This window comes from Hakea prostrata, chromosome 5 (genome assembly GCF_041222555.1).
Source record: "Hakea prostrata isolate BN-2017 chromosome 5, UWA_Hpros_2, whole genome shotgun sequence".
Taxonomy (NCBI): domain Eukaryota; kingdom Viridiplantae; phylum Streptophyta; class Magnoliopsida; order Proteales; family Proteaceae; genus Hakea; species Hakea prostrata.
In genome coordinates, this window is record NC_142604.1 from 38,461,844 (window position 1) to 38,606,022 (window position 144,179).

The 144,179-nt window shown below is 39.1% G+C and overlaps 4 protein-coding genes and 1 pseudogene across 5 annotated transcripts; 2 read left to right on the forward strand and 3 right to left on the reverse strand.

Annotated features, from left to right (window-relative positions):
• Positions 1–12,997: 12,997 nt before the first annotated feature.
• Positions 12,998–17,051, reverse strand: LOC149015926 (WAT1-related protein At2g37460-like). Its single transcript, XM_089156997.1, has 6 exons — positions 16,706–17,051; positions 15,769–15,831; positions 14,876–15,212; positions 14,188–14,349; positions 13,888–14,039; positions 12,998–13,524 (listed from the first exon to the last, which is right to left on the reverse strand). The coding sequence occupies exons 1-6, from the start codon at positions 16,903–16,905 to the stop codon at positions 13,398–13,400; spliced, it is 1,041 nt and encodes a 346-aa protein (XP_089013123.1). The 5' UTR covers positions 16,906–17,051; the 3' UTR covers positions 12,998–13,397.
• An 8,993-nt stretch (positions 17,052–26,044) lies between these two features.
• On the reverse strand, positions 26,045–42,921 carry LOC149015927 (WAT1-related protein At5g64700-like). The gene is made up of 6 exons (XM_089157214.1): positions 42,643–42,921; positions 42,506–42,568; positions 42,070–42,403; positions 41,177–41,338; positions 40,882–41,033; positions 26,045–27,147 (listed from the first exon to the last, which is right to left on the reverse strand). Exons 1-6 carry the CDS (start codon positions 42,840–42,842, stop codon positions 27,024–27,026), a joined length of 1,035 nt encoding a protein of 344 aa, XP_089013340.1. The 5' UTR covers positions 42,843–42,921; the 3' UTR covers positions 26,045–27,023.
• Positions 42,922–43,460: 539 nt separating this feature from the next.
• LOC149015928 (AAA-ATPase At2g46620 pseudogene) lies at positions 43,461–48,107 on the forward strand (annotated as a pseudogene).
• A 6,435-nt stretch (positions 48,108–54,542) lies between these two features.
• On the forward strand, positions 54,543–57,869 carry LOC149015929 (pentatricopeptide repeat-containing protein At4g35130, chloroplastic-like). Its single transcript, XM_089157257.1, has 2 exons — positions 54,543–56,095; positions 56,243–57,869. The coding sequence occupies exons 1-2, from the start codon at positions 54,643–54,645 to the stop codon at positions 56,626–56,628; spliced, it is 1,839 nt and encodes a 612-aa protein (XP_089013383.1). The 5' UTR covers positions 54,543–54,642; the 3' UTR covers positions 56,629–57,869.
• Positions 57,870–60,037: 2,168 nt separating this feature from the next.
• Positions 60,038–109,079, reverse strand: LOC149015930 (WAT1-related protein At3g18200-like). 2 transcript variants are annotated; one of them, XM_089156855.1, is made up of 6 exons: positions 108,582–109,079; positions 108,445–108,507; positions 81,885–82,212; positions 61,149–61,313; positions 60,888–61,039; positions 60,038–60,797 (listed from the first exon to the last, which is right to left on the reverse strand). In XM_089156855.1, exons 1-6 carry the CDS (start codon positions 108,815–108,817, stop codon positions 60,638–60,640), a joined length of 1,104 nt encoding a protein of 367 aa, XP_089012981.1. In that variant the 5' UTR covers positions 108,818–109,079; the 3' UTR covers positions 60,038–60,637. The 2 variants fall into 2 exon arrangements, with proteins under 2 accessions (XP_089012981.1, XP_089012982.1); XM_089156856.1 differs by lacking the exons at positions 60,038–60,797; positions 60,888–61,039 and adding an exon at positions 66,136–66,344 and having other exon boundaries at positions 61,226–61,313.
• Between the last annotated feature and the right edge of the window lie 35,100 nt (positions 109,080–144,179).

Consider the following 144,179-nt stretch of genomic DNA (forward strand, 5'->3'; position numbering starts at 1 on the left):
GGCTTAGTTATGGTGAAATCTGACACCTAGGTTTTTAGCTATTAATAAATCTCAATTTAAATTCCAATTTGCATTATAGTCTAGAATAATTCTCTTCCTTATTATTTGTTCAAATAAAATTGGTATATTTTATTTGGTACTCAATCTATAGTCCTCGAGGGAATGGTTTTTTATCATTATATTACTTGTTACGATAATGTACACTTGCGTTGTTATTTTTCACAACAGTAGGATTAAATCTGGATCGTTCGTCATAAGCAGTTCATATTTAATTTAATAAATATAATGGTAGGACATATTTACACAATCGTTCAACTACATTTATCATATATATATATACACATATATAGTATATAGAAAATGCACATCGTTTTTATGCTCTTTTAGAAAATCCTATAGGTGAAGTTGGCTTTTAGATTGATTAATGTTATATAAGTCTTTTCATTTTTTTTTTTTTTTTGAGTCTTTAACCCGTTTTAGTGTATATATAGAGAGTGTACTAATCATGAAAATTAATATTATAATCATTCGAGTTCTAGAAAAAGTAAATTCAAATTTAGTATTGATAAGGACAAATAACACTAAACTAGGTTCAACTGCGACCGAGTCATTGACTCCGGTCGGGACTGGTTTAGAGGTTGAACCTACAAGTAGCATAAGGGTGAAGGAACCCCAGGGTTATGGAAAGAGACGTGTTCTCGTCAAATTCGAGATAGGCAATCATGCCTTACATGGACACTATAACTAACTCAAATGAAAGGGGAAAAAACCCGACGATTGGATGGCAACGAAGGAGAACTATAAATGAATCTAATGATCGAGAATGAAAGGTAAACCTATATAAACTAAAGGGTCGCACAAAGCAAAGGTATCCGAATCGTTTCCTTCAATTATTATTATTCTGTTAAGTTAAGCAACTAGCCAGAGCTATATGGTGATCCATTACTGATTGAACCTTCGGAGGCAGCTTCCCGATCACTGAGTCAGCTCACATCTAACCTTGTTTTGTAGGCAAGCATTAAGGAGCGATTAATTTTTTGACACATCATTTGGCGCCATTTGTGGGAAACGCTTCAAAAAGTTATAGTAGACACCAGATCTACAACTCAGAAGCATCAAAATCATAATTTCCAACTTCCATTGGAGGAAAATCTTGCTCCCCCAAAGGGGAATTGTGTTCGAGAAGGAGAACAACACGAAGAAGAGGAAGTAGCTAGAGGAGCCCATTTGAATGATCCAAACGAAGAGATCCGGATAATTTCGGTCATTCAAGAGTAGGATGAACCAAAGCCAGTGATAGATGAATCAAATGCATATTCAAGCTTCTAGAGTTGCAAGTCATGCTCCAAACAATGGCCAGATGCGTGGGAGCCCCAAGGAACCTGAATCTCCATGATCGTCAGGAAGCGAGAAAACAACCCCGAAGGATTGAAAGGAGAAATTCCCTAATAAGAGGATGTTCTCCTCTAGAGAAAGAAACTAAACCAAGGGCCAAAACTTTCATCAGCCATTAGAAAGAAACTTAAGGCCACTTGAAGAACACGGAGAAAGTTCGGGAATAAGAAGAACGGGAGAATTACCAAGGAGAGACGATCCAGAAGTGTGGGATCGGTCCTAGGGAAGTCGAACGGGAACCCTATCCAAGATCGAGAGAGGAGTATGAACGCACTTGACAACATCTCCACGATCATATAGTGACAATGCTCAGATGCCAAACATACGGGAAGTACAAATCAATCGGGAATTGGTTGATATAAATCAGAAATTGGGACAACTCACTAAGGGCACAAAGATTGATGATATATACTTAGTCATCAAAAAGACTCCCGACCTTCTCTTTGTTGAGGTGATAGCCAAATACGAATTCCCTCATAACTTGAGGCTCCCGACCTATTTCTTTGTTCAATGGATGTGGGGATCCAATAGACCACATAAGTTACTACCAACAAACAATGGCGGTTGCTAGGAATTTGGATTAGATTTTGTGCAAAGTGTTTGGGTCTTCAATGACGGGAGCAACTCAGAAGTGGTTTTTGAACCTATCATCGGGAAAGATAGCTAATTTTTATGAGCTTGCCCGAAAATTCATCAATCGATTCTAGAGTGGAATACAAACCAAGCAGACCGAAGCGACTTTGTTCACCATCAAGCAAGCAAAGAACGAATCTATTCGGGATTATGTGTGAAGATTCAACAAAGCAACCATGGAGATCAAGAATCTTGATAAACAAGTGGCCAAAACGGCACTCTTTATAGGTCTTTCTAACAGACAAATTTTAGAGCTGTTGTTGTAGGACATGTCAACCACGTATGCCAAGCTTGTACAAAGATGCCAAAAGCAAGCAAAAGTGACAAAAATCCTTGATGCTCGACAACAAGAGGAGAAGGCAGCCAACAAAGAGCAGAAAGCTTCGAAGAAAGTTCAAGGCTTGAGAGTGCAAAACAACAATTGGGAAGCAAAGGACCTTTGGGATGAAGACAACGTTCACTTGAATGCTCTGAGTATATTCCTCTGAATGCAAAACATGCGGATATCCTGATGCAAATCAAGGATCAGGATATCCTGAAATGGCCACCCAAGATGACATCGAAGCCAAAGGAAATGAACATGAACAAATACTTTTGTTTCCATAAAGATTATGGACACTACACCAATGAGTGTAGACACTTGAAGGTAGATATTGAAAGGCTAATATCCCAACAGCATTTGGAAAATTACATAAAGCACAGAGAAGTTGATCAAGAAAGAAGAAGTATTGGAGATAAGAGAAGAGATCGATCAAGAAGCAGGGACCATCAGCCTAAAGCTTCCAAATCCAAGAAAGGAAAAGAAATTGTAGGATCTAGTTAGTCCTCGATCCTCACAATCTTCGGAGGAGCAAAACCTGAATCCCTTAGAAAGTTGAAAGCAAAATCAAAATTCGTAGGGTCAAGAGAAGTGATCAAGAAAAGAAAAAGCACGACTATTAAGGAAAACATCGTGTTCAATGAGGAAGATGAAAGAGGCATATGTGCTCTGCACAATGATGCGATCGTGATCAAAGTCAAGATTGGCAGTCGGGAGGTACACCGAGTGCTAGTAGATACAGGATCATCAACATATCTCTTATCTTATGAGGCATATCAGAGGCTGAAGATGGATGAAGATTTGATAAAGCCAACTTCAACTCATTTGTATGACTTTTTTGGATCCTAGACTGTGGCAAAAGGGTTGATACAACTAGATCTAACAGTTGGAACTTTCCAAAGGAAACCACAATTCGAGTGAATTTTTTGGTTGTTCGAGAACTCCCTGCATATAACGTCATACTTGGGAGGCCATCCCTCACTAAACTGGGAGCAGAGTAGTGCCACCCAAGCACATGAAGATAAAATTCCTAACCAGTAATGTAACAACCCCTGTAATTCTAACTTGGAATCCGTATCGCAGGTCCGATACCCGAAGGTCTAGCCAGGTTAAGTTGTGGAGTATCCGGATTGAAGTCCATGATCCATATCCAGAACCCATGGATCTGGATTCTTTTGATGATGAACCTACCTTACTTGGAAGTTGGATCTCTGGTGGAAGCCAAGTGGCATTTGGAGATGTCCGGAATGAAGGTAAGACCTCCCCCATGTGTTGATTAGGGTTAGGTTGAGGTTGGGTGTCAACCCCTTGAGCAAAGCACCCTTGTACAGCAATGTACTAGGGGGCGGTTGCTTAAGACAATTGATTGAACCAATCAACAGCCCCAAGCCACCGCCAGGTCCTGATTGCAAGGTTTTGCCCTAATTTTCCCCTGATCTCTATAAATAGCAACCCTCACCCTATTAATGTATTATTATATTCAGGATTGTTGTTTTGGACGGTTAGGCGGCAGTGGAGACGTGCTGGAAGGTGAGCAAAGTACGGATTGTGATCTAAAACCTTCTCCCCTCTATTCTTGTTGATCTGGTTGAGGTAAGTGACTCTCCATTCACCTATTCTCCTTCTTCAGCTATTGAATGGTGTAGTATTGTTCTCTTTTTGGTTGTTAGTTACCCTACCTTGGTACTGTATCCCCTTTTTAATGTTCTTGAAAGGATCCTATCCGAGAACAAATCCCTGCATTCGTGGAAAGGATGGATCTATTCAGGGAAGGAAATTGGGTGATAATCAGTGTTAATTTTAGGTTTTCTGATATACCCCTTGGTTATACGCATGTTGGGTTTAAAATTCAAATTGAGATCATCCCAAAACTGGATTGTAATCGAATGATCAAAAGCCTAATCTTCGGATTGGAAACATTCTGTTTTTGGAGTGGTTGCTCAAGGCAATCACTTGAGCCAAATGACCAGCTGGGTCATAGTAAGTATGTGGCTTTTGGCTTTTAGTCCGTTTGACTCATTTGTCTTATATGATCTTGTAAACCTATTTATAGGTGTTCTCTGTTTCTACTGAAAGTCTTATAATTGTTTGTGGATTGCATTCTAAAGAACTTCTACTTATTTATAGGTAAGGACATATATTCTTGTCTTTATGCAATGACTTGAACATGCTAGACCAGTTACTTTCTTTACTATTCTTTGATCATATACCTTGTTGTAACTGTATTAAGCATGGCGATATTATTGTATACTTGTTGTTGTGAAGTTCTTTTATGTATTTTATTGTTTATGATAGTGAATGACTGGTTGTGGTATGATGGTGATTAGTGTATTGTAGTTGTGATGGATAGGGTATTCCATTGGGATATCTTAGCTTGAGATATCAGAGGGTTGTGGTATGGGACACATGCTCACTGATGCCTCTAGCACTATCATGATTGCTAGATAACATACCTAGGAAGTCTAGTATTGCATGGCTAGGTACCACACATACTACTACCCTTTCAGTAGGGGAATTGAGGCCGAATGACTTGTGACGATGGTGACGTGGCTTTGTTTCATCCTACAATGGTAACTAGTCCGTGTGGAGATTTAGTGGTCCACTATTATTCATGCAATGGTAGGGTTGCATATGTTAGGGTTGGGCTCATGCACGTCGAAGGAGTGGATCGGGTGTCATGAGGAGTCATGAGAGCATTCCGCCCCAACAATATGTGGATGACCATAGTGTTAGGGAGTGGAGTCCAATAGCGGTAGCCATTCCGTGAGGGTTCTCATTCCTAGGTTGCGAAGGATACGGAACCGTCATTCCTAGGTTGCGAAGGATACGGAATCGAGTTGGTTGGTGCCATAGGGGAAGTATCTGGACTTCATGTTGTGTGTCACCATTATGACTTGCATTGGATTGGAAACCCCGACATGTGCCAGTACTCATTGCCAATGGTCGTGGTAAGAGAGTGTTGGCTTATTCCCCATCCATTGATTGCCTGGTGTGGACTTTACCCCTTTACCCAGGATCCCAATAGAGGTAATCAGTCCGTGAGGGATCAGAGTGACTAGACCTACCCAGAGGAGGGCTGGTGTTATAACTTAAAGCATGTCAACTGTCTAGAGACTTGCATGGTTAGATCTTAGTGGCATTCATACTATAGCATATCATATATGCATTGCTAATTGTGTTGACATATGGATGAGAAATGTGTTATCCTTATTGAATTCGTCAGAACTCATTCCTTTTCCTTCTATGAATTATATAAACTGTACATATGGTTGCACAACGATGGAAGTTGGAGCGGATCCGTATGAAAGACCCCTCTCATATGAAGAAGATGTGGCACCATCAATGGGAGATGGAGATCGCTTGTGTGGGAGCTCCTACGGATGCATGGAGTGCGGTTATAGCACCCATTGATGGACAGAGGAGACAGATTGCCAAACATTTTGCTGATCATCTGGAGAAGAACTGGAGAACCCCCTTCCTTGCTAAACATGAGTCGCAGTTTTTAGCTTTAGTTGTTTTGATTGCTTTTGTTGAACTCATTATTCTTTATGATCATTAATTCTTTCCTTTATTATTTTATTGGAGTATTTGGAATCCTATAATCCTTTTATTAATATTGAACTTGTTCTTGCTCTTGATTTTGTCTATACTTGCACTTATTATTATTGATGGGTAAGACCGTGGATTCTGTGATAGATCGCACCCACGGGTTGTCGGGCAGGTAACCGAGACCGGCGGGTGGGGTGTGACAAGCAATGGAGTAGGAGAGGTAACTTTTGATAAAAAAAAATAAACTCTAGACTTGGTCAACACCTTCAATGGGCCTCCATTGGGTCTTCACTTGGCAATCTAATAAATTGAATGTTTTGCACCATTGTGATGATAGCAGGATTGATTTCAAAATTGTTAGCAGCTACAGTTGGGCACCTTATAGCTGTCCCATTATCTCTCAAAATTGGCGCAACATACTCTCCCAAAGTCTTGCACCTTGGTGCTTCCACTTCAAGAGGTGGTGGATTATTTTCAAGATCCATTGCTCTAGAAGTAGAAGATTAGATTGTTCTGTTTTTTTTTCTTTTGAGTTTTTTTGACAAGTAGTTTTAATTTTAGGATCAAAAGGAAGTAAGTTATCGTTTCATCTTCTTCTCGTGCAAAATCCAAAGAACCTATAAGAAAATAAAATTAAAAACTAAAAAAAAAAAAAGAAAAAAAAAAAAAAATAGAAAAAATGTTCAAATTAAAATCAACAATAATTGTTATTGATATTAATCTAATTGTCCCTGGCAACGGCAAAAAAACTTGTTGTGAAAAAATAACAACGCAAGTGTACTCTACCGTAACAAGTAATATAATGATGAAAGAATCATTCCCTCGAGAACTATAGAGTAAGTACCAAACTAATTATACCAATTTTATTCGAACAAATAATAAGAAAGAGAATTATTCTAGACTAGATTTCAAATTTTAATTTAAATTTATCTAGCAACTTCATCTTCGACAGTAAGTGCAGTTCTCATTTTGGAAAAGGACAAGAAACAATGGCCAATCTACTATATCATCCATGTGTTCCTAGATGCTAAAACCAGATACACATAGATTAAGAAGCAAACTTTGGCTCTCATGATGACAGCAAGGAAGTTGAGACCTTACTTTCAGGCGCACTTGATCGAGGTATCAACTACTTTTCCTCTGAAAAAATAATTTATAAGCCAGATCTTTCGGGGAGGATGGTAGCATGGTTGATAGAGCTTGGAGAATACCAAGTGGATTTCAAACCCCGAACAGCTATAAAGGCACAAGCCTTAGCTGATTTTATCGTTGAAACTATGGTCCTTGTTGAGGAAGTGACCAAACTAACAGCCCCAACCATGTGGAACATTTATGTGGACGGTTCAAGCAACAAGCAAGGAGCAGGGGTAGGGGTCCTATTGAAGAGTCCAGGGGGATTCATCATCCGTTATGCACTAAGGTTCGAATTCGAGGCAAGCAACAATGAGTTTAAGTATGAAGCTTTTCTAGCTGGCCTTCGGCTGGCAAAGGCCCTTGCTATATCAGAGATAGCTGTTTATAGTGACTCTCAGCTTATTGTTAATCAGGTACAAAGAGAGTTCTAGACAAAGGAGCCTCGGCTACAGAAGTATCTGGAAATGATACAAGTATTGAAAAAAGAATTCAAAGAAGTTCAAAATTTTCAGATCCCAAGGAAGGAGAATGTAAAGGTAGATGAACTCTCAAGATTAACAATTGCGAAGGAGAAAACCCCAGAATCTTCGGTATACATTAAGGAACTAAGCTTTCCCGAGTACCAAGGGGAAAAGGTGGCGTACATGGAGAACAAATGATGTTGGATGGACTCGTTAGCGTGCGAGCAGCAAGATTCACTATCCAAAATGGAAGGTTCTACCAGAAATTCTTACGCTAGGCCCCTACTCAGATGTCTAGGACCCGAAGGAGTTAAGAGTGCATTGGCAAAAGTTCACGAGGGTATTTGTGGAGCACATATGGGAGAACGAGCACTAGCATATAAGATACTCAGGTTCGAGAAATACTGACCGAAGATACAAGAAGATGCTATAGAGTAAATGTGCCATTGCAGAAACTACCAACTACACTTGACGATGTCGAAAAGAGACTGCAGGGCCCCTGACATCCATCATGGACCCAATCACGTTTGCCATGTGGGGAATTGACATCATGAGGAAATTCACCAAGGCAACTAGCAGTCAAGAGTACTTGATCGTGGCAATTGATTACTTCACCAAATGGGTTGAAGCAATTCCACTGGCAACAATCACAGAGAAGAGGGTCAAGAAATTTGCGTTGGAGTTTATTAACCAAAGATGTGGTATCCTGAAGGTGCTTGTTACCGATCATGGAACGCAGTTTGATAATCCACAATTCACCCAATTTTGTGGCACTCACATGATCGAGCATCGAATGTCTTCTTTAGCATACTCCCAGAGCAATGGCCAAATAGAGATAACCAACCAAATCTTGCTAGATGGAATCAAAAAGAGGTTGGACTCAAATAAAGCTTTGTGGGTTGAAGAACTCTTGAACGTTCTCTAGGCTTACAAAACAACAATCCGAACGCCAATAGGAGAAACGCCATTTAAGTTGGCTTACAAATCGTAAGCCTTGGCCCCAGTAGAAGCAATGGCTAGAACCCTCTGAGAACAAGAATTTGAAGAAAAAGCTAATGACAAAGGTCTGTTGGACAAAGTCTGAATAAAAGCTATTGCCCGAATTCAACACTATCATAGAAGCATTGCATCACATTACAATGCCCGAGTAAAGCACCGACAGTACCAATTGGGAGATTTAGTTCTAAGAAACACTCTTGCTTCAGACCCTTGCCACCAAAAGAAGCTAGATCCTTCATGGGAAGGACCATACATGATCGTGAAGCCAGTAGGATTGGGCGCCTATAGATTAAAGAATCCAACAACCGATTTAGAATTGGACCGATTGTGGAATGCAAGGCACCTGAAGAAGTTTACCCTTAGCTATTTTTTGTATTCCCGAATAAGATTTCCAATAAAGATCAAGCTCCAGAAACCAAACCACTCTTTGAATGGGGGCCATGCTGGTATAATACTACAGTTGAAATTCAAAAAGACTTCGGTTACAACCGAATGAGACCTTCTAACACTTCAAAAATTTTACAGCAAATTCCTAAGTAAAGGCTTCGGTTACAACCAAATGAGACCTTCTAACACTCAGAGAATTTCACAGAAAATTCCTAAGTAAGGCTTCGATTGCAACTGAATGAGACCTTCTAACACTTAGAGAATTTCATGAAAAATTCATAAGTAGAGGTTTTTGTTACAACGAATGAGTCCTCCTAACACTCAGTATACCCAACTAAGACCTCTCAATACTTAGAAAATCACTCAAACACACTAGAGTAAGGATCTATCGATTACAGTGTTAAAGACAAACTCAATACAGTTAAGAAACAATGAAGAGAAACATTATGTTTGTATTAATGAAGGCCAAAGGGGGCCAACCCTTACAAAAAAGAAGAAAGAAGAAAAATACAAGGAGAAGTAACAAATTTAGACGGTAAAAAAAAAAAAAGGAGAAGAGAGAAGAAAAGGTTATATTTTCATTGTTGTTTGGGGGCTGGATCTTGATTAGTTTTGGGGTTAGAGTTTTCATTGGCTACTTTAGGTTTGGGGATGGCTAAAGGAGAATCGCTTAGATATCCTTCAATGTTTGGGTTCTCTGGTGGGAAGTCAGACTTTTGAAGCATCCATTTGGGGACTCCCAGGTTCAATTCCTTGAACATCTCGGCATGGCAAACTTCATGGTGAGGGTTGGTCTCGAACATGGGGTTCTACTTAAGGATTGACCTCCAAACCTCGTTTGGTCCATCCCTGTAAGCCATGGCATTATAATTCCCCATTAAGGTGCTGAATGGCTTTGCATTGAGGTACTTCCAAACGCAGGCCTTTCGAATGTCCGATGACAAATGTTTGGGCTTGAAAGGAATCCTCATATCTTGGAGAGTATTCCTTTCCTTGACCAAGTCATCAATCTTGGCGTCCAATTCTAAAAGAGCCCTCTACAGGCTCGTGACCTCACACTCTAGCTCCCCAATCCTACAAGAAGTTGCCACAAGTTCTTCTGTCGCCTTCCTAAGTTTGGAACACTCATCCCGAAGATGGCGGACTTCTTTTTCTTTGGCAGCAACTTCTTCCTCGCAGCGCTTGGACCGAATGCTAAGACGCCCGATCCTTAGCAACGCCTCCATATGCCTATGGAAGACATCCGCAATCACCCTGCATATCATAGAGGTTAGAAACCTAGAATTAAGTTTGGGAAAGAAGGAGAAATAGTCACAAAGAGACTTACTTGACTTAAGAGTTGATAACTCTTCGTTGGGGGCAGCATCAAGGGTTTTGTGCTCTGTAGGCGGCATTTGAGCATTGACAACCCAATCCATTGACTTGTTCAAGTCTGTGGAGACAAGATCGTACACCGAAAGCCTCCAGGAAGGAACATAGGCATCCTCAACTCTCCTTTTCTTGGAGGCAGCATCGTCGAGGAGGTCATGCTTCCTCTTTGTGAGTACAACGTTGTCGTGAGTGGACTCCGTGAAGTCAATTGGGGCTTTTCTTTTTGCTATGGGTGTGTGGTGAGCCTTCAGTATCCCCTTTGGAGTTGAGGGAGGAGCTTTGGGTCGGCTGAGCAAATTCGACATCATTTCTCTAGGCACGAATAGCCCTATCTTCAACAACTTCAAGACCCTTAAAGGCCCTAGCTTTAACTGCTTTCGGGTTATATCTAGGAGGCACTGCAAAGAGCAAAGAGACAATAGTTAGAACAATAATAGAAGAAGAAAAAAAAATGGGAAACAACAAACAAAAAGAAGTTTGAGGTGTGGTTGGGAATAGGGGCTAAACCCCACATTTGGAGCACACCCTCGTATTCCACAGCAAGTTCGTGGATCTCCTAGCATGCCCTAATTGAATTTATCTTTCAAACGACATTGTCTTTGTCGGGAGATAGGGCCAAGGGGAGATTCGCTTGAGTGTATGAATCTAGACTATTCCAAGGAATTAGGAAGTTCAAATCCCAGGAGGCGGTCTACAAAATGGAAACCAAAGGCTCCACCCTTATGGTTAGAAGGGTAGGTGCGTTCAGCAAGGACACTACCTGACCACCCAAACTCCTGCTTAGGGTGATTGAAAAGGAAGACCCAACCTTGAGGGTAGGATTTGCTTAAATAGAAAAAATGAGAGAACAAAGGAAGAGAAGGAGTGAGCTCTAACTCGAAGCAAAGGCCTAGAAGGCCAATGATGAGGTGCCAACTGTTTAGGAGGAGCATGCCTGGGGATATCTCCTAGTGATTGAGATTCTCAAAGAATAGAGGAGAGAAAAAGGAAAACCGAACCCCACTTTTTAGGGTGTCGGTATAAATGGAGAATTCATCAGGAGGGTTGGAGTTAACCCTCTCATCCGAATTCCGGACTCGAAGCAAGTGGGAGAAAGGCATTGCAAATTGGCTAGAGAGGGTTTCTATTTCCTCAGGACGAACATGTGAAACGAAAAAGCTAGGGCCATGAGAGGGCCTCTTTGACGGTTAGGAGCCGCCAACCACAGCCTGTGATGAGGCTTTTTGCTTTTGGGAAGCTGGTGAAGAGTCCATTTTCTTGCTCACTATCACATTCCCTGTTGGCTCCCTTAGGACAGAACAAATGGAGGCCAACCAGCAATCGGTAATCCTCTCATTCCTATCGCCCGACTATTCGACTAAAACTGAAGAGCTGGCCTGGTTTGCCACATCTTCTTCATCATATGATCGATAGAGTCATCATCTGAAGTCCTACCACTAACCATTGTGAGGTGAACTAACTAAGGAGGAGTTCTATGGAAATGGAAGAACTGGGACCCTATATGAACTATAGAAGGAATCTTGAACGCTAACAGAAGAGAAAAAGAAGCAAAAGAAAAGGGAAGAACACTAAGATTGGCTAAGGAGAAGAAACTTACTTGTGCAGGAACAAAGAGATTTTCTTCAATGCTAGGAGCTTGAGGAGGTAAGATCTTGCAGGAAAAAGAAAAACTCATAGAGGGAGCTACAATTCGCAAAAACAGTAAAGAGAGGAAGTGAATTGGAGGAGAGGGTTTAAATAAACCTCAGGGAAGATTTGGACGAGGGAGAACGACGATTCGTGTTTTGCATCTGACGAACGAGATCAGTTCAGAATCAACAACTAGCAATTGAAGACAATTCGTGTGTAAAACTGTAATAATAACACTTGCGCATTAGAGCCACGTGGAGTCACCAGCGCGAGTCATGAAAAGCTGAGGCGGCTCAATGAACATACCCCTGCGCAATAAAGCAATTAATGCCGCAATGTTTCAAGAACGAGGGGACGTTTAGCCTTCTTTCCATAGTATCCGGTGATTGTGATCGGGAAAAACAAGCCAAGCCATCAGTCTGGGGGGGATTGCTCGGCTTGAGGGGCTCATGATATAGGTAAAATAACCCTCAATCGGGTTTGACCACGTTCGGGTTGATGACTTCGGTTGGGATTGGTTCAATGGCTGAACCAATCAATAACATGAAGAAGAAGAAACCTAAATGGTTATAGAAGGAGACGTGATCCCTTGAAATTCAGGATAGATGATCGTGCCCAATATGGGAACAGTAACTAACTCCAAAAGAAGGGCAAAACCCTACGATTGGATGGCTACAAAGGGAGGTCATGGGTTGATCCAAGGAGGGAAAATAACTAGCAAATCCTATATAAAATAAAGCCTTCCACCAAACAGAGGTATTTGAATCATTTATCTTCATTTACACTACTCAATTAAGCTTTGCAACTAGTCAGGGCTCTGTGGTGATCTATTGCTAAATTAACCTTTGGAGGTTGCTTCCTGACCGTGTGGTTGGCCCATGTCTAACTTGTTTTTGCAGGCAAGCATTTAGGTATCGGAGGGCTAAAACAGTTTTTGGACGCATCATATACAAATTATGAAGCGGAAATTATGGGCATCATGATATAGGGTTGGAATGATCAAGGGGCCATCAACTCCAGAAGGTTTGGGTGAAATGTGACTTGACAACAATGGCTATCAAAAAAAAAATCACGTGGTTCGTGATACAACATTGAAATGCTCTAAAACCTTTCTTTGAGATCTAAATTTCACATTATTATAGGGAGACAAATGCTCCAGCTAATTATTTAGTTCACTTGGTAACAAAATTTCAAATTTTTACATACATAATGGAGTGTCTACAATTGATGTTTATCGGAAGGGAAGAAGGGGGAAAAACCAATTATCATTCATTGAAAGGATACAACCATTTAGAATAAAATAACTCAGTACCTAAGAAAAGATTCAGTTGACTAAATATTAATCTGTGTAAAAATGCACTACAGAAAAATACATTAAAATTCTGGAATAGGAATGTAATTCTTAATCTTCGTGCTTGATATACTAGTGTCACTTGCAATGCTTTACCCAATTATGCATGACTATGTTCTATACTGATTCTCTAATCATAAAATTGGTTATAATAAGCTTTTATCATCTCTTATGGTTGTATCAATGGAGAGTTGATGGATATATCATCATCAATTATTTCATTCTTCTTCACATCATCTGCTTTTGCCCATAAAATTAGGTAGAGCCCCACAACCACTAGAAGAGCTCCAACAATGCTGCAGAAGAAAAAAGAAAAAACAAATTGTGATTATAAGATAGTGATCATAGCCAGAGCCAAATCTCCACAAGACAAGCAGTGTAAAGCTGCTAGTTTCAAGTCCAGTAAAGGAGGAAGGTTAGTGCATCAGATCAGCAATTGACCCAAAAAAAACACCAACCAAACCCCTTTTACATGGATTCGACAACTGTTATATCATCATATACGCTTTGAGTCTTCTTGAAGCATAATGAATTAAGTCTGAGTTCAATTGTTATCACAAATGAATATGCTTTAAGCTTATCAACAATGATTATCTAGCCTTCCAATCCACATTGAATTGTAAAACTAGGATTAAGAGTGAGTTTAAGAGCATACTCACCTCCCCAAATGTGCAGTATCACCAAGTACAAATGTGTCCAATAGGAAGGAGAAAACAATGAGAAGTGGTGTGAATGCTGATGTAAAGACTGGACCCCTTTTGTGTATGCTCCATGTCATCACATAATATGAGAGGCCAGTTATCACAGTTCCCTACAAATTCCAAGTTAGAATTTCAATGCTACACAATCATATTAATGCAGTTACTATGTTAAGATTCATTAATTTATTAAGCATTTTTTTTTTCTCATTTTGTTGAATTAACATATATCAAATAAAAAATAAAATAAAACAAAATTACCCCAAAGACGATGGTTGCAAGAACTAAGCCCCCGTCCCATTGAAGTACCCAAGATGAACTTGGGATCACAATTGCTGTTACTATGGCTGTTTGGATTGTCCCAAAGAAACTCATCATCGCGGTCAATGATAACTCCGCTGGATACATTCGTGTAACATGACCCTGCAAAAAGTTGGATGTGTTGAGGTATTTGAGTTACACCCAACTTATGTTTAACCTAGGTCATCAGATTGATTACAATTCAATGGTGTAGTGGGTTATAGGAGAGTCCATTAACTGTGGAACTTATTGTTGTCTATAAATACTTGCTAGAAGCACGGTCTAGGTATTCTAGACTAAATACTCAATGTGTAAATGCTTTAAACAAACCTTATAGTTAAACCATAATTCTAACAGTCTTAAAACCTAACAGGATGAAGGGTATTTCAGATTATCGAATTGTTGAGGAGACATAAATAAGAATGACTCATCTTCAAACCAAAACGTATGGCTTCTAGCATTATCAAGGCATAGAGTTGGATACCCAGGTTTCATTATGCAATCCTGGAAAAATGCATTCTAAATATATAATGAATCACCAAGATCTACTATGTTTCAAGATAATGTTGAATACATTCCAAGAATACGTATACCAAATGTATTTGGAGTTCATTTTCAGTCCAAAATGCAAATCTGCTATGTTTCTTACCACCAAGATGTTCCAGAAGCAGGTTGCAAGTACTCCAACGATGATCATGACAACACCAACTATGGCCTCATCAGTAGTTACTTGAAGACCTACAAATTTTGTTGATTTGAGAACAGTAGGCCCAGTCCAAAGTACAGTTGACAATACACCGGCAGCAGATGCTGTTACACCCCATATCTTGGCTTGCCCATTTCTGCTGCAAAATCTGAACTTCTCCTGCCCAAAAACCACTGCTAGAACGAAGATCACTGCAGTTTGCAAGTTCAAACCAATGCTTTCATATGAAGACCCAATATAATCTAGTGCCATTGTCAACAGCAACTGGCAAAGTGTAATCCTGTTTCATTTTGAAAAGGAACACAAGTTAACTAAATTTAACAAATATGTTGAACCAATTTTGAGCTTGGTTAAGAACTCGGCGAATAAGGTCGGTTCCGACACCTTGATGACAATACCGCATCAGATGTACTTCTATAGGTTGAGTCCAAATCCTCTCTACCCAGTCTAGCTCTTTATCTATTCACTCACACTCACATGAGTGTGGAACACATATTTTTAAGATCTGTCGCATCAGACAGAGACAGTGTGTGTCTCATACTCACGTGAGTGTCGGTGATGGGTGATGAACAGGCTGCGTGAAGCGGATCTCTACTATATGTACTCAATCTGCATTCATATGTCATGAACATGTGTCACATCAGCATAGATGTCGGTCCAATAGTTGGCTGAGCTTTATCTCAGAATTTGAAAATTGAGGTCTACAAATATTGATCTCAACTGCTAACCATTAGATCAATATCTCTCTAATGTGATGTATATATGGATGCATGATGAGTGCACAAACTATGAGAGTAAAAGAGGTAGAACTTTTTTTTGTGAGATTTTCACTTAACTGTAGGAGTCCCAACAAGAAGGCATAGCATATTATCTTGATGGTGATAGGTGGCCTCTTCTGTCTGTAAATGAAGGAACAAAATGTAAGAAAAATAAGACTACAATAAATAAATACAAAATATATAAATCTTTTCTGAAAATAATATGAGAGGCGAATATCTGATGAACCGTGAACGCTTCAAGTCAGGGGTGTCAATGGATTGGTTCTCACCAGTTTGGGTTTAGGTTTTCAGATTTCATGCTGAAAGCACCTTATTTAAACACTGATCGTTAGCAAATTTATGGTTTAGTTTGGTTTCAAACAAGTCAGAGTTGGTTCAGATTGAATTGAATTTGAGACCGTTACTAACCTGAAAGCACATCCCTTTCATCCCATTTGAAATTAAAAATTATATATTGACCTTGGTTCTTGTTCTTGTGGATAAGGCATGAAATTTAGAAATGATTTTAAGTTATTAAATTCCATAGCCAAACCTGCAAAACAATTTATACAATTGAAACACTAAATCTACAATAAAATATTAGCCATTTGACTGGTGGTTGGGATTTTAAATATCAAGATAGAGGACACTGTTTTTTACAATATGTATTTTTAGGAAGGGACCCCTTCAAATGTAAAGATGTGAGGGAATCCCAAGATCCGGACTTTAAAAAAGACAAAGATCAAAATTTTAGCCATTAATTTCCAATATGTTGAAAAATGTTTTTTATAGTGGGATAAAAAATCAGAATTTTCTAACAAACAAAATTCTGCATTTGCAAGGTAAAATTTATTGTAAGCACTAAAACCATTTTGCAACTACCCAAATGCCCCAGCTGTGGCCATCTACAGTGTGAAAATGCCGTCTAAGAATGCATAAACCAGGTGGGTAAGTCTTACTAGAGCAGAAAGAATGTAAAGAAAGATGGTGACCACCAAGTGTTCGACGAAAGTACCTTTCAAGGAAGAAGGCAAGAACTGATATAACGATGGTCGAAAGAATGTGCTCATAGACGACAATGGCGAGGGCGCTAACACCTTTGGAGAGAACGGATTGGACGAGAATCATGAACAGTGCAAGACATAGTTCGTTTAAGGTAAGAAAGAGGTAGGGCTTGCTTATATCAAACCATAACCAAAACCCTCTAAGCTCCATCTTTCTGCTTACTTCTTCAATCTCAAAAGCTTCACTTGCAGGTATTTCATTCCATGAGAAAAGACAACTAGAGCAGCCTCGGACCACAGAAGTTAGCTAAACACTTGAAAACATTCTGTAGCTAAAAATCAAGCGGGAAGTATTACTGGTAAGGGGTTTGGTAGACCTTTAGACGAGCACGTGGTAGGCATCTAACTAAGTCTTTTCTTGGGATGCAGGGTGGGGAAGTCTATTTTGTTGCTGGCAGTTGAGTATTATTTTCAGGTAAATATTATACTTCTAGAAAAAAAATATTAGTGACACCCATTAAGCTAACCAAATTGGGATCTCATAATCCTCTCCTGACGTCTCCTCCACCGCACATTTGGACAAGTCAATATCAAAAAATTGACAAATTGAACCACACTGAACGTATGGTGGAAAGAAATCAAAATAGGATTACAAGGAGTTGGTCTCTAATCCGTGAGAAAAGAAATCATTTTTTTTTTTTTATGAAATTGATAGTTTTGTATTAGGGATGTAGATTATTACAAACTACTAGGAGAGTTAAACGTGTGGCCTCTTCACTAAGAGGTGCCAATTATCACCAACTGAGGAACCCTTCGATAGTGGAAAGAAACCAATATTATCACTTTCATACATAAATAAAATATCTGGGCCATCTAGCCAATGTCTAGCTCTAAACATTTGGCTTTATAGATAGTGTCTATGCTGGAGACCTAGATGATAGAAGAAGCATTTCAAGATATGTTTTGATGTTGGATTCAAAGAAGTGTTTCATGGTCTTAATAAGAGAAACAAGTGTGACTCCATCAACAACCAAATCTGATTTCTTAGCTACAACCTCATATAGTTGTCAAGTTATATGGCTAAGAAAATGTCTTGAAACTTCCAGTACATGTGACAAAGAACAAATTAACTTATTTTGGTAGAAGTTTAGCCATTAAAACTCTCCAAAAATATTATTCTACATAGTAGAAACAAACACATAAATGTGAATTAAGTATCACTTCTTGAATATCTTCCAGGGGACTTGTTGGGTATCCTGGAAAGAAATGTGTAAAAGAAAGCAACACGGTGGAATGGGCTTTAGAGACTTTATTATAGAAAAAAAATTATTAGTGACACCCATTAAGTTAACCAATTGTAGTGGCGTCTCCTCCGACACACATTCCGAGAAGCCGATATCTAAAAATTGACAAATTGAACCATCGTGAACGTATGGTGGTAAGGAATCAAGATAGGATTACAAGGAGTCGGTCTCTAACCTATGGGAAAAGAAACCATTTTTTTTTCTTCAAAAATTGATAGTTTTATATCAAGGATGGAGATTATTACATATTGCACTAGGAGAGTCAAACGTATGACCTCTTCACTAAGAGCTATCAATCATCACCAACTGAAGAACCCTTCTGTCACATCCCCCCAACAGGTATCCTACCTAAATACCCGATGTTTGATCCACAACTCCGAAGATCAAGTCTCAGACAAATCCAATCATTCCACACAATAGGACAATCATGAGTAAGAATAAATCAATGTATTAATGTAATTAAAGAATAAACTCAAAAGTAAAGATCTCAAAACAAATATTAGATTGCTAAAGTAATGTCAAATAATTAGAGTAATAGAGTGCGGAAGTAAAATCAATTCTAAGGTATACAACTTAAAGGATAATGTAAGACGAAAGTTGTTTTGAATATTACAAAAAGTATGTATCCTTAAGTAGAATGTAGTTACTAAACTCAAAAATCTCCATATCGAGTACAGGGTAGACCAACTCATGAGTAGAGCTAATCTTGGTACACGGAATCAAAACACAAACATTCTTCACCGTGAATGTCATGATCGCCAACACCTTGTACACCTTACGGATCACTCGTCGGGGTCTTGTATTCTTGGATCTCGATGTCATCTATACCTACAACAAAGTCTAAACAAACATTGTCCCCGAAAGGTGAGCTCAAAAGAACTCAGCAAGTAGTTCACATACAAATACCAATTACAATCCAATTCAAAAACACAGCATGATGCAACATGATATGAGACAATATGCAAGTATGCAACTAACTCTAACAGATGCTAGTCTTTAATGGCAGACACACATTAAGATGGAACACCAACCTCTTCTGGGAAGGTATCCTCACTCTGATCTCTCACGTGTTGGTTACCGGTTTTGGGATCTAGGGTAGGGGTGCAAGTATGGTCTTGACGGCCTTGACCAGCGTTAAGCCCGCCCTGAGTCCGAATAGGGCTTGGGCTCAAGATTTTGGCCCTGAGGGTGGGTTAGGGCCAAGGGCGGGCCTGGGATTACTCTTTGTCCTGTCGGACTTGTCTGTAGGACTTGTCCCAACCCGTCCCTAATTTTTTGCCTTGACCCTGGCCCTGATTATGCCCCTAATTTTGTCCCTGATGCTTGATCTCAATGAATTAGGAGCATGGACAAGGATAGGGCCAACCAAGGCCAAATATAGGGTCGTTCAGGGACAAGGCCAAGTATAGGGCCAATCAAGGCTAGGGCCAGGGATAAGGTCAATCAGGGCTAGAGACAGGGCCAATCAAGGCCAAAGACAAGGCCAATCAGGGCTAAGGACAAGGACAATCAGGGCGGGAATTGGCTTAGCTTGGACCTATAGGGCTTAGGGTCAAGGACAATAATCCTTTGGCCCGAATTAGGGTCAGGGTGGGAATATGCTTAGATTAGAATATTTAGGGTCTGGGCTTGGGATTGCAAAAGCCCCACCCAGCCCAACCCTATTGCAGCCTTAATATGGGGTAAGGGGTCAAGGCATCCCTCTCGAACTATCACCATGGTTGGGGTTTAGGTCACCGCTCTCTCACCACACCATTGGTATGAGTATTGGCGCGTGTCAAGTTATACCTAGCCCAATGCAAGTCATCTACTAAGTCACATCAACCTAGGGTCAAATACTTCCCCTCATGCCTCTCACAATTGGTTTGGTATCCTTTTCCACTAGAGTCATCGTATCCTATGGCACCAACCAACTCGGACTATAGATTCTTAACTCTATTGTTCATCCACATATAATAAACAAGAAGTTCTCAAGTCCTCTCACCGGGTTGTCTACCAGTCTTGAGAGCCCATGAACCCAAACTTATTATGATGCGACCCTACCAATAAATGGCTCCCACAATGTAATTGTGTCCTCTCAAGGGATGGCAATCGGTCTTGAGGGCTCACAATCCCCTTTGCTGCCACGGGTTACTCGGCATCAATAACCACGCCAATAGGGTGTGATATGACGGGGTTTCTAACCAAACACTTCTAGACTTCCTAGTTATGAAATCCAATGATCATGAAAAGCACCAAAGGGCATCATAGGATTGTATCTCATACCACCTCCATTGATATCCCAAGATACAAATGTCCAAATGACATTCCCCAATTCACAGTCACAAACTAACATTCGCATTACAATATGATTCCAAACACATCATCATATCTGGTTCATTCCCAATCCAAACAATCACATATCTAACAATCATGCATAACATAATTAACTAATTACAGAGTCATAGTAATCATGTGTAAGTCCTAAAAACAACAATATAGCATATGCATTCAAGTCCTATTACAAATAAGAATGTAATTAGAGTTATATATAAGTGAATGTCTTCACCATGTTATCGATTCGAAACCTTTGAAGAGTATATCAAAATATGAGTTCAAACTCGGCAAAGATTCCTAATAACATAATGATTCAAAGTTAGAAACAAACCCTAATGGGTTAGAGTTGAAAAGAGGGCAAAATCCAGCCATTAGTCTGTCAACACCAGGCTTGATCGCTCGGGGCTGCCAAAGCAGGGGACAAAGGCTACTATGTGCGAATAGAAAATGCCTAGTAGATAGAAAATTCCTCGTTTGGGTTACAAACAACTCCAAAATTAACTAGAAAATTTTGAAAGCATGGTAGGACATTATCTAGCATGGTTTAGCGATCAGTCATGGCAAAAGGAATGAAAACCTAATGAATCCTATATTTAGCTTCTTCCAAAATCAAACCGCATGATTCACGGATAGACTAGAGTGAATCCCCTTTCACTCTAGAGTAAAGAGAGTAGAAGATAAAGGTCCGAAATCATAATGAATCATGGTCTAACATAGTTTGGAGATCAGACTACTCAAAGAAAATAAAAATCCAATAGATCATATACTAAGTCTTCACCTAAATCTTACCGTGAAGTTCACGGAAGAGCTAGAGTGAATGGAGATTCACTCTAAAACATAAGGAATACTAGAGATAGGCATTAACAACAAGTACAGTAGGTAGAAACAATCGAAAGAGAAGAATTAGAATGAAGAGAATGAATGCTAACCTTTTAAAAAGCAAAATGATGAACAAAAACTTTAATGGATGCTCCCACACCTTCCTTCACCTTGGTGAAGGTTCTCTAGAAAGTCTCTGACATTCTCTGACGATTTTAGAACATAATGACACGTTTTAGAACGAAAAACAATTAAATAGGGCTTCAAAAACCTAATTTCCCCAAAATACATTTTTTGCCCAAAAACAGGTTGGTTGCCTAGGTTGGTCACTTGGGGCAACCAAGGTAGGCTGCCAAGCTTGGCACTTTTGATCAAAAAGGAGTTTTGGTGCTCCGAATGCCCTAGCTTTTTCTTGGGTTATTTTCTAAGTTATAAAAGGGTCTTACCTGGTTTTCCAGCACCTTCTACTTGTGTCATTACTATAATCTTGATCCATTTACCAAGTCTGTCAACGTTTGAGTTTGTTCTCCTTCCATAATCTGACTAAGCTCCCAACTTAGCATCATATCCATCTACTTCCTTTGGTTCAAAGCCAAATACAATGGTTTCAATTTGGATGGCCCACAGTTGCCTTCTTCCCGCACTCCGGGTTTTCGGACCTACAATATGGATTTTTGAGTTAGGGTTTTGAGGGATTTCACACCTTCGATGGTGAAAGAAACCAATATTATCACTTTTATACATGAAAGATTTGGGTCTAAGCCATCTAGACAATGTATAGCTCTAGACATTTGGCTTTATAGTAGTGTATATGCTGGAGATCAAGATGGTAGAAGAAGCATTTCAAGATATATTTTGATGTGGATTCAAGAATTGTTTCATGGTCTTAATAAGAGAAACAAGTATGACTCTACCAACAACCAAATCTGATTTCATAGCTACAACCTCGTATAGTTGTCAGGCTATATGGCTAAGAAAATGTCTTGAAAACTTCCAGTACATGTAACAAAGAAGAAATTAACTTATTTTGGTAGAAGTTTAGCCATTAAAACTCTCCAAAAATCTTATTCTACGTAGTAGAAACAAACAAATAAATGTGAATTAAGTATCACTTCTTGAATATCTTCTAGGTGACTTGCTGGGGATCTTGAAAGAAATGTGTAAAAGAAAGCAACACAGTGGAATGGCCTTTAGAGACTTTAAAGCCTTTAATTAGGCATTATTGGCTCCATAGTGTCAGAGATAGTTGGAGAAGCCTAATAGTCTATGGGGTCAAATTCCCAAGTCCAAGTATTTTTTACCTATTCAACGGCCCTACTCGTCGTACATGTTAATATGGATGGTTAGAATATTAATTTTACATGGGTGAATTATTCCCTATAGGGGGGAGGAGGAGAATCAAGAATTACACCTTGATCTAAGTTTATCATGATCTATGGGTCCCTTAAGCCCAACAGGTCAAATTCTTAGCCTGCCCAATAGACCCATTGGTTCAAATTGTGAACCAATTAATTCATTGGGAACAAAAAGAAAGGACCATCGCTTTGCTCAAAAGAGCATTTTCATCTATGGAGCTGAAGGAAGTTGCTAAAATCCCAGTGGCGTCTAGGGAAGTTAATGATGAGTGAATTTGGGTAAAGATAAAGCAATGGGCATGTTGTTGCAATTTCTTCTTGGATTCATAATGGCGTGCCAAGGTCTACAATTGACCCAATATAATGAAAAAAAAATTAGTTTGTGGTGGATTCTTCTTGCCTTGATGTATAAAGGATTTGATGCTTTTGAGAGAAAACAACTCAAGCTTGTGAGGTTCCTTCTTGGCAAACCTGTACCATTACTGCACTAAGGCTATTGAAGAAGAAGTGCAAAACATATTTTGCAATAACTAAGATAAAAATGATAAGTGTAAAGTATCATTGATTTGTATGTTGTGTTGTTTACAATGAATTTACACCACTATTTATAGAGAAAGGGGATAACCACCACTTGAAATTGCCTACAACTACCCCTAGGAAAAATCTCCCATAGTTCTGGAGACAAGAAAATTTAATACTCAAAACTCCTTACTAGCAATAACTACGATAACTATATTTGGCTTTCGGCCTGTCTTGGAGAAGTTTGCTTTCATCCTAGGCTAGCACTAATTTAGTTCAAACCTTTGGCTTGGTTCACCTCAAGACCAAATTTATCATAACTACTAGTTTTTGGGGACTAACAGGACTTTTGATGTTTGATCAACTATTACTTGGCATATAATGAGCTTTGTGCTTCTACCCCATCCTCCTCCAAATGCGATTTAGTGTGGACTACATTTAGGGCATGAGTGTAGCTTCCAAAATTCAACATTATATGGCATTGGTGCATACAGCACTGGGTATGAGAGAACGTCTTGAATATAGGCAGCTTGATATTCCCTCCTCTTGTCCCATATGTTACTTGCAAGTTTATCATAAACATTCACACACAATAACCCAATAATTAATGTGGTTCGGCATTCATTGTGAAGCCTACATCCACAGCAAGAAAGCCCCAATCAACTTATTTATGAGGTGAAGTTTCATTCTCTTTAAATAGAAAAGAGTCAGAGTTTCACAAGAAGTTAAATTCTAATATGACTCCCCCTCTCTATTAGTCTCCTTATAGAGTTGGGAGACTAGCAAATTACATTCATAACATATCCAGTTGGATTTCGTTGGGTCTACAAGACCGAATTCAAGAGTGATGGGACTCTAGAGATGTATAAGGTAAGGCTTGTTGCCAAAAGAGATACTCAAACATATGAAGTTGAATATAAAGAGACATTTGCTCATGTAGTTAAATGAATACTGTAAGAGTGTTGATGTCAATTGCCGTTAATTGTGGATGGTCACTTTTGCAAATGGATGTAAAAAAAGGTATTTTTACATGGAGACTTACAATAAGAAGTTTATATGGAAATTCCTCCAGGCCACCCATTAAAAAAACAAGATGGACTTGCTTATAAATTGATGAAAGCAATATACGGCCTAAAGTAATCACCACGGGCATAATATAAAAAGTTTACAACTCTTATTAGATTTGGATTTACTAGAAGTGGATCAGATTCCTCCATGTTTGTGAAGAGAGCCTCTACTGATACAACAGTAATTTTGGTATACATGGATAACATTGTAATTACTGGAGATGATCATCAAAGAATCAATACCCTAAAGAATATTTGAAGAAGACTTTTTACATCAAAGACTTAGGACAACTTTGATACTTCCTTGGAATTGAAGTTGCAAGGTCTAGTAAAAGATTATTCATCTCTCAAAGAAAATATATTCTTAATTGTTAAAGGAAACTAGCAAATTGAGTGTGAAACCAGCCAACACACCTATGGATTACCCTTATAAGGTTACTAATAATGATTCTCCATTGCAAGATAATAATTATTTTCAAAAGTTAGCTAGAAAATTGATTTATTTGACCATTACAGACACGACTTTGCATATGCAATGAGTTATGTCAATCAGTTTATGCATAATCCTACCAAATGTATATAGAATTGGTTAATCATATGCTACGTTATCTGAAGTCTTCTCCAGGAAGGGGCATTTGCAGGAAGAAGAATGGACACACAAACATTGAAGGATATGCCGATGCAGATTGGGCTGGCAATCCTACTGATCGAAGATCAAATACTAACTTTTGCATATTCGTAGGAGAAAAGTTAGTCTCTTGGAGAAGTAAAAACAAAATGTTGTCGCTCGTTCTCGTGCAGAAGTAGAGTATAGAGTAACGGCGTCTGCAACTAGTGAATTAATCTAGATTGGTGCCCTACTTTAAGAATTTGGTGAGAAATTCTAAAAAATCAATGAAGTTGTTCTTCGACAATCAAGCGCTACACACAGTGCCTCTAATCTGGTGTTTTATGAAAGAACTAAACACATTGAAATTGATTGTCATTTTGTTGGGGACTAACTGGACTTTTGATGTTTGATCAGATATTACTTGGCATATAATGAGCTTTGTGCTTCTACCCCGTCCTCCAAACGCGATCCAATGTGGAAATACATTTAGGGCATGAGTGTAGCTCTCAAAATTCAACATTATATGGCGTTGGCGCATTCAGCGCTGGCTATGAGAGAACGTCTTGAATATAGGCAGGTTGATGTTCCCTCCTCTTGTCCCATATGTTACTTGAAATTGAATCAATCACCCATGCTCTTATTTCCTGCCCCCAAGGAGGTACAAGTTGGATTGCTTCTGAATTGAAGCTCATGGTGAGTGAGCTTAAGGGTTGTACTTTGCATGGTTGGGTGGAGTGTTTGTCTAGGAAATTTGATGATTTGGAAAGAGTGGACTTGGATAGAGTATGGACCTCCTTTGCATGGCAGATCTGGAAGGCAAGGGCTCATGTGATTTTCAAGGTTCTAACCCAAATCCCAGGGCCATTGTTTCTGCTTCAGCCCATACATTCAATGTGAGAGTGTTCACTTCTTCAAACCAGGTTCTACAACAGGTTTGCCGAATCAATCTCCCTTAGCTGCCTGTACTCTTAATCTGGATTATTCTTTATGTTCTTTATAGATGAAGTACGGAATCCAAAAACACAAGGTGGGAGAGGTGTAATAATCGAGGAGCCGGGTGGAATCTTTTGTGTGGCGAAGTGTACATGGAGCCTTGGAGTCCGGATCTACGACCCCGTCAGGGAGCACAACGACTTCTCCACCCCAAAATACAGAGGGGCCCAGGGGTGGGTGATGGGATTTTTTTTTTAATATTTTTCAATTATGGGGCTCACCGATTTTATAGTGGTACAACCATCGGGGAGCCCAAGACGGGGGTGATGATCCGGATTCAGAGCCTTGGGCAAGTGGAAGTGTGTAGAGACGCTCTTCACCTTGCGAGCTCTCCTTTCATTCAAAAGCTAGTTGTGTTGTCTAATTGGTTATCCTTAGTGGCATGTCTAATGGAAGTTTGTGAGGCAATCGATTGGCCCTCGTGATGTATTCTTTCTGATGTGCGTATACACATCGGTGGGTTTAGCTCAATTTGGTTCAAACATATATGACATTTGGCGAATGTATTAGCTGATTTCTTAACTTCGGGTGCTTCTAGACTTAAGCTTGCCAGGGTTTGGTGGGGCTTGGTCCCTAGCTTCATTATAAACTCTTGATTTGCCAAGGTGAGGTTTTTCTCTATTGTTGCTTCCGAATGAAGTTGTAGCATTTCAAACCCAAAAAAAGGAAAAAAGAAAAGAAAATACTATATTTTATTAATATTTATGTTAAAAACTGAAACAAGTTGGAGATTGTCAAAGAAAGTATGTATCAACATTTAGTGTGGGTTGCGCATTTCACTCCTATTCACTCCTTAAAGAGACCACTAGGGTTGGTAGTCTAATGGTCCTAAACTCACTCCCAAGCTTCTGTGAATTATACTAGGTTTTCAATGGGGACTAATGCTTGCATAGGTTGAACTCAAAAGTCTGAACATTGAGTAGCGAGGCCCGCAAATGAACCTAACACCATTCCAAGGGTGTAAACCCTTGAGGAGAAATTACCATAATATTCTCAAGTAAAAAAAAAAAGACAAATGAAATTACAAGTGTAACCTTACCCATATATCATTGAAAATTACAATCGTACCCTTATATCCTATTCTCAAAGAACCATATAAGTGTGTGAAGGGTCTTCTTCTTTTACTCTACCGGAAATCACCCACCACCAAATACCAAATAAGATATAGGGCACTTCAGTCATATTAACACATAAGGGGTAATTTAGTCATATTTTAAATTTACTGTAAATTTCACTAATGGTTTGAAACGAGTTCTTGGTGCACTAGGGTTCGCTAATTTCGTGCCCAACTCAAGGGTGTGCACATAAGAAATTCTTTTTTTTGTGCAAAATTTGCTTTTGATCTCTTATGGTTGAATCAAGGGTGAATTAAAAGACATTTCCTCTCTTATCTCATTCTTCTTTCTATCATCAGCCTTTGCCCATAATATCAAGTAGAATCCCACGACTACTAGAAAAGCTCCAATGATGCTGCAAAATTGAATAAGAAAAATTAGATAAAAAAATTTATGAATAATAAATACAATGATAAAGTATGGAATCCAAACAATATTTCATTAATGTTTGCCATGAAATCCGGTTCATGAAATGAAATTTAGTGTATTGCGTCGTTTTGTATATATTGCCTCTGTTAATAAAAAGCAAGCATGAACGAACACTTTGTGTGGTGAAATAGTTGTCTATAGAGTTTTTTTACTGAAATAGTGGAAATCTCTTATTATCTCTGAAGTACCGAGGCAACCTTTCCAAAAAACTTTAAATTCCTTACAGTTTATGTAGAATTTACTTAGGTTCTTCCTCATCATTGTGCAATTGTTGCTCTTGTCCCCAACATGCGTTTTATAATTAATCTATCAACTATTGTTTACACTCCTGATGTCTTGATTCTTCAAATCTTTTTTTTCTTTTCTATTTTTTTATATAAAAAACAATTTTTTTTTTATGGATTAGGGGTAATCACCGACCCTCGACCGTCGAGACGGGAAACCCGAACGCTCGGAACCGGACCGGAGGATGGCGCTGCGGATAATCATCATCAATGGGATAACTATCGCATAACCTAACGGTTATCTCAGGAGTCCTCTACTAGCCCAAACTAGTAGAAGTCTATCGCTCAACGGATCTCATTGATAAGATCCAACGACTACCCGAAGAAGGCTCGAGTGCATCCAACGAAGGAGATTCGAAGGTACACTATATATAAACCTCACTACCATAGAAGGTGAGGGACGGATCAATCGATCAAAAAGAATACTATCGAGACTCGGGTTCGGATACATGCGATAGATCCAAACTATCGGCGTCCTGCTATCTAGATCACCTTTCCCGTTTCTTCATTCATTAGCTCTGTGCTTCTAGCGAGCCGTTTGTGATTAAGTTCATCAAGCGACTTAGCCTTCGGAGGTGGACTCCCGACCCCGGCGGTCGGGCCACATCCGACGCTTTCGTTTTGCGAGGACATCACGTGGAGATCCAAGGGCTGAGCAGATTTTGGACGCATCATCCGGCGCCGTCCGTGGGAAGGACTTGAAAAAGCCATGGTGACTAGATCAGCAGCCGCTGCACAACGCAATTCCGGTGTTCGAGATACCGGGGTGAATAATCCAGATATTCCCCGGAAAGCCAAAATCCTATCGAGGTAGATGATGGCCGGGGAGGACGTAATCTTCCTCCCGATACAATCCAAGATCAATTGGATCGGGTAAAGATTCAACTCTTGGAGGTGAGCCAAGCACTCCGCGTGCTCACCAGGACGAGTGGTTTTACCACAAGAACCTAATCAACACGATTCAGGGAGACGTGCATTACCACGTGACCAAAGAATGGCTGAGGACCGGAATGTTGATCAGAATTTCCGTGAAGGAGACCGAGGACTTCGGAGGATTGATGATCAACCAAGGCGAGGCGATCGGTTCGACAGACCGCAAGAGAGTACAACTGATTCAAATACAAGGTTGGATACGGGGTAAGAACTCACTCACCTCATCGGAAGAACCGTTCGTGATGATCGAGCGATTCGTGACGAGAGAAACGTTCGTGAAGGACGGGCTGTTCGTGATGATCGAGTAGCACGTGATGATCGTGTTAATCGAGGTCGTGATCGTATTGCTGAAGATCACCCGACCCAGATTGGTCAAGAATTGGCCAACATCAATGAGAAGTTAGGGCGGTTGGCTAAGGGAAGAATAAGCGAGGATATTTACTCGGTTATTCGGAAGACTCCTTTCTTTGAGCCAATTGCGGGATATCGGTTTCCCCATAACTTCCGTTTGCCTACCTTCTCAACATTCGATGGCTCCGGAGATCCAACAGCTCACATCGGCTATTACCAACGAGACCATGGCGGTTTCGAGTAATTTCGATGAAATTTTATGCGGGGTTTCGGTTCATCTCTCGACTAGAGCGGCACAAAAGTGGTTTTCTAACCTCCCCTCGGGAAGGATCGTAAACTTTGACGAATTGGCGCGCCAATTCATAGGGCGATTCCGAGTGGGATACGAGGTCAAGAAAACGGAAGAAACCTTGTTTCTTGTCAAACAAGGAAAGAACGAATCGATTAGAGAGTTTACGAAAAGATTCAACAAAGTGACGATGGAGATAGAAAACTTGGATGAACAAGTAGCCGTAACCGCTCTATTTATAGGACTCATAAATCGGAAACTCCTGGAGTTATTACTACGGGATATACCCACGACTTATGCTTGAGTTGGTACGGAGAGATGCCGAAGTAGGCTGAAGTCATGGAGATTCTAGATGCGCGCCAAGGAGATAATAAAGTCTCCAATAAGGAACAAAAGGCTCCCGGGCATAAGCGAAGCCAGAGAAGAATGTTCGCGATCGGGTTGGAAGATCCCAACCTTGGCGCCAAAGATCCCCCGGTAGAAGTGAGTACACTCCATTGAATGCTCCTCGGGCTGATATTTTGAATATCCTCAAAAGAAAAAATATTTTGAAGTGGCCGCCTAAAATTCTTTTGAAGCCGGAGAGCGGCGAGGATCGGGAAAAGTATTGCCGATTCCACAAGGACTATGGTCATTACACTAATGATTGTCGTCATCGAAGAGCGAGATATTGAGAAATTGATATCTCGGGGACATCTGTCCGGTTTTGTTAGCGGGGAGAAGGGAGGAGCCACATGGGCCACGTGCGGCTGCCCCTAAAAGGGATCGTTCGGTTAGTTCAGAATGATCGAGGGAAGCCCCGAAGTCTAAAAAAGGCAAGGAGGTGATTGAAGCTGCTACTCGGTCATCGATTCTTACCATCTTCGGGGGTCCAGAGCCCGAATCATTCCGGAGTTTAAAAACCAAATCCAAATTTGTTGGAGCCGGAGAGGCGCAGAAGCGGAAGAAGCTGAATGGTGAAGATTCTATCACCTTTAGCGAAGAAGACGAAAGAGACGTTTGTTTACCTCATGATGATGCTATAGTCATCAAGGTAGAGATTGCACGGCGGGAAGTGCATAGAGTATTGATTGATACGAGGTCTGCAGGTGACCTAATTTCTTACGAAGTGTATCAAAAATTGAAGGTGGATCGGGACTTGATGAAACCTTCATCTACACACCTATATGGCTTTGCGGGGTCATCATCTGCGATAGCGGAAGGATCGGTTTAGTTGGATCTTTCCATTGGAAGTTTTCCTAAAGAAACAACTATCCGAATCAATTTTTTTGTGGTTCGAGAACTACCAGCCTATAATATGATTCTCGTACGACCATCTTTATCCAAGATAGGTGCTATTGTTTCGACAAAGCACACTGAAGATAAAATTCCCGACCGATATGGGAATCGGTCAAGTCTCCTCGACCGGAAGATCTCTCGGCGGTGTTATGTTGCCTATTTAAAAGACAAGGAGGGTCCGAGGAAGGTTCTGCCCTCCCCATAGAAGTTCGAGATGATCGGGAAGAGACAAAGATGCAAAGGCCCGAACCGGTGGAGAAAGCTGGAGCAAATCCAGCGTGTACCGAGGATGAGAAAAACATTACTTATGTCGGGTCCGAATAGCTGGAAGAGTTTAAAGATGAGTTGAGGTTATTTCTTCAACAGAATAAGGATGTATTCGCATGGTCTGTGGAGGACATGCTCGGGATCGATCGGGTCATTGCAGAGCACAAACTCTGGATAGACCCTAAGGCGAAACCGGTGATACGAAAAGAAGAAATTTCTCTATTGAAAAGTATGAAGCCGTTCGGAACGAAGTTGAAAAACTTAAGAATTCTTGTTTCATAGAACCAATCGAGTGCCCAACTTGGTTGGCCAACGTGGTGATGGTGAAAAAGGCGAATGGGAAGTGGAGGATGTGTACGGACTACACGGATCTAAACAAAGCTTGCCCAAAAGATTGCTACCCGTTGCCTCGGATTGACCTCTTGATAGATGCTATCTGCAGGATATGAAACTTTAAGTTTCATGGATGCCTACTCGGGGTATAATCGGATCCTTATGAATAAGGAGGATGAGAAGTATACGGCTTTCATGACTGATCGTGAAAGCTATTATTACAAGGTCATGCCTTTTGGCCTAAAGAATGCGGGAGCAACATATCGAGAGGGCCGTCAACAAGATTTTCAAAGAGCTGATAGGAAAGAATGTTGAAGCATATGTTGACAACATCTTTGGTGAAAAGCTTTACAAAAGCAAATCACATTGCAGATTTGTTGAGGTTTTCTCGATCTTGAGGAAACATCAAATGAAGTTGAACCCCAAAAAATGTGCCTTTGGATTCTCCTCGGGCAAATTCTTGGGTTTCATGGTATCACGAGAGGGGAATTGAGGCAAATCCTGCCAAAATACAAGCTCGATTGATATGGAGGCTCCCAAAACCGTTCGGGATGTACAATGTTTGACGGGGAGAGTTGCTTTGCCTTAAATCGATTTATCTCCAAGTGCGGAGAAAAATGTTTGCCTTTCTTCAAGGCACTTAAAGACCTGAAGGGCGTTAAGGAAGCAAAGTGGATTGAAGAGTGCCGAGAAAGCTTTCGAGGAATTAAAAGAAGCACTTGGACAACCACCGATCCTGTCCCGGACAGGAGAAGGGGGAAATATTACAGCTATATCTAGCGACATCCCTTTCGGTCGGTCGGTGCGGTACTTGTTCGGGAGAAAGATAAGAAACGATGGCCGATTTACTATGTAAGCCACGTGTTGCTAGATGCGGAGACGAGATATTCCCAGATTGAAAAGCGAGGCTCGGCTCTCATGATGGCCGCCGGGAAGCTAAGGCCATATTTTCAAGCTCATCCAATTGAGGTATTTACAACTTTTCCTCTTAGTAAAGTTCTTAACAAACCTGATTTGTCTGGAAGGATGGTATCCTGGTCGGTTGAGCTAAGTGAATTCCAAGTGAGTTTTAAGCCCAAAACTGCAATCAAGGCTCGGGCATTAGCCGACTTTGTAGTAGAAACTCTGCACGCAGTGGAACCCACCATTGAGGATCCCATTATACCAACCACTTGGGAGGTATATGTGGATGGTTCGAGTAATAAAGATGGAGCGGTATTGCTGGAATTCTATTAAAAAGTCCAGCGAGGATTTATTATTCGATATGCTTTGAGATTCGCATTTGATGCAAGTAATAACGAAGCGGAATATGAGGCCTTGATAGCAAGACTTCGGTTGTCAAAAGCATTAGTTATTGCAGATGTTACTATTTATAGTGACTCTAAGCTTATAGTCAACCAAGTCCAGGGGGAGTATGGCATTAAAGAACCACGCTTGCAAAAATATCGGGAGATAGTGCGGGCATTTGAGAACCAATTTCGAATTTGAAGATATCTCTCGATTTCGAGGAATGAAAATTCGGTGGCGAGATGAGCTATCCCGACTAGCCAATGCCAAGGAAAAGAATCTAGACCCTTCGGTCTACATTGAAGAGGTAACTTTTCCAAGTTATCATGAGAAAGAAATTTCTTATATTGAAGCGAACGTTCTTTGGATGGATCCAATAATCGAATATCTAAGAGATGACAAGTTACCCGAGGATCCAGTAGAGGCAAGGTTGATCAAGATTCGATCAGCTAGATTTGTCATTCGGAATGGGAGACTATACAAAAGATCTTATCTTTGGACCCCTTATGAGATGTATAGGCCCCGAAGGAGCAAAATCAGCTTTGGTGAGGTTCATGAAGGAATTTGTGGCGCTCACATGGGTGGCGAGCCCTGGCCCACAAAATTCTAAGACTTGGGTTATATTGGCCTAAGATCCAAGAGGCTGCTATGGACTACGTTCGTTGATGTAGTAAGCTTGTCAAATTCATGCCACAAGATCGAAGCGCCCGGCGGAAATTATGACTTCAATTCTAAATCCCATTCCCTTTGCAATGTGGGGAATTGATATCATGGGCAAATTCACCAAGGCATCAAAGCGGACGGGAATATCCGATAGTAGCAATTGATTACTTCACAAAATGGGTAGAAGCCGATTGCTGGCGACAATTGCTTGAGAAAAAGTGGAGAAATTTGTGCTTGAATCAATCATATATCGCTTTGGGATTCCAAAGATAATTGTCACTTGACCATGGTACTCGGTTCGATTGTCCACAATTTGAGCAATTCCGTGGAACATATATGATTGAGCATCGTATGTCCTCGGTGGCATACCCCCAAAGCAATGGCCGGGTAGAGGTTACTAACCGAACGCTCTTCGGAAGGAATAAAGAGAAGACTCGAAGGCGACAAAGCTTCTTGGGTCGAAGAACTACATAATGTATTGTGGGCTTATAGAACTACGGTTCGAACACCTACGGGAGAAACTCCATTCAAGGTTGGCATATGGATCCGAAGCATTGGCACTTGTGGAGATAATGGCGGGGACGTTACGGGATCGTGAGTTCGAGGAAAAAGCAAATGAATAAGGACTGCTTGATAGTCTTGATTTGTTGGACGAAGTTCGGGCAAAGGCAATAGCACGAACTCAACATTATCAAAGAAGGATAGCGTCTCATTATAATACTCGAGTGAAGAATCGTCGGTACTTAGCCGGAGATTTGGTGTTGAGAAACACCCTAGCTTCTGACCCGCGTCACCAAAGAAAGTTGGACCCTTCCTGGGAAGGACCCTATATGGTTGTGAAACCGGTCGGTTCGAGAGCTTACAGGTGAAGAACATAGATTCCCAGAAAGAGTTGGATCGTTCGTGGAATGCTAGGCATCTCAAAAAGTTTTATCCTTGAGGATGATTTCAATTTTGTTCATGATGTAATCAATGCAATTTTTGGCTTTCAACAAACTATCTTTTGATTGGGGGGCATCATACACCACATTCAAGAACAAGATTCAACTATAAGGCATCGGATGCAAATTCGTGTGGGTCCTTCAACACTTCAACGCTTTTGGAAAATTTTTTGAACTTTCTTAAGTCGGGGCATCGGATGAAAATCCGAGTGAGTTCCTTTTGCAAGGCGTCGGTTTGAAACTCGAGTGAGTTCCTTCAAGACTTGTTGAATTTTTGAATTATCCTTAAGTATAAGGAATCGGTTTAAAACCCGAGTGAGTTCCTTCTCAGACTTATTGTATTTCTCCGGAAATCCTTAAGTATAAGGCATCGGTTTAAAACCCGAGTGAGTTCCTTCTCAGACTTATTGTATTTCTCCGGAAATCCTAAGTATAAGGCATCGGTTTAAAACCCGAGTGAGTTCCTTCTCAGACTTATTGTATTTCTCCGGAAATCCTTAAGTAAAGGCATTGTTTCAGACAACTAAGACCTAATGCAACCGCGATTCAAGTGCCTAGCAAAGTTCAAAGATAAAGTAATTTCTTATTTCTTCAGAAGATCCAAAGAGGCCAGTATCAAAATAATTACAAGAGCTGGATACAATCTCTGATCAAAGAAGAAAGTCATTACAGGTATTGTTAACAAGTTATACAAGATCAACGCGACTTTGCTAGAACAAACATATGAGTCAACCATTGGTGGGGAGTCAAGGAAAAGAAGAGAAGAAATGAGGATTACAAAAATATTTCGATATTCAGAAAATCCTCCGCAATTTCATACTCTTTGTCCAGCTTGTCCGGGAGAAGAATGGTCCTCGACCAAACTCGCATTCGATACAAGCTCGTCATAATTGACTTCTTCCGGCGAGAGAATAAATAGGAGAATCTTCCGGATATTGCATAATATCCGGATCGGAAGGTGGAGGATCAATCTTATCCTTGGTCCGGTCGGGAGGAGGAATACCCGGGTCGGTAAATACTTCGGGATGGCAAACGAAGATTGTAGGGAGTCGTATCAAAATGAGGATCTTGCCTTAATATTGATTCCCATACTTCGTTCTCACCATCCCCGAGACGCTTTGCAAGTTATAAGCATTCAGCATATCAACAAAAGGCTTACTTGTGTAAATACTTGAAGACGCAGGCTCTGCGAACATCGGTTGGAAGGGATTCGGGCAAAGGAACGAGCTTGCCTTTCGGGTAATGTTTCGAGATCCTTTAGCTCCCGACTTTCCAACTGTCCGCTCCGATCGCCGGATCTTCTCCCTGGCATCATCCAAGTCCGACCGAAGACGACCAATCATCGAATTCTTTTCTCCTGCCACCTCCCAAGCTAGATTCCAAAGGCGAGCAATCTCAACATCTTTAGCTTCGGAGATTTCCCGAAGCCTAGAAACTTCATTGCTCAACCTACTGAGTCTAGTGCTTTGCTTCCACTTGGTTGTGGAAGTTACTAGCAAGACTCTTGCAAACAACTTTAGAGTTAGCGAGGAGCGAGAAAAGTAATTTTTCAAAATCGAGAGGATAATGAAGAAAGACTTACATCACCAAGGTGACTTCGTAAAGACTTCATCCGGAAGTTTGGAAAGAATTGCGCTCTCGAAGTCATTCGAGCGGCGCAGTACACCATTCCAACGCTCTGTCAAACTCGTTTGACACTAATTCAAGCGAAGGATGAGAAGGATGAACTACATCAAGCAAAGGCTGAGCTTCATCACTTGTCACCCGACGGCGCTTCCTGGTGGCAAAATCCTCCAACTCGGAAGGAGAGGAGGAGGATGCCAAACAAGCACCGGAGTTAGAAATAGGAGCAGCACTGCGTTGGGACCACACCTTCATCGAGACGCCAACATAGTTGCCTCGGATGCCCGAAGAGTCTTCTTCGGGGGTGCACCAACGAGCTCACCGGCAGGAGTGCCGGACAGCACCATCGGCAACGGAGTGATCAAGATCTTCCTGGGAAAGACGAGCGATCACTTTGGGCAAAGGAGGCGTACGGACGACATCAACGAAGGCTGCGGGAATCGACTTGAAGATTCACCGCCACCGATCGCCTTACGCTTGGAGGATTCACTAGCTGAAACCACCACACTGGCCCCAACCACCACCGACGCAACCCTTTTCTTGCAAGCATTTGCTCTGATAAAGTTCGGGTTGATCTTGGGAGCCACTATGCAAAACAACAAAAAAACCAGCCGTATCGGTCTGAAATAAACGAGCAACAACAATGGGGAAACCCTAGTTTTCTAAAGCTTCTAATGAGACCAACAAACTAAACCCCAAGTATAACTATTGTGCGTTTACTTCGGGGGAAGTGGGGAAACAGATGAGAAATCAAAAAACTCACTTGTTCGGAAATGGATAGAGCATCGTTGGTGTACGAGGAATACGGAAGCGAGGCCGAAGGACGAAAGGTTGCTTTGGCACTTTAGCAAATCTATCTTGCGAAGTCGGGATAGATGGAGAGTACCCACGAAGGCTTTAAATAGCCTAAGGTATAAGACGACGGTTGAAGGCTAAGGACAACCGACGACCCAGATCGAAACGACGCTTCGAGATCCGCAAAAAGCAAGATCAACGGTCGAAGGGATGCCACATGGAAACATGTGGAAGCGAGCACTGATGCGAGAGAAACCTCCAATCGTCGCACCGCCATTAAAATAATGGATGTATTTCCGATTCATTGGAAACAGTGAATGGTATACAAAAGCGAGAAAACGTTTGAACTTCGCGAAGGGAAACGTGCGGACTTTGCAATAAATGAAGTAGTGGGGAAGATTAACACATCTTCCCGAAACGCATCTTCACAATATTTCTAGGAGATCATTATTTGGCAAGGAATGAAAAGTTAAGTGATAAGTTTTATCATTAATACTTTGATATTCAAGGCAATACTTCGGCGCGAGACGGGGAAATTTTGAGGCCAACATGAATAAAGAAATGTCTATTCATTAAATTGAGGGTACATATTTACAAAAGAACAACTCCCTAAGCCTTTTCTTCATTGTTGCCCGAGGGACCACGATCGGGAGGACTTTTCTCGGGACCATGAGAAGAGCCTTCCTCAAGAGTGGCATCGGCTGAATCCTCTCTGACAACAACTTGAGACTCGGCTTGTGATTTCTCCTCTGGAAGTGCCGGCTCGTCATTCGGATATGCCTCATATTGAGGGTCAGGCTGGAAAAGGATCATCTACTCCCCGAGCCTAGTCTGGGAGATCCATACCAACTTTCCCGAAGACCTGCGGGTGGCATACCTCACGAAAAGGAGCAGTGTCGAAGTCGGGGATCGTTCCAAGGATCTGCTCCCAAACATCGTTACGCCCCCATGCGATAAGCCCGAATGTTGTAGAAACCTAGCAATTCGGAGAAAGGTACGCTGTTTAGGTATTTCCGAATGCACTCCTTCCGAAGGTCCGGCTTTATATGCTCGGGCTTGCTAGGGATTGCCAACTTCGGATGTTCTTCGAGCTCCCTACTTTTGATTTCAAGGCTGTCACCAAACAACGTGGCAGTGCCTTTTGCTTCCGGCCTCGCGCTCGGCAGCGAGAGACACGAATTTTCGAAGCTTCAAGAGCTTCCTTGAGGGAGATCACTTCTTCCTCATGCTTTTTCTGCACCTCCACAGTAGCTGCAGTCAGCCTGGTCTATTTGGGAATTGGCCTTGGCCAATTTCTCTTCACAAGTTTGCGGCAAGGAGCTGGTGCGACCAACCCGGCTCAATGCTTCCATGTGTTGATAAAAGCTCAACACGGCATTCCCTGGGAAGACGGAAGATATCGAGAAGAAGTCATAAGAAATTATGAAAACATAAGTAAGCAAGAAGACCGGTACCTTGTAGATTGACTAATAAGGGAGGTGTCATCCGGGGCTTTAAACTCCCGGCGATCGAAGGAGCAAGAGCGAGGGAGCTCCACTCTGCAGCTTTCTCGGGATCCCGAGTGACCCTGTCGGTCATCTTTAGGGTCCACTTGGGGGATGAAGACTTCCTCACCATCCGTCGAAGCTTTGGATTTTTTGTTGGAGGGAGCATCAATTGTGTCATGCCTCCTCTTGGTTCGGACGGAGGAGGAGACGTTAGCCCTCTCCACCATTGGTTTCTTCCCTTTACCCGAAGCATCAGCTACGGGCCCGATATTCCCGATACCCCCGTAAGAGGGGTCGGGAGAGGGAAGAGAAGCCTCTTGATCTGCGAGTCAAGACCACGGGCGATCGTTGTTCGGCTGTCACAACGGCCCTAGTGGCCTTCACCCGCAGAGACTTTCGGGGTTCGTTCCGGGAGGCACTTGCAAAGAAGAAGGACAAGAATCGGAATTCAAGACATATCACTTCAGTCAAATCAAAGGATGATGGTTAAAAGCTCACAATGAGCCAAGCCCCAGTACTGAAGGATGGAGTTATACTCCATTTCATATCCATGTATCTCTTGATACCACGGAATGGATTTGATCTTCCTGATGGCCACCTCGTCTTCTTTGGATAAGGGAAGGCCCCGGTTACTTTCGGATGAAGAAGTAAGCCTCCTCCGGGTGGTCGGGAAGTTAAGATTTGATGGAGGCGCTCGACGAGAAAAAGTATCGTTCGCGCCATCTTTTGTGATTAGAAGGGCAAGTTCCTTTGACAAGGATGCTGCCCCTCCAATCAAGTTCAGCCTTATTGCGTTTGGAAAGAAAGACCCATCCGGGAGGATGGGAGATAGAACGAACATGAAAATGTACAAAAAGAGAAAGAGATGGCGTAATGCCAAGCTCAAAACACAAACCCAAGAAGCCGACGATAAGACGCCGGCTATTGGGGAGGAGCATTCCGGGACAAATGTTCCAGTGATTCAAAGCTGCGGAGAATAAAGGATTAAAAAAGGAAAAGCGAACCCCGCTTTCCGGTGCATCTATTTACGAGAGAAAATTCACCCGAAAGGGATGAATCAACCCTCTCATCGGGGTGGGGAGCCCTAACCTGATATGAGGAAGGAATGTCAAAATCTTGGACAATTTGAAAGAAGGGTTTCTCCATTATAAATGGAAGGAACAGAGCCAGTGCCCACCATTGGACCCGAGAGGTTTGAGGCTGCCTAGAAGACTCGACAATCTTGGAAGACCCGGACTCGAGAAGGACGGGGAGAAGTTTCGGTTTTTCTTTCAAAACCTTTTTGAGAAACTTCAGCGAACTCCCGCGAGAGGACGGTTAGGGTTTTGTTATCACTATCCGACTGTTGGGGAGTAGGAGAAGCAAAAGCATCATTGCTATCACCAACATGGGGTACTAAAGAAGCCCTATCGTCCGCCATTACTCGTTTCGATGAAACTACAAAAAGAAAATACCAAGTAAACTTACCGATTCGGTGAGACGGAAGCTTGAGAGCAGGAAGGCGCGAAGGCAGACAACAAAGGTTCAAATTCCGGACGGGAAGAATGAAACCTACGAAGACAACGAACCGCTTTTAAAACTCCCGCATGAGTGTTCGGGAATCGAACGATCGAGATTGATTCAAAATCAACGATCAAGATTGAAAGACATTTTGAAAGTTTGAACTCACGAATCCGAAATAGGCGTTCGGAAACCGTCGCTTGGATGACGTGAGCCACGACAGATCAAGCGCAACGAAGATACGTGGCCTTACACTCACAACGCTCGAGGAAAAGTGACCACCGCATTAAATGTGATATGACATTTAATGAAGCACGCAGAGATCATCACCCGACGACGAACCCGATTAAAAACCAAGCCCTCGGGATTGACCGAACACTTGGTCTGGGGGGCTCATGATATGGAGAGTTTATGATCAGACCGGGTTCATACCTGGTCCGACCCTCGACCCTGGTCGAGACGGAGAAAACCGAATCGCTCCCGAGCAAACCGGATCCGGAGGATGGCTTGCTGAAGAAGAAAGATTATTCGGCCGCAAGCGTGCCCTAATCTTACTTATGGATTAGGGTAATCACCACGATGACAAACAGACTCAAACCGACGGCTGCGGATAATCATCATCAAAGGGATAACTATCGCATAACCTAACGGTTATCTCAGGAGTCCTCTACTAGCCCAAACTAGTAGAAGTCTATCGCTCAATGGATCTCATTGATAAGATCCAACGACTACCCGAAGAAGGCTCGAGTGCATCCAACGAAGGAGATTCGAAGGTACACTCTATATAAACCTCACTACCATACAAGGTGAGGGACGGATCAATCGATCAAAAAGAATACTATCTGAGACTTAGGTTCAGATACATACTGATAGATCCAAACTATCAACGTCCTGCTATCTAGATCACCTTTCCCGTTTCTTCATTCATTAGCTCTGTGCTTCTAGCAGAGCCGTTTGTGATTAAGTTCATCAACTGACTTAGCCTTCGGAGGTGGACTCCCGACCCCAGCGGTCGGGCCACATCTGACGCTTTCGTTTTGCAGGACATCACGTGGAGATCCAAGGGCTGAGCAGATTTTGGACGCATCAATTTTGAAATTTGAGTATCATAAATTTTTAGGAATAATAAATAGGGAGAGGTGGATGATTTTTAATTGTGAAATGTAGCTGATATGAAGTGAAGACATTCGTAATGATTATATTACAACTATACAACGATATTAACATGAATCTAGGGTTGCAAGAATGTCGGGTTTGATTAGACTTAATGAAATTCTAATCATAATCCTAAATGATCTAGCCTGACCTTGATCCTTGCTACGACATATTAAACCAATGCATAATTCATCATTGTTACTATACTTTTGACAAAAGAATCCTATAAGGTGATAGGGTTGGGTCGGTCCTAATAAATCATGGAAACCTAACCCACACCAACCTTGATCTAGGGTCACTCTTCCTCACCCATAAGGGTAGTCTGGGTAGAATTTTGAACACAAATTTGAGTTCAAGATACACTATGATGGGCCAGGGTGGGATCGGATCATTAGGGCCAAACTTATAATATGAGAATATACTTTCACCAATTCTTTAGTGAACTTTTAAGAGTAAGTTAAAGAGTATACCAACCTCCCCAGATGTACAGAATCACCAAGTACAAATGTGTCCAATAGGAAGGAGAAAACAATGAGGAGTGGTAAAAATGCAGATGCAAATACTGGACCCCTTATGTGTATACCCCATGTCAACACAAAGTTTGAGAGGCCTGTTATCACAATTCCCTGCAAATTCAGGTATGCAATTTCAGTGAAATAGAAACATATTACTCCAATTTCTATATTCAAATCCATTAATTAAATTTGTAGTTTATGAACTTGAACAATCAATTTAAAAAACAAATAATAATAATAATAATAATAATTACCCCAAAGAGGATGGCTAGAAGAACCAAGCCTGTATCCCATTGGAGCTTCCAAGATGCCCTAGGGATCAAAATTGCTGTTATTATGGATGCTTGGATAGTCCCGAAGAACATCATCATCGCCGTCACTGATAAAGTTGCTGGATACATTTTTGTAACATTGCCCTGCCAAATCAAGTTAAACATGTTGAGAATGTAAATCTCTTCAAATGTATCTTGGATGACTCACCAAATTGGATTTCATATTTGATGATCGATTTGGTTTCTTTAAATAAAATTAAAAATAAAAATTAAAAAATAAAAATTAAAATTAAAAAAAAAAAAAAAAAAAAAAAAAAACCTGAGAAGCATCGTAGAAGGCTATCCAAAAAGAAATTTGAGAGCAACCTCAAATTTTGGCCATGATCATAGTTACTAGGATGCAAGGAAATTGCCCACATCCCCATGAAAGGCAGTAGTGAGGGTCATATTGATGAGTTGGGATCAGCTCTCCATTAGGAGAGGACAATGTGATCTCCTGACGTTTTTTCACCACACAACATCATTGCAACCATATATCCCTTTTGAATACTCATCAAATGAATTAGAAATATGACTTCCAATGGGTCTTACATGGACCCTACCCGTATTTTACAGTGGAAAAGTATCAGAGGAGCAAAAGGAGTTGTTCTGGACTCTATATTGATACGGGAACATGTCCCCATAGAAAGCTTTGAGTCCAGATCTTCTCCACCTAGGCAGGCCGTTCCCCTACCCTCTGGGTTGGGCTAACAAATGGTCTACCCGCGATATATGGAACCCAGAAGGTGGAAAGATGGGGGGAGACGGCATGCCTAGCTGAAGAGGATCTACATTAGAAAACTAACCAAAAATTTAAGGAGATTTATCACCCTTACCACCAATAGGTTCCAAAAGCTGCCGGATAGTACCCCGATGACTATCATAATAGCACCAATTATGGTCTGACCATCAGCTCCATGAAAACTTCCTGATGATTTCATCACTACAGAAGGTCCTTGCCAAAGCACAGTTGCCATTACTCCAGCGGCAGACATGGTCACTCCCCATAACTTAGCCTGCCCATTTCTACTCCAAAATTTAAGCTTCTCCTGCCCTAAAACCACTGTCAGAAAGAGCAGGATTGCAGGTTTTAAGTTCAATCCAATGCTTTGATATGCTGAATCAACGAATTTCAGGCTTATTGTCAAGAGCATTTGGCAAAGTGGAACCCTACAATGGAAATTTGAAGAACCATTTATTAAAGAAACCAATTTCTAATCCAGGAATCAAACTAGATATGGGTTTGAGAGAAAATGAGTTCGGTTACTTAACTCCAGGAGTCCCAACAAGAAGGCATAACCAATTATCTTGAAAGAGATTGGGGGTCTCTTCTGTCTGTGAACAGAAGACAAATAAATATGTCATAAATCATCTGATGTTGTTGCATATGAAGTGTTCGAAGAAAATACCTTTCAATGAAGAAAGCGAGAAGTGAGATGAAGATGGTGCTAACAATGTTTTCATAGACGACAAAAGCGAGGCCATTGACATCTTTTGAGAGGATGGATTGAACGAGAACCAAGAACACTGCAAGACAAACTTGGTTTAAGGTAAGAAATAGGTAGGGCTTGCTTGAATCAAACCATAACCAAAACCCCCTCAGCTCCATCTCTCTGCCTCTTCCGTCTCAGAAGCTTCACTCCACCAATCACTTGCAGGTTTTTTTTTCTCCAATGGGAAAGTTGTCTTTTTTCTGTAAAACAAAAACTCATTCAGCTTCTGATTTTAAAATGTCCTTTTAAACCACACGACAGCGACCTACCACCCACGAAGGCACCTAGCTTCATTTTATGAATTTTTTTTTTTCTTTTTTCATTATTAGTGATAAAGACCCACGGGCATTTTGTATTATTCAATGATTTCAATAAAATTATAAATTAGAGTACGTAGAATCAAAGAACGAAAGTTCATTCGTTTCGCTTGGTTCGGTGGTAGCCGAAACCATTAAATCGGCGAGATTTTGCCGATTTAAAAGGTATTTTTCGTTCGAACTTCCAATATTGGAATAAGAAAATAAAAAATAATGAAAAAAAATAAAACCTACCGTGAATGCTAAACCACTTTCAACCAGCTTTCACGCAGCCCAATACCCTCATAATTACCCTCCATGTGAAGTCACTCACCTGAATAGTGAATACTCACGAAACCCAAAGCCCTCATTAATTTCTTTTATTTGGGGTTGCGTACACACTTGGTTTTGGATTGAACTTCATCTCTCATCTTCACCATGGAGTTGGACGGCTGGGCGAGCTCTCGCCCGCAGAGTCGTCGGAAGTCGCTACGTTTGCCACTTATTCGCATACCTTACTTCTTCTCCGCCAACGATAACAGTGCTCGCTGCGGTGTAGAGTGGAGAGTTCCTGTTGCAGCCATGGCTTGTGCAGCTCTTTCTGCTATTCACTCATCCAGCCCTGCTACGTTCTTATGCAATTCTCCTAAGCCCATGGCTTCCATGATTCCTTCCAAGTCATTATCCCAAACCTTAACTGTCCCCGGAAGCTTCAACGGTCTCCGTAGGCTCTTCCAGTCTAGCACTTCTAAGCCAATTTCATCTAGCAGATCTTCTCTGAGAAGGAGCTTCATTGTCAATGCGGTAATTTGCCGAAATATTGTTCCTTGATTTCAACAATGGTTTCAGTGATTCCAGTGCTGTGAGAGAGAGAGAAGAAGTGAACGATGAGGGATATTTCGCATCTTCTTCTTCTTTGGTCTTCTACCGTCGATATTGGCCGAGTTTTCGCCGATTCGACGATTTTCCGGCTATACTGAGCGATATCTCGGTGACATTCTGTATTTCTCGTTTCGCCCCCTGGTTTCGTTTCGCCAGGGGGCGAAACTGGCGAATTTAGCCGATATTTCTGCGAAATTCGCCGAAATTTCCTTCCATGCGTAGAATTATAGTTTTGGACGTAAACAATAATGATGATTGGGAATATTTTACGGAAAAAAAAAAGCCATTTTCTTGAACACATACTTTTATAATAGTAGTATAATATGATTGGGGATATTTCATAGCCACTCTAAATCAAACGCTCATCTTGACTTAATTTCAATTTAAAACCACCTTGATCTAGTCCTACACACTTTCTAACTTAAGCTTTCTTTCCTAAAAAATAATAATTTAGGACCACATTGCAATTATTATTTTTATTTTTTAATAATATCATTTCAATTATTTGATTATGACAAACGTTTGTAAGAAGTATATAGGAAACTTGTAGGTGTGGTGCACCAAAAAGTCATCGGTGTGTTTTTAAATAAGTGAAAAATATTTTCCACTCTGCCAATTATCTGTGTAGGTAGTTTTCGGCTCAATGAACCAACTATCTCTGACCAACCGCTCCATCAAAATGTGCATTGAGGTGGGGTTTTCGACGAGGTTCGACTGAGAGATTTACCTAAGGTTGTTTGATGGTAACATTTACTTGGGATTTGGGATCTTTCAACTTTGTTTTTCATGAATGCCAAATCCATCTTCTAAAATTGTCTAGGTTGGATTTTGACCTTCTCCAAAGTCATTTAGAGTGATCGGATCATCATCTTCATCATCCATCACCATGGGCTTAACTCCTGATTCCATGGTCTCAACTCAAATAACTGAAAACTACCTCCTACTAACACTCTGGATTTTGGACCAGTAAAATGGACTTTTGAGTTAGGATTCTAAGTCATTTGCACTCCAATTACCAATGGTCCAACAAAAGTCAATGAATTAATCGACTAGCATCATTTGCAATAGAATCTTCCTCTCCTTCTTCCCTCTTCTCCAACAATGAAGTGGATCTGGAGTAAATATTTAAATGGGACATTTAGTATTAAGTCTGTTTACTTTCTATGCCTCTCCTATGCTGATTCTTATAGCAACATTGCATCATCATCCTCATAGCTTCTCATTGGAGACAAATTTGGAACATCCCCACTTTTCTAAAAATAAAACATTTCATTTGGAAAGCATCTCATGAAGCTATGTCGGTGTTTGATACTTTATTTCATAAAAATTGCTCCCCATCCCCTTTGTGCCTTTTATGTGCTTCTTCCAATGCAACTATATGTCATGCTTTATTTTCATGTCCTTATGCAAAAGACTGTTGGCATCTGTCTCCCCTTAGAATTGATACCACTAATTTTCATTGTTCTTCTATGATTGATTGGATCAACTTTATCCATACAAATTTTCATACTTACGAGGATATGCATATCATAGATGTTCTTTTGACCACTTTGTTTTGGTGTATTTGAAATACTATAAATAATTTATTTTTGAAAGTAAAGGCATTTCAATTCCACATATTATAAATAGGTTCTTTTCTTAGGTTAATGAAATTGGTAGATGTCAACACAATAGTGTTTCTTCTACACCAACAAAATTTTCTTCTCAAAACAACAATCAATCTAATGCTTTATCCTTTCTTGATATACATCAGATTTATATAGATGGAGCTTTGAACAAAACTACTCTGCAGGGAGGTCGTGGTGCTATCCTATGGGATTTGGCTGGTTGCATCATAGCTGCTTAGGCTAAGATCTGTCTATTAGGGTTAGGGTTTAAGCACGAGGTTGCTTAAAGCATTACACCCTGAGTATCTAGTTTGGAATACCCAAACCGCTGCTTCCAGCTAGTATTTATTTTATAAATACTGAATTCTATTGGTAATTGGACTCTCCTACAAAGGCCCATTACACCGTTAGATCGTAACTAATCTGATGGCTCATATTAGAACATAAGTTGAGTATGACTCAAATACCTCAACAATAAGTTGGGTATAACTTGAGTACCTCAACACAAGTTGGGTATGACTCAAATACCTCAACAATCTCCTCCTATGTTTTACATATGGCTCTAGCATTAGTCCCAAAAATGTAATGTTCAAAATCAATATAGAATCATTCATAACTTTCCAAAAGAGAATAGTATTCAATAAAATCCAAAAGAACACTTTGAATCAAAACATGAGTTTTAGAACAAATCTAAACCCAATCTAATTAGAAGTTTTTCTTGGATTGAATTACTTGTTCTCACAAAAAACAATTCAACTGTTCCTTGCATCCTTGAACGATTTACTCTTAAAGTGAATCTTTCTTATCGAGATCCATCCTGACAACTTTGAGTAATTTTACTTGTCAAGCAAATCTTTCCATCAAGTCAGATGATTGGATTTGCTCCTCCATTTTTGCTATCCATTGCAAAGTTACCAAAATATGAATTTCATAATATATGAATTCAATCATTTGCATAAGTATCTAGCTCAATCAAAAGAACTTAGTACAACCCACATGATGACTGAAAAATCATTCGCATTCTCATCAAGTTTATATACAAGAACAAGATCTAAATAATTTTTTTTACAAAGAACCATTCCATGTTTTTATTTGGAATGTTAGAGTTATCGTGTCCAACATAGTTTATTGGTTATATCATCAAATTTGGAATGATAAACCTTTCTATGGAAGACATATCATCAAGTGTGGAATGATATAAAGATAACGATACCATCATCGAAACATATCAACAATTTTCATATTCCTTGACTGGAATAATAAGGTAATCAAGCTTCATACAAAGGTTGTTATATCATCAATGTGGAATGATTTCACAAACCTCTATACTCCACAATCCTACCAAATTATCTGAAATATGCAAATTTTCATGAATGCTAACTATGGCTAGATGAAATTCGAACAATTCAAAATAACATATAATTGGATTAAGACCTAGGATTTTTATTAGCGGCAGCCGCTGCTGCCAGCAGCGGACGCCCCAGATTATGCCACGTGTATCGGACGGTTGTAACTAAAAGTATAGGTTTAGTTGTAAATATAACTTTTTCTTTTTTACACGAAAAGTTTTTTAATTTTTTAAATTTACAAAAAAGAAACCCTTATTACTCTTTGCCTTCCATCGAATACTCGGATTTCGCGAACCTCTTTGCCGGAAGGAAAACGAACGACATCGTCTTACAGCTCGGTGCCGACCAAAGAGTATTCATCGGCTCAAACAGTATTCTTGAGATCAGACTTTATTCTAATCTCAAGACTCTCTTCTAATAGAATAAAGTCTGATCTCGAGTCGTTTCTCAAATCCAAACAGTATTACCATCGGCTCGGCCGCGTCTGGAAGAGGAGCTACCTGCTCTACGGGCCGTTGGGGAAAATCAACCTTCGTGGCTGCCATGGATAAATTCCTCTGTTACGACGTGTACGACATCGATCTCTCAGAGCATCCGACGATTTGGATCTGAAGATGCTTCTCTTACAAACTACAAGCAGATCTGTTATAGTCATCAAGGATCTTGATCGGTTCCTAAGCGAGAAATCAGTTGCGGTTAGTTTATTCGGTGTTCTGAATTTCATGGATGGGATATTCTCCTCTTGTGGAGAAGAGCGAGTGATGGTGTTCACCATGACCAGTAAAGATCACATCAACCCTGCCATTCTCAGACCTGGAAGGATCAACGTTCACATTCACTTTCCTCTCTGTGATTTCCCTGCTTTTAGGACGCTAGTGAACAACAATTTAGGGGTGAAGGAACACACGCTCTACCCTCAAGTGGAAAAGATTTTCCAGGGCGGAGCCACTCTGAGCCCAACAGAGATCAGGGAGATAATGATCGTGAACCAGAGCTCACCCAGTAGAGCACTGAAATCCGTGATCAGTGCTCTCCATACTCACGGGGATGGAAGGAAGCAGCGATTGAGTGAGAGTACTTCAAGGAACGGACGATTAGATGATGATGCTGGGAATCCAGGCGCACGCGCCGGCGGTGGCGGTGGCGTTGTTGGGGTTATTTGCAGGGAAAGCAAACACACTGTGAGAGAGTTTAGGAAATTGTACAGTTTGGTGTGGATGAAGGAGGAATATGGGTTTCTTTTGTAAATTCAAAAAATTAAAGAACTATTAGTGTAAAAAGTAGAAGTTATATTTGCAACTAAACCCTATATTTTTAATTACAACCGTTCGATTCATGTCAAAAAATCTGGGGCGTTCGTTGTTGGCAGCAACGGCTGCCGCTAATAAAAATCCTTAAGACCTATCTATCTATATGGTCTTTAACCCCATCTCCCCCACAATTTTGAATATTCGATTTGTATTTCAATCCCTTTGTAAGGGCATCTACCATGTTCTATATTGATCAACTAAAGTGATCACTTCTTGTTTTATTAGATAATTCAGCACAACCTACATTCGCCTAATTTGTCTCTTCTTACCATTAAAGAGTGAAGTATTAGCTATCATTGTTGTTTCTTGATTATCACAAAACAAACTTCAAGTTAATCATAGGAATATCGAGGATCAGATCTTTTATCCACTCTCTGCCTTATCTCCTTCTAAGGCTAGAGAATATAATTCTGATTCCATAAAAGATAAAACTCAAATCAATACAAGTTCATCTCTTGGATTTCCTTTCAACAATCACTTCACCTAGTGTAAAAATAATCACTAGTAGATTTGTTGTTTCTATTTTTGAACAATAAGATGCATCAGAATTATCCTTCCAAAATTTTGAGGATGTCCAATTTAAAGTAGAGCATAGTTTGTAGTACCCTTAAAATATTTCATTAACCTTTTGAGGGCATTCTAGTGCTCTATACTAGGATTACATGTGAAGCAACTAAGCATGCCTACTGTATAGGCTATGTCTGGCCTAGTGCAACTCATTGCATACATAAGACTACCAATCAGTTTAGAATATTCTAATTAATTCACAGCTTTACCATATTTTGATACAAGCTTTTGTTATAAACATATGATGTTTTTACTAGTTTGCATCCACTGTATCTCCATTTAGAAAGTAGTTTTCCAATATAGTTAAATTGACTAAGAATAATTCCTTGCCCAGAAAAACTTACTTTCACGCCAAGATGATGTCTACAACACCAAGATCCGTCATGTCAAATTCTTTAGCTAAGGTTTCTTTAATGTCACTCACTACAGAATGATCAGAACCAAGAATAAACATATCGTCTATATATAAGCAAATAATTATGACCTTATTTGACACAGACTTGTAGTAAAGGCATTTATCAGAGTTACTCGTTTGAAACCCAAAGCTCTTTGCTTATTTTGTCAAATTTTTGTGCCATAATTTAGGTGCTTAGTTAAAAAAAAACAAAAGACTAAATTAGGTTATAGTCTTTATGTTCGAAACCTTTCATGACATACCCTTCAAGTTTGTTCATGTAGGTTGTATAATAAATACTCTTTGTCCATATCATTCACTCTATCAAAATCCACAAAATTTAAAACTGATATGAATCAATTGATATGAAACAGAAACATAAGAGACATGTCCTTTTTATTTACAATACTAATAATTAATGACACAAGAATCAAAAAACACAATAGTCTTCTATAGAATAAATTCAGACTCTCTCATCCAAATTTTATTTCTCTTTTTTGAATTGGTTTTAGACTCAATGAAGGTCTCCAACTTGTTCAGGTTAATTGGACTCATATCTCCATTTAGGTGTTCTCTCTTTTCCCTTTCTTTTTTTTTCTTCAAAAAAATAGGTTAAAAAATAAATCTTTCTCGATTTCAATAGTGACAAGGCATCTGGAAATATTTAAATTCTCCATTCTTTGCTCAAAGCATCTGGAAATATTAAATTTCCATCCACATAATTCCACCTTAGTTTAACTGTTAAAAAAAAATCACTATGATTTTATAGTCTTAACAGCAAAAACATCACCTTTACCAAGGCTGCCAATACCAATATTCAACAAAGAAATATGTATAATCTTTATACAAAATTCAATTCAACCACGAATAAGTGAAACTAAGAATAGTTGAGAAAACATCACTCAAGTGGTTAGAATAAAGTTGGCTTGTGTTAGCCTACGTGGTGGAACATTTCAAACCAATGATTCAAGAACATCTAACAAGAATCACAAGTAGTAGCTAATGATTGCAACATTAATCAAGATTAACACCCATGCTAGATTTAAAAATTAAAATCAGCAATACAATGTTAAATGAAAGATGAATCTATAGAGGAAAGATTATAAGTACCTTATATCGTATATTCAAGAGTCATACTTGAAAACAAATACGATTGTACCTTCTTGATTTTCTCTCCACTTCTAGAGCTCTACTACTTATTTTCCTTCTCAAACTTTGTAAGTTGTGGGGCCCAACAGCATCTAAAGAAGATGATGCTTCACTGTAGGTCCTCAAAACGTCCAAACAAAAGATGAAAAGAACTTTAGTGGCTCTCACATCTTTTTTCCTCGTATAATTAAAAAATCTAAAACACCCCCAAAACCCAAAAAATTTTTCAAACCAAAAAAAAAAAACAAAAAAAAAAAAAAAAAAAAAAAAAAAAAAAAAAAAAAAATATCTTTAATTATCTATCAAGCCCCATCCTTTTTTTAATTTAAAAAAAAAACCAAAAAGACCCCCTTTTTTTTTTTTTTTTTTTTTTTTTTTTTTTTTTGGGGGGTTTAAAATAAAAATTTTGTTTTTTTTTTTTTTTTTTTTTTTTTTTCGGGTAAAAAAAAAAAAAAAGGGGGGGGTTGGGCCGTTCTCTGTTAATAAGCGCCATTCACAGGCTGGAGGGTCTTGGTTGATCGGTCCCACACGTTAGGGGCCATCATGAACAGCCCGTGGCTGCACACTACCTTCTCCAGATTGAAGGACGACGACTGCGACGCCGGCTCTCTAAGGGGCAGCGCGAACAGGAAGGAGGACGACGACCACAGCCGTGTCACCGATTGTTCTCGTCTTCTTCTATCCCTCTTTTCTCCTCATCTTCTAAACTCAGAAATTTTCTGACAAAACAAATTCTGAAGTTTCCTTGTGATCAGGTACAACCAATTGCTTATACATGTTGCTGATGACACAGAAGACTTTCCAATAAAATAAGCAATGCATGGGACGCATGATGAGCATGACCAGAAGAGAGAGATCGAGATGATATTTGTGGTAGATGCCACGGAAATTCCAATTGTGTCTAACTGCTCCAATTGCTTGAGAAGGGGATGGAGATACATTGGTATCACCGACACCGGCAACGTAGAAAGAAGCAGTGCCAGTGGTATTATGAGAAACAAACAATCGTGCACTGATACGAATAACAAAATAACCAAAATTCCACTTTTTTATAAAGTCATCATGATAGCTTTCTTCAAAGTTTAAAAAATAATAAACTCAATTGATGAAAGAAACGCTAATGACTTTCTTCAAATAAACAAATCTGCCACATATTGTTTTGATTTTAAAACTCTATATCCTTCTGACAGAAAAAGATCTAGTAAGACATCAACTTATTTGATGACGTCTAATCAATTCAAAATTGGAATTATGGAGTGGTATGGGACCATTCTAGTCAACCGAAGCGTAGGATAAATCAGACTATTGATTCATGTTTTGTTAAAACTCAATAGTTTAAAACAAAAAAACTGTAATCATGCCACTGTACCTCTAGGCATTATTAATAAGAATAAAGTTCAACTCTCAGAAAACCGAATCAATAAAGTGATTTTTGCCTTTTCGGTTAAAATCTTTAATCATAAAAAAACTTTATGCATATCATAACACCGAATCCCAAGAAAATCAAGATTGACAATCCAGAATAACTTATTTTCAAAACAAAAAATATGGTATTGTCAGAATTGATTTTGTTTCTCAGAAATCGAGGCACTAAAAAAAGCTCGGTAAAGTAATCGTTATTTCTTGATCATATTTTAAATTAAAATATAATTCTCAAAGAACGCGACAAACGAAATAACAATGGTTCCGCATAAATTTCTTTCGTTCGAATCTAACATATTACTAAACAGAAATCTTGATCTTCAAAAAGAAATCACTAATGATAGAGGAAGCCACTTACTTGTGCGAAAGAGTTAACACACTCTAAATTGCAGATAACTTCGAGTCGAACAACGTTCGATCACCTTTTTCGAACAAGAACTTTTCAAGAAAAAACTAATGCTTTAAGATTGTTAGGGTTTAAGCACGAGGCTGCTTAAAGCATTACACCCTGAGTATCTAGTTTGGAATACCAGACCGCTGCTTCCAGCTAGTATTATAAAATAAATACTGAATTCTATTGGTAATTGGACTCTCCTACAAAGGCCCATTACACCGTTTGATCGTAACTAATATGATGGCTCATATTAGAACATAAGTTGAGTATGATTCAAATACCTCAACAATAAGTTGGGTATAACTTGAGTACCTCAACACAAGTTGGGTATGACTCAAATACCTCAACACTATCATAGTTCTTCAGCCACTACTATGGAGGCTGAAGCTATTAAAGATGACATTTACTTAGCTTTAAGCTCTTTGGTGATAGAATTATTTTATCCTCGGATTGTCAGTCCATAATTTTTGTTTTAAATGGTGGTAATCAACCCATTTATTTTATCCTCAAGATCTAGATAGAACAAAAAATTTGTTCCACGAGCAATAGTATCAGCAACAGAGTTTAATGATTTGCAAATAAACATGAATTCAACAAAAGAGAAATTTTCAGCAAGCTGCTGAATTTCTCTAATAATCTCATACTAACCCAGTCAATGGGTTGATTACCACCATTTAAAACAAAAATTATGGACTGACAATCCGAGGATAAAATAATTTTATCAACAAAAGAGCTTAAAGCTAAATAAATGTCATCTTTAATAGCTTCAGCCTCCATAGTAGTGGCTAAAGAACTATGACAGATCTTAGCCTAAGCAACTATGATGCAACCAGCCAAATCCCATAGGATAGCACCACGACCTCCCTGCAGAGTAGTTTTGTTCAAAACTCCATCTATATAAATGTTAATATAAGATTGATAGTTGTTGGGGAAAAAAAAAAACAGTTAGGATTCTAAGGGATTCACAAAGGTAGGTACTTATTAAGAATGTTCAAAAGTAGTACTCTCAAACTCACCTACATAACACACGCTTCCATGGAGAAACAAAAATAAATAAATAAATAAATAATAACAAAAAAAATAAGATTGGTATTTTTATTTGTGAGAGCAAGTGTGAACCAACTCTTCTATTTATATAACATAGAAAGAGACGTCTACAAGAGGGATATCTCCAAATGATATGCTTCAGATCATGTCTTTTCCTTGAAAGCTTCTTTGGTAGTCATTCAAATAAGTGCTGTTGCTGCACAATCCTAGAGTTATTTTGGGTTTTTGAATAGATCAATGATTCTATGTCACCACTTAACCAATGGAGGATAAGGTAGTATTTATCACTATCAAAGATACTACGCAATGTACGCGAGTTCGTTGAATTTCCGGTGTTTCAATGGTTGGCGAACAAAACAGCCACCAAAACTCGAACTGGCGAGATATCGGCTCGCTAAACTGGAGATTTCTCAAGATTTATCACCAAACATAGCGATATTTTTGATATAACCACTGTCGCAACTCCACCGTCTGTCATGGTTCTGCAGACTAATACAGAGTAAACTTCGCTTTCGGGTTTACCCTCACTTGGTCGTTCTCTGCTTTGTCCTCGTCTTCGTTGGAAATAGGGCCAATAAAAGAGGAATCTAAATATTCTTCACACAAAATCGCAACCTAAAGCAGCTTCTTCGTCATTAGATGGCCTCTTCTCCAACTCTAATTCCAATTCCCAGATTCTGGCTTTTGGTCTGGCAAGGATGGAAGAGGAAGATGAGCAGTAGAATTGCATTTGAGCCACACACGTGGTTCATGTAAGACTATAGAATTGTAAAAAGGTAAAACTAAATAATGACTAAACATAAACATCTCCGTACATGACTTGACTTAGTTGCTATTAAATTAATATTATTTTGTTATTTTTTTATTTTTTTAAAACTTGGCACTAATGTTTTGTAGATATATGTTACATTATTTATTATTTTTTTAAAACTTTATGCATATGTAGGCGAAATCTCACTGAGATTTCACGGGTTCGCTTGGTTTGCTAGGTTGTGAACCGGCAAACTCAGCCAAGATTTCTTACCTTGATGCTACAGTTACTGCCTGTATTAATCAAAATGGCCTCTTACCACAAAAAAAAAAAATCAAAATGGCCTGATCTGCTTTGGACTGGTCTGGTCGGATTTGGCTGGTGACTCCGATCTGTAGTGATCTTTAGTGTCATTTTACCGCCAAGAAATCAACAGCGCTTTGAAAAGAAACCCCCATTGGGCTAAAGTGGATCTCGCGTCGCTGCTTCCTTGTTTTGCTTCAAGAACTCTGTTTTGTTTGGAATCTCTCACCTTCAGCTGTTCGATATTAGGGTTCTTGTTCATGGTTTCTTACATGGTCGTTTGCTTACCCGCTCTCTTCCACATGGCGTCTGTGCTCGTAGTTCAGCTATCAAATTATCTCTTCTACCACACGTCCATCACTTGACAATCCGAACACGGTTTCGTGAACAGAATCTCGCCCAGACCATTTGTTCTTTTCTGCTGAATTCATGTACTGACCTTCGAATGCTCAAACAAACCCACGCTCTCATACTAGTCAATGGGTTTGAACTCATCACTATTGCCCCTAGATTGATAACCCTTTACATCATGTTTGACGATGTTGACAGCGCCTTGTTGGTTTTTAAGGGCTTACCAGAGATCAACACTTTCACCTGGAATTTGATGATAAAAGCCCATGTAGATTCTGGTGCTTTTGATTCTGTACTCTGCCTTTATCGCGAAATGCGAGAAGCCGGTGCCCCCCATGACAGTTTCACGTTTCCTTTGATCAATAAAGCTATTTCTTCACTTGATTGTAGTCTTGAATTTGGAGAAATGGTTCACTGTCTAGCGATTAGGATAGGGTTTGAATACGATGTGTATTTTTGCAACACATTGATTGAGGTGTATTTGAAGAACGGGTGTATTGGACATGCTCGTCAAGTGTTTGATGAGATGCTTTATATAGATTTGGTTTCCTGGACATCAATGATTTCTGGTTATGTTTGGAGTAGAAATTATTCTGATGCTTTTGGGTTATTCCATGATATGCGAATGAAGGAATTCAGTCCCAATTCAGTGACCATGTTGATCATGGCACAGGCATGTTCTGTATCTGGAAATCCAGTTGTAGGTACACAACTTCATGGCTACCTGATCAAAGGAGGGTTTGAAAACAACGTATCTGTCCAGAATGCAATCTTGACAATGTATGCTAACATAGGGAACCTTAAAGATGCAGAAATTCTTTTTGATAAGATGGGTAAAAGGGATGCTATCTCATGGAATGTCATGATTTCTGGTTATCTCTTGACAGGAAATTCTCAAAGAGCTGCTGAGAGCTTTGACAGAATGCGTTATGAAGCTGTCCCTGGCCTTGAAACCTTAACTTTGGCTACCTCGGCCTTAGCCAAGTCGGGCAATCTAACTCAGGGTGAAAAAATACATGGTTATGCATTGAAATCTGGCTTAATTGATATAGTTTTACAAACTTCTCTGTTAAATTTGTATGCCAAGTGCGGTGAGTTGGGGCTATCAGCTCAGTTGTTCAAAGAAACCTGTAAGAAGAACAGCATTACTTGGGGCGCTATGATGTCAGGTTTTGTTCAAAATGGGTATTTTAAAGAGGCAATTGATTTGTTTCAGCAAATGCAATTTGAAGGTTCTAAACCTGGGGTTGACATGTTTAGAGATCTTGTCCTTACATATACCCACTTGGGTGCATTACGTTTGGGGAAAGGAGTTCATGGTTATATAATTAAAAACACGGTCTACAGGCCTGAAGAAGGAAATAAAGCCATGGAAACTTCTCTCTTAAATATGTATGCAAAATGTGGCAGTATTATTTTGGCTAGAAGGTGCTTTGATCAAATGGTTGACAGAGATGTTGTAGCATGGAGTTCAATGATTGAGACCTATGGTATACATGGACTTGGCTATGAAGCTCTGGAACTTTTCTATCAGATGGAGAAGGAAGGTGTTAAACCAAACAATATCACCTTTTTAAGTTTGCTTTCTGCTTGTAGCCACTGTGGCCTTGTTACTGAAGGTTGTAGAATTTTCAGCTACATGAGCGAGAGATACTCTATTAAACCTGATATAAATCATTATACTTGCATTGTAGATCTTCTTGGTCGATCAGGGAAGCTTTTAGAAGCCCTAGCTATAATTGAAAAACTGGCTGTGAAACCGGATGGTAGGATTTGGGGCGCTCTGCTTGCTGCTTCTAGGGTTTATTTTGATTATAAAATTGGCTCTTACGCTGCTGAACGGATCATGGAGTTGGAGCCTGATAATGTTGGTTACCAGACATTATTGAGCAATGTACATGCCAGTGTTGAGAGCTGGACCAAAGCTGAAAATGTGAGGATGGTCATGTATCAGAAGGATCTGAAGAAGAAACCAGGTTGGAGCATTATAGAAGCAAGAGGAAAGATGCATGGGTTTGTTGCAGGTGATTCATCACCTGCTTCAGTACAAGTTTTGGAAACATTGGATGTTCAAGGATAATAGAGAATTATGGGTTTGAGAAGTTAAACTTTGCTTTACCAAGAATAAGAATTCTCAATGTTAAAAAATCACATGATTAGTATTTAATTAGTATAAAGTGTTAGGATTGTTTTTTATTTTGGTATTCATTACTACAACTACTTGCCGAGTTGCACAAAAAATCACTTGAAGCATGTCAGGCTTAAGTATGCCCAGTTTTTTAACAGAGGTTTATGTTGTAGAAGGCATGTATTCTTAAACTTGTACTGACATAGGTCTTCTTTGACTGATGAGGAAAGGGCCCATGAAGTTGCTGTTGATTTTTTCACTAATCATCTGGATGTTCATAAGCAAAACCAGCGCCAATGGAGAAAGAATTCTGCCTCCTCGTATTGCTAGACTCAAGAATCCCCCAATGACAGCAGAGGAGAGAAGATCTGATAAGTTGTTTTTGTAACATATGGAGAATCTACTCTGAGCTCTTCTGGCTTTAATGCCTTTCTCTTTCAGTCATGTTGGGATAATTAAGGAAAATGTAACAAAGGCCATCATGAATTTCCGATTTCTTCCGCCTGGAAATATGGAGAAATGAATTCTGCTTCAACTGTTGTACCAAAAAGGAGGCATTCATTTCCTTTGTGCTTCTAGGTCTATTTTGTTTCCAGGTGTACTGCAAAAGTTTTGGCTGATGGATTGCAGAGCACTCTTGATTCCCTCATCAACCCCTCTTGGTCAGCTTTTATAAAAGGAGGCACTTGTTAGATGGTGTACTCTGTGCCATGAGTTGATGCATAATTATCATCACGAACAGGGTATGCCAAGGCTCACCAAGATTTACCAATGGAGTGCTAATGACTTGGTTAGTTGTAGTCCCTTATTTAGCTTAGCCTGGAAAATGGCTCTCTTATGTATTTATTCGATGGTTTGTTGTCTGCATTATAATTATTATGTTCCAAGTGCATGGTCGGATTCCAATCCAAGACTTTTCATGAAACAAGAGGATTTAGGCATGTTTTCCATTTTCTCTTGATCTTATTAGTTTTGCAATTTCTCTTTAACCTCCTTGATTGTGACTTAGTTGTTACTTCAAAGCTTATCAATATTTTAGTGTCCCAGTAACCTAGCCCTCCACTGCTTTGCTGATCTAGTATTCATGTTCGCTCCCTTTCTTTCAGATACAGTAGTGAATATTGCAGAAATGCTTTATCAACTTCACTTGGTTATAGGTTTTCAAAATTAATATGTCAAAGCAAAAGTTTACTTTCCCAGACCAGATGCATACTTTAATTGTTAGATATGATCTTTGTGTTGTTAGTTTTTCCCTCTTATCTGACCACAATTTTGATCTCTTTACCAATAGTATTTCTAACAAGATAAGCACTTGGAAATGTAAGCATCTTTCTTTTGCAGTGAGACTGGAATTGATGAAGTTGGTGTTGAATGACATTCTTCTGTTTTGGTCCAGGCTGCGCTACCCTTTAGCCTGAGAGGGAGATACCAAAGTCCCTCTTGAAACACCTAACAATGCTTCGTCTCGTTTAAGGGGATCCCTAAGGTCTGGGATCAAGCTATTCATCTTGTAAAGCCTCTTGTTTGAGATTGTAATTCCATTTTGGCTGTGGCTGAATCCATATGGGTTGGCCATTACATTCCGGATTGTAGATTTGGAAGTGGATTTTTCCAACCTAAAAATGAAAAATGTGCCACAATTGGCTAATTTGACAATGAAATTTTCACTTGACTCCAGATCAATTTTAGGAATGAGATTGAAATTTTTTTCCAATAGGTAATCTTGTAGTTCTGCCTGGGAGTATTTAAGAACACATCACAGCAAAATGAGATGGCACAACATAGTCTGGGTTTAGGCACCTGTGTATATTTTCACTTCTCTCATGCATTACTCTTCATAGTTCTTTGACAACTAAGATAAGTTGGTTTATGGGAGCATCTATAGACATTGTGAAGGATGGAATGAAGACAAATACTGTATTTTATCAGTATAGAATCTTTGAGATGCTTTCGGAGTCGGTCCTTGCCAGATCTGACATCAAACATAAGAACAGGCCTCAATCATCAGATGAGGAAGTTGAATGGCTGATTGATCTGTCTCTCTGCACCTCATTAAACTTGGTTTCATTGCTCCCCTTCGTCACATGTGGAGTTAGAGAAACAGTAGGATTTTTGAACTGTTGACCATCCCCCAGATTATGTTCTCAACTGTGTTGTTACATGCAGTGATGTTCACTACAAGTTCTCCAATATAGAGGACAAGGCAAAGGACAGTCTTCGAATGACGAAGGTCCTCATCTTCCTCAATGCATTTATCCATTGAAACTGGAAGCTGTTGGAGATGGACCGCATTAGTTAGGGTGCAGAGCAGAATCTTGTCTATGTTACCACTGACCATATTCCTGCTGGCGATTGCAGGTGAGGTGGTATCTCTTTGCTGAGTGTTAACGGCTGATACCCAGCCTTGGTTTTAAAGGAACTGCTTTCCATTCTGACAACAAATTTCAGATTTGCTGCATAGCAAGTGCCACTTCCTGACCACCATACTAGGAGTCTATAATTACCATATGGCCATGGATATCAAAGCATCTTCAGGTGAGTTTTGATATTTGTGTCGTGATTCATGCTAATGGATGGGGAATGACCTTCCTTAGTTCACAGTGGGTTGCGTTAGCGATTAGCTACCCTTAACAAGCTGCATAATCTGATCATATCGTAATCAGCTTATTGAATGATCAGACAATTGTTATTCGAAGGGGCTGTATAGCGAGTTTACCCTAAAGGCTTCTTCAGATTGCTTGTCTTGTTGATATTGAGTTTGAAGGTAGTTGGACATTCTTCACCTGAAGTTGGCAAATTTTTGTATTCTCGAGCATGGAAAAATTAAGTTTCGAGTTATCAAGTGAAATAGAAAACCAGAGAAAAACACACACACACACATATAATTTTGAGCCCATAGCCTCTGGCAGATCAAAGCAATCAAGGCCAAACTTGTACCCCTACAAGATAGTTTCTATTAGGCGATCGCTGATTTATACGGTCAGAATACGATCAAGAATTGAATAAAATTCAGCTTGATGTCTTCATCAAACATCAAAGTAACAATTCCTATGACGATGTCTTAGACCAATATTGTGTTAGGTTTTAACATTTGCTTAGTTTGCTTACTTTTGATCCAGTTAAATGGTTAGGGTAGCATACTCAAAAAGACGATCACTTCAAACATGGAAGCAATAAAGTTGGGAGGGTTGAAAGAGCCTAAAAAAAGAACGGAAAGGACCCGGGGGGGGGGTCCCCGACATTCCAAAAACCCACACACACAAACCAAAAACCCCCTCTCCCCCCCCCCCCCCAACCCCCCCTCCCCCCCCCCCCCAGTCCCCCCCCCCGCCGGGGGGATTGGACAATAAAGTTGGGAGGGTTGAAAGAGTCTAAATATAGTAACTGTAAAGGAACTACTGGGATGGTTATTCTCTGATTATAGAAGTCAGAATTTTTCAAAATAACCAACACAAACAACCAAAACAGTTCCTATTTCACTTTAAGTTTAGTTGCTACCCAAACAGTAGTTGCTTGCCTTTCACAATAATGAAGTTCATATTCTACTTCATTTTGCATGTATTTATTTTTTTATTGGAATCCTTGAATTATCAAGACAGGAGTGACATCCTTAAAGCTGATTTACGCCGCACAAGGAGGATAGGTCTTCAGGTCATGGTAAAGAAGACAAGGCCAACCTTAGCACGGTCTCTTGGGTTACGCTCGAGTGGACTAAGCTAAATATTGATGAGAGTTCTCTGCTAATCCAAGCTTAGCGAAGCAAGGGGTGTCATCAGAAATGACAATTGCCAGAAAACTCTTGGGGGTCAGAACTATGAATCTACTGCACCTTTCATAGAGCATATCTACAAAGAAAGTGATACCCATTGACTATCAATCATCAAATGATAATCTACAACAGTGATTCAAAAATGATCCGTGAGGCAACTTTTAAGATCTAGTTCAACTATACAAGTGTTAATTATGATGAATTTAGTTCATCTCTCAGCAATGGTTTCTGACAATGATATTCTAATTTAGAATTTCCAACTTTTTCCTTCAATTTTGTTGGCTCAGTATCATTTGATTTGGCCCACAAAAGGAGGTAAAGCCCCACTGTCACCAACACAGCCCCAGCCATGCTGCAAGATTACAATACCAAGAACCTTCAGATAATCTAAATTAATGGAAGAATTTGAAATATAGGAAAATAATAGAATGTTGAGGCCAACCTCACAAACTGAGCAGCTTGCCTCAAGATGATAGTCTCTAAAAGGAACGAGAAGACAATATTCAGTGGATGAAATGCTGATGCAAACACCGAACCCCTCTTATATATGCACCACGAGATTGCATAAAAGCACAGCCCTGTCACTAGAACACCCTGTTCACAGCTATTTAAAATGGAATTGACTTTAAAGAGATAAATGAAACCAAAGTACTCCAGTTAGTTTTTCTTTCTCATTTTTAAGACTATCAAAGTATTGCATTACCCCATAGAGAATAACCAGAACTTGAAGACTCCCATCCCATTGTATTCTCCAAGCAGTGAGGTCTCTCTCTGTAAAGGCTGCAATAGTCGCAGTTTGGATCATACCGCAAAAGCTAATCATGGCTACCCATGACATGACCCCACGATACTTAGCTGCCACATCTTCCTGTACAACAGCATGTCCCACGCACTTTCAGTTACAGGTCTTCTATTCCATCAGACTCCATTCAATAACATGCCATTTGGAGAACTAATATCAATAATATGAAAGCTGTATGATAACCAGAATTCACCCCCTGGCCGAACCCCTAAAGTGGGCCCCAAGGCCACTTCAAAGTGGTGCACCTAGGGGTGGCCGAACCCTCCTAGAGGGATATTTTGGTCAAAAGATTCTTGGTCAGTTAGAAGTCTAGTTTGAGTTAAAGATAAGTTCTCGAGTCCTTGGGAGTCTTCTTTAAAGATAGACTCTTGCAAGCCTTTATCTACAAGAAGAGTTCCTCAGAATTTTGAGTCTTAAAGGGAATCTATTTTCAAGGAGATTCCATTAGATCTTGAAGTCTTTATTTTGACAGTTGAAATTATTTGAAAGGGGATCCTCATCTATAACGGAAACCCACTTAAGATGGAGTCTCTGAATAGCATAAAAATATGCCCATTCTTTCTTTGTAATTTTCTTATGTTTGGATGAATAAAAACTATTGATAATTGCAGCCAAAAAAGGTGCAGCAGAGTCTTATTTGGGTAGGACCTTGCGGTTGTCTAGATCTCTGAAATTTCTCTCATCTTCCTGTGACCCAGCAACGCTACAGAACCTCCCCTATTCAAATCAGGTACGCACAGCCCTTCCCACTTCCCTAGTTCCATCACAACGGCCCCCCATTCTCCTGTTCAGCGCAACCCTAGAACCCCTCCCCCTTGCTGTCGCACCTTGGCAGCAACCCCCCGAGGCCCCTATGCACCCCTAAGCCCTCCCCCTACCCCTTGCGACAGGGTCCATCCACTCCCCCCACCCCTCTTCTACCTGATGACACCCCCTCTCTCTACCCCCCCCCCCCCCTCCTCTTTCTTCTTCCTTGCAGCAAAATAGAAACAGAAAACAGAGAAAAGAAAAAGAAGAAGTAGGGAAAAGAAAGGAGGAAGAAAAAGAAAGGAAGAAATAGTAGAGATCCTTCCCCCATGTTAATCTCCTATTACACCTACCCTACAATTCCAAGAACCAACCCATAGCCTCCCAAAATCAACACCAAATCTCCCCATACCCGACCACAGGTTTCCCAGGAATCCTTAGTACATCCTGACCCTATAACTCTTTGTTACATCTCATATTGATTCTGGACATCTCAAAACCATTCCATGGGAATTTGTTAAAACTCTAAAATTTTCCCCATCATTCCATTTACTTTTGTTAAAGCTTAATCTTACCCAAAACCTACCCATTTAGAACCAAATTATATTTAACCTTATTATCCATCCCATCCAGATTTTATAGTTATTTTGCTGGTTCAAAAGAAGATTATCCTGGGCAAACCCTTAAGTTTAGGTAAACCATCCTAGAACCCAAACCCTAACATTGGGTTTCCACCACTGTATGTGCTTGCAGCTCCATCCATCATCACAAAAGAATGAAATCACCATTTAGGTTGTTGTTTAGAGAAAAACAATTCTGTATTTCATTTATGGAAGTTGGTTTTGAAGGGCAGATGTTTGTGCATTAGTAGAGTTGCTCCATTGCTACTTAGAGATCATGGGTTCGTCAAGTCAGGAAACTCTCTCCATAAAACAGGCATGCGAGTATGTTAAAATTGTACATTCTTAAAGAAAAATCAATGGGGTTCCGGATCATACTTTTAAAGGAGCCTTCACAGTGTCAAGGATTAAGAATCAGTTCAAAATCTTAGATTCCTCCTGCATAGGAATATAGGAGAGAGTAACTTCAATGACTTCTTAGGTGAAAGAGGGAGAAAGTAGTACAATTTTCTATCTTTGCGTCACTTGAGTTAGAAAGGTGGATTTTATGAAATTGAAATTGTTTTTTTTTTTTTTTTTTTTTTTTTTTTTTTGTCTGAGGCATTTACATAATCCATCAAGAAATACTATTTGAGATACCTCAGTTACCAAACAAATTGGGGTACTTCAGGTGCAAGTTACACTAGAGAATGCTAATTGATGTGAACCAAAATCTAGGATTTTGAGATTTGAGATTAAACTCTAAAATTGGGTTCCTTCGAAAATCCTTTCTCTGAGAACCGACAATCTTGTGGGATTCTATTGGAAGAATTAGGATTTCAACTACCCAAACAATACCCAAGATGGGTTGGAGAGGTTTGGAGTAATGAATTAGGGAAACTAGTAACTTTGCTATGGGAATCAAATTCAGCCCTTGGAAGGGTTTTGGGTACAGGTAAAGGGGGTTTTAGGGCTTGTGGTTAAGGGAGATTAGGGTTTAGGGTCTTATCAGCAAAGGGAGGGTGGGGTTGTGGGTCTTGCGGCCAAGGCAAGGGGATCTTGGAGCTTGCGGTTAGGATTGTAGGTGTCCAAGGTAGGATTGGTGTAAATAGGTTGCTGTCCTAAGGTTTCTTGACTGAATCTTGATCTTCTTTCTTACTTTTCTTGGCTCTTCTTTCTTGGGTTGGAAAAATTCTGCAATTAGGGTTTCCTAGGTTTTCTAAGCTTGCCGCAGGTTAAAGAAGAAGAGAAGGGAAAGGGAAGGGCTTTACTTGGGTTTAGGGTAAAGGAGAGGGTAGGGGATGAACTAGTGTTTGTTGGAGAGGGATCCTATAGGTGCTGCAGAGTTTAGGAATGGGGATGGGGAAGTCTGCAATAGACGAGAAGGGTGGGGGAGGGCTGCCGTGAGCTAGGGAGGGGGAAGAGGGGCTGTATTTACTTGGTTAAGGGTGAGAGGCTGCTGTGAATGCTGAATTTGTTGTTGAAATTGAAAAACACTGGCTGAAATTGAAGAAGAAATCGCTTTAAACCCACCGTGACCCTCCCAAGAAGACCACAACTTTTCTTGCCTCCAGAAGCCGATTAATTTAATTCAATTCAACTAGAAGATTACATGGTTTGAGGGCTTCATTTATAGCTTTAAATAAAGAAATAAAAAAGGATTCTACATTGGAAAACCAATTAGAACTCTAATTGGCATCCAAAACTAACTCAACCACTACTTGACTATGACTTTGACTCAAACAAGAAAATAACTAACTTTAGAGGACTCTAATCCAAATTCCATGACTAGATATGGAGCCCTAAAATTAAGGAAATTAAAGTGGACTCAAATTATGGGATCCCAACATAACTAGGAATGTCACCTTGACTAGGGCTTTTACATAACTTGCAAAATAACAATTAAAATATATATATATATATATATATATATATATATATATATATATATATATATATATATATATATATATATATATATACGTATATATAAAAAAAAAAAAAAAAAAAATAAGACACGTGCAAATGCACGTGGCCATATGAGAGAGAAAAGATATGAGAAAGATATCTCTCAAGGCCTCTCTCTCTCTCTCCCTCTCTCCTTTCTTAAGTAGACTCGGCTATTATGAGAAAGACGAAGCAGCGTTGTTAGTGCTGCAATCTCTCTCTCTCTCTCTCTCTCTCTCTCTCTCTCTCTCTCTCTCTCTCTCTCTCTCTCTCTCTCTCTCGTCTTTCTTAATGGTGGCTTGATTTGTTTCTACACTCTCTCTTATTTCTTCCAAGAGATTGGGTTTGTTTCTGCGATCTGTCTCTCTGCTCTCTGTCTCTGTTACTTCCTGTAGCACACCGACTCTATCGGTGAACTATTGCAAGTCCTAGAAGCAGAATAATACGATGGATTTTAAACCAAAGATGCGATCAAACAGCAAGATTTCGGAACATATGATTCCAAAATCAAGAAGGTGTTGGAGCATCAGCAGATGAAGAACTATGTTAAGTGAAACCGACGAAGTTATATCAGAGTTAGTTTCTACAATCTGGTTCTTTTCCCTCTTTCTATCTCTATTTTTCCCTTTTCTTATGTCAAAATAACGAAATAAAATTCAATTTTGAATTTCCATTCGATTTCATCGGGTTTTCTTAAAAGTAATCTCAGTTCAATGGAGTGATCAGACATAGTAAAAGTAAATAAAACAAAACAACTTTTAGAGAAGACAACAATGACGACCACGTAAGATTAACTGAATTTCAACATGAGAATTGCAAATTGCATGAATGCTTAAGGTGGAACGAATGGATTCATACCTTAATCCGAAAATCCGTTTCATCTTTAAATTTATGTCTTCAAATTTGTCAAAGCTTAAACTCTACTCTAGAAATAAAATACTGTTCTTCTTCCATGGTCATAGCTTTCTTATATAATACTACTGTTTGAGTTCTATTAGGAGTTGTGTTCATATTAGGAATCCTCAACCCAACCATTGCACCAAGGCCCGCCCCAGCATAACCACATACTGTAGAAAAAAGAAAATCTTATGTCATGCATCTTTATTTCTTTTCTTTTCTTTTCTTTTCTTTCTTCTTCTCTTTTTTTTTTTTTTTTTTGGGTGGGGGCGCAGGGGGGATGTTGAATGCATGGAACCACATGCAGTCAACCTTTCACAGCATAAGAATGCATCTCACAAACCTCAATCATCTTGCTATAAAGTCATTTGATATCAGCTACCCAAGAAGTTTTCTTTAATGTCCACCTCAAGGACTAAGGCTTTTGTTGAGTGGAGATGAGAAAATCTTAATGGATCAAAATTAAAATTCCATCATGCACTTGTCGTACTTATGTTATTAGTAGAGCAAACCACAATAGAAGTCATATTTATGGTGTAAATAAAGCCAACTACCACAATAAGAGAGGGACGAGGGGAATCAACAGGGGGCACATGAGTCCTTAAAAAAAAAAAAGTTCTAGAAAATACCTTACCAATTTCAGTCACTATAGTAGCTATCATACACCGTGGGAGTGGAACATGGTTCAAAAATCATACCTTTCATAATCTCGGGTTCGATGATCATCATCATCATCTTCTCTATCTTGACCGCGCTTTCTGTCACTCCACTCCCTATAGTGGTCTCGACGATCACGGCCTCTATCACGATCCCCCTCCCTATCTCTGTCCCTATCCTTGTCCCTCCCTTTTTCTCTTTCCTTATCCCTACTCCGTGAAGACTCTCTCTCGTAATCACGTGAGCTGTGCTGCAATGAACCAATGCATTTATGTTGTTACATCGAGAAGGGTAGAACAAATAGCGAACTGAAAATATTCTAGAATGGGAAATTTTAATTAAAAAGTATAATCCAACAATTAAAATATATAGTTTGATCTCCAACTCTGAATATTCAAATAGTTCTTCAAGACGACAAACTTAATTCAGAATTGAGAAATTATGAAAGGAAAAGAAAGAGGTGGGAGAGCGGGACTGAATGCTAGAAGATATAAACTGTCCTTTCCTAGGGGGCTCGATTGATATAAACTGTCCTCTGAAGCACTTGATTCCTAACCAAGTTCCCGAACAATTTCCGTTGTCACTGTCATTCCAACTCTGCAAGATCTGATTAGTAGCAATAAAATTACGGTATTCAGCTTGAATGATTTGAATCTCATCCAACTCTTCACATGAGATAGATTGGAAGATTGATGCGAACAATAGAACAACCAATGAGAGGCATGATAGACTCTTCTTCTTCTGATTTTTCTTTTTTACCAACAATTCCACAATAGACAATCATTGGTGGTCACTTTGGGAAGCACAATCTGATTTTGAAGACGAACAGAGTTAAAAGAGACAATAAGGACCTAGAGAGATGTAAATTGAATTTTGAACTCCAGAGAGGGAGGCGTACCTAACCGCCGTTTTGCTGAAACACAGCATGAAGCAGTCAAAATCCAACAAGAATAAATGTAGAAAATTATAGAAGAGGAATAGAGTTTAAGGGAGAATAGGTAACCAGAGCGATTTAAATTGAATTTGAATTTTGAATTCGAGAGAAAGAGAGGGTGGAGTACCTTTTGCTTAAACACAGCATGGTCAGAGAGGAGTACCGAACCATGAGATTTTGAAGTTTGACTTCGTCATTTGAAGTTTGACTTCGTCATTTCAAGTTTTCCAATTTTCATTCATCCACAAATAATACCTGAGGGGAATTCAAAAATATACAAGAGAGATCAAATTTTATTTTCTTGGCACATCCTTCGAAATGCATGTCGACCTTCAAAACCGCCATTATCATCCATCCTCAAAAAGGAAGGTATAATCAAGGGTCTTAAGCAAATGACACCTACCAAGTGATGAAGGTATTGAACCTGATAGTCTGTTATTGAAGAGAAACACCCCACTAAGATTATGAAGGAATCCGAGGGAAAAAGGAATTGTTCCACCAATGCTGTTATCATGATTTTCTGAAGTACTTGATTCCTATTGCTTGAGGAGAATTCAAAAATATACAAGAGAGATCAAATTGATTGCATACCTTGAAAACACTTGACAACCCGCTTTATTTTCTTGGCACATCCTTCGCAATGCATGTCGACCTTCAAAACCCCATTATCGATCCATTTTCCTTCTTCCCCCATCATCCTTCTTCTCACCATCGTTCGGACTTCTGATTATCTTTCTGCAATGAGAGAACAAATACATAGATTCAGAGAGATCAAGAGGGATTCAGAGAGAGTTCGAGAGGGAGAGGGATATAGAGAGCGACAAACTTTGAGAGAGATTGAGAGAGGTCGTCAGAGAGAGTGGTGATTTAGAGAGAGATTTAGAGAGAGTTGGAGAGGGAGAGGGATATAAAGAGCGACAGACTTTGAGAGAGATTGAAAGAGGTCGAGAGAGAAATCGAGAGATAAATTATGTGAGGGTTAAAATTAATGATAAATTAATAATAATTCATGACTAAAATGTCCAAATTATCTTTGCAAAAATAACTAAAGAGATAACAAATAGTACAACATTATTGGTATTTGGAGAAATAATAAGGACAGAAAAGGACAGAAAAAGATTTACGAAAAAGGTAGAGTACATGCTTTTATTATAGTAGTAGTAGTAGTAGTAGTATATATATATATATAAGGTCCAAACAACACCTAGACTTGATGGGACCCGTACCTAATTGTCACAAATTTGAGCAAAGTTAACAAAATACCACTAGATCGAATTAGGGGTCCTAGGGTTTGAGGAATCAACCTAAAGCTTCATGGAACCCCTGGAAATAATTTACATCACTAGGGCTCTTTTTGGTATCAGTTATCATTCTCAATTATGAGGTTTTTTCATTATTTTAAGTTGTTTGGCATCTATAATCAGTTTTATTTTTATTTAAAATAATAGAAAAACTTTCAAAATCCATAATGAACTTTTTGTCTACTATGGATTATGGTGAAAATTTCATTATCTTCATTTATGCACAAGTTTACTTAAAAATTTTTGGTTTTTTTTTTTCTTCGCTAAAATAGGTCATTTGTATCGAAAAGAAAAATAACAAACATACTATCAAAGTGCCATCCCTCAAACCCGCAACATTAGTTGTCCCCAAGTACACACAGCCTCACTGAATCCAACTCACATAATCATAGATAATGAATCAAAATCTGAAACGAGAGCTACCAACAGCCTCTAAATCAAGTTCTCTCCTTATCAATGCTATCTAGGGTATATTAACATCAGTTTGCTCTAACCTTCTTATTTTTCCTTGGGCGACCAGGCTTACGATGAAGAGAGCCACCCTCCACTTGATCAGGAAGAGAGCTTGAATGAAGAATTACTTCCAAAAGTTGCTGCTCATCCATACTGGAGTGAACAACCAAAAAAGAGCCTTCCAAACCATCCAAATTTTGTTGGGCCCCACACAATCCCACTTTATGCTCAACTAATGGATGATTATCTACAATCAATTTTTGTTGGGAGTCCACCCTAGTTAAAGGAGTTGTAACCAACTTCGAATTCAATTCTTTATTCAAAAAATTTTGAATTTGAAAAGAACCCGTTCCAAGTGAGAGAGAAAGACTAGAAGAGGAGATTTACCCGAATTTTGCTGGACCAACAGATCATTAATTCCATCCGAATTTTGCTGGCCCCACATGGTCCCACGTGATGCTCAACCAACTGATCATTATCTCCATTTAAATTTCGTTGGGTCCCACCTGTTCCATAGAGCCAGTTCACGTTACTTGAAGGAGTTGTATTCAAATTCGAATCCAATTCCGAAAATTGTTTTGCCAACTGATTATTATCTCCAACTGAATTTTGTTGGGCCCCACATGGTCCCACTTGATGCTCAACCAACTGATGATTAACTCCATTCAAATTCTGTTGGGCCCCACTTGTTCCAACAAAGCAGTCCACGCTACTTGAAGGACTTGTAACCAACTTCGAATTCAATTCCTTGTTCAAAATCTTTTGAATTTGAAAAGGATCCGTTCAAGAGAGAGAGAAAGATCAGGGGAGGAACTCTTACCCGACTCAACTACCACATCAAAAGGAACCACTCTATTGGATTTGAGTTTTGAATTCAAATTAGAAATTAAATCAACCGAATCTTCATTGGATGAATTTGCCGAATCCTCCAAACCTGCCTCCTCTAAAGCCACACGGATGGGTTGTTGAAGTGAACTAGAGTCTTGCATTCGCACACCCACATTAGGAATTTCAGCTGGAACGCAGAACCTCATTCACACAAACAACATCAACCTCCAATCTGATCAAAACTCTAGCATAGACCAACAAATCCTTGACGAGTACGTCTATCAAGAGAACAAGGTGACCCATAGATTTTGCAATCGAAAGAAGCACTTTCTCATGCCAATACTCAAGAGGTAAATCAGGAAAACCAACCCAGACCAACTTACCCACAGGTTGAGGATAATGGATATTAAAATCCGGCTGCCATTGCTGAAAATGAATGTGTTGCTTACCCACATTCCAGAATCCTTTGCGCCACACCTCAATCATATCTACCTCACTATGAAACTAAAAGATGATAAACCCTTTCCCCAAGGAATGCAAGATCACCCCCTTAGACAATTTCCAAGCGCCACTAACAATCTCTCGCAATTCATCCATGGTTGTGATGCGAAAATTTGCTCATCCAATCAAAGAAAATCGGAATTGATTTTGTTGTAATTTGTATTCCTGTTGTGGGATTACAATCCTACGAAACTTTCCCGCCTGCATAGGAGAAGGGAGGGAATCAATCTCAGGTAGCACCGAGGTCCCCACAACTCCTGCATAAGAAATCTTCCCACCTCCAGTGGAACGAATACCATTGATAGGCACTTCAGGAGGCTTCAATTGCAAGAAGATAGATTCCCTAGGCACCCCCGAATTCCCCAGAGCTTCGCTCTCCTCCTCCTATGTAGACGGGAAAGTTTTGTAGGATTGTAATCCCACAACAGGAATACGAATTACAACGAAATCAATTCCGATTTTCTTTGATTGGATGAGCAAATTTTCACATCAAAACCATGGATGAATTGCGAGAGATTGCTAGGGGCGCTTGGAAATTGTCTAAGGGGGTGATCTTGCATTCTTTGGGTAAAGGGTTTATCATCTTTCAGTTTCATAGTGAGGTAGATATAATTGAGGTGTGGCGTAGAGGATTCTAGAATGTGGGTAAGCAATACATTCGTTTTCAACGATGGCAGCCGGATTTTAATATCCATTCTCCTCAACCTGCGGGTAAGTTGGTCTGGGTTCGTTTCCCTGATTTACCTCTTAAGTATTGGCATGAGAAAGTGCTTCTTTCGATTGCAAAATCTGTGGGTCACCTTGTTCTCTTGATAGACGTACTCGTCAAGGATTTGTTGGTCACTATGCTAGAGTTTTGATCGGATTGGAGGTGATGTTCGTGCGAATGAGGTTCAGATCGAGCGTCTTGAACAAGGGACTATTCAAGTTTTTAGTTTTCTTCAGAAGGTGATTTTTGAGGATGGTATTCAGCGGTTTTCTTTGTGTAATCGGGAAGGCCATTTGGGTCTTCATTGTAAGTTCTCTTCTAAGGTGGATGAATTGCAGGTGCAGCCTTCAAGCATTCCAGCAAAAATTCCTACTGTGGATGGGATTCCTAATGTAGGTGTGCGAATGCAGACTCCTAGTTCACTTCAACAACCCATCCGTGTGGCTTTAGAGGAGGCATGTTTGGAGGATTCGGCAGATTCATCCAATGAAGATTCGGTTGATTCAATTTCTAATTTGAATTCAAAACTCAAATCCAATAGAGTGGTTCCTTTTGATGTGGTAGTTGAGTCGAGTAAGAGTTCCTCCCCTGATCTTTCTCTCTCTCTTGGAACGGATCCTTTTTAAAATCAAAAGATTTTGAACAAGGAATTGAATTCGAAGTTGGTTACAAGTCCTTCAAGTAGCGTGGACTGCTTTGTTGGAACAAGTGGGGCCCAGCAAAATTTGAATGGAGTTAATGATTAGTTAGTTGAGCATCAAGTGGGACCATGTGGGGCCCAACAAAATTCAGTTGGAGATAATAATCAGTTGGCCAAACAATTTTCGGAATTGGATTCGAATTTGAATACAACTCCTTCAAGTAGCGCGGACTGCTATACTGGAACAAGTGGGGCCCAGCAAAATTTGAATGGAGATCTTGATCAATAGGTTGAGCATCAAGTGGGACCATGTGGGGCCCAACAATTTTCGGTTGGGGATAATGATTTGTTGGCCAAGAAAATTTTGGAATTGAATTCGAAGTTGGTTACAACTCCTTTAAGTAGGGTGGACTCCCAGCAAAATTGATTGTAGATAATGATCCATTAGTTGAGCATCAAGTGGGATTGTGTGGGGCCCAACAAAATTCAAATGGTTTGGAAGGCTCTTCTTTGGTCATTCACTCCAGTATGGACGAGTAGCAACTTTTGGAAGTAGTTCTTCCTTCAAGCTCTCTTCCTGATCAAGTGGAGGGCGGCTCTCTTCGTCGTAAGCCTAGTCACCCAATGAAAAATAAGAAGGTCAGAGCAAACTGATGTTAATATACCCTGGATAGCATTGATAAGGAGAGAACTTGATTTAGAGGCTGTTGGTCGCTCTCGTTTCAGATTTTGATTCATTATCTATGATTATGTGAGTTGGATCCAGTGAGGTTGGGTGTATTTTATGGTTAAGATGAGAGTAAAATAGTCAATACACATTTTTTTATAAAATCCATATTTTTTTCCCTCTTTTATCACTTGCTCACTATTATTTTCTAACAATTTTTTATTTTGACACCAAACTTATTTTTCATTCCATAATTTATTTTTGACAAAATTCACCAAACCATTTTTCATTCTTGACCAATAATGAATTCTTGTATTTATTTCTTTTAAATAGGCATAATAGAAAATGAGAATTGATACCAAAAAGAGCCTAAGTCCCTCTAATGAACATGACACCATAAGAGAATTAATTCCCTCCTGAATTCATCTTCAAAATTTATTTTATTAGCTAAAACCAGTTATGAATTAAGTTGGTTGATCAGAAAGTCCCATGATTTTTCTAAAAGCTAGTTTAAGAGGACTGTCTATTTCTTTACTTACTCCAACCCAGTAGGACACCCCACACCCCAAAATAGCCCCAGCTTAATTTTCCTCCTCATCGCTATTTCTATATTCCCCAAACTCTCCCAGCTTAATTTTCCTCCTCATTGCTCTTTCTCTATTCCCAAACTCTCCACATTTGTGAAATACAACGAAATGTTCAACTTCTTAGTCGAAATTATCGTCTCAGCTGCAGTTACTCGGCTGCAGTTACTCCTCTCTCTCTCTCTCTCTCTCTCTCTCTCTCCCTCTCCCTCTCCCTCTCCCTCTCCCTCTCCCTCTCCCTCCCTCTCCCTCTCCCCCTCTCCCTCTCCCTCTCTTTGTGTTTTGCAATATCTATGAAAAGTTTGCATTCTACTCTACAATCTTTGTTCAATCATCTATAAGTTCCAGAAAGATCCTTAAGCATGAAGATTCCGGTTTGCATACCAGGTCTTAGGTTTTGGGGCAGGGTTTAGGGTTTGAAGTTTTGGGTTTCGATTTTCGTTTGGTATCAGAGCTCGGTTTCAGCAATAGAACGTTGTGAACCGCCGTAAGTCACAAGAGGTGCAATAGGTTCCAGTCGTTTGAGCTAGCTTCTCTCTTCATACCGACTATCCATGCATTCAGCGTTTGCAAGTAACTCACTTTCTCAATAAAGGTTGCGATCATTAGGAACTGTTGATTTTGTGAGTCTGTTCTAGACCTCCTCTTCTTCCTCTACAAGTCTCTTGAACTCCTACAAGCCAGACTCATGTTAAGGATTGATAGGAACGAAACCTGGTTTCAAAAGCTCTAATAGGTCCTGCCAAAGGGAAACCTTTGGACAGCAGAAATACGCCAGCTAGCCTCTGCTAAGTGGAGCGTAATACTGTAAGTGGTCCTTCCAGGAAGAGTTTCGACTATTTAGTTACAAAGTCTGTGACTTGGTTGTATTCTTGGTGACTGGAGTTAGGAAGGTTGGTAATTTGGACAGCCAGATCACAGCAGCCCTAACCTTCAAAAGATCTTGAGGGTTTGTGTATGAGTGAAAGGTGGGAAGCAGAAGTACAGAGGTGGTTTGAGCAAAGAGGTACTTTGGACCTCCAATATCTGGATCTTGCAGGACCAGCAGTTACACAAAAGGATCTTGCACATAACCTACATTGTGTGTACGATCGTCTGAATCTTCACTATAGAATATCCATTAAGGATTACTTTAGTATGAAGAAGCAAGATCTCGAGTTAGACACCGAGAGTCGACTCCAACATCAAAAGCTGCACAGTGAACTTAAGAGTCTACGCAGTGCTATTGAACACCATCAGCCACTGCCAACAGCTGAAGTAACACGGTTACTTCAGGAGACGAAGCAGCAGCTCTCTGAGGTGAAGCACTTACTTCAAAGTGTTCGACACCTCCTCCAAACCGGGGAAAGTGCATGACTGAAACACCGTCATATCAGAAGTTACAAGGGTCCAAAACTTATAAGGACGCGTTAGTCACCACTGATCCGATTAGCAACCCAGCCAAAGGATTTCAAGCTCCTCCTACTGGCATCACTCAAGGTTTGATTCAAGAAGTAATTTGGCAGCAGAATACTCTGCTCTATCTTTTGGTTGATCTTACCAACAAGGTTGCAGCCCTAGACGATAAAGTCACTAGCCTCGAAGTCAGCGTTCGACGTTTAAGCTTCCCCGGCGATCTAGAGCAATCCATCGGAGCCCTCTCAACCAAGCTTGGAAGCATTACAGTTGGTCAAGACAAGCAACCTGTAGTCAAAGGACCACTGTACGTACAAGAAGACCCTAAAGACATCTACAATCACGAGAAGGCAAAACTACGATGAGTAGATCTATGAGGTCTCTAAGTCATTCAGCTTCTACAAGCTCTCAACATGAGATCCCAGAAGGCCATAGGCGTACTACGCCTACCACAGAAGATCAAATTAGATCTTATCAAGTGGGCCATAGGATCCGGAGACAAGTTGCTGGTACCATCAACAGAGTCTTACACCAGCAACGATATCAACACACGCTGGAACAACAATTGCAGCCAGACACAGAGCTGACGTTTGCCCAGCTCAGGCGTGCGCATACAATACCCGCCGAGGTATTGTACACTTCCACTGCTGGAGAACCAAATAATCAGATATACCAGCATTATTCGGAAGAACGGGTTCTGTGCACTCGGGAGGGACAACAGGTGGACTTGTCCTTCATCACTGAAGAAAGTTACCGACGACTTCTGCAGGCTGGGATGGAACACATTCATTTAGGCCTAATCATGATTAAGGTAACTGCTTTGCATCGGACACACTCAGGCGCACAGGCCTTGGTTGTCCTCGGGGATGCTAGGAGTCTCTCACGAACTCGAGTCATCGGAGCGATGGAAGTTGACCTAACACATTCAATGCAGTTAGTCTACTGTGCCCCAAATATGCTCCTAAGTATTTGGGATTTCTTCCGATTCTTCCAGCTCAGTATTCAAACCTCAGGTTACGACTGGCATCCCGACGCAGATAGTAACCTGCTCATTACTCGGAGCCTCATTGGGCGCATCACCAACACCAGTTATACGGGATTCAGGTATAATATTGATACCTTGAGATCCTATCTTGCTAGTTATGGAATCCGCGTGATTCCTGGTGCCCAAGAAGTTCCTCAACAAGGAGTACCATGGCGGCTCCAACCTTCATCTCTGGAAGCCCACACTATACAAGTCCCCCGTAACATTCGAATGCATGATTGTGTTGATGGCTCCCTCAGTACTCGCTTTGGAGCATACCAGTCACTGCCCGCCTCGCGTCCTAGTGATGCTGACGTTGAAGAACATCATGTCCTCATGGGTTCCGTCAGCATCACCGACGACAACGGCACCATTTAGGACACTCTAGGCGAACCCTCCGGTCGTGCCTATGAGTTTCTGGTCTCCTATACAGCTCCTCCTGCTACACCCTGGCCCGCACCTGATGGTTGGGGCCCTGAGTTCCTTTCCTCTGACAACGACAGTGAAGCGTCTCCCGCTTCTTCAGAAGGTGGTGGGCGGTATACCCCCATTTCTTTCTTCTCTTCACCAGGACCGTCGGAATACGAGCAAGTAGACGATGCGTATTGGGATGAACTTCTTGCCCAAGCAGAAAAACTTGCCGTGCAAGAGGATGAACCAGAAGAATCGTCCCAAGAGAGTGAAGCTGCATTTGAAGCACCTGCATTTATGACATGGACTGCTGAAGATCATGCAAATCTATAGCTTGGTGAGGCCGAGCTTGATAAATTAATTCAGCAACTTGAGCAGCAGGTTGGCATAACAGAAAGCCATGCGCTGGCCAGTGCAGGAGAAACTTCTGCACAGTCAGCATATGATCCAGGAAGCCGAAAGGTAGATGGTCCCGTCGGCTATCCTCCAGCAACTGGTACGTGATGGTATGAGAATCAGGCGGTTATGTACAACAACAACAGATGGTATCACTACCGCCAGCATATGCAGACCACGGCCTATTTTTGGTCCCATCTCAGCATGGGAATCATCAGCAATTAACTACGTGAATTCACGAAATTGGGCTGATAATACTGAAAATAACCACTGTCATCGGATTACTCGGACCAGATGAAAGGAAGGTCTGGGAACAATGGCAGTTGGCATTCCCGATTGAGTGTGAGGTGATCCTTGCAGCAGCTACGAATACAAGGAATATCACAACCCAAATACGTAGAATCTTCACGTATGAAGTAGCAGCCGCAGGAAGTACAGAAGAGCAGAATAGAGCCTATGCGGATTTGGAGAGACTGACGTGCACCAACATGAAGGATATCTTTGTGTACCTGAATACCTACAAAATCTTAGCGGCACGATTAGGACGGATGTTTATATCCACTGAGCTCTCAGAAAAATGCCTACACCATTCTCCGAAGAAATACGCAAGGCATTTGACGAAAAGTATCCAAGACTGACAATAAGAGTCCTACCAAGAATCTACTTCACATACAAATACCTGATGGACCTATGCAAACAGGTCGCTATACAACGTGAAGTTAAAGATCTCTCATTCTGTGCGAAGATACCCCTACCCGGATACTATGGGGCCAAACAGCCAAAGGCACGATACAGTCTCAGGAAGACAAAGACGTACAAGGGCAAGCCACATAAAACCCACGTACGTGCTTTTAAAAAGAAAGAGACACGTGCACAAGCACAGAAGAAGTGCAAATGCTACACCTGCGGTGGAGAGGGGCATTTTGCACGTGACTGTCCTAGGTCACAAGTCAAAGTCCACTACAGCAGAGCGGATTATCTGGATAATTCCAATCTACCAGAGGCATGGGATCTCGTCTCTGTTGATCAGAATGAACCCGACTCTGATGGCATTTACAGCATCACTGAAGGAGAAGAGGAATGCACCGATGTCCTCACAAGTCAGGTTCATAACGTCTTCGTTGTTACCACCCACGTTGTACAACTAGATAGACCACGGTGGACAGCAAAGTATGAGCCATCCCAAGCCTACAAAGAATGCCAACATCACTGGGATGAGAATCAGGTGATTCAGAAGCACTCAGATCCTAGCTGTCGCATCTGTCAGCGTGTCACAGACCAAAGAATGCGCTTAAGGTGTGAACTCTGTAATCATACGTTCGCTCTATTTGTGCTACAACAGAGCTAGGACTTCGGAGTTCCGAATGGTATAAACCGGTCGAAAGGGATACCGGCTCAGCAACTGGTCTGGTAGACTGAACCAAGCGAGCCAACAAACAGCTAGCAACCTTAGTGAAAGAACTCAAAAGGTTAGCCCCACTGGAGGAACGACTCAAAGAGGAACGAGAGGCCCATGCAGCCCAGCTAAAAGCCCAGCAAGAGGCTTATAAGCAACTACAGCTGGAGGCCCAGTTAAGAGAGGAAGCCCATGAACTGGAAAAACAGGCCATCAGGGTAACACTTGAAGAAGAAAATAAAGCCCTACGAGAAGAATTGGCCCTACTAAAGGCGAAGTCTGTCATCACCACTTCCTCTGATGATGATGACCATTCATGTGCAGTGGTAACATATGAATCACTCCGGGTGCAAGAAGAACGAACTCCTACAGCCACGACCATGGTTAAACGGGTAAATCATCTTACCCATCTCTACAATATCCCAGTACACTTCCAATTTGGTGGACGGAATATTGAGGTACAAGCTATTGTGGATACCGGCTGTCAAACCTGTTGTATCAACACAATAGCATTACCCAAAGAGTTTGTGGAGGCTTTGCCATTCAAAGCCCATATTAATGGAGTCGGCAGTTGAACCGAGGTACAAGGAAAAGTCCAAACAAACGGTTATATGCAAATAGGAGGAGCCAATTACAGGATCCCCCTCATATTTGTGGTCCCAATGCAAACCGTAGCCCAGTTCCTGATTGGGTGCAATTTTATTAGGTCCATGTTTGGAAGTGTCCGGTTTGAAGGCAATCAGGTTACATTTTATAAAAATGTGACCACAGTTACCACAGAGGCATCAGCAAGTCACTATGCAATCCCAGAATTAGAAATGGATCATGACCAGTACCTGGCATTACAAGCTGAAGCCCACTTTAGTATGAAGGAAGCTAGCCCAACATTTCAAGGGAAGCTTCGACCCATATTGCAAAAGCTAAAGGAAGCAAAGGTCATAGGGGAAAATCCTATGGAACACTGGAAGAAGAACCAGATCAAGTGTAAACTTGACATCATTAATCCAAACCTCACCATACAGGATAAACCACTAAAGCATGTGGACCCCGCAACAGAAGAAGCGTTTAGACGCAACATTGACCAGCTCGAAACAAGGGGTAATAAGGGAAAGCCAGAGTCGGCATAGGACAATGGCTATGATAGTGCGATCTGGCACTACTGTTGATGCTGAAGGAAAAGAGGTGCGAGGAAAGGAGAGAATGGTCTTCAATTACAAAACTCTCAATGACAACACTCACAAAGACCAATATTCCCTGCCAGGCATCAACACTATTCTGAGGAAAATCGGTAACTCAAAGATCTACTCTAAGTTTGATCTAAAGTCCGGTTTCCATCAGATTGCAATGGATGAGTCCTCCATAGAATGGACAACGTTCCTTGCACCATCTGGACTCTACGAATGGCTTGTCATGCCATTCGGATTAAAGAACGCACCGGCTGTTTTCCAGCGAAAAATGGATAAGGCTTTCAAAGGAATAGAAGACTTTACAGCTCTATACATTGATGATATTCTCGTCTACTCTGAGGATGAGGAAAAACATCATCAACACCTGACACAAGTGCTAGACATCTGTCAAAAGGAAGGGTTGATCTTAAGCCCCACTAAGATGAAGCTCGCTGTTCCCAAAATTGACTTTTTGGGCGTTCACATTGGAAGAGGGAAGATGCGGTTACAACCTCACATCATAAAGGCAATAATTGAGGTATCTGACGCGTCCTTCAAGGAAAAGCAGGGATTGAGATCCTGGCTCGGAACATTGAATTATGCCCGGTCTCATATCCCAAAGCTAGGGGTCCTTCTGGGCCCCCTGTATCAAAAGACGAGCCCGTATGGCGACAAAAAGATGAAGCCATCTGACTGGGAACTCGTCAGAAAAATAAAGCAGATTGTCAAAGATCTGCTGGATCTAGAGATTCCCCCTCCAATAAGTTTCATCATTATTGAGTGTGATGGATGCATGGAAGGATGGGGAGGAATCTTGAAGTGGAAGCCACGTGAGCATGACTCACGCAGTCTTGAAAATAACTCAGCCTATGCCAGTGGTCGGTTTCCAATCATCAAGAGTACTATAGACGCAGAAATTGCAACGGCTATAAATTCACTAGAGGCTTTTAAGATCTATTATCTTGACAAACAACAGGTAACCTTAAGAACTGACTGTCAAGCTATAGTTAGTTTCTTCGGCAAATCTGTAAACCATAAGCCCTCAAGGCTACGTTGGCTTCAATTCGTGGACTACCTCACCGGAACCGGAGTTCAAGTCCACATAGAGCATATTGACGGTTCCAAGAATTATCTTGCTGATAAACTCTCAAGGCTTGCTCATTCATCTCAAGCATGTCCAGCCACAGTGAATCATCTAACAGTCCAGAAGCAAGCGACATACCCATCCCTAGTATACTCTTGCATCAGCAGGTATATGAGGAGATACAGCCGCTCGAGTGCCCCAGGGCCTCGCAGTATGCGGATCTTATTCGCATCCGCCGGGTCGCACAGTCCCAACAAGTGGAAGAAACAGGACAACGGTCTATGGCAGAATTGGAACAGGAAGCTCGGGCTGCACTACAGGGTAAACAGAGGCAGCTGCTCCGATCCATCCTGGACTTACAAAAATCTATCCGAGAAGTTGGACACATTACGGCAGCTAAAAGGGTTCTTTGTGCAAAGCAGCTCACCTACAATATGCTCTCTACCCACTATGCCCCAAAAATTGAGAAATTGTATACTGCAGAAAATCGAACACACACCTGGTGTCACGAAGAATTGGACAAGATGGAAGAAGCAACACTGGAGATGGTGGATGCCACTGCAAAACTGGCAGAAGACGTTACCACGTGGACCCCCTGAAGTTCACAGGAAGCGTGTGGACCCTAGGCACTACTGATGGTGCCTTTACTTTGTAAAAAGTGTGTGGGGCCTACGTGCCCATCTTTTCTTTCTTTCGGTCTGCGCACCGAATCTTTTACTTTAAGCGCCACTACTTAGTGCGCCTTCTTTTCACGTGGCCTGCATGTCACTTTTGTTCGTGCTTATCCGGAAGGAATCTCGAGTACTAACGATGGGGCCCTATGCGCACCCGAGTCTCGATTTTGTGCCTATATAAGCACCCAAGAGCTTAAGTCTCCACATATTGGAGCACCCATACTCTTGGTTTAGGGTTTTGTGTTCTCCAATATCCATCGTCAGTACTCAACTTATGTGGTTGTTTTATTTATATTTAATTCTTCCTGTCAATAATTATAATATGTAATATGTACCTGGAGTATATTGTGGAGGCGTACTTAAGTCATGTAGAAGTCAGATTTATTTCTCTTTACTCTTCTCTTGTAGCTTGGTTCACAAGCAAACTCATTGTAGACTTGGTTTCTATTTTCTGATGTAATATTAAGTTTCTATTTTCATGTAACCCAGTTTAGCTTCCTAAACTGGGACTGCCTTCAATCATTATATCATGGGTAAGTAGGAGCTTTTCTTACAAAACCTCTCCCTCTTTAAGTCTTCCCCATCTTCTCTTCTCTCTCCTTTCTGTGTGTCTCTCTGGTTCTCTAATGGCTGCTACTGTTACACTTAATCTGTTCAAACTCAAAACCCTAAACCTCAAACCCCTATGAAAAATAAACAAAGGAAGTTATTAGAAGGAAAGCATGAGAGTATGTATACATAAGACAAGAATAGTGAGTTTATTCCAGCAACTCCTTTGCCTATTCTTTACCTTGACACTACACACCCTCAACCCTTTAGCAAAAATAACCTGCTCCTCACTAGTTAAATTATGTTCAATAACCCTAGAATCCTTCCCCTATTTAGAATCTTTAGATTAAGGGGAAAAGAACAATGCATTGCTACAAGGTCCCTGTGCCCATACATAGATTCGTATGAAATTAAAGCCCTACCCTCCTGAGTAAAAAATTCCATCCATGTTAATTCTTCTTTGTACATTCTGACTGGCCCCTATACTGGAACCTGGACATGCTACTAGCCAGTGATCTCTTCATTAAATTAAAAAGAAAGTCAATACATTATTTTTGTGGCTTTAGGTTCTTGACACTAACAAGGAATTAAGGATATGATAGGCTGTTCATGGAAATGTAGTTTTCTACAATCATGGAAATGAAACAAGGAAGAAAAAGAAAGGCAATTCTAAATGTGATCCTATTCACTTTTTCAAATCCGAATAGACAGTGACTATAAGTCAGTGATAAAACTATGTGGGGGCGATAATTACCTAGGTTCCCAAGAGAAATTATTTTAGGACAAGAGAACACTAAAAATTCATGTATCCGTGCAGGCAGGCCAATGAGAATGCATATAGAGAAGCATTGGCTTGGATGGGGTTTTCTGTTTCTATTTTTTTGGGTAGAGTTTTCAATTTCACTGTGGGCTTACTGTGGGCTTTAGAGGCTATCTTCCACATTCTTGCGTGTGTCTATTAAAACCATGCGACTGGTTAACAATCTTTTTTCCCTTTTATTAAGTTTGGATATTTGACTTTCTTGTTGATTTTCCTTGCAAACAAACAGAACCTATTTGAAATTAGAAATTTCCTTACCATCAATAAATTTGCAAATGAAAGAGAGAGAAGTGAGGCACCAGTCATGAGCCACCCAATCAGCTGGCCCTCAAATGTGCTTTCTGGCATTGATCCATTTGTAATAACTGGCTTCCTCCACACTATCATAATAGTGGGGCCAACAGCTGACAAAGTGATTCCCAATAACTTGGCCTGACCATTAACCGTGAAGAAGCTAAAGCTCTCTCTGTGCAAAGCCACTGAGAGGATGAAAACTATTGCTGTCTTTGAATTCATGGCAATACTTGAACTTGAGGCAGATAAAAACCGCAGACTCCACGTCAATAGCAATTTCCCTAATGGAATCCTGTATAACTTGTTAGACATACACACAAAAAATACAAAGAGCAACAACAGCATTGAAGAAGAGAATAACCCCCCCCAAAAAAAAAAAGTTTAAAATAAGATCATCAGTCCAATGTGCTCCTGTTTTTGGATAATCTATCACAAATACAAATATATAAGTCCATGATCCCAATGATATTGAACAGATTCAAAGATTCAAATGCGATTCATATCCATCTTTGAACCGTCAGGGGTGTCCATTTTTGAATTCAGATAATCCAAAAAAAAGTATCAAATCCAAATATATAATTAAGAATAAACACTAAACAATTAATGATCTTAATGGCACTTTTGAGGATTCAATAGGTGTTCTAGAATATGAGAAAAGAATCATGAGGCTATGATGACACATAATGCAAGAAAACTGTATTTGCCCAGGGGAGGAGTTATCAGTCCCTTTTTCTTTGAGTTGAAATCCAACCCGGACCAAATATGCATCAACAAAATCAGTAGGAAACTTCCAATCTCTGTTTTCTGCTGAAATGTGATGCCTTGATCCTCAAGACTTCTGGAAACTGATATAGGGAGTTTTCAAACTTCCATTGAGTGTTCGCTGCTTTCAGCAATTCAGGTGCATTTAGGGCCTGGAACATCCTAGCTTGGCAAAATTGGCCTTCACTAACAACAGTATGTCAGGTCCACCATATTGCTGAGTTTTTGAAAAACTCTGTTGCATGCTACTTTAAAACATTTAGTGGCTAGCTTTGCTCTCCTGTATACGGTCAAAATTTTGTATACAGTATGTTTGGCTAGCTGTTTGAGTTATCTAGGAGGTACAACACAAGGAACCCTTGCGCTTCCATAGCATTTCAGACCTCAAGGAAAACATCCTCTTTGGTGTGTCAATCAGTTTCTGTTAGTTTGTTTATACAACTTTGCGGTAGCATCTTCAAATTTACATCTTTCATTAAACTCGAAAGTTAGAATAACGATTTTTCTTGCCTGTCTTATTACTTGAAGCTCTGATTCTAAAGCAACTAAAGTAGACTCCACGGAGGTGGGAGAAGTAGAGGGCTCATATGATTTTGCGACAATGACTATGAGCAGGATCAGCATGATAACAATGATGTTGTAGCATAGAGATGGGAGCCACAGAGATAATTGTGAGGAGGTAGGAGCCAGGATGTGGTAGCAAGGATGCAACAAGACAGGTTGCAACAGCAAACATCATGATCAGTAACTTGGAGGTGGAAGGTCAAAACCGTCAAAACAATACATGATCTCACTGTTTTAGATAGTATAAATCCATGTTGTGCATTTTAGCAATCCAAACCATGAAGTGGTTAGTTTTGTAATGGGAAACTTAATTTTGAAGAATCTTGTAATTTTCTCAGTAATATCCCTTTAAAAAGACTAATGAGGCTTCTAAAATTACTCCATTTTGTTAAACTTGAGCCAGGAAACAAGGAAAATGACCTAACAGTCCAATGAACCAGTACATTATTTCCCATTATTCTTGCCATCCACACTTTATGTGGTTCTATTGAGACATCACTAGGGCATTTGTTGTAGTAGTGATTGTCAGCCTTGCAAAAGCTTGAGTAAGGAAGAGGTGTCAAGGATGAAGCATAAAATAGGAAGAGAAATAGGGGAAAACATTGTCCATGACTCCATGTTACTGTTCACATGAACAATGTCACAGCACCTTGTTTTGCCTAGTTTGAGTATTATTAGAAGATTCTGGGAGGCCCAAGACCAGATCATGTGAAAATTTTTTGAAGGTCAATTTTGTCTACATATGGAGTAGTTAAGATTTTATTTGTTTATATTTTCACAGACAAGAATCAGTTTTGTTTCTCAGCGGAGTTAGTGATGAATAGACTAGTCTTTGAGGAATTTCATGTCCATTGTGAGTGATGAGAAGGGCCAGGGCCTTTCTGAGAAATGTAAACTCCAAGGGCTTACAGGGCCTTGCTGTCAACTGCTAAACCCCAGGGCTGAAGGAGCTTTGCTTTTTAGGGCCAAATCCATCTATACCTAACTTTCTTCTCTTGTTCCAAAATCTACAGCTACTGTTCTTAAGTAGCTGCTGATGCTGAGACTGTCAAAGTTTAGTTCACTCCCATAACTGAGAACCCGACCATCAAATTCCCTCCAAATTTGCAGCGTAGCATTACCCCCCTAAGGCTTCCAGTCAATCCGAGTTCGGAGACAACCACAGTTGGCCAAGCTCTAAAAACTGAAGATTTCTATTTCTGAGAAAAAATTTTAATTTGGTGACTATCCTCTGCTACAAGTATGGTCAATAGGTAGGTAAATTGTAGGAGAATATTCGGATTTGAATGTCATTTCAAGAAATGGGTCAAGGGTTAGGGAATATCAGGGTTAGAATGGTCATAAGAATAACTCTTCCAAGGTTTGCTGCCAATCCCAAGCCCGAGTAAAGGAGAAGGGTTGGTGGGTCAAGTTGGAACCTAGCAGCGGAAAAGAAACCCAGCCAAACCTTTTTACATGGATTTGACCTTATATGATAAATGCTCTGCTAGGGCGTTCCCCAACAAAAGAAGCGATGCACTACACTATGGGCTAGGATAGTGATAAGTGGGAAAAGGTAAGCTAGGGCGTTCCCTATAAGCAATGAGCAGCATAGACACCCCAAATTCAGTGAGGCAAGGGTTCCCACACCGTGGACAAGTGTGATTAAAGAAGCTAGTTCTGAAATGTAGGATTAAATTGGCGTCTTGGAGCATAGGATCTTTACCAGGTAAGAGCTTAGAGTTAATAGATATTACGAGGACAAGAAGGATTAGTATAGCTTGTATTCAAGAGAGTAGATGGAAGGGTAAAAAGCTAAAAATTTGGATGATTTTAAACTTTGGTATACTAGGGATAAAAGTAATAATAGTGGAGTAGGTATAATAGTGGATAAAGATTTAAAGAACATTGTGATGGATGTTAAAAGATTAGGTGATAGGATTACTACTCTCAAGCTTGAAATGGAGAAAGAGATTGTAAATATAACTAGTAGGACTAATGAATGATTGAAGTTACAATTTTGGAAAATATGGCTGGATTAGTGCAAGGAATTTGTGAAGGAGAAAAGATTATCATAGGGGGTGATCTAAATGGATATACTGGGAAAGATTAAAGGGGCTATGAAAGTGTACATGGAGGATATGGTTTTGGAAGAGGAATGAGGAAGGGATCTCAATTTTAGATTTTGTTGTATGTTTTGATTTATCTATCATAAATACTTCAAAAAGAGAGAGAAGCATTTAATTACCTTCAAAAGTAGACATCATAGAAGCAAAATAAATTTCATCCTCACTAGTAGGTCTGATAAATTGTTCTGCAAGGATTGCAAGTTCATACTAGGGGAAAGCTTAAATGCATAACGTAGACTGGTGGTTTTGGATATGAACCTAGATCCACAAAGTTATAAAAGGTACAAGGTTAACTATCCTAGAATAAAATGGTGGAATTTAAAAGGAGATTGCTTAAAATCCTTCACTAATGAATTAATGAATTAGTTAAACAAGGAAAGTGGGAATTTGAGGAAGACACTAATACAATATGGAATGAGATGACTACATGTAATAGGTAGGTGCTAAAGAGGACTGCCCATATAGAGAGGTGGGATGGTGAGGTTCAAGCAGTCATTAAAAATAAGAAAGCTAGTTTTAAGACATGGCAAAGGAATAAGTATGTAGAGGATCTACAAAGGTATAAGTTAGGTAGAAATTCAGCTAAGAAAACCATGGGGAAAGCGAGGGAAAAGAAGTATTAAGATTTATCTAATAAGCTAAGCATGAAAAAAAGGGAAAAATCTTTTAATAAGATAGCTAAAATAAGAGACATAAAGAGTAGAGATCTTTACTATGTTAAATGTAATAAAAGTGAAGATGGAAAAGTACTAGTCAAGGAACAAATTCGACCGAAACATGAATTTCAACCTTGCAAAAGGCCAAAACTTCTATGTTTCAGTTGAATCTGGACACTTTTTTCTGGAATTTGGAACTTCAATTTTAGGCCTCATATGGACTCAAAATGATTTAGATTCTTGCATACTACCTATTTCAAGCAAAATAAACATTATAGAACCACTAGTTTACCCAAAAAACCATGGAAAATATAACATCCAAGTATGTACTACATATGAGAAGAAGCGAGAATGTCACCAATTACAAGTCTACTCTATTCCATGTCTCCCTCTTCCATCTGCATCCTATACAAATGACATACAAGTCCCATAATGTTTGTCCCATATAGTTGTCAACGTAGTTGACAACTATAGCCATGTAAGTGGCCTCATCCACATGCCTAAGATTTCCTAACGGTGGGAAGTTGTGAATCTCCGAATAAGGAACTGGCTCAACTGCATATAGAAAGGCTGGTGGTGGTTATGGAATAGAGTGGAAGATTTGCTCAACAAATGAAGGAGCATCCAGGCTATCAACATAAGGATAAGGTCCATACTGACAAGTTCCAGTGGCTGACTCCGATAGGTGACAGTGGGAGGGACACCATAAGGCTCCACCAGTGGCTGACCTTGAGTTTGATAGCCAGGAGGGACACCATATGGTCCATAACCATAAGCTCCATAAGTCGACCCAGTAAGACCAATACTATCCACAGCAGTATCATATGAGGACTCTGCAGGCCTATGCCATCTGGATCCTCTGGAGGTGGAGGAGTCTCTGGATACATTTATGCTCATCAATCTCATAGTTCCCACCAAGCTCTCGGCATCAACCAGACGAAAGGACCCATATGACGGTGTTTCCTCTGTGCTATAGCCGTGTTGTGTCCCCTTCCCCTTCCTCGAATATGTAAAGGAAACATTTTGGCCTCGAGATGTAGCTCTAGTATGGTCTGAATCCTGTGTCGAGTGGGTGAACTGACTCTCGCTTGTGAATCTCGATGGTCATCCTCCCCCTGACTCTCACGTACTACTAGTGTTGGTGCTGGTGGTCGTGGTGGTGGTGGTGGTTTGTTCCCAAGATCAACTGAATCCTAATTACAAGGTCCAACACCCTCCTCATCCCCTCCATCATCATCACCATTGTTGTCATCGCCAGAGGCCTAAGTCACATTATCCTCAGTGGACCAGACAATCAAATCCTCACTCTAGGTGGATGCATTAGGATGTGGCACGAAGGGACGAGCGGGCGCTGCATGTGCACTCCCCTCTTGGGCCATGAAGTCCTCCACATCATCCCCCATCTCCTCTGCAATCATCTCTCTATTGGGACGACCTCCCTCCTCATCCAGCAATGGCTCTCCACTATTGCTAATCCAATCAACTACTGGGTTATAATCATCATCCATCTTAAATATGTCGGCCAACCCAATATTGTTACTCTCTTTGTCCATCCCCTATCTAATATGATCCTCCCTCAGTCTCATATTATAGTGTATGTAGACAATGTCCTCTAGACACTTCACACCCAATTGGTTGCGCCTCTTTGAGTGAATGAGGCTGAACGTGCTCCAATTCACAAGTCACAACCAGTGGCAGAACATGTTTGAGAGAGCACTTTGCTTGTAATCGCACTAAAGTGGGGTGAGTCACGTCCAAATTGCAACCACCACTCAACTGCAACAAACATAGACTCTAAGTCATTTCAATACTTAAATAACTAAATTAAAGATATAATATAATAATTAAATATATAATGAATGAAATTACCCCTAGGGGTGGATTCTCATCCCAATATGGCACGGAATGACTGAAGCTCCCAATGGCATCCCTAAATGCCTTTATCTAATATATAAAGGAAAAAAAAAAAACCATAACTAGTTAATAGCTTAATAACTTAATATAAAACTATGAATTGTGAATATCAAATCACTATCTCACCTCCATAAAGATGATTGTTTGTTTATATGGATCCGGTTCCAACTTTTCCACTACAGTTTGGATGGCATCCATCAAATCTTGCCTCATCCCAAGATTGTCCTTGTAATGGTACTTGGATTTAAATAGTATATTGCGTAAGAAAAAGTATGTCATAAAAGGGAATAGTTAATGCTTAATAGTGTGATAACATAATGAAAATTAAATTGAATACTAGACTTAACAACTCACCAGCCTTATGCAGTGGATGCTGCAACATAAACTGCCATCTAACTTGGATGATTTCAAGGACTTTCTTGTTGCCGTGTGGGTGGACCTGAGCAACTTGCTGCTTCATTCTCTCTACTGCAGCAAATATGTGTGGTAGAGTAGGTCTTCTTTGTTGATCTACCATCCTCAACACATGCACCACAAGCTCAAGCATCTTCACCACTATCCTCACATTATGCTAGAACATCTCATCAAGTATGGTCAATTATGCTCTCCTTCCTCCTACGGATGAAGAACCCTCCTAGGTAAACCACTGCTCTAATGCAAACATGCTCCTAAGACCAGTCTTCCTACTCTCAAAGCTCTGTAGTGCTATCTAATTAGTAGCAAATCTTGTTATGTCAGGCCTCACTAAGTCACTCTGACACTTATCCCTCATCATCTTTAATGCATATATGTGGTTATAGATGAAGGTGCTAACTTATCGTGCTTGATCCATAGTCTTCTTCACAAGCTTGACCTTTCCGATGTCCTTCAACATTAAGTCAATGCAGTAAGCAGCACATGGAGTCCAAAAGAGCCTATATATGTCCATCCATCAAGGCATCAACACAAAGTTATAAAGTGTACATAAAATGTAATATATGTATTCAAAAATGAAAATTAGTACTATATGTTTTGATACTTGGAGTTCCCCTGCATCCTCAACCCAACTTTCTTGTAGTTTGAGCCATTATCAATCACAATTTGGATCACATTCTCCACTCCAACCTCCTTCACCACTTGCTTTAATAAGTCATAAATGTATTTTGCATCCTTCGTATCACCGGATGCATCTACTGACTTGAAGAACACTGTCCTCCCATCACAATTCAACATAAAATTGATGATGGACTGTCTAGTGGGACCAATCCAAAATCACATGTCACTCCATAATGAGCCCACATGGCTTTAATCCATTAATATATACTCATTTAAAACTTCATTATGCTTAGGCAAAAAGACATTATATATCTCATATGGAGTGGGTCCCTGTACACCACTCCTAGCCTTGCCTATCTCCTCAATCATATCCCTATAGTAAGGCCCTTGGAGTGTTTGTGCTGGAATACTATGGTAATAAGCCAATTTTGGAGAAAGTCATCCCCACTTTTTCCTTCACACTCCTTTATAAGTGCTTCAATTGTCTCTGCTTTTGCTTAGGCCTAAATAGGGTCGGATCATTGCAAAGAATCTCCAGGTCCGGTTCTATAGGATGTGCTAATGAAGCTCGACTCCTTGTAGGGGCCCATGGGATAGGAATCTACCTCACACTTTGACTCCTCCTCATAGGGACTTGGGAGGAGCCTGTGCCTCCCATCATGGTAAAAGATCTCGCTCTCGAGAGAGATCTCACCACCTTGAAAAAGAGAGATCTCGACCATCTCGGTGAGATCTCGATCGAGATATACAATTTTTTGGCGTCAACTCGGTGGCCCATCTCGATGGGTTTTAGGGTCCCAATTGGGTTGAAACTTGGAATTTAACTTATTTAAGGCCTTTTAAACAGTTGGTGGCCTTGGATTTGTCAGAAACAACCTTATGTATGATTTCTAAGTCTACCCATAGTTTGAAACCGAAATGTAATAGGATTAGGGAATGCAATGTTATACAACATGTAATATAGAACCTTTAAAGCATATAAATGAAAAGCAAGTATATCAAATGCATCAACTAACTTAAATGTTATCAAAATTCCATCCATATAAGTATCACAATCTCAATTTTCAAGAATAAAATAATTATACAACCATTAGAAGTTCTATATAAGTCATTAAATCATAAATTCATAAGACAAGTAGAGAATGATTGATTTTCCTTGTTGTAAATGTGCTAAGAGTAGTAGCAAGTGAAAATTCAGCTAAAATCTACAAAAAAAAAAAAAAAAGACAAAAATTGAGAGTTCTAGCGAGATCCAGGGCGAGATATGGCGAGATATGGCGAGATTTGGGGAGATATGACGAGATTTGGAGAGATATGGCGAGATCTCGAGCGAGATATCCCAACTCGCAGATCTCGACCTCCATCTCGTCTCGCCAAGGTGAAAAAATGAGATATCTCGCGAGATCTCCCGCCATGCCTCCCACCTGTTGGCTCTCTAGAGGACCCATAACCCAGAGACCTCTGTTGCCTCCTCATGTCAACAATCCTCTGTTGCTCCCTTCTGATCTGTTCAGCCTCTAGGTCATGGTCACATCCATACTCTTTTGGCTCATCTAGACCATAATCCTCGAGATTTGGAAGGTTATCTAAGCATACATCCTCGAACTCCTCCCTTTGTGTTCTCTTCTTTTTCCTCTTTTGCTTTCCCCCACTAATATATGAGCCATTGCCTTCTTGACATCTGAGGGCACCTTTTGGCACCCTACTACATCCCTGTTTCACCAGCTAGATGCACCTTCAGTCTAGTAGCCCACCTCCTCCTATTTGATTCTTGCAGTAATTACACTTGTTCTTCCTCCTATCAGCCATCAGTGGCCTCCCGTGTTGCCTAGCTATGTTTGACATCTTTAAAAGAGAATGTCTGATACAAAAAAATACACACTAAATATCTTGAAAAGCTCCACAATATGCTCAAAAAAGTACACAAATGCTTTTGATAATAACCTCTTATTTTTAAATATAAAAAAATAATATATATATATATAGTATTTTTTTAATATATAAATAAATTAAAAATATATAAAATACACACTATCTTAAAAAGCTCCACAACATGCTTCAAAAATTGCATACATGCTTCCACTAATACTTTCATATTTTTAAATTTAAAACAGAAATTAATTAGTTTTTTTAATATTTAAATATTTTTTTAAATTATTTAAATATATATTAAATACAGTAAAAATACATAATTAACAGAAGAAAAAAAAAATTGGTTCAACACCATCACAGCAATATGGTGTTTCAACTCTCACATACATTAATTTGAAGATTATACATCTACTATACATATACATTTTTACCAATATACATAATTTACAAAATAATTTTTAATAACAGAAAAATAAAAAAATAGTAGGAAGAATAAAAAATTAATTTTCACACTACAAATTCATAGATTAACATTCTAAAGTAAACATACTAAAATTTGGAAGCAATCCAAGAAGATTTAAGGCACAAACAAAACAAAAATAAAAAAATGAAGAAGTTGGTTACTCACCTTACAAGATTTGAGAAAACCCACAAATGGAGGAGCAAATCTAGTGTTTGAATGGAATGGAGTTATAGAAATTAGGTGAAAAGAGGGATGAAAGCAAGAGAAATCCAAAAAAATGTCAAAATAGGGTCAAAACGTCTGAGGCAATATCACTCGGTATGCTCGAAACTGATGATGGGTCGAAATATACATTTTATAACATAGGTTTGTGTTGTTTCAGGTCGATACAGTATCATTCGAAATATCGTATACTCGATAAGATACAATATGGTACATTTTGTGTGCCTCTCTATGTGTTTCGTTTTGATTTGTGATTTTGCAGACATTTTGACCGAAATTTTGAAAATTTCCGTCGAATTTTGTTCCATGGTTCTAGTGCATGAAAAGGACATCAAGAAGATATGGGAAATCTCTTTCTCTAATCTACTAAACGGACATACTTCAGGTATTTGTGACTTAGACGATTACACTATTCAACATGGCACCAACTTTCAAAGATATATATAAAGAATTTCAATGTTTGAAGTAAAAAAACTCTATGGAGGATGAAAGTAGGCAAGACACAAGTTCCGGATGAAATCCCAAAAGATGTATGGAGGAGCTTAGGAACCTAAAGGCTAGCTTGGCTGACCAACAAAAAGATTATAAGCACAAGCAAGAAAAAGCATCGTAGTTCCAATTTACAAAAATAAATGAGATATTCAGAGTTGTAATAACTATAAAGGCATCAAACTGATGAATCATACTATGAAATTATGGGAGTGAATAATTAGAACCCATTTAAGACAAGTAACCACAATTACGGAGAACCAATTTGACTTTATGCCGGGAAGATCTATAATGGTAGCTATTTATCTTATTAGAGACTTATGGAGAGGTATAGAGAGTGTAGGAGAGCTCTTCCTATGGTCTTTATTAATCTAGAAAAAGCTTACAATAGAGTCCCTAGAGGATGAATTTGTCAAGTACAAGAGCAAATAAATGTTGCAAGAAAATATGTGGATATAGTTAAAGATATGTATGATGGTTCAATGACAAATGTAAAAATGGTGGGGGGACAACATGTTGCATTCCATTTACCGTTAGACTATATTAAGGATCAAGCAAGCCCATTTTTATTTACACTTCTAATAGATGAATGAACCAAAGACATTCAAGATAAAGTTTCCTGGTTTATGCTTTTTGCTGATGATATTGCGTTAATAAATGAGATACAAGTAGGACTAATACCAAGAGAATGATAAAGAACAACTTTGGAATCAAAAGGCTTTATACTAAGAAGAACAAAGATGAAATATTTAGTTTGTAACTTTGATCATGATTAGGCGGATAATGAGGTAGTGAAACTTAATGAGAAGGAGACTTGTTTTAAGGATCGATTATGGTAGAATGGCTAAAATGGTTCAATGTGATCTCAAGCCCTTTATTTATAATAACGTGGAAAGAACACTATTACATAAATACCCTTACCTAGGTAACAAAAATAGAAAATTACATGAACTAAAACTCTTAGAATTGAACTCCTAATAGAACTCAACCAACACTCCCCCCTCAAGTTGAGGCATTGATGTTAGTCATGCCCAACTTGCCTACAATAGGAAGAAAATCTCCTTCCTTTAAACCCTTAGTGAAAATATCTTACCACTTGGTCTCCAGATCTCATAAAAGGCATGCAAATCAACCCATGTTCCAGCTTTCTTTTGACAAAAAATTTGTCAATGTCAATGTGCTTAATTCGATAATGTTGCACAAGATTATTGGCAATACTAATGACTGCCTTGTTGTCACAATACAACATCATAAGGTCTAAAGCTTGAATTCCAATATCTTTTAGCAAACCTTTCAACCATAGTAGCTCATAAACTCCACTACCCATCAGCATTCAGCTTTTGTACTAGATAAAGCTACCACATTCTATTTCTTGCTCCTCCAAGTAACTAGATTACCTCTAACATAGGTATAGTACCTAAAATTGACTTCCTATCAAGAGACCCAGCCTAGTCTGCATCAGTGTATGCTTCTACCCTTAGATTATGAGTGGATGACAAAAGTATTCCTTTTTCAGGAGTTCCCTTCAAGTACTTCGTATTCTGGTAACAACCTTCTTATGAGTTGAATATGGATCCTGCATGAACTGGCTTACTATTCCTACAGCATAAGCAATGTCTAACCTGGTGTGGGATAAATAAATAAACTTGCCTAGTAGCCTTTGATATCTTCCTTTGTCCACTAGTTCTCCCTCTTTTTCCTTAAGTCTAGCTCTAGCCTCAATAGGGGTATCAACTATCAACTGCATTACACCCCAACATTCCCACTTCTGATAACAAATCTAAAACATATTCCTCTTGGATAGGTATATATCCTTCTTTGATCGAGCCACCTCAATTCTTAGGAAGTACTGTAACTTCTCTAGATCTTTAATCTCAAACTCTTTGCTAAAAAGTCCTTTAATCTTTATATTTCCTCACCATTATTCCTTATGATGACAATATCATTCACATAAATAACGAGAAGTGTGATATTGATACCTGACTTCTTGACAAACAATGTATGATCAACATTGCTTTGTTTGTACCTAATAGAGATCACTGCCTTCTGGAGGTGTCCAAACCAACATCTAAGAGACGGCTTTCACTCATAAATTGACCTCTTTAATTGACAAACTTCCCTTGCAGTATTGTCATCAAAAGAACTATGTGGGACCTCCATACATACTCCCATGCGAGAAGGCATTCTTTACATTTAGTTGGTACACGTTTTAGTCTTTGTTCACAGCCACAAATAACAAAACTCTGACAACGTTTAGTTTCACAACAGGGGCAAAAGTTGCTAATGTTTGGGTAAACCCCTTTGCAACTAGTCTAGCCTTCAACCTGTTGACCGATCCATCCATATTATGTTTAACCACAAATAATGGGTTTTTTTCATGGAGGAAGTGTAACTAGCTCCCAAATATCATTTTTCATCATTGCCTGCATTTCCTCTACTATAGTTGTTTTCCATCTTTTATCAACATACGCTTCCTACCGACTTTTAGGAATAGAAATAGATGATACAGAGGATATAAAAGCACAATAAGAGTCAGACAAAGAGTCATACGAAACATATTTAGTTATTGGATATTGAGTACAAGATCCAACCCTTTTCTAACAGCAATAAGAAGATTAGAAGAATATACTTTAGGGGGGGAACAATAGAATTTGATTATGGAGCAAGAGATTGAAGTGGTAACATGTCATCTTTCTTCACCTACTTTGGCCGATTGTAATTCTTCCTCTGATAAGTTTGCACCTCTTTATTATGGTTAATTTTGTTTTAAAAGACCTCAATAATATGCCTCATAGAAGTGGCATCCCCCTAACTAGGTTCTTCACATGGTTAAGAAAATGGAGGGGGAGAATTAGAGCCTCTGGTATACTGGCCGAAGTCCCCCTGGTTGAACTCTTCTTGAGCTACTAAATTGTGCAGTGGTGGTGTGTGGAAGTCTATGTGTGGTACGAAGGTCCAGAAGTTGGAAAAAACACCTCTCCTCTAGGACTCCTCCCTTAGAGGTGTATAATAATGGCAAAACTCATTAAAAATTATATCCATAGACATAATGATTTTCCTGAAAGGAGGATGATAACATTTGTACCCCTTTTGAGTAACAAAATACCCCAGAAATATGCAACGTAGCCTATGGGGAGCTAGCTTACTTTGGTGGGCTGTGATTCTGGCATAACGCACACAACCAAAAACCTTTGGGGGAATAAGAAAGGAAGAGTCTCCCTGGAAAATCTTATTAGGACATTTAATACCAAGTATTCTATTGGGCATCTTATTCATAAGGTAAGAGGCAGTGAGGATAGCATCACTCCAGTATTGGTCAAGGACATTTATAGTAATCAAAATAGAACGGGTTATCTCTAAGATAAGTCGGTTCTTCCTTTTGAGAACCCCATTCTAAGCAGTTATATCAACAAAACTAGTCTGGTGTATTATGCCAGAGTCAGAGAGATATCTCTGAAATTCACCATCAATATACTCCGTGCCATTTGTCATTGGAAAGGACCTTTAAAGTGGCATTAAACTAAGTTTTAATTATATTATGAAAATCACAAAAATATCGGAAAAAAAATTCTTTTTTTTTTTAAGATAAATCCACGTAAAACGAAGGTAACAATCAATAAAAGTAATAAAGTATCTATGGCCAGTAATAGACACACGTCGGCAGAGGCCCCATACATTAGTATGAATTAACACAAAAAAAATAGATTTCTATTATGAAGAGAAGGTAAATAAGTAGAAAATAAGTAGAACAAGTATACTTCGCAAAAGTGCAGGCTTCACAAAAAAAAATCATCCTTATTATAAGAAAAAACTAAATCAGGAAATACTTTCTTAAGAGTCCCTAGAACGGGGTGACCGAGCATACGATGCCACTAATGAAGGTCTAACAATACTGAATGGACCGATGTGAAGATGCAACCAGAGCAAAAGTAGATCCTCCAATCCGCTCCAGCAGATAAAGTCCATTGTCTAATTTATCACATCTAATCTCCTTCCTCGTTACCAGATCTTAGAAGACACAGCAGGATGGAAAATTTTCACTTTAAACTTTAAGTCATGTGTAAAACTACTGATAAAAAGTAAATTAGTAAAAAAGGAAGGAATATGCAAAATTTTAGACAAAAAAAGGGATGGAGAATGTTGAATTGTCCATTTTTCAGCAATAGAAGAATAAGAGTCATCAGCAATTTGAACTTTATCTTTCCCGAAAGTTGTAGAATAATGTAAGAAAAAAAGGATATAGGTAGTGGAGGAAGCAATGGTTGAGGCTACTTTAGTAGTAAAAGACTGCAGAATATGTCGCAGAATAGCTAATTCCTCCTATGAAAAACCAATGTCTACAGAGAGTATTGTGGGAATAGTCTCAGAAAGATTAGCCTTCAGCTTTCCCCTTCTTTGTCAACAGGCTTCCCCTGGAGCTTCCAACAATTGGCCCTAGTATGATATGGTTTGTGACGGTGCTCACATTTGACAGTTTCCTTATTTAAATAAAATTTGGTGCTAACAGATTGTAGGGCTAATTTCTCCACAATAGGAGCATGAAGCATGGTTAATCGATGGCTTTTCTCACACTAAACAAGGGCATAAAACTGTTCTAGTGTAGGAAAGGGAGAACGATTCAATACTTGTCCCCTGATCAGATCATACTCCACATTAAAACCAGCTAAGAAGCTATATACCCGAATCTTATCAACATGCTTCCTATAAGTAGCCACATCATCCGGATTAGCAGGGTGATAATGCCCATAATGATCCAACTCTTGCTAAAGATATCGCAACTCCTGCTAAAGATAATACTCGTCCACAATCAGTTCCGTTTGGGTAGTCTCATAAAGCTTCTTCCATAGCTCTTAAACCTATGCATCACTCCCCAATTATCCATATATTTCTCTCGCGGCCTTCCAAACCTTGGCTGCAGTATCAAGTAATAGGTATCCACGGACTATATTTGGATTCATGGAATTTAAAAAAAGGACATGATAAAAGAGTCATTCAAGATCCATTTATCCTGAGAAAAACCTATGGTAGTAGGTTTGATAATGGTGTCCGTAATGGTTCAAACAAGTCCTCTTCCAGCAATAGTCAAGTATGCAGATTGAAACCAGATCAAATAATTTATTCCATCAAATCTTACCAAAATAGGAGGAAGAGTGGGATAATGTTCGGAGCCAGGGGGAGCAATAGTACTATCGTTGGTTGCCATGTTTCAAAAAAATTTCCATTGTTCTTTAATCTTCACCCTTTCAAAACAACTGAAACATCACAAATTTGAATAGCTTGACCACCCAAAGAAATTTAGGGGTTTATAAGATCCATAAGGTAAGGTACAACAATTTTTTTTTGGGGCACTGGTTTTAACAGCAAGGAAAAAAAAAAGGGAACGGCTACTGTAGAGGGGAAATCAACCCTGGTTCATAGGTTCAGTTAGTTAGGTGGGTCAATTGGTTTAATGGGTTTAATGCTAGGTTTGGTTCGATAGGGTGTTTGAAAATAAGGAAGAAGATGATCGTAGGGGTCTAACGATAGCAATGGGTTAGGGGAAATCAGGTGAAGGGCGTCAATGGCTGCTAGAAAAGTGATGGTTGTAGAGGCTATGGTGACAGAATAGAGAGAAAGAGAAAACCTCTGGTACAGTGATGGTGGTGCAGCGACTGTAAGAAACGATGGGTGTAAAGTGGAGTTGCAGGTTATGGAATGGCTAGCAATGGGTAAAAAGTGATTTATAGGCGTTGGTTCAAAAGTTGCAGGGTAATTTCTAGCTAAGAGATAGCTAAAAAGGGATTTACAAGTGTTGATTCGAAGGAGCCAGGGTAATTTATGGCTAGGCAATGGCTATGGGTTTGCGATAGATGTTATAGGTCAACGATGGAGATGTGATGGAGATGGAGTGGTGTTTGAGGCACAATGATGGTGGTGGGATGGTTGTTTAGGAACTACAATGGTGGCGGTAAGAGATGATCTTCTTCTTCTTTTTCTTTCTCTTGTTTTTTTCTCCTTCCCTAATCATCCTTTGGCTCTGATACCATGTTGTAACGATCAATTATAATAGAATGGTTTGAATAGATTAGTGTGATTCCAAGCCCTTTATTTATAATAACGTGAAGAAAAAAAAACACTATTACATAAATAGCCTTACTTAGGCTCTTTTTGGTATCAATTCTCATTCTCTATTATGTCAATTTAAAAGAAATAAGTACAATAATTCATTTTTCATGAAAAATAAAAAATGGTTTGGTAACTACTATAAAGAATAAATTATGGAATAATAAATAAGTTTGGCATGTAAAAACGAAAAATTGTTAAAAAAAGAAAAAAGGGAAAATGAGACACAAAGTGGTTGAAAATCTACTGCAAAACCTCAATTTGGAATCAACGTTATCATCTGATGGATTTGCTTTTTTATTTTGATTCCGTTGAGGCTTCATTCAACGGAAATAGTGGAGATTTTGTTCAGTTCCTATGGATATATTTATAAGTTAGGGTTCGAAATATAGGAGCACAGGATGTGAGAGAGATCCCTAGTCTCGCCGTTGCTTGTGCTATTACACTTGCCATTGGATCCTCGGAGATCTATGCTATTAATGTTTTGATCAACATCCATTTTTGGAAAAAAAAAATCTAAATACGTCCATGCCCTTTATCATCTCAAAATTTTGTTGTGCTCTTCGCTCATCAATCATTCAATCGCTACAACTTGGGTGATTAAAATGGAGAAATAGTCAATTAGTGGTTTTCGATGGCTACAATTGCAGATTCTACTGCTTTGCATAATCACTCACCCCGTTCATCTGCTTATCTGGGAATGGCCAAAATAGTTCTCAACAAATCTGTTGAAGGAATCTATCATCCCCACCCACATGTTGCTCGGGGTAAATCATAAGCTGTGCTGCTGCTCCTTCTCCTCTTATCTTTGTTAGCAACTTCCACAAAGGAGCAAACTCTTGGTAGTTTCCAGCAAAGTCTTTTGAAAATACAGTTCTACTCTAGTTGATATTGGTGTTGGATCCGTTGTAAATCAACATCATCTTTGCCATTAGTGACCCATAGAAGAGGAAAAGCCGGGGGGTGGGGGGTGGGTGTGGAGACGTGAGTTGCAGTTCGATCCCAATGGATGAAGGAAGAGGGAAGTGATCGTGAGATGACGGTGAGAATGCATCGGTAGGGTTTGGAGCAAGGAAAAGGAGAAAAATCTAGGCTTTTGAAAAAGAAATGTGAATTGTCAATTATACCCTCATTTATCACTTGGGAATTTAAGTTACTTGCGCAAAATTGAAGAGAAAGAATTTTCACCCATAATACACAATAGATAAAAAGTCTATTGTAGATTTTGGAGGTTTTTCTATTCATTTGAATAAAAATAAAATCTAAAATAGATGCCAAACACATTAAAAGAATGAAAAAAAAACCAAAATTTGACAATGAGAATCGATACCAAAAAGGCCCTTAGGTAACAAAAATAGAAAATTATATGAACTAAAACTCTTAGAATTGAACTCCTAATATAACTCAACTAACAAGATTCCTCAAAGTGATTATTGTAGCTACCTTGGCTCAATCATAAATAGAAAAGGTGACAGAGGATGACATTTCCTAAAGAATTCAAATAGGGATGACATTTACTACAAGAAAGTCATTTGAGGAGGCATGGCCATGTTCAACGAGGACTGTAAATGCCCCTTTATGGAGAAGTGGTTTAATCTAGATCGAAGGAATTTGAAGAGCTAGGGTAGACCAAAGATAATCTTAAGAGAAGTGGTGAGAAAGGATAAGTACAGCTTAGGCCTTGTATCTAGTATGGCCTCAAAAAGAGCTAATTGGAAGGCAAGAATCCATGCCCATTAAGTTGGGACAAGAGTTCTTCTTGTTGTTGTAATGGTGATGAAAACAAAGGAGTAATACATAGTTTATAGATACAATGGGGCAAGGCATTTTGGGGGAAATGAAAAATCAATCTCTTTCTTCTCTATTTATTTTTAGAAGGTATGCTGCCCTCAAAGCAGCTATTTCATCTATCTTCCCCTTTCTAGAATTGAGGATCGTATCATTTAAAATAGAGTAAGATTAATGAGGTTTGCACTTTACTTTCTCTTGTTTCAGTGGCAACTCTTTTCTTAGATCCTAAAGGATGGAATTCCAGCCTAATCCAACTTTTGAGGGTTCAAAGTAGTGTAATTAGTTTTATCTGGCTTGGCTGTCATTCGAAGCTGATTAAGTAGTCATAATGGCTAAGGTATTCTTGAAATTACTTATGGTTCTGTTCTTGGTTCGGTCATTCAATTGGTTACTACATCATCTTGTTTCTCGATTAGTTTAAGACCTTGCAGCCCAAGGGAGATGGAAAAACATATGAACTTGAAGACTCATGTGTGTTCATATGGTTCTCATTCAAATTTCCGTTGTACAATGAGAGAGGTTTATACATTGTCTGGATACACTTCAGTTGGACTGGCCAAGAGATGGTCTCCATTCCTAGATGACTTTAATGAAAATAATAAAACACTTCTAAATTCTAAGGGGAGCTGAAATCCCTAACAAGGAGGCAAAGAGGGCTGATCAAAATCTACAGGCACCAACTCCTAAGAAAGGGACACAAAGCTAACGACCTTAATTCAGCCATGTTTTGATTACAACAAAGAGTATGCATTTGTTATATATGATGATTGTTAAAACGAACTCCAAGAAATAGCAAATTGAAACAGAAAACACAGAGAGATTTAACGTGGTTCACACACTAGTGTAGTTCGCTACGTCCATGGGTGAAGAACTTTCCACTATGTAGAAGTATAGAATAGAGACTTCTAAATTAATTGCCAAAATAGAGCTACAAGAGCTCTCAGCCAAATCCCTAAAGCAAAAATCTCAAATCTCTCAATGACCTCATAAGCAAACATAAAGTACATATATATAGACTCCAATAGGGGTAAACGGGTTGATCCATCGAATCAAGTCATTCCATACTTGGGGCTACGCCCCCCAAACCCCCTCCATAAAGCAAGATAAGTAATGGGCAGCCCAAGCCCTCCACTTCCATCACAAATCTCCAAAAGCAGGTCATTCGGGGCCACCCACCAAAATGTTGATGCGATCCCATCTTCAAAATCAGGTACAAGAATTCGGTCACAACAGAACAATGATGGATTCAGACCCAGTCAAGATTTCTTAAAATTGTCAAGCCCACACTTTGAGGTCAATTCTGAGCATGCTCTTGTTGAAACATGGGTGTCTTTCATGAACGAGGATGAAAGCTTGCAAATGAGACTCCCAGGCAAGTTCTTGACTTCCAATTTGAGGTAGAGCAGCAAGCAAATGGCATTTCCTCCTACTTCTGGATGTTCAATGGACCTACAGGTGCACAGAAATTAAGACAGCTGAGAGAATCACTCTAGACAATCTAGGTATTGCAGTTTGGTTGCACTTAATTGGGTGGAAGCTCATCTTCCTCAATGATGGGGGGGGGGGGTTCTCTGCAACTATCTACAATGTATTGATAGTAGTTGCATCTGAACCTCGAGGACAAGGTTCTCCTAAGGTCGGGTTTGGTAACGGGCCAAGGAACATTTGTTTGCATTCTTTCGTTCTTAGAACACCAAAGAATGCCAAAAAGCGTTCCCAATTTTTGTGTCTAAGAAGCTTTTTACAAAACAACTTTGATTTGTTTCATCATTCTCAAAAAGAAAAAGCACATAAAATTACATCAAAGAGGGACACTCAATCCAAACTTTCATTCACTCACAACTTCTAACTCCTTACTGCCTTCATAAGAATTTCCTCTCTTTTTTTTTGTTTTTCCCCAAAGTCTCCATCGTCTCAAGTGTTGTTAGCACAAATTTATCAAACGGTCAAATATGTTCTCAAACCATTGTTCTTTGATAAAAATGCTAGAAAACGATTCTCGCAAAAGACGTCATTATCAGAAAAGACCGTTACCAAATGTGCACTAAGGGGTTGGCAATGTTACGAGTATAGGACAATGAATTGTAAGAGAAAATCTGGATTGGAATGTCATTTCAAGAAATGGGTCAAGGGATAGGGAATATTAGAGTTAGAAGGGTCACAAAATGGAGCAGTAATACATAGTCTATAAATATAATAGGGCAAGGCAAAGCATTTTGAGGGCAATGAAAATACAATCAGTCCCTTTCTTCTCTCTTTATTTCTAGGAGGTCTGCTGCCCTTGAAGCATTGGTCTTCTTCCCCTGCTCTGAAAATGAGGACTGTATGCTCCTCATACCTACCAATTGAACCATTTGATTCTATTGAAACTTGTAACTGTGGTTCACACACATAGCTTCACTTGAACCTGACCTGATCATAGTTTTGGTGGCTAGGCTAGCTTGACCTTAAATTACTAATTATGTCCTTATCTTCTTCTCGCTCTTCCTCTTTTTTGGGGGTTTATTTGGGGCTAAGTGTTTCTAATCCTAGCTCTACATTTGTTAGACTAAGGGTTTGGTTTGGTTTCAATCATTTTTAATACGGAGAAGGATAGGTATGCTAGTGGTATACGATGTGCTAGCACCCAACATGTCCATCTCTCTCTTCCCCCTCTAAAATGACTCCCTAACCTCTCAAAAAGTGTAGGAGAGTGAGAGACACATAGGACACTAATAAACCCACCCTTACCCCTTTTTTACATGATTGGAGCAAACAGGAACTAAATGGACAAGGTGTCTCAGTTTAAAGCAAAACTAAACTGACAGCTATTGCTAAGTCATTTTCAAGCTGTTATCTCTTTCAGCACACTATCAGTTCCCCCCCCCCTAAAGATTGATTTTATTGAAAAGAATGAATGAATGATACAATTGCAAACAAAGTGAGAACAAACCTACTGTCCTTAGAGGCAAACATAGCCACTACTCAAATCTAAATCTTGGCTGATGAGTTGCATCTCCTTTCCATTTCCTTGAGTATTAGAGTTGGCCAATTAATATGAAACTTGAGATGTCGCTGCCTCTTTTGCTTAACAGCAATGGGATTCGCCTCATGGTAGCAATGGGTTATTGTCCATTCAACCGAATCTAAATAAAGCTGCAAATCGCACCATTGTTGAAACACAAACCAGGATATTTTTCTTTGCTGAAACACCTTGCTACCGCCACTGAATCAGTTTCCATCCATATCCTCACAAGCTGTAACTGTCTTGCATATTCAAAACCTGTCACTACAACCTCTATCTCCGACACAGTTTGTGCAAACACCCAAGGATTTGTTGACCACTTAATAACCCTTGCCTTTTTCATCCCTAAATACCCCACCAGCACCTCCTTTACCTAGAATTCCAAAAGAACATCCATCGATTTGTAGCTTCACCAACCTTTTTGGGGTGTTCCAATACACTTCTGGCGGATCATGTACCAGTTTGGAATTAATCTCAGCTGTAGTCTTTTGGCTATTATCAATCCACTTGTTCCATTGATTTGGTCAGTTTGCAACTGTCACCACCCAGCTCCATCTTTATACTTCAACATAGCCTGTCCATTGACTGTCTACTTCCTTTAAACTGTCTATTGTTCCACTCTATCCAAATCACATGTAATGTCAAAATGAAAACTTTCATCCACACCTGTGATAAATTCAGCAGCTTCCCTTTACTACACCACCAACAACTCCATTCTTCCACTGAACCTTTTTCCTCCCAATCGACCTCAAACCAACCAGCTACAGTCTTCCAAATAGTTGCTGAACATGTGCAAGAGACAACAAGATGTTGCATACTCTCCTCCTTCTCAAGACACAAGTCACATCTAGATGGGAGTCCGAATTTACTAAGTTTTTCATCCACTGCAGTTCTGTCCCAAAAAAAGGCCAACCGAGCACCGTGTGATGGGGGCCATAAACAAAACTTCTACACCCAATTACTCCATGCAACCTTCTGTGAAACATTCCTAACCTCTTCCCAACAAGATTTAATGGAAAACTCACTGCTAGTTGTGTTACCTCCAGTGGCATTTCGTTTCCCCTTTGGCATCCACCGTCCAGTGTTCTCCTTTCCCCCTACATCCCCACATCCTTCTCAGACCTGGCAGAATTGAAGATCTCACATTCCCTGATTTTAGAAATCCATCTTGTTTGAGAGATCTAGCTCTCAAGGGCCATGCCACCAGAGGAATTTTCAGTTTTAATCCTCTAGATAAGGCAACATAAGCATGACTTATTAATGTCTCTCAACTGACAAATTCTTAGCCTTCCTTCGCATGGATGACTGACCTTCTCCCATTTTACAGTGCAGCACTTGCCCTCTTCTATCTTCCCCGTTGAAATTTCACATCCATATTTCCACTTGCTTCATACAACTTGAAGGCCACCACTATATGGAGAGAGTGTGTATCAGAGTGCTTGAAACACCCAACTTTACCAGCTCCACCATCCCAGCTTGTGACAAAAGCTTCCCTTCCACCCTTGCATCCTTTGCTTATCTAACAGCGGCTACATTCTCTTTGCTGTTACTCTACCTTTAAAAAGATCGTTGGAAACTTTGCAGCAGAGATGTTCAGCTGCTCCACAATCTTGTGCCGCCTAAGGGGAACCACCTTTCCAAAAGCTTACTTTTTCGAGATTAATCTTCTGACCGGAGAACTCTTGATACTTCTGCAAAAAAATACCCAGATTCTTCACATACCTCAAAGAAGTATTCTGAAAGATAATGATGTCATCTGCATAAAGTAGATTCAATGGCACCGAAGCTCCTCTTTGACCTCTTGATGTCAAGATTTCCCCCACCTCCACCAAGAAAGGCAGCCCTCTACTAAGCACTTCTTCTACAATAATGAATGACGTTGGGGAGATTGGATCCCCCCTGCCTTAGTCCTCGCTTAACCCCAAAAAACCCTACCAATCCCCCATTTAGAAGAATCAAACTTCTAGAGGGCACTAAGAGCTCTTTGATTCATTCAGTCCATCTTGCAGAAAACCAAACTTTCTTAACAGTGCCATCGAAAACCCCAGTCCAAGGTATCATATGCTTCAGAAACATCAAACTTCAAACCCATACCACCACCTCTCACCACCTCATGCATCAAGTTTGTCATCTCCGAGGCCAACGAAATATTATCTGATAAAAATTTTCCTTTCTGAAACATCCCCTGTTCAGCTGAACGTAGCTTAGGAAGAAGTCTAGCTAGTCTTGATGCCATCACCTTCGATAGGAGTTTATAGAAAAATTTGCCATGCAAATTGGCCAGAATTTCCCTAAGCTCAGAGCCCCTTCTACTTTGGGAATCAAAGTTATCAAACTGTTATTCACACCCCTTGGTAACCTCCCTTTCTGCAAGTGAAAAAAACTAGGACATAACCGTACAGAAATTCCAGTAGAAAATCTCCCATGTTGCTCTAAAAAATGAGCCAGGAAACCCATCAGGACCTGGCAAGCTATCTGGGTCAAGGTCCCAAACTGCTACCTTGACCTCTTCATGAGTGGGAGTTGCATAAACCATCTCCACCTCCTCAGTTGTCAATACCTAAGGAATGACCTCGACGAGATCCAAATGCTGAACTGTCTCCACCATTTTGTGAAAGTTTTCACATATTCCGCAATTTCCATCTGCCCCACTGCCCAAGAATCATCTTCCTTCTAAAGCCTTCTTATCCTATTCTTTGCCCTTTTCAGTTTTACCAGTAAGTGAAAGAATTTTGAGTTCTTGTCCCCTACCTTCAACTACTTAATCCTAGCCTTTTGAGAAACCATTGTTTCTTGTAACTAACATTTTTTTCGTGTAACTATACAGCCTTTAGCAACCATGTCTTAGCATCCGCTTCTCTGTCTAAGGGGGAATCTGCCATCCCACCCTTCTTTATTTCTTCCTGCACCGCTTGGAAATGTTTCAAAGCAAAATCCACTTCCTCATTCAAGTTTGGAAATGCTGCTTTCGCCCAAATTTTCAACTCACCCTTCAATTTTTTTTAATTTTCGGTACAGTACCTCTATTGGATTTACCTTCAATAGAAAGCTCCCAATTATCCTTCACCACATGCAAAAAGCTTTCATTTTATAACTAAAAATTGCAGAATCGGAAAAGAAACATTATGAGGCCTTACATCTTTGTCTCCAGCAATTAGGATTGGGTTATGCTCTGATCCTTACATCTTTGTCTCCAGCAATTAGGCTTAGGTTTATGCTCTGATGCCATCCCTGATACAACCTCATACTAGGGGTGTCAATGGGCCAGGTTGGGTCTGGCCAGCCTTGAACCCAAGTCCTACCCACCCCTGCCAGGTTTTAAAAATCCCAACCCTAACCCAACCTTGATAGAGCCGGACCCAACCAAGCCTACCCTGATTAACCTTGACCTTGACCCTAATTTTTGAAAGAAAAGAGATAATATGCCATCAAGCATAATCGAACCCATGACCTCTTCATTGTGAGGTGCTGATCTAACCGACTGAGCCACCCTGCAGTGGTATTAAATTTAAGTATAACTTTAATTAAACTAACATAGGGTAACATGGGGTCAGGTTAGCCCGAGGGCTATACCTGAACCTGAACCCGACTGACCCTGTTAGGGCTGATTATTTTGTAACCCAAGCCCAGCCCTCGGGTTGAAAAAATGGGGTTGGGATCGGGTCGGGCTTAGGGCGGGTTTGGCCGGTCTACGTCAACAGGGTTATATTGACACCCCTACATGATACACATCCCCAAATTGAGATAGCCATCTTCTAAATAGAAGCTCCGGTCCAATCTTACAGCAACATGCCCACCTTTCTGTTTCTAGTAAGGTAACACTAAAATCACCACAAACAACCCATGGAATTGAAGAGACTGGATGCACCACTATTTCCTCCCACAAGGATCGTCGATCCACACGTAGACACTTTGCATGGACACAGGTAAATCCTACTTGTATTCCTCTACACTCCACCACCATTGATATTGTTGCTTAGAACTCGAGATTACATCCGGCCATGGCACTCTTCTTTTGGCTCATTCAAGATAACTTCAGAAAAATACTCTTTAACTTATTAAATAATAAAAGAAGACAATCTTGAACCTTCACTTTTGGCTCAGCAAGACAAATCAAATCAGGTGAGTACTTCCTTACCAATAACTTGATAGAGTTCACCCTTACTACCTCCTAAACTCCTCTAATATTCCAAAAGCAAATTCTCATACTGATCTGATATACTTTTTTCTTCATCAGACTCATCTGCCAGATCTTCCTATAGTTATTTTCCACTGTATATACATTCTCAAAAGAGACCATCACCTGTCCTGGAGAGGGCTCCGAATGCATTACCATCGCACCTTCCTGTCCCCTTTCACCTGGTCAGCCATCTTCGTCTGCCCACCACGCAGACCCTTTCTGCCCCCTCCCACGCCCTATTAATTTTACACTACGGGCACCATCGGTCAACCCCCTTCCTCTTAGGCCTTGTTACACCCAACTGAGGTTCAAAGGTACTTTTTGAAGTTGAGAACAATCAGACTCACCCACTTGATCACTAGGTCTCCCCTCTAAGGCATGAAGATCCTTCTGACAGCCTGATTCTTCCTGGTTGGTGGATTCTTCTACACTTGGTAATCCATCCTCAGCATGAAAGTCTAACCTGTCATCCATTACCTGATCAACTATTTTATCTATCATCTGCAGTACACCTCCATCAGCAATTGCTTTGCGACATCAACAGTGTCTTGATTCTCTAGGGCTTCTGTGACCATCATTTCCTTGGAGCAGCCCTCCACCACTGCCTCCCACTCTGTCCTTTCTACTAGCACATAATTGACACCTGGAATTTCAACTTCCACAGCCTGATTTTCCTTTCAGACTCCTTGGCATGACATTGTGTCACCAAATGTCGGCCTTTTTTGCAAAAACAGCAACAATTGAGTTCATCCTCAAATTGAACTTCCTGAATGAAACTAACCTTGAACGTACCTGGATTTCAGCAACCCTCTTAGCATCTATCTGAATTTCAACCAAAATTCTTGCAAAGAAACCAAGTAGCCCTTGTGTCGTATGTTCGTCAACAGCCACTGCAACCCCTAATTTTCTTTCCAAAAAGTTTGCGCAAGAAGAGCTGGTTTCCTAAAAGAACTTCTCATATTTTCAGTTCTTTATTAATTGATTCCTGGTTTTGGTATAAAACTTGATTTAGATTGGTTGTCAGCCAATCAGTCAATCAGTGCTAGTTGATTCTCAATACCCTTACAGAAAGGCTGTCAATTCTTCATTAATAATTCATAAAACAATAAATAAAGAATATCATTATCAATGTTTTACAAGGGAAAAGAATAACGAAAATGAAGTACAGAATAAGACATTAGATGAACCTTCACTAATTAGGATTTGGATCAACTCAGAATCATTGCAACAGTCAGAACCCTAAATTGGAAACTTCAAGAAAAGAAGAGGAAGACTTCCTCATATTTGTGATTTTCCACAACCTCAAACAGAGAATTGTAGATTTTTTATCCTTAAGGAATCAAAAGCAGAGAGAAAACTTACTGTAATAAACCCAACAAGAAAGCCCAGCTGATTGTCTCTAATGTAAGGGGAGGCCTTCTTTTACTGCAAATGCAAGTGTTGGAGAAAGCCAATATAAGAAAGCATACCTTTCAAATGGGTTAAGGGTTAAAGCATACCTTTCAAAGAGGAAAGCGAGAGAGGAAAGTAGAACGGTGGCGACAATGTGTTGATAGAAAACCAGAACACTGGCGCTTGCACCACTTGAGATATAAGAATGAAGTAGAACTACGTAACCTGCAATGGTTAATGAAGACAAGGTCATAACTATATAAATTTTGTAGCCTCCAGCTAAATTAGCCATCCCCATTTGCTGTTCCTTGTTTCTTCTTTCATTTCTTTCCAAGAAAGGCATTCTGTGAAAGAGAACCCTCTTTACCCTTGGCGAAGATTTACTTATTTTAGTGAAAAACTATCATTTGGGCATTTTTCCCGAGCAAAGAGGCAAACCTCTTTCAGACTCTTCAGTTACAGGAAAGAGCCACAGCCACACATCGAAATAAAGATGTTTCTGTAGCCGTCGGCCCGTTGGGGGAGATGATCGGACCCGTTTCTGTACATATATTATCTTTTTTTTCTTTTTTTCGTCAACCGCAAACATGCTCTACATAAAACGTATCTCTGCTTGTTTATAATGTAAAATTCCCAGCGCTACCTGCGTAATGGAATAACATATTACGTAGCACCTGGAGAAGCATCATGCTTTTTCGCGACAAATATTGTGTGAGTTCTTATAAGACTCAAAGACTCATTAGAGGTCCCACCTATGAATTATTTTATTATATTAAGAAATACACTTGCATATATTTTGTGGAACCCACATATATTTGACAAAAATAGGTAAATTATGGGTAATGGTATTTTTTTTCAACCAGGTAAATTAAAGCTTCAGTTCAAAAAAAAAAAAAATTTCCAATGATTTCAAACCTAAAATGTTGGTTGCAAACCATTTTTTTTTAGGTAATGATACGGGAAAAATATCGTTGAACCAAGTCCATTCTTGGTTCAACCCTTGACCCCGATCGGGGATAACTCGACCGATTTAGGTTCGAACGAACCGGGTTTGAAGATAGCGTGCTAAGGAAAAAACTTTGGGCGATTGGCAGGCGGGCACACGTCCGGGATTCTTGGGATGGACAACCCATCAGGAAAAGGTTATCAGCACTCGCGGAAGCTGACAATCGTGCAAACTTGGATAACTGTCACATCCATTGCAAAAGATCGTGTGATCAAGGGAAGTTATCTATCACCCCACTAATGGGTCTAATCATCGAGATCCAACGGTCACCAGAAGAAGACTCAATCAAGTTCAACGGACGAGATTAGAAGGTACACACTATATAAATCATAACCTACGTATGAAGAAGGTAACTTAATCATATTCCCAGTAATCGTATTCATACTATAGCTCTGCAATTAGCCAGAGCCTTTGTGATCAATTCATTAACTAACTTAGCCTTCGGAGGTGGACTCTCGACCCCCACGGTCGGGCCACATCTGACGATTGTTTTGCAAGTCATTCATCAATGATCAAAGGGCTGGGCAGATTTTGGACGCATCATTTGGCGCCATCTGTGGGAAATGCTTCAGAATGTCATGGTTACCAGGTCAGCAACAGTAGCTGCGGTGGCTCAACAAGAGCCTGGCATTCAACTTCTAGAAGGGAACACTCCAAAAGATATCCCTAAAGGAAGTCGTGCTCATGAAGTACGTGAAGATGAAGGATTGGGCGGTAATGAACTCTTAAACCCCCCAAATCCTCTCCAAGAGTAGTTGGATCAAATGCAACACCAGTTTTTGGAGATTAACCAAACGCATCATAGGCTGGTCAGGCAGGTCGTGGCTCCCCAGGCTCCTGACCAACAGGAGGCTAGAAGGCGTGCGGGAGAAGTAGAGACACTTATACCACCATTGCGAAGGCATTCCCCACAAGGAAACAGGCAACCGACAGGAGGCCAAAATTATGGCCCGCACATGCGAGGGGATTCCCAAGAGCGGAGAAATGGGGAACTACCCAGAAGGAACGATTGGCATGAATGGCCACAAACTAGTCGAACCTGATCAGTAACAAGATTGGGCAGAGGAGAACAAACTCACTCGCCAACCTCAAAACATTTTTAGGACAAGAAAGCTACCAAACCGGTGGAGGACGTTTGGTCCACATTGGTCAAGAGCTTGCTAATATCAATTAGAGATTGGGACTGCTCTCCCAAGGGAGGATGGCCGATGACATATATTCGGTCATCAGAAAGACCCCTTTCGTTGAAGCAATAGTTGGATTTGTGTTTCCTCACAATTTTCGGCTCCCAACTTTCTCCTCATTTGACAGTTCGAGAGATTCCATTGCCCATATCAATTATTATCAACAGACTATGGCCGTGGCTGGTAATTCTGATGAAATCCTTTGTAGGGTGTTCAATTCCTCTTTGACTGGAGCTGCACTGAAGTGGTTTTCAAATCTTCCTTTGGGAAGAATTGTCGATTTCAAGGAATTGGCGTGGAAGTTTATCGGTCGTTTCCAAAGTGGGATTTAGATCAAAAAGACGGAGGAGACTCTGTTTACCATAAAGCAAGGAAAGAATGAGTCAATTCGGGAATACCTGAAAAGATTCAACAAAGTTACTATGGAGATTGAGAATATGGATGAGCAGGTAGCTAAAACTACCCTGTTCACTGGACTCATAAATCGGAGGCTTCTGGAGTTATTACTTCAGGAGATGCCAACCACCTATGCCGAATTGGTGCAAAGGTATCAAAAGCAGGCGGAAGTGACCGAGATTCTAGATGCGCACTAGGGAGAAACGAAGGCCTCCACCAAAGAACAGAAGGCTCCTAAAAGAAGGCAGAAGCCTAGGCAGCCCAATCATGATCAAGCAAGAAAGCCCCATTTGGCGTGGAGGCAACGTTTTCTCGATCAAAGCGAGTATACCCTATTGAATTTCCTTGATCGGAGATTCTGAACATCATCAAAAGGCAAGATATTTTGAAATGGCCACCAAAGGTCATATCCAAACCTAAAGAGTGTAATATTGAGAAGTATTGCCGTTTTTACAAAGATTATGGGCATTACCCCAATGATTGCAGGCACTTGAAGGCCGACATTGAAAGATTGATATCTCAGGGGCATCTCTCCAGTTTCATTAAAAGGAGACAAGCGGAGACAAGAGTCACTGTAGAGAAGAGGGACCGTTCGGGAAGTCGAGAACGACGGGTTGAGGTTCCCAAATCAAAAAAGGGAAAGGAAGTGATTGATGCTAGTCGATCTCCTATTCTAACTATATTTGGGGGTCCCGAACCGGAGTCCCTCCGAAAGCTGAAGGCCAAATCTAAGTTCGTTGGAACTGGAGAGGCGTAGAAACAGAAGAGACCAAATGGTGAAAGTTCGATCAACTTCATGATGAAGACGAAAGAGGTATATGCACACCTCATGATAATGCCATAGTAATCAAGGTGGAGATTGGACATCAGGAGGTACATAGAGTGCTGGTTGATATAGAATCTTCAACAGATCTTTTGTCTTATAAAGCCTATCAGAAGCTAAAAATCGAGAAGGACTTGATGGAGCCATCGTCCACGCACTTCTATGGTTTTGCTAGGTCATCGGCTATAGCCCAGGGATCAGTTCAGATGGACTTTTCAGTGGGAAACTTCTCAAAGGAAAGTACTATTCAGGTGAATTTCTTGGTGGTTCGGGAGCTTTCGGCTTATAACATCATCCTCGGCAGGCCATCCCTAACAAAGCTAGGTGCGGTAGTCTCAATGAAGCATATGAAGATCAAGTTCCCAACTGATAAGGGGATTGGTCAAGTATCTTCTGATCAAAGAATCTCCCAACAGTGCTATGTGGTGTATTTGAAGGACAAGGATGGCTCGAAGAAGGCCACGACATTATCGATTGAGATACGTGACGATCGAGATGAGGAAGAGATGCAAAGACCTGAGCTGATAGAGAAGTTGGAACGAATCCAATTGGATCCTAATGATGAAAAAAGGACGATTCATATTGGATCCGAACAACTGGAGGAGTTCAAGTCAGAATTAAAGATTTTCCTTCAGGAAAACAAAGATGTATTCGCATGGTCTGCTGAGGACGTGCCAGGAATAAATCGAAAAGTAGTAGAGCACAAGCTTTGGATAGATTCGAAGGCCAAACCAGTGGTCCAGCGGAAGAAGAAACTTTTCAGTAGAAAAGCATGAAGCCATCAGAGGAGAAGTTGAGAAATTGAAGAACTCAGGGTTTATTGAACCTATTGAGTGCCAAACCTGGTTGGCCAATGTGGTAATGGTCAAGAAAGCTAATGGAAAATGGAGGATGTGTATTGATTACACACACCTCAACAAATCTTGTCCGAAGGACTACTACCCCTTGCCTTGGATAGATCTTTTGATAGATGCCACGACAGGATATGAAACTCTGAGTTTCATGGATGCTTATTCAGGGTACAACCAAATTCTCATGAGTCAGGAAGATGAAAAGTTCACTGCTTTCATGACCGATCATGAAAGTTTCTACTACAAGGTCATGCCGTTTCGGCCTGAAGAACCCAGGAGCAACTTATTAGAGAGCAGTAATTAAACAAGATCCTCAAGGATCTGATTGGGAAAAACATAGAGGCCTACGTGGATGATATGTTGGTAAAGAGCGTGGCACGTTCGAGACATATTGCTGATCTAGAAGAGGTATTTTCAGTGCTACGAAAATATCAAATGAAGCTGAACCCGGAGAAATGCGCATTCGGCGTATCCTCGGGAAAGTTCTTGGGTTTCATGGTATCTCAAAGAGGTATAGGGGATAACCCAACCAAAATACAAGCTTTGATTAACATGGAACCTCCAAAGACCGTTCGGGATGTGCAATGCTTAACAGCAAGAGTAGCTGCATTAAACCGCTTTATCTCACAGTTGGGAGAGAAGTGTCTCCCTTTCTTCAAAGCTTTAAAGGGCATGAGGAGGAGTAAAGAGGCCTGATGAACTAACGAGTGCCAAAAGGTGTTCAAAAACTTAAAGGAAACACTCAGCAGCCCACCTCTCTTATCCCGAGCGGAGAAAGGAGAAACCTTACAAATCTATTTGGCGATGTCTTGCTCGGCCGTAAGTGTAGTCCTCGTTTGAGAGAAGGAAAGAAAGCAATGGCCAATCTATTATGTTAGCCATGTGCTCCTTGACGCAGAATCGCGGTACTCCTAGATAGAGAAACAGGCTTTGGTCCTCATGATGGCGGCCAGGAAACTAAGGCCATACTTCCAGGCACATCCAATAGAGGTATTAACTACTTTTCCTTTGAAAAAATTTCTTCATAAGCTTGATTTGTTTGGAAGGATGGTGGCATGGTTGGTTGAGCTTGGTGAATTCCAAGTAAATTTCAAGCCTCGTACGGCGATCAAGGCTTAGGCATTGGCGGATTTTGTCATGGAAACCACGACTCCGATGGAAAAAGAAACCGAGCCGAGTATCCCAATCATGTGGGAGGTATACGTGGACAGTTCGAGCAATAAGCATGGAGCTAGAGCGGGGGTCTTACTCAAGAGTCCAGCAGGCTTTGTCATTCGATATGCCTTGAGGTTCGCCTTTGAAGCAAGTAACAACGAAGCAGAATATGAAGCTTTGATAGCCAGACTCCATTTGGCTAAAGCCCTGGCGATAGCTTATGTCACTATCTTCATTGACTCACAGCTGATTGTAAATCAAGTACAAGGAGAGTACGGTGTCAAGGAACCTTGATTGCAGAAATACCAAGAAATCGTGTAGGCATTACAAAAGGAATTCAAAGATCTGAAAGTACGCTAGATCCCGAGGAAGGATAATACAATGGCGGACGAACTCTCAAGATTGGCTAATGCCAAGGAAAGGACGCTCAAACTTTCTGTTTATATAGAAGAGTTAGCACTCCCGAGCAATCAGGAGAAGGAGGTATCCTACATCGAAACCGAGCGTTGTTGGATGGACCCAATTGTTAACCATCTTGGTATCTTGAGTTTTGCCGGTGGTAATTGGGTCTTGCATCCCTCTTGGACATTCCATGGCTGGGGTTTAGGTCACCTCTCTCTCACATCACCATTGGTATAAGTATTGGCGCATGTCAAGGTAAAGCCTGGCCAAATGCGAGTCATCTACTTGGTTATATCAACTCAGATCCAGATACGTCCATTCCTCGCCCCGGGCGGTCCTTTCCGGTATCCTTCACACTAGAGTCAGCATAGTCCCAGACTACGGACTCATGAACCCTATTGGTTATCCACAAGTAGTAGACGGGAAGCTCTCATGTCCCCTCACGGATTGGCTACCGGTCTTGAGAGCCCATGAACCCAAGTCTACTAAATACAAACCTACCAATGAATAGCCTCCTAAGAGTATCCACAATATGATTCATATCCTCTCACGGGTTGGTTACCAGTCTTGAGCGCCCATGAATCCCCATTGCTACCATGGGTCGTTCGGTCTCAATACCCTTCCGAATTGGGTCTGATATAACAAGGAATCCTAGCCAAACACTGCTAGACAAATCATAGGTATGACAACCAATAATCCGGGAAAGCGTCAAAGGGCACCATTGGAAATATCTCATACTATTCCCACTAATGTCCGAAGACAGAAATGTCAAAAGGACATTCCCCAATCCCAAATCATACCTAATCAATCACATTCCCAATTCAGTCATATCACACACAACTGATATCACATCAAATGAAAGAGTATGTAAAGACAAGATCAAATGAATAAGCAACATACATGAGTAAGTATTCATACATGATCAAGTACATAAAGGAAATAAGAAAATAAGATCCTATTGTACTTACAGCATTCATATCATAATAGAAACTACAACATTAGTAGCAAATCTAGGTGATTTCCAATTTAGAAACTAAGATTCATGCAATCTATGTTAATATGGTAACAACTGTCCTTACCTTAAATAGATTCTAGGATATTCCGGACAGACAATAGAATGGATCCAAGGTTAGCAAACAAACCCTAGAATAGCATCATACAATCATTAGGAAGCAGTCCTAAAAGAATAAGCATCAAACTAATCGAAACGGACGAAGAAATCCCTTGCTGTCATGCCGGGTAGATTGGCTGGGTCGATTGGTCCAATCGACCCAGGCAGTCTGCCCAGTGAACAGTACACATCCAAAATCAGAGTTTTGGTCCGAAACCTATTCTACATGATCCGGAATGCTACAAAACTTAGAGGGAATGTCTAACACAGTAACCTAAGACTATCTAGCATATGTTAGACATCAAACGACGATAAAAACCAATACTTACTAATTTAGAATCATACTTTCTAATTTGGTAGAAAACATAGTTTTCAATGAAAACAAGCTATGAATGAAAGAGATGGACTAGAGATGATGAGATCTCATTCTAGTAGACTAATACAGTAAATCAAGAGTATGAATGATCATGGTGATGCATCTATAATGCTAGAGAAATCATAATAAGAATATGATCATAGATGCATGAAGAAAACATAAGAATCATGGTTAGAATTGAATATGAAGATCATAGCATAAGAGAATGAATGGAGATTGTAGAAGACATGATTGCAAGGATGCAACATCTTTTTCATAATCTTAGTTCAAAGAAGAGACTGATCATAGTAAGAGTAAATCAATACCACACAAGTGAGAATACTAACCTTTGATTGAAGAACAAGAGAGAGAAGGCTTGAGAGTTGAGTGTAGATCTTCTTCCACACTAATGGAGGCTTGGGGAGGAGTCCCTTTCGTTCTCTAAGTGTTTTGGAGGCTAGGGAAACTAAAAAGACGAAGTCCTATGGTATATATAGCAATATAAACCTAAACAAAAGATTCTGCTCGAATTCGGTATCCTTGGGTCGATTGGCTAGGAGACTGACCCAATCAACCCAGGCTGTCAGCAAAGCCTGAATCAGGGATTTGAGGGCCTATCTCTTATCGGAATCAAACAAGCTTTTAAACACACAAACTATAACTTACCTAGCATGGAGAAATGCCTTCAAATCATGTCTAACCAAGCTCTAAGGTCGTCAACCAATCTTCGCTTCATCAATGTGCAATCTCTTTTCCAAATCCAACAAGGTCTTCAAGTATGGGGCATCATCGTCAATCTCCATGGGGTCGGAGTCGAACACCATGTCTTCTACTGATATGGCCCATAGTTGACTTTCACTCCTACTTCGAGTCTTCAAACCTACAAATAATAGAGTATCCGGGTTAAGGTTAGGGCCAGGTTTCACATTCCCCCCTCCTTAAAAGAAATTTTGTCCTCGAAATTGAAAGCATACCTGAGATCCCAAAAAGATGAGGAAACTTCTCCTTCATGTCTTCTTCCTTCTCCCAAGACACTTCTTCAGGGGTATGGTTCTTCCATTGAATTTTCACCAAAGGAATGGTACAATTCCGCAACTGTTTGTCCTTTCTATCTAGGATTTTGGCCGGTTCTTCTTTATAAGAGAGATCAGCACTAAGTCCTTCGGGTTCTTGCTGTAGTATGTGTTTCAGATTCTCTACATACTTTCGAAGCATCGAAAAATGAAACACATTATGAGTTTCAGCAAGTGACTGAGGCAAGGCCAAACGGTATGCGACAGATCCAATTCTTTCAAGAGTCTCATAAGGTCCGATGAAATGAGGACTAAGCTTTCCTTTAACATTAAACCTCATTACACCTTTCATAGGCGACACCTTTAGGAAAACGTTCTCGCCAACTTGAAATTCCAAATCTGACCTTCTTCTATCAGCATAGGATTTTTGTCTTGATTGAGCAGACTTAATCCTTTCTCTTATCATATCTACCATCGCACTTGTAGCTTCAATCACTTGTGGACCTAACACTTTCCTTTCTCCAGTTTCAGTCCAATACAAGGGTGTTCTACAAGTGTTTCCATATAAAGCTTTAAATGGAGCCATGCCTATTGTCGACTGATAACTGTTGTTATAGGCAAACTCAACCAAAGCTAGATTTTCATCCCAATTGCCACCCATATCTACAACACAAGATCTAAACATATCTTCCAAAATCTGAATTGTTCGCTTAGATTGTCCATCAGACTATGGGTGATGAGCAGTACGCAAATTCAATTGGGTTCCTAAAGCTTTCTGCAAACTATTCCAAAATCTTGAGGTGAACCTAGGGTCACGATTAGAAACAATACTCACAAGCACTCCGTGCAGACGAACTACATTGTCCACATAAAGTCTAGCTAGCTTATCCATAGTATGAGTGATCTTCATAGGAATAAAGTGGGTTGATTTGGTTAAACCTATCAACAATTACCCATATTGTGTCATTACCTTTACTTGTCCGAGGCAAGCTAGTCATGAAGTCCATAGTAATGTTCTCCCATTTCCAACTAGGCAAAGGTAGGGGATGCAAAAGTCCAGGCGGGGGTTGTCGAACAGCTTTCACACGTTGACAAGTCTCGCACTTAACTACAAAATCTTCTACATTAGCCTTCAATCCAATCCACCAAAAATGTTCCCTTAAGTCCTTGTACATCTTAGTACCTCCTGGTTGCACTGTGAAAATTGACTGGTGTGCTTCCTTCAAAATTTCCTTTTTCACTTCATCAACTGAAGGCATCCAAAGTCTTCCTCTAAATAACAAAGCACCATCCATAGACATACTAAAATCAAGGTCCAAATCAGAATTAGAAGAAATCTTCTCTATCTTCTCTTTCAATTCCGGATCAGAATCTTGCAAGGCAATAATTCTATCCCTTAGGGTGGATCTTGCGGTCATGGTTGAAAGCACAACATCTGAATTTTGAGAGACAATTTCCAATCCAAAATCTGCTATTGACGTCAACAACGGCTTACTTAAAGCATTCAAATCCAAATTCTTCTTGTTACTTTTTCTACTAAGAGCATCAGCAACAACATTCGCTTTACCAGGGTGATACTGAATGTCACAGTCATAATCAGAGACTAGTTCCAACCATCTTCTTTGTCTCATATTTAACTCCTTTTGGGTAAGGAAGTACTTCAAACTTTTATGATCTGTGAAAATAGCAATCTTCTCACCATACCTATAATGTCTCCAAATCTTCAAGGCAAAAACAACGATTGCAAGTTCTAGATCATGAGTGGGGTAATTCTGCTCATATTCTTTCAATTGCCTAGAAGCATAGGCTATCACATTCCCATGTTGCATTAGAACACAACCTAAACCAATCTTGGACGCATCGGTATAGACTGTCAGACCACCGGGATTATTGGGTATTGTCAAAACCAGGGCACTTGTCAATCTATCCTTCAATTTTTGAAAATTCTTCTCACATGCGTCAGACCAAACAAAATCCTCCTCTTTCCTAGTTAGCTTAGTCATAGGAGCAGCTAACTTAGAAAAGTTCTCAATAAATCTCCAATAGTAACCAGCCAAACCTAAGAAACTTCTTATTTCTAACACAGTCTTCAATTCGGTCTTTCCCACTTGGCAACTGTTTTAACCTTGTCGGGATCAACACGAATACCTTCGGCTGAAACTACATGACCAAGAAACACCACTCTTTAAAGCCAAAAGTCACACTTACTAAACTAGGCATACAACTTCTTCTCTCTTAGTCTTTGCAAAGTGATGCAAAGATGCTTTCTATGCTCTTCTTCATTCTTTGAGTAAATCAAAATGTCATCAATAAATACAATTACGAACTTATCAAGCACATCATGAAATACTCAATTCATCAAGTCCATAAAGACAACAGGAGCATTAGTTAAACCGAAAGGCATAACTCTAAACTCAAAATGACCATATCTTGTTCTAAAAGCTGTCTTACAAATATCACTAGCTTTTACCTTCAACTGATGATATCCGAAGATATCCGAATATCAAATCAATCTTCGAGAACACTGCTGCACCTCTTAACTGATCGAAAAGATCATCAATCCGGGGCAGTGGATACCTATTCTTGATGGTCAACTTATTCAACTCACGGTAATCAATGCATAGACGCATACTACCATCCTTCTTCTTCACAAACAAAACCGGGGCTCCCCAAGGCGATACACTTGGCTGTATATAACCTTTATCCGAGAGTTCACTTACTTTCTAAGACCTCAGAAAAAGCATTGAAAGCAGCACCAAAGCATCTGCAGAAAGGGTAAAAAAGACTTAGTAAAACAACAGCTAATGAAAATGATTTATCTTAACAATAAGGATAGAGGTTTATTTTTTACCCCCAGGCATGTGTGTAAAGCCCATCATCAGACATGCCAGCAGTCTCTCTTTTATCATGGGGAATTCTACCCTTAGTTCCCCATTCATAGGCAACTTCCCAATTCCAATTGGCAGTGTGATTTTCCTTCAAACCCCGAACATGGTGAAAATGACCTCCGGAATTAGCTACACTTTAGGCATCTTCTAATTGCCTAGGGCCAATTGGGTGAGGGTTAACAGCATCAAGAGCATTATGAGAGCGCCATCATTAGAATTAACCTGCATGTCAACAACCTCAGCCGCAATGTTCTCTTGATCCTCAGGTCCAATAGGAGGATGAACTGGCATATCAAATTCAGGAGGGGCAGCATCAAAAAATTCTTCATTTGGCGGAGCAATCTGGGCATTCTCCTCACCAACATCAGGAGCAATGTTTATGTCTGGGACAACATTGTTAAAAACAGGGGTAGGCAAAACAGGATCTTGTATAGAGGAGCAAAAACAGAAACATTATTAGCAACAACATTTTCATTTGAGGAATATCCTTAGGGATATTCTTTTCAAAAACAACTTCAGGAAGAGGAACAGGAACAGAAGTGTCCTCATCAAACAGCTGGTCAGCTATTTGTTCAATAATATTACCTGCAGCATGAACAAGAATTTCTTCAGCAATTTTCTTTAGATGATCAAGGGAGTAGTCAGGAACTTCCTTACCTTGATCTTCTTCTAGTAGGGTTATCACTGGCAACCACTTTGACAAACTGAAAATCGGGGCTTTCTTCATCAACATTTTCTTCAACAATATCTTTTTGAATTTGGTCTGTCTTTTGCTGACTAGGTAGAGATTTTTTCTCGGCAGTCTTCTCAACAATCTTTTTCTTAGGGGATTTCTTGTGACTTCGGTCACTGGAAGGACGAACAACAGAATGTTTTCTTTGCTTACTTGATTCCTCAGGTTTGGAATCAAGCTTCTTCTCTTTTGAAGCAACCTTTCGGAGTTTAGAAATGTTAGGGATTTGATAAATATCAGTCCCTGGAAAAGAAGATTAGAGATTAAAAAAAAAAAAAAAATATATATATATATATATATATATATATATATATATATATATATATATATATCTTTTTCTCTCTTATGTACCTAGTAAGAGGTTGTGATCTGCTAGACCAGCATCAGTTTTGAGGACCTTTGCATCAATGGATTTTTCGAAAGGGATCAGGCTCCATGTTTCCTGATCATACACATTCAACGTGGGACTCTAGTTCAAAAGACGGAGGGATTTCCTGGTGTGAAAACACCATCGAGAGCGATAAATTAGGAATGGGGATGGCACAGAAAAAAAAATTTCTCTCCATTTCTTGTTGTCATGAGGAATAGAAGAGTCGGTGAAGATCTTGGTTTTCTTACCTAACTCATTAGCAATGCAAGTTCTTCGAGAAAAGTGGATATAACCACACTCACAAACTTTGAGGGTGTGATAATTTCTGAAAAGTTCAATGGATGGGATGCGACCCATTCTACGAATGAAAGCAAAGAAACAATAAACTAACTTCCAACTGTTGGGAGTAAGTTGGCAAGGGCAGATGCGTAGTAGTAAAGTAAAGATTGGACAATGGGAATCAGAGGAACTCTGAATCCAGAATCAAGGTGGTGGAGATAAACGGCAATAATGTCAGAACTAGCATCATATGGACGCTCAGAAGGTTTGGGAACCCATATTTTGGCATTAGGAGGGAAATAATAATTTTGACGGTAAGAGGGCAAATGAGATTTCTTTACCGTAGTCGGATACCATTAAGGTCTAGCATATTTGGGGTCCAATTTCTCTTTGGTGGTGTCTAGAGGAACGTAAGAAGTGATTTCTTCATCAAGTGCATAAGGAGCAGGAATCCAGTCTAATGGAGCTTGTTCAGAAGAGGAGGTACCCAGGGTTTTGTTCAAGTTAACATTTGAAGAAGCATTAGCTTGTTCGGAGGTGCTGGGGGCTGAAGGATTAGTAGGTGGATCCATGGAAGAGAAAAGCAACGACGAAAGTTTAGGAAAAAAAAAGCACAGGAGGAATGATAAAGGAGTTGCAGAGGATTGCAGTTTGAGTCTGAAGAAGAGAAGTAGGTTATGGCCAAAAGCGGATGACAGGGAGTGAATAAATATGGAGATGAAGTGATGTGATGAGAAGATTCTTGAAAATTGGAGGGAAATATACGATGATTCAGATCGATGGCTGTAACTATTCGTAATCGACGCTTGGGGTTAATCGGTGGATTTGGAAACATTGCGACCAGACATGTGGATGAAATAAAAAGGATTAAGGAAAGCATTATAATCGTGCAATGGGAAGTAAATAATATTTATTGATCAAACGATGGGGAAGAAGATAACGTCAAAGAAGCTGAAAAGGTGCATTAGTGAGGGGATAAAAAAGGTTTGACAAATAAAGATTTTTAGATGATCCTCAAGGTGATTTGGGGGCTGAGCACAGTGTTTAATGATTACAAAAGACGGATCTATTTTCAAGAGGGATTATGGTTCGTTCTTTTAGAACAGATTGAGATCAACGTCTAAATCGATGATAACCTGGGAATCCGAATTACAATTTTGAAAATCATTATTTCTGGAAGGAATATGAAACAAATACGTGGAATATAAAGTAAAGGCTTGATGAAGCAGGTTAAGCACATAAAAGCAGTTGAAATTCGAAAAGCCAAAAGTGCAGAGTGAACGGTTTTGATTGAATTCAGTATCTATTGATTGATCTCTCCAACTGAATTGAATTGAACGATACTGATGAGCTCAAATACTGAAGAATTCTCACAACCAATACAAGATACAAAATATTCTAAAGTCATTTAAGAGAGAGATTCAAACCTCATGACCAGAGTCTCATACAAGTTCAACTTGATTAGCAGGCTTGGGGGCTCGTGTTGTGACTAAAATATCCTAACTCCGGTTCAGTCAGTTCACTCCAGTTTTGTGGTGATACGATCGGTTCTAACTGAAAAAGCAAAGTCATCAATGGGTTCGCCCAGAAAGTCAAATAAAGGTCTGATCACGATCGTCCAGTTCATTATTACGATCCAACGATCACAATCAAAAGGAGACCATGCGGGAAATTTTCTATATAAAGGCAGCGTATTCATTCAAAGGGTAAGACATTCGAACTCACTGGAACTCTCACTCGATTGTTGTCTATCTCCATTAAAGTTCTTCGGAAGCTTTGAAAGAGCTCTGAAAACCTACTTGAACTACCATCTGACAAGATCATTAGAGACGCGATGCCGATCAAGACGATCGGCTCCATTTCTAACAAGTTCATTGTTTCGCAGGAAGTGAGAGATCGATTCAATCCAGTGAAGATAGACTCAGATCAATCCAAATCTGCTTGGTTCGGTGTAAGATTCACGGCCTAGAGACCACGGCAAAATCTGCACCAACAATAACAAACTAGGGTTACAAAAGAGAAGCCCGTTGGATAACAAGATATTAAGGAATAGAGAAGTTAGAGAACCCAGATAATAGACTAGTGAGTTGAGAGCAAGTGCTTAAGTGGATTCCTTTATAATCACGAGGCACATGGTCGGTTGGGCTTTCTTCCAAGTCATTTTAAGGAAGGAACTCAACGTAACATAACCCATTGTCAAGGCAATTCCACGGTAAAAGAGCAGAGTGATGAGAGTTGAGAGTTGAGAGTTTTGCCGGAGCTTCAGAAAGAGAAGGGCAAAGATTAAGAGTTGGGTGAGGAGAGAGAATGGAATAGACAGGTGAGGGTAAAACCAATATTATGAAGATACCTTAACATATAGGGTAAAAATTGGAGTTTTGAATGTTTTTTTTACTGATGACATCGGCTTTTAACAACCCTAATTCTTAACAGTCGGGGGCCATTTGTAATTAAATTTTTTTAGGAATAATAGATGTAATTAATTGTAAACCCAGGAGGTTTAGATGTAATTTGCCATTGTAGATAAATGCTTATGTTTCTCATGTTTTCTACCATAGTTATTATAAATCTATACATGCTTACATTGGTCCATGTTAGTATACATGCCACTTTCCAAGCACAGAAATGTTTCTTGATAATGTGGCCCTCACATCTAAACATTGCCCCCCTTTTGAAATGAAGCTGGTCCTCCTCTACTCAAAAATGAAAATTCTCCCCTACTTTGGTGTCCCTATGCTACAATACGTTGACTTCAACACTACCAACTAAGCAATCTAACACAAGGACCACGCGAACAAGTAACATTCTTCCCTTCAATTATTATCATAAAATTATTAACCAAAAAAACTTTATTTTAATAAATCTTTTGACATGTGAATTGAAGATCTTTAAGCTCTACTTGCAAAGAAAACTTAAATCCGAGGACCACCTAACAAGATTTCTGTCTCATAAAGCATATGATAAATGGCTAAGGATAGAGTGGATCATACAATTTATTAGCAAAGCATAAATTACAAATAATAAAAATATACCAAAGAACCAAAATTTGAAGGTTGTTGAATTTATTGGTGCATGACTTTAACCCTCTTCCTATCTGAACCAGTTTTGAATGTAGCCTTTCGCTCTTCAATTCAATAAATTGACTTTCTATCAAAAAAAGAGAAAGAAAAAAAGAAGATTTTAACCCTCTTATCAAATCCCACCAAAGAAACAAAAGAAAAAATAATAAAAGATGAACCCAAATGTAGAAGGCTTCTGCAATTAGAAGAGTCCGAAGACAATTTGCTGGCTGTGACTGGGCTGAGGGGAAACTCATAAGAGAAGATGGGTCAAGTTGGAGCTCATCCAAGCCTACTCTAAACTGTAGAGGTTACCCATCCCAACCAAGCCTCTCTCAATCTCTCATTGATGAAAAAAGTTTGAGCGGTTCGAAAAACAAAGACCAGAGGAAGAACAAACACTAAAGCTGTGTATACAAGAAAGATTACAACAATAAGAAGAGGCAGTTCTTGAAACAAATTATCATTACCATCCAATTCATTCTCATTGCATTTCAAACAAAGAAGCTATACATGAAACCACAACATGAAACACAGGTGAGAGGGGGAGGTTAAGTTAGCTATGTGAGAGATCTATTCCCATTAGAAGAATAAATCATTTGTCAGGTTTTTCTCCAGTGCCTGAAATCCAAACTAACATTGAAAAATCAAACACAAAACCAAAAGAGACAATTCAACTTGCTCTAATCTTCTTGGAACCATTTGGGATTGGAACAAACAACGAAGCCAGATCGTGAGGTACGTGGAAGAATTTTGGCGGTGGTCCACTTCTTCTCTTCGCCGCCGGCCGTGGTTTCCTTGGTGCAGGCGGGCAAGCTAGAAAAGTATTCTTCTGCAACTGTGAAGATGACTTTGGTGTGCAACACCGATCAAGTTCCTCATCTTCATCATTCTCCAACATTTCTGGTATCTCCACATTCAAATCTGGGAACTTGATGTGTCCATGCTTCATGGAAGACGACCTGCTAAGTGGTGGCAGCTGCGGTGGTGGCAACATGGTTCGTATCAGCTTAATTGGGTGGAATTCGTCTGCAATCTCAAGACCCATCTGGGATATGTTCTTGAAAAGTTGAATTATGGTGGAGATAGATCGAAAACCAAGATCAAAGCTTCATGTGAAAACCATAGAAAGGTGGTGGTGGTAGTGGTGGTGGGGGTGGTGGGGGGGAAGAAGGTATTATATTGTAGGAAGAATGAGGATTCTTGCGCGTGAAGAGACACCTTTTGAGATGGTGATGATGAGTGGTTCTGAAATATATGAAGAGAGAGAGAGAGAAAGAGAGAGAAAATGAGATGATTAAGGGAGAAATGAAGAGTAGACAGATGTACAGGGAAAAAGTAGGGAAAAAGATTTGAGAAATGAGAGTTAAAGGCAGCCTTAACTATGCTAGCTGTTCATGTGATCGTGGCCCCTTTAATCACCTGGCGTATTGTAACCTGATTCACTATTTATTATTTATTTATTTGTTGACATTTTATAAATATATATCGTATTTTTGTAATATATGGTATTTTGCTGTATAAGACAACGTATAAGATACTGACTATATAGCTGCTAATAATAATATTTTTTTATTAGTGTTTGATGTTCCCTCGTAATCAAAACTTTAGGAAAATCATAATTACTTATTGGCATTTTCCGTTTATGGCTCTCTTGTGTTGCTGTAGGTGCCGACAAGACAATGAAGCTGGTTTGGGGTCTCAACTTCTTGGATCCCTCTACTTCAGTTCTTGCATCCCAATCTGTGGTGGTCGTTTTCAAGGAATTCCTTCCTAATTAAGTGTGTCGCATTGAATGAATTAGCATTCTTGAGAAGGGCCTTTACATTTTTCCTCCTTTTATTTCTTTAATTTATCAATCAAATTCCCTATTACTAAAACGATCAATCTAAATTTTTGTTTATCTTTTTCCATTTATAACCCTTACATCCTATTCAAGTTTAAAATACCATTTATACACCATATCTTTGAAATTTTATAAGAATTTATGATTGAAAGAAAAAGAAGTCGTAGACAATAAAGGAAGACAAAAAAACAATTCAAGCATAGGATTTTTCGTTCAGAGTTAGTTTTGTTCTTTCGAAATATTTAATATGCTTACATCAGCACTTCACTGTAATTTTCTGACTGACCGGGAGAATTTTTGATATATTTTCATCCTATAAGGATCTATTGGTAAAGAATGACTTACGGGGTGGCGTTGCAAATTTTCCTTTTGTTTGTGTCGGATGGACCCTCGGAGGCGGGAGTGAGTTGGTAATCAATGGCCGATTTGAATTAACTGTTAAAATTCTAATATGACATATGTGATACTAAAACAATTCAAAGAAAACAAGAGATCTGAAAACAAAATAAAAAATTGCTCAACATAAATATTTGGGTAAATATCACTTGCCTCCCCTCTTAGCTGGACAAATAACACTTACACCCCCTCTTAGTTGGATAATATCACTTACCTCCCCTCTTCCCTAGCAAATATATCAAACACCTCCCTTCGGTTAACTTTTCGGTTAAATTTAACTTTTACCGTTACAATTTTTCTAGAACCCCAAACTACCCTTGCCTAAAATATATTTTTTTATTTTAAACCCTAAATTACCATAATCACCCTAGCAGTAATAATATTAAATTACCCTCAATTAAAATAATTGTTAAAAATCAAAACATCATAATTAAAACCCAAATTATCTTTCATTATTAAAAGCCCAACATACCTCTTTTTTTTTAACAAATTTAAAAAAAAAAAAAAAATACTGCTATCAAGTAAAATTAAAAATGGAATTTAAAAAAAAAGGTATGTTGATAAAATTAAACACGTACGTACTACTATCAAGTAAAATAAAAGATGCAATTAAAAAACAAAGGGTATGTTGATAAAATTAAACACGTAGCACTATTTTGGATTTTTTTAATTATTTGATAATTAAAAAAAGAAAGAAAAAGGTTTGTTGGGCTTTTAATAATTAAAGATATTTTGGGTTTTAATTATGGTGTTTTGATTTTTAATAATTATTTTAATTGAGATAAATTAGTAGTTTAATTGTTAGGGTGATTACGGTAATTTAGGGTTTAAACTAAAAAAAATATTTTTAGACAAGGGTAGTTTGGGGTTTTAGAAAAATATTTAACGGTAAGAGTTAAATTTAACCAAGAAAATTAATAGAGGGGAGGTGTTTGATATATTTGCTAGGTAAGAGGGGATGTAAGTGATATTATCCAACTAAGAGGGGGTGTAAGTGCTATTTGTCCAGCTAAGAGGGGGTAAGTGATATTTACCCTAAATATTTTAGATGATCACTGGAAAGCTATATTTATGGTTAGTAGTAATGTTGTTTTAAGAAAGATCAAAAGAATAGGCACAACTAGGTTTCTGGGAAAACATCTCTACTGTGCAAAAGTCTTTAATTAAGTTTTTAATCTCAACTAATCATTTGATACAAAAATGCATTGCTGTGCACAGCTGAAGATTTTTTTCCCCCAAATTTATAGTCTGATAGTGAGTCAAGATCAATCAGAATTAGCATTTCATCTTGTTTCATCTTTTCCACCCTTCCAATTTCTTAAGGTGTTTTTTCTTAATTTATGTGAAATTATAGATTGGGTTATTGATTTATGGTAAAGTTGAAAGTTTAGTATGTGACCTGGTCCCACCTACCTCAGTCTGGTGGGGTCAAGGTCAGGATTAGAGTTACGCAAGGGTATTTGGGGTTACAGTTTTAATAAGGCGAAGCCAACCAAACCCTATTGTAGGCTGTAGCTCTAAATACTGCCTTAAATTCATTCTATCATCACAAAATAAGATTTTAATTGTCAAAATAGTATCCACATTTGTTTTTCCTTTTGTTCAAATTTTAGAAAATACGATCATGGTAATCCCCTTATTTTCTTTCAATTAAGCACACCAATTATGAAGAGACCTTCCCTTTTTTAGAGTTTTAGTGCACCTTTAACAGAGGGTTCAGATGAAACTAAAGTCTCCGCCGATAAACTGCCACGAGTTATACTTCCATTTTCTTTCTCTTGTTCATTTGAAATTATCTGAAATTAGGTGAGAGACTTTCCAGCTGCTAAAGGATGTTGGATGAGTAAGAGATAGAACAAGCGATTGGTTGTCGCTTTCCACTTGGATATGAACGTTGATCCGAGTATGAAAAATATAACTTCTCCTAACTCCTAAGTTGATATGAACATCTGAATTTTTTTTTTTTATTATCCATTGACATCTTTACCTTTTTATTGACGGGAGTTAAGTTAAAACTCAGGAGTTCAGTAATTATTATCATTTTTATCTCTTCTTAATGTTTAGGATTGGTTTGATAACCTACCAAGTGTTTTTGTTTTGAAAAATACTAAAAACAGTTTTAGGTATTTTGTGAAGTATATTCACATTAGTAGGCGTTTGATAAAACTTGTTGAGATGAAGCAGATGAAAAAGAGTTGAGCACTGTAACAAGGAAATTTCGATGGATTAGGTCAGTAGAGATAGAGAATATGAATAATCCAACAGATTCCTTTTGCAATGACAGGTTCTATTTTTTGGAACAAACAATATTTTATATATCGGAATGAGGGTGTTACATAATATACAATTCAGCAAAATCAAACCCACGACCTATTTAATAAGAGGTATTGGTCTTAGCAACCAAGCAACCATGCGATGGTATAAGGATAGGTTCTAGGGTTGCAAATGGTGATAAAGAAGATGAAGAACTGAACATTCCTATAAGGTTGAAAAAGCAACGAAAGTTTTAACAGTCAGTATTAGAGGGGTTTAGGAGTGTGAGAGGGTTTTAACAAGGTCTTACGTTTAGAATGTCAAATTCCATGAATATCACACTTTAAAATCATTTCAGTTAAGCCCACTTTGCCCCAACTTTTGTTTTGAAGAATAGAGGAATAGACACAACAAGCATATCAATTTATGTTTCAAAATTTTTATTTTTACTACGTTGAAATTTATGTTTTAGAAGCCATTTAAAACAAAACAAGTTTTATCAAACAGTTTTCAATCAATTTTTTTTTGTTTCTTGAAGCAAGATACACCAAAAACTAATTTTCGATCATAATTATATTTTGCGTTAATTTGATAGATATGTGATCCCATATAGCACAATGCATAAAATTATAAATACAAAATCACATTATCTTATTTTATAAAATTATAAAAATAAGAAAATAAAATTCGGTAAGATTAGTTAATTACATGTGAAGTAAATCAATTAATAATTGGCTAGACAAGAGAAATAAGATCTTCTTAATTTCGAATAAATTTAAGTTTGGTTTTATAACACAAAAACACTGAAAAAATTTCAAGTGTTTTTAGAAGCAAAAATCGCAACTGGTACCTTCCCGTTAGTATCTAGGCGTGCCAATTACAACAACAAAGCCCAACAATATGAATTATGATCTACTCATTCAAAAGGTGAACAATGGCATCAATTCTTGGAGAAATCGTGTACTATCATATGCGGACAGATTGGTACTGATACGGTTTGTCTTAATGGGAATCTTTTCTTTCTGGACTAATGCTTTTTACATTCCAATTAGCATAATCCAGAAATTGAATAGCATCCTAGCTAAATTTTTGTGGAAAGGTGCCTTTGAATCTAGCAGCTATAAAGTTGCTTGGGAGATGGTGTGTAGACCAAAAAAGGAGGGGGGCCTTGGTCTTAAAAATTTGCGTGAATGGAACCATGCGTTTCTCATGAAGCATTTTTGGAGTTTAGCAACTAATCGTACCCGATGTTGGACCTCTTATATTAATCATAGATGGTTGGCAAATCAATCAATTTGGGGCCTACAACAACCAAATCAATGCTCATACACTTTGCGATGCATTATTAAAGCTCGAGAGAGGTATTATCCAACTCTAAAATTTTGTTGAAAGATGGGACCTCAACATTTTTGTGGGATGATCCTTGGATACAAGACAGCCCTATTCGTCGGAATGACACGCTCATTGTAGAAGCCCTCGGTCGAAACCTTGCGGACAAGGTGGCATCATTATGTTCAAGCCCTGGGATTTGGAGAGAAAACATCACTGACACTGCTATTTTTATCTATTGGAATCAAATCTCATCTATTCGGTTTCATCCCCGTCTTGCAGTAGACAAGGTCATCTGGACCCTTGGCGAATGGGAAATTTACTATTAAGTCTACCTAGAATGCCTTTCGTCATCGCAACGATGAAGTCTCATGGTCAAAGCTAGTTTGGAATCATGGTACTGACCCCCGTTATGCCTTCATCTCTTGGCTTGCATGCCATAAACGCCTAACCACTAAAGACATCATACTGTCATGGGGAATCCAAGTTGATCCAACATATGTTTCTGTCATCAAACAACTGAATCCATGGACCATTTGTACTTCAATTGTTCATTTACCAAGTTTATTTGGCAAGGGGTGCTTGCACTCTGTGGATACCATTGTTCTCCATTGAGCACATGGACTGGTGAATTAAATTGGATCTCCTCTCACTAGCCAGGAGCCAATCTCAAAAGCAAGGTGAAATGCTTTGCATGCACAACAACTATTTATCGCATTTGGTATGCTAGAAATAATCGTATCCACAAGGGAGATAACTCTACGGAAGTGGCTGTTCTTGCGCACATCATTGCCGATAGTCGTCAACGATTCACTAAATCTCAAAAATTTATCGAAGACAACTATAATAACCGGAGTTTCTTCGAAAAATGGGGAATCAGAGTGAAGATGAAACACAAACAAAGCACTCTATATCATTGGGTAAAACCTCCTGATGACTGGATAGCAGTAAATTGTGATGGCTCTATAAGGGGTAATCAAGGTGGGTATGGAGCGATTGGAAGAAGCTCAACTGGCTAGGTAATATTTGCTACTACAGGTGGGTCAGAGGAAGCTAATGTTCTAAAGATGGAATTAAAAGTAATTATGTGTGGCCTTACTCAAGCCGATCGTCATGGTGTGTTGAAATTGCAAATTCGATCGGACTCCCAAATAGCCATTCGCATTGTTACGGAATCACTAAGCACTCCTTGGGTGGTGCAGGATATTTTTGATGATATTCAGACAGAGATTTCATAAGGTTGTGTTCGTCCATCATGTCCGTGAATCTAACATGTGTGCTAATTTTCTTGCTAGCTTTGCTACGGCTTCTTCGGAAACCGTCTTGGACCCTTGTAACCTCCCATGTGGCTTGTCCTAACTAGTTTTAGAGGACACTCGTGGGAAGCATTATCAAAGGATGTAATCTCTCTTTTCTTTCCATTTTCTAATTTAAAGCACCTTTTACCAAAAAAAAAAAAAAACAGAAAAATTATAATATTAGTTATACGATCAAGGTCACGGTTCCAGTAAATGGAACTATCAATAGATCTCAAATCCGATTCAATCAATCTAAACCAGAAGGGAAATCCTTCTGGACCGGAATGAACCGGAGTTGAGGGGTCCCCATGTCGTTGACTTGGTGGTCGTAATCATGGCAGTCCCTCACATGGGTGACACCTAGTGAAAGAGGATCGTGTCATGTCGGATCTATTCTGTCCCTTTGCCCAAGTACAACATATCTCACTGGCATCATGGCAGATTCCGGTTTTGGGTTGATTATGTGGTCCGACCGAGAATTGTTCTCACGATCCAAACATAAACAAAATTAGAGAAAATTAAGCGAGAATTGGGCATTAGGTTAATAAACTAAGATAGCTCTTGTGCAAAACTGCAAAAGCCAGCTTAACTCAAATGAATCAGATTTGTGGTTCAAGTCTGGTTCAAAGTGGTCGGATTCCAGACCGGGTTAAACGTGTAAAGCAGATAATATGCTGTCGTGAGGTGGGGCAAAAGCAAAGCTCATATCACTAAATTTCTCTGAAGACTTGGAGGAGAAGTGGAATGGAAGGAAAGGAAACATCGAGTCTCTTTCATGGGTTCTTTCAAGTTTCATCCATCCTTTTGTAAGTAGAAAGGGTGAGGAAAGAGTGTAACATGCGGGCACGCAGTGTTGCACTGCTTTATTGCTTGTTAAAGGTGGATATGGTCCCATGGGCTATGGCCCTACGGTTCAGCTAAGAAGAAGGGCCAGAGATTGTGTAGCATCTGCACTAGGGTGGGGTCCGACAAAAGCATGTACAAAGGTATCAACAACTAGTATTCTCCATATTTTATTTATTGTTATTGTTAATCTTTTTTTTTTTTTTTTTTTTTTTTTTTTTTTTTTTTTTGTGTGAGGACAAGAATTCTCATTCGTGCTTATGTTTTTTTTTTTTTTGTGAGGACAAGAATTGAACATTGGGAGGGGTTGAATAATGAGTCTGGATCACCTCTCTATGGACCAAACACCATACATATTATGTGAGATCATGCGGGACCCACTATGGGTCTCATTTCTAAATTATTTTATTATATTTTGACGTGGGATCACGTTAAAATTTAGGTAAATTAATAGGATGACTTAAATATAGATAAATAAATTATAAGCATAGGGCTAAAATTGTAGGATTAGATTTGTTATCATTTTATAATTTTAAAAAATCATGAAAAAAAAAGATGGGAAAGAAATTTTGGAAGAAATTGTAGGAAAAAAAGATAGATTTGAAGTCTATTAATTAAATATGGATAAAGTACTCAAAGTAGTCAATTTTTATAAATTAAATAAAAAGAAATAAATCAATGATTATGATTAGATTTAATAAAATCAATGACTAAAATTCTAAACATTATAACTAATAAAAAAATTTAAATTGACATCGACACTTTAGAAGAAAATTTAGGTATTCAAAAAAAATTATATAGTTATAATTATATCTGATGAAATCAATGATTGAAGTTTCAAACGAGATTTAAATTTCCATTAATATGAATTGAAATTTTAGGAGAAAGTTTATGGATTAAAAATAATCAATGATTATGATTAATTCTAATAAAATCAATGGCTAAATTCCAACGAGATTTATATTGCTATTAGTAGAATCAAATTTTGGGAGAAAGTATAGGAATTCTTGGAAACGGAAGGGGGCAAATAGTGGATCCGGACTTTTTCCAAACATACAAACAGAAAATCAAAAAGGATTATGAAATTTTAAAAAAAATCGAGGGCCCCCCTCGGCCCTAATAGCTCCACCTCTAGGTCTATCTGTTGTAAATATGTTTAAAACTTATTAATATTATTTTAGTTGAAAATAATATTAATAAGTTTTAAACATATTTAAAAAATGTATGTTTTAATCGTGTCTTTTATCCATTGTTTTATTTAGTCTAACATCGGGTTGAGATGAGTTGATTATATCGTTTATATATAGTAAAGGCCTATGTAATATTATTTGGGTTAAGGTTCAAACTCTGTGCAACGCAAACGGGGCTTAAACCCTGTTGTGACCCTACCATGTTTATATAGATATATATTAATATTAATATTTCTATATGATTTGGGACTTGTGACTTGGGGACTTGGGACGTGGGTCGTAGGCCTTGATCCGGAAGGCCCATCTTGTCATGGCTCCAGAAAGCTCATTGCTGGGTGAAAACGTGAATATGTCATTTGAGAGGCACTCTTCTGTAGGGAGGTCAGTTGGAGGCACCTTCTTGAAGAGAGTTGAGTTGTGAAAGGTACCCTCACAAAGAGAGGTGTCCTTACCCTTTCACCCACAGCCTTTGGGGCTCTATATAAACCCATTTTTAGTGTTCATTCTTGACATTGAATTTCCTCCTCTTCTTTCTCTCTCTCTCTCTCCTGTTATTCTATTAAGCTGTGAAAATAACCTGATTACACCTTGAGTAAACATTTATGGGATGCAACCTTAAAGGTTTGGGCTGACTGATCTTGGAGTGAAGACACTTTTAGAACCTGTATTGCACAAATCGGGGTGTCTAAATACCTTATAGAAAGTACTTCTGGTATGTTTCAGTTCTTAAGGAGTATTTTGATTACAACAACAGTTCTAGTGTGCGTGCAGATTCCTCAACCGGTTTCAACACTATCTGCTTACGAAAGGATTGAAGGGCTCGACTCCAGGCTTGGGAGTGGGTGATCGGAATTCTCAAGCACCATGCCTTGAAAATTATGACTTTAGACAAATGAGATGCTTCTAGGCTCAAGCACATGAGGGAGTTCAGGGATCGCTCCAATCATTGGAGATGCTTCTGTATTGAACTTGACAAGGAAGATGCTTTGACATGTCAACATATCTGACTAATTTGCCAACTATGCATGGCAAGGCCTATCGCGTTAATTTGTCATTATTGCTTGTCGAAGCCCAACATTTCAGGTTGGTCAATTTGACATTCAACATGTCGATCAACAAGGTATCGACTAAAGAGGAGATACAAGCTAGCTAATGATCCAACGACTCACACAATCAAATTCAATTATAAATACTTTTCACCTGACTCATTGAATGGTAATGTTTAATCACTCTCCCATTGCTCTTTAGCTACATAGCATCAGAACTTTAAAACCCCATCCTTGGTGTGATGTTATTGAGTTTGACTTAGGATTCGAGGTGGCTACCCAACCACCCTAGTCAGCTTGCTCTGACTTTTCCCTATGTAAACAAATCCCAACTTGATTAGCTAGGGTTCGATTGAGTTTGACCAAAGGACTTCAGTTGCAACAATATTAATGATAGGTCTCGTAGTCATGGAACAACTTATCACCGATTTCTCGGCGATATCTCGCTATTTTTCTCTATTTTCGCATTTTTGTATATTTTTGAGTGAGTTATTAAACCATCTAATTGTTAAAAAAAAAAAAAAAATGTAACCGTCACTACATGATATGACAAATTGAATTTTTTATTATTTTTTTGCCGCCTTGCAATCTATAGGTATTGAAATACATGAATTGACATGACTATTGATGTTTTGTAGCCTTAGTCTTTACATACCCATTATATATATATATATATAAAGCATTTCAAAATTCAAATGACATTTGATATTTTGCATTATCGGTGATTCGCAATTTCGCCCGTTCGTCAAGACACTGAACCGACAAAATCAAATGAGATTTCACACCTTGCTCGTTGTCTCCTACATTGGCATGAAAGCACATGGTAGTGTAGGGCTAAAACAAGGTCTAGTTGAAGGACTGGATTTCTTAAATCCTTGATATCAATCTTGTCAAGTTATCATGTGAATCTTGACCTTGACTATAAACCTAATTACAAAATAATAAAATAATCTATAATTCTTTAGTATTATTATTAAACAATATCCTAAAAATAATAGAGCCGTACTAGTCAAGAAGAGATTTTTTTTTTCGAACAAAAGTCAAGGAGAAATCAACTTAGTCAACCCTTACCCGACTTTAAATCTAATCTAACATAACCATGACCTAACCTCAACCATCACTTAATATAAAATAATCCAAGCTTAGGGGCCATAAAGACAAGTTTGAGCCATTGAATTCCCTTTGGATCGGTTCCATTAATAATAATATATATATAAATAAAACAAAACAAAATATATATTTTTTTACCACCATCTGTTTTGTTAGAAATATATTTGTACAACTATTTTTTGATAAACATTTTCTTTTTGTGCAAGGGTATTTTTTATATTATATAAGAGATGAAGATAATACTAAGGATGTAATTGCATATCAAAACCGTTTAATTATTCATATTCGACCGTCTAGAATTGCACCATTTAAAATTTGATACGATTATATCAAAATCGAATTTCTTTGGAATGGTTCCAGTTTCAGATACTCATACAGTTGGTATGTATTGAAACCGTTTCGCAATACCAAATTAAGAGATATAAATGTAATTTTACAATTAAAACACCTTACCTTTACCCTATTCCCTAATTTTCTGATTTAATTTTTTATTTCGTCCTTCACTCATCTTCTTAGATTTACTTGCTTTGTCTCTATTAATTAGATTTACTTGTTGTGTCTCTATTAATATCAGATTATATCGATTGTTTGTTTGTAATTTCATTAGAATCTTAATAAACTACTAATGAAAGTGGCATTGGTTCGTTCGTACAAAACACACTAGATACCGTGTTAATCCATTTTTTCTACACTGATTAAATACCGAAACCATACCATACAGTGTAAATTTGGTATGATATAGTTCTAATTTTCAATATTCAAAATTTTAACCGTACCGATTAACACCCTTAGATAATACAAGAATTGAGTTCACGACCTCTTTATTAAGAGATATTGATCTTTCAGCTAGAACAACCTTGACTTGGCCACATTTCATTATAAGTTAGAGGTGGAGTTTTTGATAAACATATATTTCTACCACTCAAAGATCACTAAAGTGGATTTTTTTTTGCAAGGATCCAATGTAATTGCATTGAATCACCCCACGATAGCTAGAGAATATAAATGAATTTGGGCGGTGCTCATGAAATTGAGTGAAACTTCCTTGCTTTTATGGCATCTTTTATGGAGTCTTTTACGGAAAGCAATAATAATTTTGGCTAAAGCCACAAAGTCAACACTGAATAGAAACCAGAAGGTGGGGGCATTCAACACCCTAAAGAGGGAAAAGAAAAATAAAGAAGGCACTCATTTCTCGTTTGAGATTGAATTTGCTATCCATATAGAAATAATTCAACAAATTCTCTATTATTTGAGAAATTGTCCCATCTGAATTACTCTTAATATTAATGTTACTTCTTTATCTAATCTATCAAATTAGGTCCTTTATTACTAATATCCATAGTCTCAATGAAATTTTATTTATCTATAATTAAATTAAATCACTATTTATGAGATGTTGCTGCTTTTGTGACAATCTTGGCTTTGTGACTCTGCAAATGTATAGCTTTTGAAATCTCCGGATTTGAAGAAGTTGCAAGAATGGCCCCAAAGTCTTTTTTTTCTATGAGATTTTCACAATTTGTTTGTCTCTCCGACAATCTAATTAGTAATCCGACTAAAGAAGACGAGAAAGTAATGAACAATAATAATACGAATAGTGATAATTCTATTCAGCGTAGCTTTCTCTCGTGTTGTCATACCTTTTTATAGCTTTTCTATGTAAGAGTTTAACTGGGATTCAAACATTAGTTAGTCGGCAGTATGAATCTCAGTAATTGAATCCTACTCGAATACGAATAGTTGGATTCTAATTGAATATTGTTCTTCTTGGAATACGGCTTACTATTCCACCGACTTCACTTTGACTAGTTCGGGTTAATCCAACCTGATTGGTCTAGCCGAACTTATTCGAGTTCAACCAAACTGGTTTTGGGCAGTTTATATTTTCCTTTTATCATGAGGTGTACATAACTTTTAGACTTTATGAATATTATTATTGGGAGAGAAAGAAGTCATAGATGATAGAAGAAGACGAAGAACGAATCAAATATAGTATTTTCCCCTCAAGGTTATTCTTGTCATTTTAAAATATTTAACTTGCTTACGCCAATAATTAACTATAATTTTCTAACAACAGAAGGTATTTTTGGTATATTTTTAACCTATAAATTGGACAACTTAGAGGGTCACATTAATATTAGGGAATAACTCGGATGGTGATACTAAAATTTCCACTTTTATTTTAAGTCATATATGATCCATAGGAGAGTACCAGAACCAAAGGAAATCAGATAGACCTTGAAGTAAATGAAGATCACTTCACGAGTTGGTGTGCTGATTTCTTAGTTGTTCTGTTAGGGTTAAAGTTGCTTTAATTTACCAATATCTTGTTGAACAAAAATATAATTATCAATAATTTACTTATTTTTGTCAAATATGTGTGGGCCCTATAAAATATATGTAGCATATTCTTTAATATAATAAAATAATTCATAGGTGGACCCCAATGGGTTTATAAGGGTCCACACAATGTGTGGTGAAAAAGCATTGGTGCTTCCCCAATCTGGACTTCCATTCTTCGGCCCCCCAATATTGAATCCTGATTTTGCCCCTGGGTTCACCTTGTTCTCAATTGTCTTTTTGAACCTCCCCAGCTTTATCAGTGAAGAAGTGCCTGATCAACCTTTCCACTAAATATAATTACAATCTTTTAGTGTTTTGCTAATGCCAACTGAATATTATCGTTACAACTCAATATAACAATCTGTTTGAATTACAATAAATTTTTAGACTACACCTGAAAAAACAAATCTTTATAGTATATTAATGATCAGATCTATATCAATTATTTTCTACATATTTTCAAATGAATTCCAACCAACCTTCAGGACCTGTTAGGTAATTAATTATATTTCTTAAAAGCCTCTATAGTATATTAATGGTCAGATATATTTCTATTATTTTCTATTTACTTCTTTGTATTTCTAATTTTTAAAGGAATAAAAGATCATCCAAAACCGACCAAAATATTGTGGTACACATTTGTGGACCACATTATTATAGCAATTTATTATACTCAAATATAACTTACATTAAATTGCTATAAATTTCTAACACAGTTATATCATATATGGTTGGGTTATAATTATTATAAGTGTAATGGTTAAAACCACTTGAGAAGTATTTTGAAAAAGGAAAAATTTTCAATTCTCTTCTTGAGTTTTTCAATTTATCGATCGAACTCTTTATTTTTAACACCATTACTTTGAGTTTAGTTTTATCTGCTAGTTAAAAGAGAAGAAAACAAAGAAATATTCAATGTAAAAATGAAAGAAAAAGAGTGGTCGAAAGACGAAGAAGACTTGAGTAAGATTTTTCATTCAAGGGTATTTTTGTCATTTTAAAAAAATACAACTTATTACCATTAAAAGTTAATTGTGATTTCCTAATAGAAAATACTGAAAATCTCCTTGACAAAACTAAAATTCATTACCTAACTCTGACGTTTTTGTAATAATTCCTATCTACCAATGCATCCGTAGAAGCAACAAGAAATGCTAATAATTAATAACTAATTAATTCCCCTTAATTAAGTGCCATTTATTGTATACCAATATTACCAAAAAAAATACATATATTTATTGTAAACTCAAACAACCACACATTAATTTAGGAAATGAGAAAAGAAAGATTAATAAATCAAACGTGTTTAATTATGTATGATATCTTTGTCATCTTACAATCAATTGCATTTATGACACTTTAATCAAGGTGTTTAAGAATAATATCTTTGTCAGTTTCACTTGTTTCAGAAAGGATCAAAGCTCCATTAATTCTTTCAATTAAAAATTAATTCAGCTACGACCATAAGATAACGTACAGATTCTATTAATCTCAAAGGGTATCCAATGTTTCACCCAAAAAAAAGAAAAAGAAAGAAAAAAAGATAATTAATAACAACTAATTATTATTATTATTATTTTTAGGTCGATTTTTGTTGAATAGTCATCCCAGCCACTCAATTGGATGTTAGAGTGATGAGACTAAATAGGGTTGTAACCTTTGTGAATTACTTAGCTTCAGTCCATCATTGGCTACATCCTCCTGAGGGCTGGTTGGTAGTGATGGGTTGAAGTCTAATAACAAGGGAGGGTATGGGGCAAGCGAAAGGGATCACGTAGGGAAGGTCATCTTTGCACTTGCAGCTGGTTCATTGGAAGACAACATTCTTACATGTGAGCTACTGGGGATAAGGGCAAGTTTGTTACAGACTATGAGGTGTGGCTTTAGCATGATGGAGCTTTGGTGTGATTCTCTTAATATTATTCAAGTTGTGAATGGAGAAACTAGCCTTCCTGGGTATATCATGGAATTGTGGTGGATATTTGGAGGTTAAGAGACGGGTTGGCTCATCTTCAGGTGGTTCATCGGGTTTGTAAGACCAATCATTGTGCTGATTATTTGGTGAGCTTGATTTTAGTTCAGGTGGATATTCGGTTGGACACGAACGGTCTACCAAACAAACTTCACAGAATGGTTTGTAAATAAATGGAGGGTGGACGGTTATAAATGGAGGGTGGACGGTTCTTCCGTTATTAGCTTTGTATTAGCTTAATGTCTTATTAATATAATATTCTAGCCTTTTTCGAAAAAAAAAAAAAAAAAAGACGAAAATATTATAAAAAGGAAAAGAGAAGAAGTATCCAACATAGAAAATTTCTCTTGCTATTGGACTTGTCTTGGATCAAGGCAGAAGAAAATGCGTCTGAAGTTTGATCTAAAAGGAGGAAAACTTTTCTATCTTGGATAATGGTGAATCTAAAACAGTTAATCAAACATTGAAGCAATATGTCCATAACTGCAATTCTGCAAATGGCACCAACTTCTCAGAAAAAAAAGGTACAGCAGGACATAAAAATGCAGCGAAGATCACTAATATTCCAGAAAAACTGTGAGAGTGAACTACATTATATCGAATTATTATAGTTTCAGTCATCTGATTTATCAATTATCAGGCAATGAGCTTGTTTGCACTCGTAATTTAAACTCAATTCAAATGGATCTTCAGTCTTCTACTGAATACTTCATCTATACGACTAATTGCAAAGCTTTTCGTCGCCTCATTTAAATTAATCTCCAATTCAACCTCTATATAGAAGGGAGAGTGAGAGACGAGAAGGTCGCATAGATTCAGGGATTTTTCTAAATTTCAAGAAAAGAGAGGAGAGAGGAAAATATGGGTGGATTTAAATAAAAATCAGATTTAGTTTGAATTGGGTGACCGTAGGATTACTTAATGCCACATGGCACAATCCTAGATGGGAATTACAAGAAACTGTTGGGAAGGGAATTACAGAGGATGTGAATCCCTTGAACTGCGATGGATTAGTTCGTTCTGGATTGGGTGGTTATGGTGCTCTCGCATGTAGGGGCAGACTCAGGATGAAATATTGGGGGGGGGCGGAAGAACGAAAGCCAGATAACCTTCCCGTTAGGGAAATACTAATACTTTTTTGTCACACATATTATGTGGGCCCTTATAAGATTCATTTGAAGTCTCACCTCTAAATTATTTTATTATATTAAAGAAGACCCACATATATTTTGTGGGGCCCACACATATTTGAAAAAAAGAAGGTAAATTATTGATAATGATATTTTTTTCGACAAAATATAAGTAAAATTAAAACAACAATATGGAAAAAATATATACACATGACTACAACCCAAAAAAGTTGGATACAAGCCAATATTTTCTTTGGTAGGAGATGTAACGAATTTTTTTTTTAAGTAAGAGATGCAAACCAATGGCAATTAGTTACTTACTAACTATAGATATTTTGTTCACAATTCAAAATCAAATAATAAAAATTGTTGAAGAAATAAAGAAACATAAAATATAAAATCAAATAAAAAGAATAAAAAAAAAAAAAAGAGAAACGATTAATAAATTGAGAAAAAGAAAGAGTACCTAATTGTGGAGTAGATTTTTTTTTTCCAAATTTTCTTAACCCACGCTTATAAAAAAGACGAAGAGAATAAATAAAAGGAAAAGGAAGATAATAAATTAGAAGAAAAGAGGAGGGAGGAGAGAGGATATAGAAGAGAATAAATAGGGATTGAAGAATTACTTTCTAATTATGAATGACATTTTGATTTTTGAATACTTAATAAGATGTTTTTTTAAAAATTTCCTTTAACCAGGTTTTTAGAAACAAAAGAGAATAAATAAGAAGAAAAGATAAGAGATAATAAATAGGGATTGAAAAATTAGTTTTTAATTAGGAATGACATATGTGCCAATTATTTTACCTTTAAAGATTGTCATCAATATGAGGGGCCAAATAGCGACATTTCACATATAGGAAGAGAAAAAAGTGGGAAAAACAAGGAAATTAAGGGAATTTATATAAAAATCTAAAAAATCGAGGGGGGGCATGGCCCCTCGACCCCTTCATAGGTCCGCCCCTCCTCGCATGTTATGACACAGGATTGGTTATCTTTGCCATTTTGGGTGCCATCCAAGAATCATGCTTCATCTATACGGAGTTATTTTATTTGGCGTGGGCTACAGGAGTTGGCAAGTTTGTCATTCCATAATGTCGACCAAGTGAGATGTGATAATTTGACAATAGTAGGTTTGATCCTTAATTGGTATGAAGTGCCTTGGAGCTTGGTGATATCCACCAGCAGCTAGCTCAGCATTGTCATCAGTGTGTTTTTCACCATCATTTGAGCCAGGGCTGACTACGTTGTAGGGATTGCTTTATTTGTGTGAAATGTCTTTTACTAAAACCAACCTCTATCCCTGACGCACTCTTCAAAATTGTTCTGAAGATGCCAACGGGAAGATTTACTTTCAACTATAACTTTTTCTGCTTCTATTAATACAAGCTACTTTTTTCCACTTCTTTCCAAAAAATAAAATAAAAATAAAGAGTATCCAATGTGAGATTTGAAATTAATAAAATAAATGGAGGTGTAACTATTGGTAGCTAGTGGAGAGGTGTTGCATTGGTGGTGGCATTTGTTATTGTTTGGGGCATTGAAGTCCATCACATGACATTGTCTTATAAAGTTTTGGAATGAAAGCAGTTTGGTTTTGTCTATTCGGTTTGGTTTTCGTTATTCGATTAGGTTTTGGATTGAGTTATACATCAAGGTTTTACTCATTTGATTTTTACTACTGCATTTGATTCTATATAGGGTGGGCCTTGGCACAAGCATTGTAGACCATAGCTGTAGTTTGTGATCAAGGTATTAGGGCTGCAACTGGGCCGGGCTGGGCAGGGCTTTTGCAATCCTAAGCCCAGCCCTATATGTTTTAATCTGAGCCCATTTTTACCTTGACCTTAGTTCAAGGCCAAGGATTATTGTCCTAGCCCTAAGCCCTACAGGGCCAAGCCAAGCCCATTCCCGCCCTAATTGGCCCTAATTGGGCCGGGTCAGGATGGGTTTGCCCTAATTGGCCTTGACCCTGACCCTAATTGGCCCTAACCCTAGTTGGCCCTGACCCTGATTGGCCCTTATTAGCCATGTTGGTCCTAATTGGCCCTGACCCTGATTGGCCCTGATTGGCATTGTCTCTAGTCCTGATTGGCCTTGTCCTTGGCCCTAATTGACCCTGACCCTGATTGACATTATCTTGGCCCTAGCTTTAATTGGTCCTATCCTTGAACCTAAAATATCAAATTTAAATTCATAAAAATAAATAATAATAATAAAAATAAAAGTATCATACATAAATTAAAAATAACATAGAAATATAAAATGATTCAAGCTTATACAAAATGATAAAATAGTCAATAAGTTGATAGTGTTGTTTTAAACATAAATAAATCCATATGCCATAATTCTATATTGATCTCTAAAAGTCTCTCATTGCTTTGATGATGGAAATTGAAAACCCCTCCCATTGATATCCTTATTCAACAAGAAAAAAAATCATATTCAAAACTTTGTTTTTTCGTAGTTAAAAAAAATTATATTTTAGTTGCAAACATAACTATCTATCCTTAATAAGTTTTTTTTTTCCTGAAATATCACATTGGAGGCAAAAGAAAGATGTCAATATTCATGATGAGAAGTTGGGGTGTAGATTTGTTAGATATTAATTCTCTATATAATAACTTTTATTATTTATAATATATTATCTCGCATTAATAAATAAAAGAAAAACAATGATTTTTTGGAACTAAAAATGACTTAGTTCGAAAAATAAAAATTATCTAAAAAATAATATAAAAGTGAACTCATAGTCTAATACGATATAAATGACTGAAGGTCAAAGTCGTGACTTATAATTATATCAATGTTGATGTGAAGATTATGGTAAAAATCTAATACATGATCATGGTCAAATTAATATTAAGACTAGAGCCAAAATTATGGTCAGGATCGGACCAAAATCAGATGGATGCTTAATACATTGGTAATGAAGATGTCACACCCCACCCAGCCGGATCCGGTCATACCAGAATGCCCGTGGGGGTGATACACCGCAAGATCTAGGTTCAGTGACAAATCCATACAAAACATGATATAGCATAATTAAATGGACAAGAATAAATCAAGTTTATCATACTAAGTTATCAAAACCGAAATAATGGTTACAATCATCCATTACTTCAAAATAAAAATATAACATCAGAGTTTTTAAAAGAAAAGAGAGTAATTTTCAACGCAGCGGAAAACTAAAGTATACTAGTTCTCTAATGGAATCCCACCCAAAAGAATAGTCTTGATATTGGCATGAAGCTCCATGTGCGTCAACTTCTTCTTCGGTCACTCCTTCAAGAAGATATACTAGCAACGAATCCTCCATTT

Coding starts and splice junctions, on each gene's coding strand:
- LOC149015926 (XM_089156997.1), bottom strand. CDS start 16,905: ATGGAGCTTAGAGGGTTTTGGTTATGGTTTGATATAAGCAAGCCCTAC. Junction 14,350..14,875: donor GCTTCTGGAACATCTTGGTG/GTAAGAAACATA, acceptor AACTTTTTGCAG/GGTCATGTTACACGAATGTA. Junction 13,525..13,887: donor GATACTGCACATTTGGGGAG/GTGAGTATGCTC, acceptor TTTCTTCTGCAG/CATTGTTGGAGCTCTTCTAG.
- LOC149015930 (XM_089156855.1), bottom strand. CDS start 108,817: ATGCCTTTCTTGGAAAGAAATGAAAGAAGAAACAAGGAACAGCAAATG. Junction 108,508..108,581: donor CTCGCTTTCCTCTTTGAAAG/GTATGCTTTAAC, acceptor TTGCATTTGCAG/TAAAAGAAGGCCTCCCCTTA. Junction 82,213..108,444: donor TTCTTGTTGGGTTTATTACA/GTAAGTTTTCTC, acceptor CAAGTTATACAG/GATTCCATTAGGGAAATTGC.
- LOC149015927 (XM_089157214.1), bottom strand. CDS start 42,842: ATGGAGCTGAGGGGGTTTTGGTTATGGTTTGATTCAAGCAAGCCCTAC. Junction 42,404..42,505: donor TTCTTGTTGGGACTCCTGGA/GTTAAGTAACCG, acceptor TTTCCATTGTAG/GGTTCCACTTTGCCAAATGC. Junction 41,339..42,069: donor GCTTTTGGAACCTATTGGTG/GTAAGGGTGATA, acceptor TTGATTTGGCAG/GGCAATGTTACAAAAATGTA.
- LOC149015929 (XM_089157257.1), top strand. CDS start 54,643: ATGCTCAAACAAACCCACGCTCTCATACTAGTCAATGGGTTTGAACTC. Junction 56,096..56,242: donor CTATCAGATGGAGAAGGAAG/GTGTTAAACCAA, acceptor CTTGCATTGTAG/ATCTTCTTGGTCGATCAGGG.